This window comes from Canis lupus, chromosome 36 (assembly GCF_048164855.1).
Source record: "Canis lupus baileyi chromosome 36, mCanLup2.hap1, whole genome shotgun sequence".
NCBI lineage: Eukaryota > Metazoa > Chordata > Mammalia > Carnivora > Canidae > Canis > Canis lupus.
In genome coordinates this window covers 20,970,867-21,092,762 of record NC_132873.1, presented here as the reverse complement: position 1 = coordinate 21,092,762, position 121,896 = coordinate 20,970,867, and the positions used below count along the sequence as shown (strand labels likewise).

General features: G+C 41.3%; 1 protein-coding gene, 1 long non-coding RNA gene and 2 pseudogenes across 4 annotated transcripts; all 4 read left to right on the top strand.

Annotated features, from left to right (window-relative positions):
• The first annotated feature begins 396 nt into the window (after positions 1-396).
• Positions 397-969, top strand: LOC140625379 (translationally-controlled tumor protein-like; annotated as a pseudogene).
• Positions 970-34,331: 33,362 nt separating this feature from the next.
• LOC140625319 (uncharacterized) lies at positions 34,332-41,772 on the top strand. Its single transcript, XR_012024673.1, has 2 exons — positions 34,332-35,386; positions 41,221-41,772. It is a non-coding gene; the product is annotated as an uncharacterized lncRNA (long non-coding RNA).
• A 5,714-nt stretch (positions 41,773-47,486) lies between these two features.
• Positions 47,487-111,539, top strand: LOC140625314 (aldehyde oxidase 4-like). 3 transcript variants are annotated; one of them, XM_072812592.1, is made up of 35 exons: positions 47,487-47,822; positions 51,400-51,457; positions 55,931-56,027; positions 58,938-59,046; positions 61,248-61,374; positions 64,706-64,767; positions 68,311-68,394; positions 68,971-69,051; positions 70,145-70,289; positions 70,540-70,632; positions 72,606-72,757; positions 73,945-74,038; positions 76,093-76,202; positions 78,566-78,750; positions 79,911-80,073; positions 81,807-81,899; positions 82,649-82,818; positions 83,185-83,299; positions 83,854-83,976; positions 85,703-85,799; positions 89,405-89,529; positions 91,498-91,631; positions 93,000-93,087; positions 93,375-93,461; positions 93,645-93,836; positions 95,204-95,431; positions 98,211-98,306; positions 99,423-99,551; positions 103,579-103,653; positions 104,630-104,682; positions 105,145-105,259; positions 105,445-105,510; positions 107,390-107,575; positions 109,578-109,745; positions 110,539-111,539. In XM_072812592.1, the coding sequence occupies exons 1-35, from the start codon at positions 47,766-47,768 to the stop codon at positions 110,590-110,592; spliced, it is 4,011 nt and encodes a 1,336-aa protein (XP_072668693.1). In that variant the 5' UTR covers positions 47,487-47,765; the 3' UTR covers positions 110,593-111,539. The 3 variants fall into 3 exon arrangements, with proteins under 3 accessions (XP_072668693.1, XP_072668695.1, XP_072668694.1); XM_072812593.1 differs by lacking the exon at positions 47,487-47,822 and adding an exon at positions 49,842-50,180; XM_072812594.1 differs by lacking the exon at positions 93,375-93,461.
• A 3,200-nt stretch (positions 111,540-114,739) lies between these two features.
• On the top strand, positions 114,740-115,619 carry LOC140625632 (methylsterol monooxygenase 1 pseudogene; annotated as a pseudogene).
• Positions 115,620-121,896: the final 6,277 nt, after the last annotated feature.

Below are 121,896 nucleotides of genomic sequence, written 5' to 3'. Positions count from 1 at the left end.
AGCCTCTAGAACAAGCCTGTCTGTTGCTGTGAGAATTAAAGGGAATCCAGGACAGGGGCCCCTGGGTGGCTCAGTTGGTTAGAAGGCCAACTCTTGATTTTGGCTCAGGTCATGATCTCAGGGTCATGAGATGGAGCCCCAAGTGGTGCTCTGCCCTCAGTGGGGAGTCTGCTGGAGATTCTCTCTCTCCCTCTCCCACTGTCCTTCCCACCCCTGCCCACCTCAAATGCCTTCTCTCTCTCTCAAATAAATAAAATTTAAAAATTTTAAAAATGGTTTTTCTGTCCGTTCTCCACCCTGAGTGCCCCTCTGGCTACTTGCTTAGAGCTCCTGGCTCCTGCTAAGCTAGCGCCACTGTCGTCTCTCTCCAGCCATCATCATGATCATCTACGGGACCTCATCAGCCATGATGAGATGTTCTCTGACATCCACCGGATCTGGGAGATCCCAGACGGGCTGTGGCTGGAGGTAGAAGGGAAGATGGTCAGTAGGACAGAGGGTAACATTGATGACTCGCTCATTGATGACTCGTGGAAATGCCTCTGCTGCAGGCCCAGAGGCGTAGGTGTTGTCTGAGCCATCACTTGCAGGAAACCAGCTTCACAAAGGAAGCCTACAAGAAGTTCATCAAAAATTACATGAAATCAGTCAAAGGCAAACTTGAAGACAGAGGCCAGAAAGAGTAAAGCCCTTTATGACAGGGGCTGCAGGACAAATTGAGCACATCTTTGCTAATTTCAAATCTTTATTGGTGAAAACATGAGTCCAGATGGCACGGTTGTACTCTGGGACTACCGTGAGGATGGTGTGACCTCATATATGATTTTCTTTAAGAATGGTTTAGAAATGGAAAAAAACGTTAACGAACTTGGCTATTACTTTAAATATATCACCTGTTGTCCTAACTGGCTGCTGCTCTTCATCCACACAACACCAGGACTTAGACAAATGGGACTGATGTCATCTTGAGGTCTTCATTTGCTTTGACCTTGCTCTATTTGGAGCAGATACACTGTTTTTAAGAAAAAAACATGTCATGTAGATTGTCTAAAAATAAAAGGCATATAAACTCATTTGAGAGAATTCCTCTTAGTTTAACACATTTTAAAATCCACCCTGTGTAGTAGTGTCCTGAAGAAGCTGGAGCCTGGTTGTAGACTACTGCTAGAAAGGGTAAGACTGCCTGCAGAGAACTTCTACGGTGACAGCTACTTCTGGGACTTAGAACATAAAAAACAAGAACCAAAACCTTAATTCTGAATTCAAGTAAAGGGAAAGACCAGGCTCAGAGCTGGGCCAACATTTGAAGTGAATTTCTTACACATTTCATCACCTACAAATGGAACTAGTTAACTCTGGAAGAGATTACCAAAAGAATAAAAAAGAGACAGATAACAGTTGGGGGGAAAAATAAAAGGAAATCGAGGAGTCCCAATTTCAGGGAAGGTTGAAGTTCATGTGTAAGTTAAATATGCAGCTGATGGGACTCCGTGATCTGGTGGTGATATTTTCTGAACTGTGCCACACCAGGGTGTGTGGTCTGAGAAGTGTAGCTGTAGCCAGTGAGGCACTAGGAGGGCAGATGAAAGATGCATATGATCCTGCCTCCCACTCCACTGGCCGGAACTCGGTCATACCATGTCACTTAGAAGTCGGAGAAGCTGAGAAATGCAGTTAGATGCTCAGAAAGGAAGAGAATTGGGTATTGGTGAACACTGGGGGTCTCCCAGACTCCTTGAAGCTTAGATTAAGAGCTGCATTAAATTAAATGTGCATTAAAGAGCTGCATTAAATCCATTGGATCCCCATAGTCCATTCCTCACTCTTCTTAATCTTTTTTTTTGTTTTGTTTTTTAAGATTTTATTTATTTGAGAGAGAGAGAGAGAGAGAGAGAGTAAGAGGGAGAGCATGGGAAGGGGGAGGGTCAGAGGGAGAAGCACACTCCCCACTGAGCAGGGAGCCCAATGTGGGGCTCAATCCTAGGACTCTGGGATCATGACCTGAGGCCACGGCAGGCATTTAACCCCACTGAGCCACCCAAGCATCCCACTCACTCTTGTTTTTCAAGGTCTCACTGGTACTCACTGCCTCTCATCTTTACCCTCTCCAGACTGATAATTATCCAAGATACATCTCCTAGCTCTGATCTTTCTCTTAAAGATCTCACTTTCATATTTATGATATTTCATTTGGTTGAGCCATGATCACTTCAAAATCAACAAGATCAAAACTCAACTAACCATCTTCTTCTTTAAGCCAAATTCTTACTTTATTTTTGACCTTGAATAATGACCTTATCATTTACCTACTTGCATAAGGCAGAGAACCAAGTAGCATTTTTTAATCTCTCCCTCACCCTTACTTCCTGTAGAAAATCCTCCCAGTTACCTCTTACATGTTTTTTTTAACTATTCAACATATTTCTCTTAAGTTTTACTATTTGAATTTATTTTGAAAATTTTCAATCATTTAGAAAAATGAACACCTGTACACTCTTAGCCTGGATTCACCATTATCAATATTTTACCTCATTTGTGCCCTTCTCGCTCTCTCTCTGTTCCCCCTATACCCTCCTCTATCAATGTTCATTCTTCTGAGTGGTTGAAGTTTTCAGAATAAAAGATTTAAAAATAGCAAAACATAATAAAGAAATCAAATATGTTAAAAACTATATGTACACACATATTCTTACAGTATTCTCCTTCATAATCACAGCCCAACGTTCTTGGGAAACTTAACATTGATAGAATAATATTTCTGATATAGTAACATATGAGGGACGCCTGAGTGGCTCAGCGGTTGAGCATCTGCCTTCAGCTCAGGGCGTGAACCGGGATCCAGGATCGAGTCCCATATCAGGCTCCTTGCAGGGAGCCTGCTTCTCCCTCTGCTCCTGTGTGTGTGTGTGTGTGTGTGTGTGTGTGTGTGTGTGTGTGTGTGTCATGAATAAATAAATAAAATCTTTAAAAAAAATAATATATGAGTCTTTTTCAGATTTCTCTAATTGGTTTGAAAGTGTCTTGAGGTTTATTTGTTTTTTCTGGCCCAGGACTGAATCTGGGATTGTGCACTGCCTGTCTCTTTTATCTCCTTTAATCTAAAACAGTCTCTTAGCCTTTTTTTTTTTTTTTTCATGGCATGAATATTTTTAAAGAGCCAGGAGACTTGTTCAGGAGAGTATTCCTTAGTTTGCATTAGATGGTTGCTCCCTCCTGAGTAGACTCAGGATAACTAACCATTTCTGGCAGGGATGTCTTTTGAGGGCATCACATCCAGAGGCACATGACATTCGTGTGGCCCATTATCAGTGATGCTCAGTTTGATGATCTGGTCATAGTGGTACCTCTAGGTTCATTGTATGCAAGGGAGGCTTTCCCTTGTGAGGTGAATAAGCTATCTGTGAAGTGCTCATTTGAATGAATGAAATTCTGTTCCCCAGGAGTCTTTCACTCTTTAATTTAATTTATTAATGTCAGAGAGAGAGAGAGAGTGGGAGGGGCAGAGGGAGCAAGCAGACTCCCCGCTGAGCAGGGGCCTGACACAGGCTCCATCCTGAGACCATGAAATCACGACCTGGGCCAAAGTCAAGAGTCAGAGGCTCAACCAACTGAGCCACCCAGGCAGCCCTCACTCATTAGTTTTAATGCCACTGGCAATTGCCTGGTGATTTCTTCTAACTCTCTTATGCACTTACATTGATTACTTGGCATTTTTCTGTAAGGGGCTTTAATTTTTTTTGTATCAATATAGACTCATAGATTCTTTTTTTTTTTTAATTAATGTGTCAAAATCCATACTGGCCATTATTTTTGATGCTCAAATCATCCTAAATGTGGCCCATAGGAGCCCCTTCGAGGTAGTTTCTGTATCCTTTTGACATAGATTCTTCAGCCTCTGAATACTTTCTGGCTCAACGAGATGTTTCAGGCTTACTCTGTCCTTTCCTTATCCCAGATCTGGAACTGGCCTTCTCCCACCCACCCTCCCCAATGAGCCTTGGTTCCTTCCAGTGGAAAATAATATTTAGACACTAGATCTGATGCTACTGGGCAATCTTTGCTTTTAGGCTTTTTCAGTGGACAGAGCTAGGAAATATATATATTTTTTAAAGAAATGAGGCCATAACAATACCTCTAATTCTGATCTGACACCACAAGGTTCTTCCTCACTTTCCCCAACTCCATATTTGGATTTCCCCTCACCTGCAGTGAAAAGCCTAGTTCCCAACAATATACATATACTTATTCATTTGCTCAGTCATGCAGTATATTCAAAATGGTTCCAGAATCACTACCCTCAACACTGCCATTCACAAACTTACTAAACACAGTTTTCTTTTTATTCTAACAGTCTTTCCTACTGAGAGTGTGTAGCCCAAGTATCACGTTCAAAGTTTACTTGGATTAATGGTTTTGGGAAATATCAATTTTATATACAGCTAGGTTCATTTGTTTCTGCTTATATATTCAATTTTAGAGGATTTTCCCCATTGCCATTTGCTTAATTTTTTATTATATAAAACATCCTCATAAATATTAATGGCTGGGAGCACCTGGGTGGCTCAGTCAGCTGCATGTCTAACTCTTAACTCCATGCTGGGCATGGAGACTACTTAAAAAGAAAAGAAAAGAAATATTAGTGATTGTATATATGCTTTAATTATTGAGATTTTACTAACAAGATATTTAGCTTAATTCCAGACTTTACAAGGATTTCTTTAGGGGCCACAGAGAATTTTCACAAATATAGTTAGTAATTTGTTTTCCCCCAGTGCCCTTGTAAACCTGAGAGTATGACATACCATTGCCTACCAACCTACCTGCCATGATTATCTAGGTGTGGCCTCTTGGGATATGAGCTATAAGCCAGGACTTGTGGTCTTTATCCTCATTACCTCCAGCCATGGTATTTTCGGGCACTCCTGGGACTCACAGCCCCCATAAGCAGAAATGACCCAGCAAGACCACTCTTTTGAGCAGTAGTCTTAATCCTTGGTACACATTACAATCACCTGGAGAGATTTTTGAATGCTGATACTTATCTCCCCTTTCCAAAACCAATTAGATCAAAATTATCAGGTAATTTTTTTAACGCATTGCTTTATGGGGGCCTACTTACTGGGCTTGCAAACTCCAGACATAAGATTCTTGTGGAATGCCATTCAATCCAGATCCCTATAATAACAATCTATGGAGGGCATTTTTTCCTTATGTACCAAGAATTAATTATGTATCCCTGAACCTTTAGAAATTATTTAAAATTTTATGTAACTGAGATGTCATTAAAGAAAATCGAACAAAAATTATATGGAGTGGCCCTTTGATATTAACTAATAATTCATACCTCATCCAAGAACTGGTGAGTCTTTGGCCAGTTGTAACTAGACTGTCCTTATCTTCTTTCTCTGCCCCAATTCTATACCACACCTATGTTTCTAGTATCTTTATTATCTCCTGCAGCTCAGTGGATGTCTGACTCAGGGCCCTCTTGCACTCTATAGATCATTCTCAGTTCCTACAGACACCAAGTCCATTTATCATTGTGTTTCCCTGGGGACTGCTCCCATCATCACTCACTGCAAAGAATGCCTCCTACTCATCCTGTGGCCTCAAATCCAGAGGAATCTCCATGTCTTTCTACCTCTATTCCAAGGGTCACCCAACTGAGCATTCTATACCGGCGGACCAACAAAGCAGCAGGAATCATTTTCTTTCTTTTTTTTTTTTTTTTAAGATTTTATTTATTCACTCATGAGAGACAGAGACAGAGAGAGAGAGAGAGAGAGAGGAGCAGAGACACAGGCAGAGGGAGAAGCAGGCTCCATGCAGGGAGCCTGATGTGGGACTCGATCCCGGGTCTCCGGGATCATGCCCTGGGCTGAAGGCTGCGCTAAACCGCTGAGCCACCCGGGCTGCCCAGGAATCATTTTCTGACTGACGTCTGAGTTAATCACAGATCCTGTGCTAAGCAGGAACATAGACATCATAGAAAGAAAAGGAGACTCTTTTCTTTAAAGTTCCTCCCATCCTGCTGCTGTGGACTTACTGTCCCTACTTCTCACCTGCCACAGTGGGGCCATTTCCAGCTTCCAGCTGGCCACTTGCTCCCACTCCAGCCCTGCCCCTGGGTCAGCTACACACTCAGATTTCTCTTTATGGCACATGGGCTGCTGCTCAGCCATTTTCCAGAAAAGAACATAGTTTAAAAGGCATGAGGCATATGTTCTGCTTTAGTAGTTCAACTAAAATAGGAGCTTAAAGGATGCCTGGGTGGCTCAGTGGTTGAGCATCTGCCTTTGGCTCAGGTCGTGATCCTGAGGCCCTGAGATCGGGTCCCACATCAGACTCTGCATGGGGAGCCTGCTTCTCCCTCTGCCTGTGTCTCTACCTCTCTCTGTGTGTCTCCCATGAATAAATAAATAAAATCTTAAAATTAGGAGTTGAAGACCTTCATAAAGGAAGTAATATTAAGTGAAATATTGGAATAAGAAAACAGTGAGGTTCAGTATATTGAAGGGAAACCACTAGGTTGATGTTATAGGAGTCATAATCAGTGTGATATTTCCTTAGAAGGTGGCTTCTGCTACTTTTAAGGGGTAGATTGAAGATGGAATGATCTGGACTCTGGAATTTGAACAACTGCTATAGTCGGGATGTAAGGAAATTAAGGCTCAGACAAAAGAATGGCTGTTGAAGGAGGAAAGCTGGATCCTAAAAATGCTGTGAGAGAAGAAATAAATGGATTTGAAGGATTTTAAGATGGATTAGTGCCTGGATGAAGGAATATGAGAAATTGGGACTTAAAACTAAAATTTGCCAAGCAGTTAATCATTAATGTCATTAATGTAAAGTGAAGAATCTTGCCAACAGGTATCAGAAAGGAATTTTGAAAAATCATAACTTATTAAGAGATAATCCAATGCACAGTTGTTGATGACCAATCTTAAAAACTGAGAATATGCATAAAAAAAACAATGAGAAAAAGTGGTCCATCATTACTCCTAAGAAAGATCAACAGAAAAAAAGATAGCTTTCTAGCTGCCTCGTTTATGGTGAAAAGCAAGAAATTCATAGCTTCTTACTCTTTCCTGGGAGTAATTCTACTCTTTATCTCTTAACTTGTATACTCAAGAGAATATTGGTGATTTCTGGAACATCCCACAAAACTGAACTGGAAATCTCAAATCATAAAGTTATGATTCTGTTGTTTTCCTCTCTAGGACTTACCCATTTTATTCTAGAGTATAAGGATGGCATATTAGTAACTGGCAGATGCCATCCACCTCTTGGTATATATTAACGTGAGTGGAAAGTCATGTTTAACACAAATTCAGTGATTCACCAACCTGAAGTTCCAAATTTCTGTAGAGCCCTGTGCCTACCAGGATTCCCAGACAATGTGATTGGTGCACCTTTTTATCAAGCCTCACTGCTGCTGCTCTATATGACAGTTGAGTCACTGCACATAAAAGAAAAGGCAACGTTAAGGCAGGGGATGAAATAAAAGCTAAAAAAAGATGGAGATGTGAGCAGAATCTATGGCATGTACAGATCTCCAGTTTCTGGGGGGCCTCAGGAATACAGATATACTAGGATTTGGGGTGAAACTTATCCAAGCCTGATTCATCCAATGCATTTGTAACCTAGTTATACAAATGCTCCCACTTCTCTAAAGGATATTCTTCTGGCAACATAAGCACTGTGGAATATAGCTTTGAATCTAGAAGGAAGCAGCAAATACCACTAAGAATCTAAAATAATCATTGCAAAGCTGCAGCACTAAACCCCAGAAGATTTCAGCCTGGAAGAGAAGGTCTTTGGCTCTCACTTAGGGCTTTATCAAGCCTAACTTATGGGCACGGGTGGTTTCCCATACCACCATGGATCAGAAGCAATCCAATATGTTACCTTCCCTAGGAAATCTCCCTGTGTGAGCCTGGATTCCCTATGGAATGGGTTCACTCTGCACCCATCCGGGGTGTTGGCCCTTCTCAAAGTTCTAAAGAGCTGTGGAATAAAGGAGCAGAGCCATTCACTGATCTAATGGAAGATGCAACCAAGGAATGTTGGGTACAAGACAAAGGCAGACTTCCATACCGTGTGAGAGCTGGTCGACATTAGAACAACTGCCTCCCTGATGCTGTTCCTACTGATGAACAAGAAGGGATGCTCTAGGGCAGCTTTCACCATGTTTCACCATGATGGTAAAGTATATTTTATGATGGGACCCAATACACACACACACACACACACACACACACACACACACACGCATACTGAAACGAAGTTACCCAGGACAATACTTACCATTGCTATATGTGATACAGTCTGATATTTCATCTTCTTATTTCTTCTTATTTCTACTTATTCTTTTAAATATGCTGGTCCCAATTGAATGAATTGATTTCATGACTTACTATGGAGTCATGCTCGCCAGTTTGCCACACACTGAACAAGATGCTGTTTCTGTAGAGATGGTCAGAGAAGCACCTGCATCAAAGCCCGGGAGATGCTTATGAAAATGGAGACTCCTGAGCCTCATCTGGATCTCCTAAGCCTGAATTTCTCAGGTTGTTTAGGACCCAAGTACAGGCTCCAGAAGGAAGCCCTGCACTGAGAGAGTTTGGAGATGACCTCCAAAGCTCCTTCCAACTCCAAAGACTGGGATTTCCTGAGCCCCTTCCAGACACAGGCATTATACTAAGAGTTACGAAGACAAAAAGGAGTCTACCACACAGCACCTGTCCCCCTGGAGAGACTGGATGTGCACATGGAGGGAGCTAAATAAGAACTTCACAGTTTACAGCCAGGGAGGAGTCCAGGTCCTGATGCCCTGAGTCTAGAAGGTCTGAGTGCACTTGTACACTGCAGCGGTCAGAAGGCCTCACAGTCCGGAAATATCTGTTTCCCATTAATGGGAAGGCATTAAGTTCTCATGTACTCTATGCTTCCTCACTGATAACCACTACAACAATAATAATAAATAGTTAACATTAATTGGATAATATTAAATAGCTAACATTTATTTAATTGCTTGCAACGTGTGACTGTGAATTCTCTTAGATGCTAACAACAGTCTTACGCATTGGATCACTGGTCCTCAAAGTGCAGTCCCTGGACCATCAGCATCCCCTGGGAATTTGTTAGAAATGCACATTCTCACTCAATGAGAAATTCTGAGCCAGGGCCCAGTGATTTGTTTTAACCAGCCCTCTAGGTAATCTGGATACATGTTAAGTTTTGAGAACCAGTGGATTAGTAACAGTTCTGTCCCCATTGTTCCATGTGGTCAGAAGCACAGAAATGTTGAGTGAGCTTCAAGGTCACCCAGCTAGTAAATGGTGGAACCGGAGTTTGAGCCCAGGCAGTCGGACTCCCCAGGACACTCTTGCCTAGAACAGGGGAGACCCCGTTTGCCTCTGCCAATGTCCAGGATGCAGTGCCTAGGCCTGACCTGCTGGCAAGATCTAACGTTGCTTACCTTTCAGATTGGCTTCTTGAACAGTGGGGAAATCATGGGGCACTGAACACACTACCTCGACAGGGGCTGCATACCAGGTGGTTCAGAACTGGTAAGTGACTTACAAAAATGACCCAGGTTCCATTATTTGTGGTAGTAGATTAAAAGTGAGCCTGGGGCGCCTGGGTGGCACAGTCTGCTAAGCATCTGACTCTTGGTTTCAGCTTAGGTCGTGATCTCAGGGTTGTGAGATGGAGCCCTCTCTTGGGCTCCATAAAATCTTGAGATTCTCTCTCCCTCACCCTGTGTCCCCCTGCCTCTGCCTCTATGTGTGAGCTTGCTCTCTCTCTCTCTCTCTCTCTCCCTCAAAAATAAATAAATAAATCTTTAAAGGAAAGTTTCTTAGAGTATTGCTTTAGAAGATGTGTGTGTGTAGAGTGACCAACACCCACTTTGCATGGAATATAAACTGGGGACAAAGTGGACTCAAATAGCTTCCAGGTCTCCACTGCCTCTGTCTTTGAGGCAGCAGGGACCAGCAGGGCCTGTCTGCTGCTTTAAGGTGTTTTATTGATCAGAATACCCAATGCTCATTCCCCTTTGCTACACTCTGGACATGGTATGTCCCTTTGATGAATGGCTCCAATTTCCCCCAAAAATATACTTCTACAGAGCTCAGTCATCCTTTCTCCTCCTCCCCCTACCTCCTTCACCCTAGGCAAGGCCAGTAGGATCAGGGAAGGACATTATTGGTGTCTGAAAGTAGGGCAGAGGCTTGAGCCTGTCCCAGGCAAATCCCTCCTCTGCTTATGGCAAGGGAACAATCTACCTACACACTTCCCAGCATCTCCTCTCCACCCCAGAGCTTGGGCCCATCCTTGGCCCTCATCCAGGCCCAGCTGCCCTTGAAGTGTCTCATGCTCCAAAATCACAGAGTCCCTCCCATGGCCTCTTTTACTCACTATCTAATCCCTTGACAATAGGTATGAAGACATCACTGGCCTCTTTGGCTTTTTTCCACTTTGCCCCATATTTCTGCCTATTCTAGAAGCTTCAGAACTCATCTTTTCTCAGTCTGCTCATTTCATCAGAAGGAAGCCCCACTTGTTACCTTTGCTTCCTAACGAATCCTTAAATAGAAACCCACATTCGACTCCCAAATGGAATTTTCATGGCTCACCCACCTATGGTTTTATGACATGCAGGTTTTTTGTTCCTTCTCAAAATAAATATATTCTAATTTAAAAAGCAAATGTGCATGAGCACTTTGGAGGAAGAGATGCTGTCCTGAGAGCCTAACTCCACAAAAGGCTGGGAACGAATGCGTCCACTTGGCAGAACTGTTCTTTCCCTTCTTCTCTCCACCTGGCATTGGACTCGCTGATTTGCAAGAGTCTCTCTAGGCCATCAGTCCCGAAATGCGTTGGTTGGGTCATTATTCATAACTTTGGGCTTTACTTGAGGCTTCATGTTTTAAGTACACAGAAGAAAAATGGAGAAGATCTAAGAAAATATTAAAGAAGTCTCTCACCTAAAGGAAAAAACTCTGAGTATCTGTAACACTCATAACATTTTGAGATGTCAGAAAAATTTTTAAAAAACAAACATGAAGTTGTTTCCATTTCTACCAAACACAGAATATAAATTAGTTTAAATTGCAGAAATACCTATTCATATAAGTATGAGCATATATACATAAGTGGAATGCTTATCATTTAAAATTAAGTAGCTGGTCACTAAGCCTGCGGAGCCTGTGAGATTATTTTCTCTGGTTGCCTCTGAGAATCAAGTAGAGAAATACATTTCAGAAGGGCTAGTATTCCTCTGGCCTGAACCTGATTATTGCCTATTTAAGGTGGCATCAATCCAGATTTCATCACTTTAATCCCCTTTGTACTTGAAACATTCTTCCTGTAATAGAATACACTTTACTCAAGCAAAATGCTTATAAGATTCTTAAGCTGTGGGCTCAAGGCCAAGCCTGCAAAACCAACTTGCTGTCCAATAGAGCCTTCTAGGGGGTTGAGTTTCCCCCAAGGATTATTTGTAACGGGGACTTGCATCACAGCTATGACAGCCAGATGCCACCTGCCACCACAGAAGGTAACAGACAGGAACTGGTCATCAGAAAAAGTCTTTGAACAACAGAAGCACAATCTTCTCAATTCTCAAAACTGTTGAATCTTAAATGCTTAATTTTTCTTTAGTGTATTCTTTCAGGTTGGTTCCACAATATTCCACAGGCTCATCTCTGTGGGTCTTGTGAAGCTTGGCATCTTCACCCTCCAGGTTAGAGAGTTAAACATGTACAAAACGATTGGTAGGACAACTTGCAAGCAAAAATTTGATCCAAAGAATATGATTGGATATTGGCAGAAATGTATGAAAACTCTTCATACTACAGTAGGAAAAAAAGCTGTAGAAGGACTTAACCAGCATAGTATTAACTCCATTAGGAAGAGAGGAATTGCCATTATCCCTGTGAAATGCTCAGTTAAATATCCAAAGACATTTTATTATCAGGTTATTTTCAGAAATGCTTTTAAGTCTGAACATTTTCTAAGGGATTATGATGAAAGATCTATTGATACTAATTTTTAGAAAATTATCTATCAACTCCCAAGGTTTTGGGACTGATTTGGCAGATTTGTTTCTACTTGCTATATCAGCTACATGCTATTGGTGAATGATCGATTGCTGACAACAAAGAAGGTCTGCAAGGAAAATAGATACTAAAAACACTGAAGTTCTAATGTACAGATAATTTTGAGAACTACCCTAAGCCACAGTACCACTTAACAACTGATGTCATGTTTTTGTGTAACGCTTAAGTATGATTTCTGGAAGGCTCATATACCCTGCAAAATCAGCTCTGGTTCTTAACGGATTGCAGTCACACAATGGTAAAATTGTTGATTTCCCTTTAGGGCTTCTCATTATAGGCCATAAGCTAAGTCCTTGTGTTATCCATCTCATTATTCTCTGCCTAGCATAAGGCATAAATATCTGGATGGGTGGATGGGTGGACGGATGGATGGTTGGATGGATAAATGGATGGTTGATGGATAGGTGAATGGATTGTTACATGAATGAGGCGAAACAACTTTTGGGAGGTATTGGGTCCTCCTCTCTAATGTCTTTGAAATTGCTTTACTAACTCTAGAAAAATGAGATCCATGTTATGGTCTTCCCTACAAAGGCATGGTAGAATCATTGGAAAACTACGGAAGAGATACTGATATTTCTGCTTGCGGTTTGTGCCATTGAAATCAAGCAAACACAGATTCCTGAAAGGCAATATTAATGAGTGGGATTTTTTTAAAGATTTTATTTATTCACAAGAGACACGGAGAGGCAGAGACATAGGCAGAGGGAGAAGCAGGCTCCCTGCAGAGAGCCTGATGGGGGACTTGATCCCAGATCCTGGGATCACGCCCTGAGCCGAAGGCAGATGCTCAACCATTGAGCCACCCAGGTGTCCCAATGAGTGGGATTTTATAACAATTTATTTTAACTGAGTTTTGTGGGATTGCACTAGATTATTGGGGGGAAAGCGGAAAAATTCCCTTCTACAGGGAATATTCATGGACTCCTTGCCAAAAAGATGAAACTCTACAAGATACTTCTCCTGCTTCTAGCAACCACCTTCCCATGGGTGGCCCTGGGAAACAGCATCTGCAGTGTGTTAAATTGCCCCAAATGGAGTCATGTGTCTACTTCAGCAGTTTCACTTACCACTAGATTATTTGAAAACATAATCCTTACTTTGTAAACAGAGATTTCTTTGAGGAGTTTAATTAACCACACCCAAAATTGTGACTGTAGCCAACCATTAAATTCAGAGAAGACAATGACTAGCTTAGTCTCCCTCCACCCCAAATTAATGTATGTGGATATTTATTAACATGCCCAAAGTTGCCTATGATCTGCCCTCCTGTCATAGCTATCTCCCAGAATTATTTACCTGACAAGATTCTACTTGCTCAAGACATTCTCCCTTCTGCTCTTGAGAGATACTAATCTGATATTATAGATGAATGAATGAATTGCACCCACCTGGTAAAATCTGTATTTTAATGTTTCTAGAATGGTGCCTAAATCTCTGTGTTTCCCCAGTTTAGGAATCTATGACAACATTCAGAGCCCCACTGAATACCTGCTTGGACAAGGGGATGCCAAGCATCCTTATACCTGACCATAGATGCCTGCTTAGTGTACTTTCTTTCAAGAAAAAGCTGTTGAAATATATATTTTTAGTAGTCAATTTTTTTTCTGAATGAAAATAACTTTACTGCTTTTTATGTAAATAATATGCTTTTTGTGATTATGTAAGTAATATAAAGTAAATTTAAAAATGATTATGTAAATAAAAATGTTCACTGATATATTAATATCCTTTTCTATACTTCTCAATGCATATGTACATGCCTGTATAACTTCACAGAGTTCACTTTGTGTATACTGTATGTACTCGTAAGCACATTTTAAAAGGTTTTTCCTTTTGTTTTTCTTTGTTTTGGTGGGGTAAGAGAATACGGCCTCCCTGCACCCCCCCTCCCCACCACATACACACACCCACACCCACAGGTAACCAGTGTTAATAGTCTGGTATATATACATATCTTTCCATTTCTTTCTCCATGTTTATATAATCATAAGTAAACGTTCATCTACATAAATGGAGTTGTGGCATACAATATCTTAACGCCTGTATATGAGTATATTCCCTCATCCACTATGTCCTACCATTCTTCTTCACCTAATGATTGGGTAAATTAAAAGAAACTTAGTATCAAGCTAAGTGGAAGAGTAGTGGTTGGAAGGGAACTGTCATGAGGTGGGGGTGGGGTGGGGGTGGTAAAGCCTCTCTGCCTCCATGGCATCCATGTAATACACATTCCCTCTCAAGTCACCTGTCATCTTCTCTCAATCAAGAAAAATAAAACCCAGGGCCACTCAACTCTGCACACCTTTACCTGGCACCTGCTGCAAGACTGATGACGTACAAGGTAGTGGCCCAGAAACAGGGGATTTGCTACTGGGAGATCGGAGTTTGAGCCCTGGTTCTGTGTGTCTAATGGCTGTGTGACCCTGACAGGTCTCCAGTTCTTATCTGTTTCCTCACCTGCAAAATGGGAATGCTATAGTCAATTGCAGAGGGTTATCAGGTGGATTAAATGAGATAATACCTGTGAAAGCATTCTTAAGTTATGAAGTGTGTTAGATAGTGTGGGAAATATAAAGGAAGTATAAATCTTACCCAAACTGATGAGATTAACCCAAAAGGAATCATTACAGTCCTCGGGCAGCTGGCTGCTGAAGGGTAGAGCCATATACTCTCATGACCAAGGGCAGTAACTCCCCCAGTTAAGAAATATGCCCACATACAGGCTGCACCAGCCTCATCCCATTGGTGGAGTGACACCCTTCCTTCCATGAAAAACCCTAAGGGAAGGCCCTTGGCCCAAGTCACACCCACCAGGCTCAACAGAGCAGAGCAGACTCAAAATGCTGTGAAAAGTGAGATCCCTTTTGTGGCTGGACTTCAGGAAAGCCTTTCAGGCCCCAGGCTCAAGGGCATTCCTATAAGCAATAATTACCATAACATAAACACCCAAGCGAAAAAGCAGAGTAGCGCTGGTGAGGATATGGTGAATGTGCACTATCCTCATGACAAAAATAATACAAACATTTCACTACACATATCCTCAAACCAATTGCTTTCATTGCTAAGAGTTAACAGCTTCATTGAGATACAACATACCATAAAGTTCATCCATTTAAAGCATACAATTCAGTGGTTTGTAGTATATTCATAGAGTTGTGTAACCAACACCACATCTAATTTTAGGACATTTTTATCACCCCAAAAAGAAACTGGGAGTCCACTATCACTTAGGAATTTAACCAATGGACATAGTCACAAAAACTTTTTTGCCAAGGTATATACACAAAGGCATTCACTGCGGGGAGATATTCATATAAGAGTTAAAAAAACAAACCTATACAAAGTATGCCTTATTTGGGACTTCTTAAATAAATTATGGTGTGTCTATATAATGAACTACTGGGAAGATATTAAAAGAAATGAAGTAGACTTACATATATTGATATGAAAAATTATGCAAGAATTGTGTTTATAATATACCTTTCAAAAATTACTTTGAAATATTTATACCATATTCGTAAAAATAAATTCTAGAAGGAATTACAAGGAACTGGTAATTCAGCAGTTACCTTTAGAAAGAGAAACAGGACTGGTGAGTGGGTAGGGGAGCTTTCATTCTTCATCTCATGCTTTCTTGTTGGATTTTTCTAGGTACGTGTATGTGTTCATAATCCCTTCTGTGGAACCCTTGAGCTTGGAATTTTAAATTTTTCTGATTTTAAAATGTCATATCTGTATTATAATATTACATAAAATCTTCAGTGGAGTCTAGAGCAACATATTCTATTTAAACATGTTAATATCTCTACAGTGAAATGTATGATTATTCACACTAAGTGGAATTTTTTGAAGAACTATGAATCTTATCATTAAATGAGATTGAGTCAGATTTGTCCACCAAGTTGGTTTTCAGGGCTTTTTGGAATTCAGAAAAATTAAGTTAAGGGATTGTGGATTTATATTAGCACTCTTTGATTTTCCTTATAATAACAGGGTGTGTGTGAATGATGAAATAGTGAACCATTTTTGTCTCTGTATGTTACTACTGTCTCTTATTCCTTACTTCTCTGCATGCTTTTTACTCCCCAGAGATAGTTGAGAATAATTTGCTCAGAGGAATAAGGAGAATGAACTCAATAAGACAGAATGTCACTCCCTAAATGACAACTAAAGGCAGAAAGTCTACAATTCGACAAAGGACAATGAGGTCTAAATTCTACTGGTTGTTAACAGTGTGGGTCCATCTGTTACCGCTTCACAGAGTAGGTGAAGCAGGGTGAAGAGCTCTCCTTCTTGAAAGCAGCCACATACTAAAAGAGACACAGAAAGGGGAACAATGCCCAGCAGGCATTCAAACTGTGACTAGTTAGTGCTGTGGAACCTGGCCAGAGGACTGGGAGACAGCTCTTGACCAAAGTCGAACAATACAGTACACATTTAGGCTTTCCCTTCCCAGTGTTCATAGAATGGCACCTTTGCTATTCATAGGTGGTACACACCTTTGAATGAAACCATTGGTACTGTCCCTAATAGCATGATGCTGTGGCATTATTTCAGGGACTTCGGGTAACTGTACTTGTTAGGTACTGTCAAAGATTCCTATACAGGTGGCAGGAAGAACAGATTTCTCATTTTTATTTCCAGGCAACTACTCTGGTTCATGTCTACACAGATGGGTCTCTGGTTGCTCCTGGTAGAGTTCAATTGGGACAAGGTGTTAATACCAAAATGATACAGGTGACAGAAGTAGTTTCAGTGTTGCCATCAGCCAAAGTTAGACTTTATAAAATATTCCCAGACACTGTGTAATACTGCTTTTGGGTTTTGTGATGCAACAACCAGAATCGTCCCCAGGTGTCCCTAGGAGCTCATTCTGGATTACCGAGAAATAAGCCAGCTGGGACTTGGGAAGGGGGCTTCATCTCCCTTCTCTCTCACCAAAACTTCACTTCCCCAGGGACCGATGGCTTTCTCCCCTCGGGCAGAAGTTCTGTAACTTCTCATGGGCTCCTAAGTCCAAATCCTCGGCTGCCAACATTTCCAGACCAGGCCGATACATAATTAGCACCCCAAATGCAGACTTCCTGGTGCCAGACAATCTGTTCATTGCTCCATCAACAAGTCTACTTTCTCATGATCACCCTTTACAAAGGGGCCCCACCCTTTACAAAGGGGCCCCCTCCTCCAGAATGTAGACACATGTTCCATGAATATGCAACAGGCCTCTCTGCGGGTCATGAAAGGATAGAGAATCTGCACTTTCTCTCCATAAAATTCCTCTTTCCACAATAAAGCCTATTTTAAACCCATGCCATGTGACAATGTGGGATTTGTTCTGACCCATGGCACTTGAGAGGTTTGCAGTATAGAGAACCACTTCTCATTTTAAAACTTTAAAACTCATAAAAATTTTGGTTTGAAAATGTCTATTTCAACCATAGATTATGAATCTCCTTGTCACTTTTTAAAAGAGAAAAAAAAAAAAGCTTTTCTAATAGGTTTAGATTATTGTTGCAGTTTCACTTTGGACCAGTATATTCTGTCTGTTGTCCTATGCAGGTGGCGAGCCATGAATTAACGATACCAATACCTTCCATGCCCCTTGGCGAGATGAATACCATGACAGCGCCCAGCACAATTCCAATGACAGCCTCTACTAGTGCAGATGCCAGTGGAAAAGCTGTGCAGGTGAGGATTTTACTGATTCCCACCCAACCTTCTCTTAAGTCTCAAACTCTTTTTGAGGGGAGCTTTCTGCTCCAATCTAGAAAATTTTTCCCGATGCTTTTCCCCAAGAGCACTGAGGTCACAGATGAGATCCCTGAGGTATGGAGAGTATAAGTCACTTGTATGATGAGAAGAAGCAGAGCCCTTCCATCCCAGGTATGTCTGACTCCAGAACTCAAATCCCTTCACACCACACGGCCTTGCTCTGTGCTCGGCCTAGGGATACTTCTTGTGCTTGCTGCTCTGGACTGGTTTTTATGGCCTTGTTATGTATTCAGCAAATCTTAAATGAAACCTTAACATCAAGAAAATTAAAGCAGAGCTCTTTGGGTTGAACTGGGCAAAGCGGGCTCACATTTATCTGGCTTACTTATAGCCCCCTACCTCACCTCCTAGGTGGCCTCCTAAGCCCCACCTCAGCCCCTCTTCTACAGGGAATCCCAGCCCAGTCTTACATTCTTACTTTCCTTCCTTCCTTCCCTCCCTCAACTCTCAATTATCCTGCATTGCCACTTCTTGCTCCTCCTTCAACCTTCTACCTCAGCAGAATCCCTTCTTCCTTCCAAGACAGACCCTCTAACAGACGTGGCGATCCTGTACCCTCCTTCCTCCTTTGAGAGTTCATTCCATCAATAATCCCTATCTTCAAATCTTTCTTCCAGTTCATTAACTTCTTCTTACAAATATATTCAACTTGCCCTGATCTATTAAAAGACAAATCAAACAACAATTGACTTCTGCCCTCAAAGTCCCAGAGATTGATCAACAATTAAGTTTCATTTTATCCTGGAGCTTCAGCTTCAAGCCCTGCTGTAGAATGTTGGGCATTACGGGGGACTACACTTGGAAATTCCTTTGCATAAACTGGAGGTAGGAAGGAGAGTTTTTCCTAAAGCAGAGCTGATTCCTACCCTGGGCATTCCCGAGTTTGAACAGCTCTCTTATGGGAAGTGCTGCCAAGCTTTTTTTCATTAGCCTTGGAGGCAGAAGAGTCAGGAGTCAAAGTCCCAGGAGAGGAGACCCAGCGCTGCCTCTCCCCTCTCCAGCCTCCCTTTGATGGGGGCAAGAGAGCATCTCAGAGTTGAACTTGTCACTAGGGAAGCTCTCCTCATTGAAGTGTCCTCACAATAAAAGCAGTAACCAAAAAGCCCTTGACCTATTTTGGTAGCAACACTCTCCTTCCTTTTAGAGGCGAATGGGGACAAGGAGAACTCTGGATTTCCCTTAGCCTATACAACATCCCCTCTTTCTGAACTTATAGCCATCTTAACTGCAGGTTTCTTGGGCTGGTTTTCCCCAGTTAATTACACAATGCCCCCATGAGGATCTCAGAGTCAAAAGATCCCATCTCAATCTTAGATCACGTGATGCAATTTCACAGTCAGCTTGTCCGGATAGTATCCTGAGCTGTTCTCGGGATTTTGGAATGCCTATATAGCAAACCAGCAGTGGAAGCTGCTCTTCTTCTCTGAAAGGACAGGGGAACCTAGCAGATGATGGTCCGTGGATTCCCTTGAACTTATTAATCCTGAAGACCAGGAAAAAGTGTAAAATGAATGTCTTCTACCCCTTCAGACATGAGAGAGACTCTATCCTATAATACCTACTCACCCAGTCAGGTAGGGGGATCTTTCTACACCATCATTACTACCATCCCTCAACCAAGAAGTAGGCTAGGTACACAACACTGTAACTTTTACTGAGGGCCTTCTTTCCTGAAGCCAGGCTCATTAGTGAGAGGCAACCCCAACCTTCCAAAAATGAAATCTATACCCCAAAGGGAGCAAAGCCAGGGCATCCCTGCTAGTCAAGGTCAGGATGCTAAAGCAGACAGCTGGTTCTGTAGCCTTACCACCCAACCCCATACGATGCACAAAGGGATCCCCTGTACCACCCCTCCAGTCAACAAACCCCCTACCTGAAGCCAAGCTCACAGATGTCAGTATAAATGGAACTTAGCCCATAACATCATCAACCCTCTCTGTGGGTGGATAATTTGATGTGTCGCCTCAAACAACTTCCTAGGTCTCCCCACTCCACTCTTTCCTGTCAAGCCAATTGTACTCCAATTTCTCAGGAACTTTTGTGGTATTCATTTTTTCTATTAACAGCACTGAAGGACAGCCTGGGTGGCTCAATGGTTTAGCGCCATCTTCAGCCCAGGGCGTGATCCTGGAGTCCTGGGATCGAGTCCCTCGTCGGGCTCCCTGCGTGGAGCCTGCTTCTCCCTCTGCCTGTGTCTCTGCCTCTCTCTCTCTCTCTCTCTCTGTGTGTGTGTGTGTGTCTGTGTGTGTCTCTCATGAATAAATAAATAAAATCTTTAAAAAAAAAGCAGCTGAAAATTTCATGCAGCCATCTAAATGTCACATAAGGGGATTGAGACCTGGGGTCCCATTTTAATATGAGTGGATCTTAGGAGCTTCCAGTCCCCAGAGAATCTAAACTTCCATTTGATTTTTCCATCTTTTCTTTAAGTTTTAAAGAATGACACTCTGTTCGATAGATTGATTTTTTTCCTGTCTCTAATCAACTCAGATCTATGACTGACGCCCAGATCTACTTCATCAGCCTGTTTTTACCCACAAAAAGTGTAGAGTTCACTATACTGAAATTATTTCTTTCCTTTGCCTTCTCCTTTCCCTGGGATAAAATTTCTCAGGTAAGCTCCTGAGTAGTTTTAACCTACAGTTCACTGCCTATTAAAGGATCATAGAGTTAATAGACTAGATACAACCACCATTTTAATTTTAACTTATTTTATACTAGTAGAATATACTACACTAGTATAAAAAATCAAAATCGTATACACATAACAAGGAAGCGATTTGTTTCTTAAATGTTGGTGTGTGTGTGTGTCTGTACATGTGCACATGTTGCATAAGTGGGTGTACTGGTAAAATGTAAAATGCGTATCTTACATTGAATTATGGCCAAAAAAGTTTGAGGAAACACTGCCCTAAAGTGTCCACATCCTGTATCCAGGTCAAGCGCGATTCCAGTAAGTTTATCTCATACACAACATAGCGTGACACATATCCTTCCCCTTCAGCCCTAACAAGTATCATGAACCTAAATCCATTTCAGAACAAGTTTCAGAAGTAATCTTTTCATGTGAATAGTTTCGTAAAAGGACAGGCTATTCAGAAATTTGGGTCTTGTATTGTCACTTAAATTTTTTGTTCTCTTAAACAGACGTCATCAAAATAAACATTTTAATGTCATGATACATTTTGGCAGAATATATTTCATATCATCAAAATCATTGTTTCCGGAAATGCATAGTTCTATGTAGAATAGATCACAGGCATTCTAGACTAGATAAAACCCTAGGAAATTCCATAAACATGTGACAAGGCTGGACTGCCACTTGCTCTATTCAGGCCTGTGAAGGTGACCCATGATCCTTGCACTCTACTTCCTCCAAGAGCTTTCAAGAAGGACAACTAGGTACCTATTCCAGATCCTAGAAATAAAGGTATTAGTGGTAGAAGAATCTCCTTTCCAATGATTGTGATCTTTTGAAAGCCACATGGGGAAAAGGTCATAATGATGCATCACAAATCTCTTTCTCTGGTTTACTTTTCTGTCGTGTGCATTTTTCAACCAAGACATGGTTAGATAACAAGAAACTTCTTGATTCAGCACAGGACACAACACTGTCTCCTAATTTCCTCTTCTGTCTACTAACCCGACCCCACACCCATCTAGGCCATAGGACAGAGGAGGGGGGGAAGCTGGATCTATCAATGTGTCATGATCCTTTCCTTCCCTTTTGCCCTATGAGGCATTTGTGCCCAGAGCCCCATTCCACCCCAAGTCTCTTCACCTTGGGAAGCCTCCCAGCCCTGGAAACTCTGCCCAGTGGGCTTGCATGTGCTTGCTCTCATTTGCAGTTAGAGCATGGGCCTGCTGGGCCCGAGCCTGGACCCTGAGGACCTCCACCACATGTGGCCTCCTGATGCTAGACGGACACTTGGAGTGCAGGGATCCCATTTCCCAGAGTTGTTGACAGGACTCAGCAGAATGTATGTGGGAAGGCACTAGTGGCATCATGCAGAAGGCAGGTGTTAAGAATCACAACCATAGGACCCCTCCTGTCTGCCTGCAGCACTCTGGCTTGCTCTGTGAGTGCGTGGGTTGTGGGAGGTGGTGGTGAACTGTACACCTCCTGCTGCAGAGACCTGACTGCTGCTGAGAACAGGCCTGCCCCATGGTCTTTGCTGTAGGACCTGACTGAACCAGGGCAGGTGGATTAATGAGCCACCCGTTAATGTCATTTGAAAGCCCTTGAAGGCTTTCCTGAGCCAAAATAATTCCCCCACCTGCCTGCTAATTCCCAGGGTTAGTCACACTCATTGCTTGAGGGATTTCTGAGTTGTATTAAGTGAGTTACTGCGGCGTCCCTCATCTGCTAGGCAACATATTAGCTACAGAGTACATGAGTAAGGAGAAGGTTATGTAATTCACAGCAAAAACCCTTTGATGGCTTCCCTTGCATTGATAAAAAAAAAAAAAAAACAAATCATTCTTAATGTGGTTTCCATGATCTGCCCTGCCAACCTTTCCCAAGGCTCCTTGTGCCATGATGACCATGCTTAGGCCAACCTGGCCTTCTTCAGATCCTTGAACGGACCCATACTCTACCATCCTCAAGGCCTTTGCACACACGACCTGCATAAGATTCTCCAGAAAACCAGAACCAACAGGATGTATACATGGATGTATGCGTATGTATCTATGTGTGGGGTATATATTTTTTTAATTTTTTTTAATAAGTTTATTTTTTATTGGTGTTCAATTTGTCAACATACAGAATAACACCCAGTGCTCATCCTGTCAAGTGTCCACCTCAGTGCCTGCCACCCAGTCACCCCCCCCCCCCACCTCCCCTTCCACCACCCCTAGTTCGTTTCCCAGAGTTAGGAGTCTTTCATGTTCTGTCTCCCTTTCTGATATTTCCCACTTATTTTTTCTCCTTTCCCCTTTATTCCCTTTCACTATTTTTTATATTCTGTGTGGGGTATGTATAGATGTATTCACACGTATACATACACACCATCTCTGTATAAACATACGTATACGCATACACGTGCATATATACATGTGTACACATAGACACACACAGAAAGATATATACACACACACAGAAAGATATTTATTTTAAAGAATTAGCTCATGTAATGGTGGGACCTGACAAGTCCAAAATCTGTAGGGCAGGCCAGCAGGCTGGAAACTCAGGTAGAGATTTCTACGGTACAGTTTTTCCCTGGGAAAGCTCAGTTTTTGCCCTTAGGGCCTTCAAATGATGTGGCTTGCCCGCATTGTCAAAGGTAAACCTCCTTTACTTAAAGTCAACTGATTGCAGATACAATCACATCTACAAAATCCTGAGACGAGCGTTTGACCCAGCTACCGGGCACCGTAGCCTGGCACAGCTGATGCACAAATGCAACCACTGTACTGCCATCCTGCTGGGATTTCCCCTCCCGAGGACACCTCACACACACCCCCACCACCACCCCCCACCAGGGCCTTCTTGCCTCTTAGATGTCAGCGTAAATATCACTTCTTCAGGAAGCCAGCCCTGTCCCCTCACCTTATGTAGGTGCCGCAGTTGTTCTTTCTTTCTCCCCTGTTGCCCTGCCCCGATTCTAAGCACACCTCTGTGCTTCCTCACTTCCTCCCTGTATCTCTCCCTCCTGGATCTACACTGTCGGGGCAGGGCCGCTCTAGCCCACAGATCATCTTTGAGTACAGTAGTAAACGGCTCCCTTCCCGCAGGTGGTGTGCCCCTCACAGGCAAGGCCTGGGGAGTAAAGTGGGGCCTGGGTTTCACCCCATTGCCTGGAAGCACCCCATTGCCTGGAGTCAACCTGTACAGCCAGGCAGGATGGGAGACAGTGAGTGCTGTCAACAGAGGACGGGGCAAATGGGTGTCCCTGACACAGCTGAGCAGGGACCAGGCTCTGGGAGGCTTACACTGGGGATGAGGAAACAGAATTCAGGATTGGGGAGAGAGTGGGACTTGGGCAGTGGGAATGCCTTAGTCACCACAGTAGGGGGAAGGCAGAGAGGAGAAGCCAACAACTGTAAGAAAAAGATATCAGAGAGGAGCACCCATTAACAGGAACAGGAGGGCAGGGTGGGGCATGAGTGGCAATTGGCAATTGAAAGGACATAGATATATACACCATCAGAATTAGAATAGGCCATTTACAATTACACCCATAAGCGGAAGATACCTAGGAATAAACCTAACCAAAGAGGTAAAGGATCTATAGCCTAAAAACTACAGAACACTTCTGAAAGATACTGAGGAAGACACAAAGACATGGAAGAATATTCCATGCTCATGGATTGGAAGAATTAATATTGTGAAAATGTCAATGTTACCCAGGGCAATGTACACGTTCAGTGCAATCCCTATCAAAATACCATGGACTTTCTTCACAGAGTTGGAACAAATAATCTTAAGATTTGTGTGGAATCAGAAAAGACCCCGAATAGCCAGGGGAATATTGAAAAAGAAAACCAGAACCAGGGGCATCACAATGCCAGATTTCAGGTTGTACTACAAAGCTGTGGTCATCAAGACAGTGTGGTACTGGCGCAAAAACAGACACATAGATCAATGGAACAGAAGAGAGAACCCAGAAATGGGCCCTCAACTTTATGGTCAACTAATATTTGACAAAGCAGGAAAGATTATGCACTGGAAAAAGGACAGTCTCTTCAATAAATGGTGCTGGGAAAATTGGACAGCCACGTGCAGAAGAATGAAACTGGACCACTCTCTTGCACTATACACAAAGATAAACTCAAAATGGATGAAAGATCTAAACATGAGACAAGATTCCATCAAAATCCTAGATGAGAACACAGGCAACACCCTTTTTGAACTCGGCCACAGTAACTTCTTGCAAGATGCATCTATGGAGGCAAGGGAAACAAAAGCAAAAATGAACTATTGGGACTTCATCAAGATCAAAAGCCTCTGCACAGCAAAAGAAACAGTCAACACAACTAAAAGACAACCTGCGGAATGGGAGAAGATATTTGCAAATGACGTATCAGATAAAGGGCTAGTATTGAAGATCTATAAAGAACTTATTAAACTCGACAACAAAGAAACAATCCAATCATGAAATGGGCAAAAGACACGAACAGAAATCTCATGGAGGAAGACATAGACATGGCCAACAAGCACATGAGAAAATGCTCCGCATCCCTCGCCATCAGGGAAATACAAATGAAAACCACAATGAGATCCCACCTCACACCAGTGAGAATGGGGAAAATTAACAAGACAGGAAGCAACAAATGTTGGAGAGGATGCGGAGAAAGGGGAATCCTCCTGCACTGCTGGTGGGAATGTGAACTGGTGCAGCCACTCTGGAAAACTGTGTGGAGGTTCCTCAAAGAGTTAAAAATAGACCTGCCCTACGACCCAGCGATTGCACTGCTGGGGATTTACCCCAAAGATACAGATGCAGTGAAACGCCGGGACACCTGCACCCCGATGTTTATAGCAGCAACGTCCACAATAGCCAAACTGTGGAAGGAGCCTCGGTGTCCATCGACAGATGATGGATAGAGAAGCTGTGGTCTATGTACACAATGGAATATTCCTCAGCCATTAGAAAGGACGAATACCCACCATTTGCTCCGACGTGGATGGAACTGGAGGGTATTATGCTGAGTGAAGTAAGTCAATCGGAGAAGGACAATCATGGTTTCACTTATACGGGGAATATAAAAAATAGTGAAAGGGATTATACGGGAAAGGAGAGAAAATGAGTGGGAAAAATTAGAGAGGGTGACAAAACAGGAGAGACTCCTAACTCTGGGAAACGAACAAAGGGTAGTGGAAGGGGAGGCGGGCAGGGGGGTGGGGGTGACTGGGTGATGGGCACTGAGGGGGGCACTTGACGGGATGAGGACTGGGTGTTAATACTGTATGTTGGCTAATTGAACTTCAATTAAAAAAAAGAGAGAGAGAATAGGCCCCAGGGGACATGTAATCCAGAGACTCTTAATGGCAGGCCCCGCCCACCAAGGGGACCCTGACTCTCCACGAAGGGGCATGTGTACCTTGAAAAAGCATTGACTCTAAGTACTCTAAGTTTATATTTTGAGGAAAGCTTTTTAAAGTCTATTACTTCCTGAATTTAGAGTACAGAGGATAAACCTCTAGCACCGGCACGACCAGAAGTGTAATCAAAAAGCAAGATGTTTAAAAGCTCTCTTCCTGCTGTGGATAATCCCTGAAACTTTGGCCAGCTTCGCCAGCCGCACCCATGCTATCCCCTGGGGCATTTGCACTCTGGGCCTGATAGTCACCTGCCACTTGGCAGGCTGGGCCAACTTCTGAATTGCTGTCCGGGGCCTACCCTCCCCCAGGGAGCCGAGCTCTGCAGAACTCAAAGCTGCCCTGGAGAAACGCCATCATCTTAAAAAGAATGAGCCCAGGAAGGCAGTGATTTAGAAGAGGCCCGAGAGCGTCCGCCAGGACTGACACGTATTTAATGAATTCAACAGACATTCGCTGAACGGGGCTCAGCGGTGAGGGAGATGGAGATCCACTCCGGGCCTTCCCACTGGTCACCAGGGATGCTCCAGGATGGAAGGGAGGGGGACCCCTTCAGATGCTTTTCTAAATCAGGTCAATGTGCCCAACCCCCACAGGCCGAGTGTCTCAGAGGATGGTTATTAAAAATCCTCCCTTTTGGGACACCTGGGTGGCTCAGCGGTTGGGCGTCTGCCTTGGGCTCAGGGGTGATCCCGGGATGCCTGGATCAGTCCCGCATCAGGCTCTCTGCAGGGAGCCTGCTCCTCTTCCCTCTTCCTATGTCTCTGCCTCTCTCTGTGTGTCTCTCATGAATAAATAAATAAAATCTAAAAAAGTAAAAATCCTCCCCTTTTTGTCTTCTCTACCCCCATGGCCTAGGGGAGTCAGGAATGTATCTGGGGTTTTCTGTGTCCTCCACCGTGATAGACACTGGGACTACAGCTCACAGGGAGAGGGGCCTGGTCCCAACTTTGATGATGAATTGTCCCACCAGAGCCGATTCAAATGGCCTGGGTGGATCGTTTGCAGAGCTGGTGTGGGGTCCCTCCTAGTCTTGTTAATTCTCTGTACCTTCAGAGATGCCTAACAGGGGTAGGGGCAGGGAACATATGTCAGTTAAAAGCAAATTCACAAGTCCAATAGAATGCTTTCATTCAGAAAATGAAATCATCCATGTGAATTTTCAAATAGGAAGCTAAAAAGCTTTCTGTATTTATCCAAAGACAATATAGATTTGAAAGGATGGAGAAATGGTGCCACCCATCCAGGCCTCGAATGGGTTGCAGGTGGGTGAACTAATGATCTTTCGAGCTGTGCACAACCTCCTCACTTATCCCAGGTGTGCGGTACAACAGACTCACCGTCACAGAGTGGCAACCCTGAAAAAGGTTGGGAAGCCTCACTGGTGGCTCAAGACCCCCACTGTCCAATACCATACATGATCTGAGCCACTTGTCGCTACTGAGCCCTTGAAATGAGGCCAGTCCAGACTGAGATGTGCTCTAAGTCCAAAATACGCAGTGCATTTTGAAGACATTACCAAAAACAAATATAAAATGCATCATTAATAATTTTATATTGATTAGCTGTTGAAATGATAATATTGACCATATTGGGTTAAGTAAAACATTATTAAAATTAATTTCACCTGCTTTGTTTTTCCTAAGGTGGCTAACTAGAAGATTTTTAGTTATACGTGTGGCCTCCATCTGGGCTTGCCTTCCATGTCAATTGGACAGCCCTGCTCTGGACGATCCCTACTACTTGAGGGAAAAAGACAAGACTTAGGAGTACTGGCAGGTAGATTTAGTGGGGGTTGGGGGCCTGGCCAGGAGATCAGCACTCTGACTGCTTTAAAAACAAACGTTTGTAAGACCCAGAGCTTAAAGGTGCATACCAAGAAATCAAGAGGAGGAGAACAAGGGAGAGGACAGGGAATAGGAGGGGCAGAGATGGAAGAGGAGGAAAAAACAGCAAAGGAAAGGACCTCTGTCTCGGGCAGTTGGGGCTGCTATAACCAAGCACCAGAGACTGAGCACACTTAAGCAACAGACATTTATTCATCACAGTTCTAGAGGCTGAGAAGCCCAGGGTCATCGTCCCCGCCAATTTGCTGTCAGGAGAAGGCTGCCTCTTGGCTCATGGATGGCCATCGTCACACCATGTCCTCACATGGTAGGTAGAAGGGGCGAGGAAGCTCTCTAGGATCTCTTATTTAAAAAAACAAGAACACAATCCCTGCCATACACAAATCCCACTGATGTGGGCTGCACCCCCCATCAGGGGCCCTACCTTTTAATACTGTCATCTTGAGAGTTAGGATCTCAACACATAAATTTGGGGAAGACACAAACATTCAGTCTATGACAACCTCTAAACCTCCTTCATCACTCCAGTTGCCCTTCCTCCCTGAACCTTCCCAATTGTTGCAGGATTTATTTTCCTTCGGTGGCTGTGGCTCTTGGTCACACCACTTCCAAGAATGAAGAGGTGGACCAGACAAACAGTGGTGTGCAGCAAAACAAAGTTTATTGAGCAATAGTAAAGTAAAGTTTATTAAGAATACAAAACTCCCAAAGAGGGAGGGGACCCGAGAGCATTGCCAACACCACAATTTCTTTTTTTTTTTTCTTATATGTTTTTTTATAAGTTTATTTTTTATTGGTGTTCAATTTGCCAACATATAGAATAACACCCAGTGCTCATCCCATCAAGTGCCCCCCTCAGTGCCTGCCACCCAGTCACCCCCACCCCCACCCACCTCCCCTTCCACCACCCCTAGTTCGTTTCCCAGAGTTGGGAGTCTCTCATGTTCTGTCTCCCTTTCTGATATTTCCCACTCATCTTTTCTCCTTTCCCCTTTATTCCCTTTCACTATCCTTTATATTCCCCAAATGAATGAGACCATACAATGTTAGTCCTTCTCCGATTGACTTATTTTACTCAGCATAATACCCTCCAGTTCCATCCATGTTGAAGCAAATGGTAGGTATTCATTGTTTCTAATGGCTGAGGAATATTCCTTTGTATACATAGACCACAGCTTCTTTATCCATTCATCTTTCGATGGACACCGAGGCTCCTTCCACAGTTTAGCTATTGTGGACATTGCTGCTAGAAACATTGGGGTGCAGGTGTCCCGGCATTTCTTTGCATCTATATCTTTGGGGTAAATCCCCAGCAGTGCAATTGCTGGGTCATAGGGCAGATCTATTTTTAAGTCTTTGAGGAACCTCCACACAGTTTTCCAGAGTGGCTGCACCAGTTCACATTCCCACCCGCAGTGCAAGAGGGTTCCCCTTCTTCCACATCCTCTCCAACATTCGTGGTTTCCTGCCTTGTTAATTTTCCCCATTCTCACCGGTGTGAGGTAGGATCTCATTGTGGTTTTCATTTGTATTTCCCTGATGACCAGGGATGCAGAGCATTTCCTCATGTGCTTGTTGGCCATGTCTAGGTCTTCCTCCATGAGATTTCTGTTCATGTCTTTTGCCCATTTCATGATTGGATTGTTTGTTTCTTTGGTGTTGAGTTTAAGAAGTTCTTTATAGATTTTGGATGCTAGCCCTTTATCTGATACATCATTTGCAAATATCTTCTCCCATTCTGTAAGTTGTCTTTTAGTTGTGTTGACTGTTTCTTTTGCTGTGCAAAAAGCTTCTTATCTTGATGAAGTCGCAATAGTTCATTTTTGCTTTTGTTTCTCTTGCCTTCATGGATGTATCTTGCAAGAAGTTACTGTGGCCGAGTTCAAAAAGGGTGTTGCCTGTGTTCTCATCTAGGATTTTGATGGAATCTTGTCTCACATTTAGATCTTTCATCCATTTTGAGTTTATCTTTGTGTCTGGTGTAAGAGAGTGGTCTAGTTTCATTCTCCTGCATGTGGATGTCCAGTTTTCCCAGCACCATTCATTGAAGAGACTGTCTTTCTTCCAGTGGATAGTCTTTCCTCCTTTGTCAAATATTAGTTGACCATAAAGTTGAGGGTCCACTTCTGGATTCTCTATTCTGTTCCATTATCTATGTGTCTATTTTTGTGCCAGTACCACACTGTCTTGATGACCACAGCTTTGTAGTACAACCTGAAATCTGGCATTGTGATGCCCCCAGCTATTGTTTTCTTTTTTAATATTCCCCTGGCTATTTGGGGTATTTTCTGATTCCACACAAATCTTAAAATAAGGGAATTCTATCAAACGTTTAAAGAAGAAACCATAGCTATTCTACTAATGCTGTTCGGGAAGATAGAGATGGAATACTTCCAAACTCGTTCTATGAGGCCAGCATCACCTTAATTCCAAAACCAGACAAAGACCCCACCAAAAAGGAGAATTATAGACCAATATCCCTGATGAACATGGATGCAAAAATTCTCAACAAGATACTAGCCAATAGGATACAACAATACATTAAGAAGATTATTCACCATGACCAAGTAGGATTTATCCCCGGGATGGCAAGGCTGGTTCAACACTCATAAAACAATCAATGTGATTCATCATATCAGCAGGAGAAAAAACAAGAACCATATGATTCTTTCATTAGATGCAGAGAAAGCATTTGACAAAATACAGCATCCATTCCTGATCAGAACTCTTCAGAGTGTAGGGATAGAGGGAACATTCCTCATCATCTTAAAAGCCATCTACAAAAAGACCACAGCAAATATCATTCTCATTGGAGAAGCACTGGGAGCCTTTCCCCTAAGATCAGAAACAAGACAGGGATGTCCACTCTCACCACTGCTATTCAACATAGTACTGGAAGTCCTAGCCTCAGCAGTCAGACAACAAAAAGAAATAAAAGGCATTCAAATTGGCAAAAAAAAAGAAGTCAAACTCTCCCTCTTTGCTAATGACATGATACACTACATAGAAAATCCAAAAGACTCCACCCCAAGATTGCTAGAACTCATACAGCAATTCGGCAGTGTGGCAGGATACAAAATCAATGCCCAGACATCAGTGGCATTTCTATACACTAACAATGAGACTGAAGAAAGAGAGATTAAGGAGTCAATCCCATTTACAATTGCACCCAAAAGCATAAGATACCTAGGAATAAACCTAACCAAAGAGATAAAGGATCTATACCCTAAAAGCTATAGAACACTTCTGAAAGAAATTGAGGAAGACACAAAGATGGAAAAATATTCCATGCTCATGGATTGGCAGAATTAATATTGTGAAAATGTCAATGTTACCCAGGGCAATTTACATGTTTAATGCAATCCCTATCAAAATACCATGGACTTTCTTCACAGAGTTGGAACCACCGCAGTTTCTAAGCTTCAGGGCTCTATGGGCTTGTTGTAATCTGATTAACCCTGTATCTGTCACCCAATCAGGTTTCTGTCATCTGCTTATCACGCAGGAAAGGAGAAACAGACAGGGACCCAGGCAATTGCCAAACAAGCTCTCCAGTGCCAGGGACCACACACTGAGGGAGTGCCAAGGGCTGAGAGAGATGTTTTCTCACTCTGAGTGCTTCTAATTCTCTTTATCCCCAGCCAGTCTGCAAGCTCTAGAACACGCAGTATGTCTTTTTTCTTATGCCTCCATCACTAAGCTTCCATACTCATAAGATGCTGACTGGAAAAGGTTTGAGTGACATGGTGGCTGTAAAACCAGGTGACAGGGTTCTAATCCCAGCCCTGCCACTTAAACCAGCCATTAAGTGGGACCTTGGGCAAGTTTTCGACCTGTCTGTGCCTCAACTTCCACAACTGTCAGAGAAAATAGGGTACGTATTAGAGTCCCTTTATCAAATGAGCGTAACTGTAAAAGTGTTTACTACAGGGCTGGGGCATGTGTTAACAACTCAATAAGTGCTAATGATGGTTATCATGGTCATCATGACAATGGTTACTCCCCAGCCAGTCCTTTATACTTCCTTATGTTTTCTGATTTTTCTAGCCCACACCACCATCATGGAGAAGTGAGCAAGGGATGTTTGACCAAGTCACAAGGACAGAAGAAGCTAGCTATTTAAGGTTTGGCAGGATGCTATGAACCCTAACCTAATATTCCAACTTAGTGTCAGCAGAAATCTCCTGTAGCTGCCAAGACATGTTCAAACCTGACCTGATTAAACAAGACATTTTAAGATGCATGTGAAAAAACAGTACAGTTATGGATGCATAAGGTATGCAGCAACCAATTAATAGTTTTATTGGTTTGAACTGCTAGACTCATTCTTCTTCAGGGTCTAAGGCAAAAGAAGAGAGTAGAGAGCAGCCTGAGATGCATAATCTAAATGAATAATGGAGTTATTCAACAGAATTTTAGGGAGCAATTAAAAGTCGTGGCCAGGCATTTAAGGAATGGTGAAAATAAACCCAAGATCTCACCGCATGGGGCTTATAATTTAATTATACATGGTCTTCTAATGAAAGAAATGCAAGGTAGAAAGTGTTGTGCCAGATGCAGCCCAAATAAGAGTCCTGTGGAAGGTGAGAAGCAGATGGCATCCCAAGTTAATGGGTTAGATCTAGACAAAGGGGCAGGAAAGAAAAGGTATTCCAGGTGGAGGAAAATGCAGAAGCTAAGGATGGAGGTCAGAAAAGATCCAGATATTTATCAGGACATAGATAATTTGGTTTGGCTGGAGGTAGACTATGAATGGGAGAAACCTGGAAAGAAAACTGGAAAACGGGCTTGGATCACATCATAGATAGTCTTAAATATAAGTTAGCGGTTCAGGTTTTTATTCTGTCAACAGTGAAGACTTTTGGAAGGTTTTATCAAGGAAATGACATAATGAGGAAGATTTAATCCAGTGGAAGGGGTAGCACGAACTGACATGGGAGAGAACAGCTGGAAAGCTACAGATGAGGTCCACAGCAGGCTGCCCCAAAATGTACCACTCTGACCCTCCTCTGTACCCCCAAAAGCAGGAAATAAATTTTTCATGTGATGGGTACACTCTCTGCAGCTGGAGAATAGAAGGCATCCTTATCACCAGAAATGGAAAATTCAGGGTGGAGAAGTATAAACAAACCTTGTTACTGCTTCATTAATTTGCCACCCCAGCCCAAACGTCTTTGTCTTATCAACTCTTCACAAATCTCCTCATCTAAAAGATGAGGTCACTGATTTGGTCACTTAGTCTGAGTCTCATATTTCGATGAGCTCCTTGTACATTGGAAATTAAAATTTGCTTTTTTCTCCTGTTGATCCGTCTCATTTAAATTTAATTATTTGACCAGCCAAAGAATCTAGAAGGGAGAAAGAGAAAGTTGTAATAGCCAAGAGGTGACGAAAGCTTGATCACCAACCGCGCTGGCAGGAATAGAATGAAATTCAAGCAAGGGCCTCTGCCCTCTGATGGGGTGGACAAGGCATAAAAAGCCAAAGATTATACAGGAGGAAGAAGAAGAAGAAAAGGAAGAGGAGAAGGAGGAGGGGGAAGGGAGACGAGGAAAGAGAGGAAGAGGAGGAGGAGGAGGAGGAGGAGGAGGAGGAGGAGGAGGAGGAGGAGGTACTTTTCAAAGGAAACGTGAATTCGATTTTAGATTCATAGCCTGGTTGTCAGCCAAAGGATTTACCTGTCAGGCAGGCAGTTAATTCAGGATTGGCAAGAGGTCTGGGCTGCAGGCAGATTTAGGAGTCATGCACGCAGCAATTAGGAATCAGAGCCATGAGACTGGATCAAACTCACCAAAGTGTGAGACTCCAGAGAGGGAAGAAAAAGGAAGGTGTAGAAGGGGAGGAGAGAGAAAGAGAGAAAACTAACAGGAAGGGGGAGAGGCAGGAGCGAGTCAGCCGTCCTGGGGAAGGAGCCCCGCGGTAGCCGTCGGGCGCGGGGCTCTGTGCATCCCACGCGCCGGCCCTTACTCCACGCCCCCGCCCCCGCGCACACCCCTGCCTCTCCCGGCCCAGACCACGGGATCCTAACCCCCCGATGGGTGAAGTCGCTGCAGGCCGCGGGAGGCCCTGTTAACGCCCCCTCCCCCCCCCCCAGGGGTGCACCTCTCCGCGGCTCCCGCTGTCCCCGGCTCTCAGCACACCCGCAGGGCGACCGCAGCGGCCAACGGCCTTTCGGTCCAGGTGCACCCGGTGCCCAAAGCCCGCGCCCCGCCACCCGCCCTGGAACGTCCCGGCGCTGCACCACCCGGGCGGCGGCCGACGGAAGGGGCCCGCCACGCACCCCCTGCCGCGGGGGACGGGAGGGGGGAGGGGAGGGGAGTGGGGGAGGGGAGGGGAGCCCCGAGGCCACGACTGCGCCGGCGCGGGGCGGGGCGGCGCCCGCACGTGCAGCCCCCCACCCCCACCCCACCCCCCACCCCCACCCCCCCCCGGCGGCCACAGGCACCTGCTGCGCCACGTGCGCGCTGGACCCGGCGGGTGGGCTCCCGCCCTCCAGCCTTGGCCCCGCAGGCCGCCTAGTTGCCACGCGGGCCCCGGACCCCTACCCGCCAGGGACCGTGTGACCGTGCAGGGCTCGTGGTGCCCACGTGCACCTGCTGCGCCACGTGCGCGCCGGACCCGGAGGTTAGGCTCGCACTGCTCCCCCCGCTGTTGGCCCCACAGGCCGCCTCGATGCCTCGCGGGTCCGGGACCCCTAGGCACCAGGGACCGGGGCGAGTGACCATACAGGGCTCGTGGTACCCACATGCACCTGCTGCGCCACGTGCCCAGGACCGGGCCGGTGGGCTCGCACCACTCCCCGCCCCCCGCCGTTGGCCCCGCGGGTCCAGGTCGTCTGCCTGCCAGGGACCCGAGCAGGTGACCACACAGGCCCTGCGGCGCCCACACGCACCTGCTGCGCCACGTGCGTATGGTGCCCGGCGGTTGGGCTTGCACCACCCCCCCGCTGTTGGCCCCGTGGGCCGCGTGGGTCCGGGACCCCTACGCGCCAGGGACCCGAGCAGGCGACCACGCAGGCCCCGGGGCGCCCACATGCACCTGCTGAGCCACGTGTGCGCCAGACCCGGAGGTTAGGCTCGCACCCCCCCACCGTCCCCCGCCGTTGGCCCTGCAGGCCGCCTCGTCGCCACGTGGGTCCCGACCCCTAGGCACCAGGGACCGGAGCGGGCGACCACGCAGAGCCGCGGCCACCCGGTCAGTGCCGCCGCCAGCACGTCCCTGTGACGAGCCCCTCGCCCCGCGTCCCGGGGCCGCCGCAGGGCCGAAGGGTGGCGCCGGCTGGAGCAGAGCCCTTGAGCTCGCGAAGCTCAGGCCTTTGGGGCTGTTTCCTGCAGTAGATTCCGTGTCTCCTGGAAAGCACAGGGTCGGGTCGGAACCGAAACGGAGAACGGTTCGCGCCAGGCCCCAAAGGAATCCCGGTGCGTAAAGTTCCTGCAACCGCTTCAGACGCCTTGACGCTCCTTGAACCCATTTGTCAAACTTGCCAAAACTCAGAGAATTTCGTTTGTGCCTCAACGATGCGAATGTAATGGATGTACCTCCTGCTTTCAAGAAATGGCTTTCTTCCTTCTTCCTCTAGTGCCTGCTCGGTGCAGGTAAGAGAATTTAATTGGAACGGACCCCTGGTTTCCTAAGTGTAGGGAAGGTGTGTGTCTCCCCTTGCGACCGAACAAGGACACAGGCGCGCGTTTGCGGATGTTACCCCCAGTGGCCTGGCCTCCCTGAGAATACTGGGCCGCACATTTCACTATTGCAGAGGGGCTGTCCTCGTTTCCAGGGTGTTGGTTTGCTATGCCCTGGGCAGAACAAGGTTGTGGGCTGGATGAGGAAATCAGTGAAGAAAGACCCAGAAGGAATAGCCTGGAGTGCTGTGGAGCTGCCCAGGAGGGTGAGTACAGTTGGTGCGCACTGGTTGAGCCAGTTTGTCCCATCAGTTGTCAGCTCTGTTTTTGTAGTTCGAGACCCTGACCCTGACCCACCGGGCAGATCTGCGTGCGTGTGCCACTCTGGAGATCCAGTATTCCCATCACATTCGCCCTCTTTCCAGGCCAGCAGCTATTGAACTTGGACAGCAAAATTCTGATCTTTGTGTGTCTCCTAAAAACTTTCTGTATAGACCACAGGAGAGAAACCACCAATGATTCTCATCTACAGGATATGGAAAGCTGAGAGGCTCCTCAGCTGGAACTTTGCAAACTTGTTATGCCTTTTTTTTGTTTTGTTTTGTTTTTTTATTCATGAGAGATACACAGAGAGAGAGAGGCAGAGACACAGGCAGAGGGAGGAGCAGGCTCCATGCGGGACTCGATCCTGGGTCTCCAGGATCCCACCCTGGACTGAAGGCAGCGCTAAACCACTGAGCCACCCTGGCTGCCCAGTTATGCCTGTTTTAAATTTAATGACGCCATCGGTCTAAGCTTAGATGACAGTGAAAAAGACCCTCACTGAATGGCTTTTCTTTGTCACGCTGCTTTTGCCTATATAAAGCAAAGATTTAAAGTCGAGAAAATGTCTTTTTTAAAACTATTCTATGAAGACATCATCTTGTGCTTTGGGTTTATAATGGACAGACAAGCACTGAAAAATTTCAGGAAATTCTGTGCAATACTACAAATTAGCTTTTTAGATAAATTTTGACCCTATGAAATATTACTAAATTCTAGTTACCCTTCTGTAAGTCTTCCCTTATTTTAATAAAAGATTGATAAAGGAAAAATTTGATAGTCTAAAGATAAATTGATTTACTTGTGTTTAGCTCTTCTCATCTATTCCATACTGAATCCTCCTTCAGTTTCCATATCCCGCCAATGACTACTTGTTTTTAAAGGCTGTATTTGTTTTTGGTTTTTTGGAAGCCAAAAAGATGAGCTTTTTTAAAAGCTTAAGATAACTTTATGCTAATTGACTTTGCTTTTACTCCTTATAGGAAAAAAATAACTGAATTTTATTTATTTTTAAAGATTCATTTATGAGAGAGAGAGATGGAGAATACACACTCGAGTGGGGAGAGGGGCAGAGGGAGAGGAAGACAAAACTCCTGGCTGAGCCCAGAGCCCAACTTGGGGCGGATCTTACGAACCTGATCATGACCTGAGTCAAAACCAAGAGTCAGACACTTAACTGATTTGAGCCATCCAGGCACCCCCAAATAACTGAATACTATATTCATTAATATTATATTAATTATATTAAGTTATTACATAATTTGCAAACAAGCACATGAGAAAATACAAATCACAAGATTTGATGAGGCTTTTCCTTTGTTTTATATACTAGTTTTAAAATAGGCTCTACACATTTTTAATAATCAGTATGGGCAAATCTGTTGCACCTGAAGAGTGTTCTCTGTCCTTCATAATTATGTTTTTTGTTTAAATTTTGATAAAAGTCAATAATTTTTTAAACTTAAAGAATTTAAACTCAAATTTTGCTTCTGAAGTGATTGGGGTTTCCTCATGTTAATAAGAACCTCATATAGGGCAGCCCTGGTGGTTCAGAGGTTTAGCGCCGCCTTCAGCCCAGGGCCTGATCCTGGAGACCCATGTCTCCATGGATTGAGTCCCATGTCAGGCTCCCTGCATGGATCCTGCTTCTCCCTCTGCCTGTGTCTCTGCCCCTCTCTCTCTCTCTCTCTCTCTCTCTCTGTGTCTCTCATGAATAAATAAATAAAATCTTTTTTTAAAAAAAGAACCTCATATAAATTGATACTAATGTCAAAAGATCTAAAATAAAAAATCAAACAGATTTTAAATAAGTATATTTGTCGTGATTTGAGCATATTGATTCCCTAACTTTACTGCTATATTGAAAAACTATTTTTAGCTAGAGTAAGTATAGTTTACATTTAATCTCTGCTGTATAGTATGTCAAAGAATTAGGAATCCTAATTTATCTACAAAAATAATGAATACCTGTTTAGAAAGAGAGAAAATAAACTTAAACAAGTTAAATATTTTTTGAGAAATAGATAAATGTTTAAAAAGAGAAATTTTGCTGGTAATTAATTATATAGTGGATTGTTTTAAAAGTTTTTGCTCCTTTTAAATCATATTCCTTGTCTTCTGAATTTTTCTCTTAGATTCCATGGATTGATTCTAAATGCTTATTACCTAATATTTGGGGCTTGAGAACAAAAGTTGATTTTATGAATGGTTTTAAACACTGGGAAGGTAATTAGTATAAACATCTTTATCTCAAATATATGGAAAATTAGGGCCACTCATAAATATTTGTTTCATATTTACACAATTTTTCACATTTACATATTTTTAAAAATGTAATCTTCATATAGTTATTATGTGTTAGCATTTATGTTCCTAGAGCTTCAACAAAGCATGGTGTTTAGTACAATTTTTTTTCCAATTGTGCATAGTATTTGCATGCTGATGTTATAAAGAAAATGAGAGTTTACACCATAACATTTCTATTCTTAGAAAAATGGGAGAACAGAAAGGGTTTTGTTGTTTCCTTACCACTTGCGGAGTTTCTTATTTAAGATGCTACGGCTAAAATAGTTTTTATTGAGCTTTTATCATTAGTCTATTAAACGAGCATAAGTGATAACCAATGGTGACTAAAAAAACAAGGTCTTGTTTATTTTAATGCACAGGTTGACAATTCACTTGACGTTCTAGAGCTGTCATTTATTAAAGAATCATTAATTCAGTCGATAAAATGTTGGATAGAACAGTTACCTCCTAAGATGATTTTTGGAGAGGAATGTGAAGGAACTGTGGAAATAATTAAATAAAACCTATGGAAATATTTGTCATCATAAACTTCAGTGCAGTAATGTTTAGCCTTATTCTGTTCATTGAATCTTTTTCCCTAACATGTGTGCTTAAAATGAAGATTGGTTGTATTTACTACTAAAATAGATGTACTATGTTAAGGTGAGAATGGCCAAATAATCACAGCCAGGATACTTATAGGTTAAGTTCAAAAGGCATTACCACATAATATTTTTAGTATCCAAAGCATATTCAAAAAATCTCCAGTCGGGAGTATTCTAACATAAATGTTCAAATACCAAACAGTACAGAACATCAGACTTCTTCTCCTCCAATTGTTATATACACAAACAAGCTGATTTTGCAAATGGCATTGCCATACACCCACTCAACTCATTAAGTCCTTTTTGAATTCCCACTCATTCCTTTACACCCTTTGCTTTTGGGGTGCTCTTCTACATCCATCATCTCCAGCACTAGGGCAGTTCGTACGTAGGTTATGTGAAGGGTGAAAAGGATAGCAAGGTAAAGCAGGAGTTTGAACTTAGGGAGACAGTTTACGTATGATGCTGGTTGCCAGTAGTTTTTGTTGGAAATATAACAAGGAAAACAGCAACAAATATAATAATTACCAGTATTTTCATGCCTCTTTCCAGTTTACAAAGCCTTTAAATCCTGTATATAGAAATCTTCAGTATTTTTAACGGCTAAATTGTTTACCATGGTACCGACATATCATGGCCAGCTATTTTTTTCATTGAAGGCATTTGTCCTAAATTTTTAGTAGTATAAGCAATGCAAATCTATAGGCATAAAGTTGAACATAATGGTTATATTCTAGTTCTTATTCCTAATTTTGTTTATTTGAATTTTCTCATTTCAAAGGGCACTTATAAGATTTTTAAATTATTAGATTTTTAAAAAAAAAGGTTTTGGTTTTATTTATCAATTCTACTCTTCTTGTTTTCTAAATATTTTTTTCAGTTTTTGTCGTTATATACCTATATCTACTTCCTCTTGGTTTATTTTTCTTTTCTAATGAAACTTTTTTGAGTTCATTTTTAATTAGTTTTAAAATAAAAACATTTGGGGATCCCTGGGTGGCGCAGCAGTTTGGCGCCTGCCTTTGGCCCAGGGCGCGATCCTGGAGACCTGGGATCAAATCCCACATCGGGCTTCCAGTGCATGGAGCCTGCTTCTCCCTCTGCCTGTGTCTCTGCCCCTCTCTCTCTCTCACTCTCTCTCTCTGTGACTATCATAAATTTTAAAAAAAATTTTAAATAAATAAAAAAATAAAAACATTTGAAGTTAAATTTCTCCCTGAATGTAGTTTAGTTGTATCTCATAGATATTGATATATAACTTTTGCATTGCTGTTTATTAAGTCTGTATTTTCTGTTTTTATTCCTTCTTTGAACCCAAGTATTTAAAATTTAAATTTTATCTGTGGCTAGATATCTTTTTTTTTAATCTTTAATTTTCAGTTTGATAGCATTGTGATCACAAATGATTGTTTAAATGGAAAATGAGTAGAAAATGAAATAAGGAACAGACTGGGTGGTGGGGAGGACAAAAGCATGAGCTATAGCATTAGTGAGAAGAGAAAAATAAAACAAGGCATATAAATAAGAAAAAGAATTTAAAGGGCCCAAGGCAGAGCAGAGGACTGAATTTGAGAGTTACTGGCATGGTAGTAGGTTTGTATTGTTGTATGGGGCACATGATGCACAGTGGTGTTAGACCAGAAAGATAAATGGAGGAAGTGTATGGGAAGAAATGCACAGGAAAGACAATCCTCTGAGAAAATCCAGCTGTTCCTTGGTTGTGATCGTACATGGAAGCCCAGCAAAAAACGTCTGGATACCACTTGATATGCTCTGATGGCCTAAACATTAAGACTTAAAACAGTAACTCTTCTGCATCATTCCTTGATCTTTTAGCTTCTTGGGTGAATTTAATTATTTCTGTATCTTCTATTAAATTGGCAGAATGGACTTCAACACAGAAAATGAGCCAAGAACCCAAACTGAGGAACCCATCCCACTTGTGTTATTTTCTTCATTCAGTCTTTTTTGAGTTCCTATTATGGCCAGGACTGTGCCATATGAAAAACACAAAAGATCAGCATCAAATTCTAAACATCTGTCTTATTTTCAGCCCATATCTGTATGCCAGTTCTTTTTGCTGAGCAGAAAGCAGGTTCTTCCATTTGAGAAAGAGCAACTGGCCAAGGCAGCAGTAACTTCCCAGCCAGACGAGAATTCCATACACCCACCGCCTCCAACACCTCCCTCCCTCCCTACAGTGACTCCCGCAGTCACCAAGGGAGCAGGACAGGAGATGGGTTCTCTGAGTCACTCCCTAATGATTTCTCTCATTGAAAGGTTTGATTAATGAAGCCACCCAGAAATACCATAGCATTCACAAGTCCCTAGGAAGGCCCTGGTTCTTAGTAGTGACCAGCCAGGGCTCTGGAGCCAGGCTGCCTAGGTTGAATCCTAGCTGTACTATTTATTAGTTAGGTTAACTAACTTGGGCAAGTTAGTTAAACTCTCGTGCCTTGGTTTTTCTGTATAAATGGACATTATAAAAGTCCTTGCCTCATTAATTTGGTTTGAGGATTAAATGGCCTAATACTTAGAACAGTGCCCAGCACATATTAAGCACTCAATAAAAATGAACTCTTATTGTTATTCCAGAATGCAGATGCCCTCACCTCTGCGCAGTCATGGAGACCATGCCGGTCCTGCAGAGAGAATGAAGCTACCAAAGAGAACACAGATACAGGACACTCAAGTTAAACAAAACCACAGCGGCATGGAGTCCTTCTCATTAGAAAGTCAAACAGACATCCAGAAAGCTGCAAAGCAAATTGGAGAGATGCCAGGACTTCAGTAGAAATCACAGATGAGGATTTCATACTTCATGACTTTTCTTTAAGCAGGTACAAAAGCAGAAAGCTGAAGAACTGTCTGCGATGAGCACTAAGAGTCCTGAAATAGAGTGGGACTCATAGAAGGACAAGAACAACATAGACCACCCAGAGGAGGATCCAGAAGGAATACATTTTATTCTCAGCCACACTGCCTAGGCTTATCATCAGTTCTTTAGTGAGGAAGAACAAGAAACCAATAGCAGACACACCCTAAAATCTTTACTATAAAGATCTCATGATAGTATGTATTCAGTCATTCTTTAAAAAAAAAAAAAGAGAAAAAAATCTTTGTAAGTGCCAGACATTGGAGACATAATGGTTAACAAGACAAATATAGACCCTGGCCACATGGGGTTTATGATCCAATAGGAGAGACTGGCATTAAACAAGCAATCACACAAAAGTCATTGCAAGTTTTGATAAGTGCTCCAAAGAAATACGAAGTATGGGAGGGGGGCGGGGTCAGACAACTTCCTGAGAGAGCAACAGTAGGACCACGCCCTGAATGATAAGAAGGCATTACTGGGAGAGAACTGCAGCAGATGGTGCCAGGAAATAACATGCTTAAGGGTTCTGGGAGGGAAAATGAGGCGTGTGGCCCAAGAACTGGGGTGTCTGTGCTAGGAATATCCTCAGTGGGATGGAGAGTCTGCGTGGGGCAGGGCCAGACCCTCAGACCATGTGGGCCATGTTAGCATCTTTGTTTTTTTCCAAATATAGGGTAAGTCACTGAAAGACTAGGCACACACAATTGACGTTGACGTATTCATATTTGTGTTTTTAATGGATCATTCCAGCTGCACTGTGGAAAACAAGTTTGAGGGACTAGAAGGGAAAAGGAAGTCCATTTGGGAGGCTTTTGGCCTGGCCACTAGAGTCAAGGCTCTGGTGAGCAAAATCCAGATAATGGAGGACCCTTTGCTGTGTGGAGTCCTAAAAGGCCCACATCTCTCCAGGTATGCTGCAGAGTGGCTCACAAATTCTAGAAGTCCATATGAGGTAGAGCTGCTCAAGCAGCAAAGCTTTCATTTGGATTAAATTTAGCTGAATGAAAAGGAGTCGGGAGTAACATTTAGTCATATAGAAGTTTGTGAAAAGAATGGGTTTGACCCACTGAAGTAAGCAGCTGGGAATGTGGGCAGGGACATGATTGTGCCCACGTGCCAGAGTTTAAAGACGTCCCCTGGACGCGGGACGATTGAACCATGCATAGATAGAGCAGTTAGGTGAAGATCAGATTACCTTACAGACTTCTATCAAGAACAAAGTTGGAGAATTTGGTTTAGGTCTGTGGACAAAGTGTTGCAAATATTTCAGCCCTGAATTCAACCTGCCCAGATGGATCTTAGTAAGCCCTGCGATCGGAGGAGGTGGTGCAGGATGGAACCTGTTTGGGAGCTTTTTGCCTTTGTGGGATCCTTCCTCCCTTAAATAGCGAAAATTGTGTTTTACAACTGCATTGGTACAAAAATATAATCCAGCCTCATTTATATTCATTTTTCTCTTCTGATTTTAAAAGGAAAACATTTTCATAGACCCCTAAAGTGGGGTAATCAGCCCACCAGAGGTCAGAACCCAGGAATTGCAGGTGGGTGGGTCCTGAGAGAGAAGAGGGGGACTTGAGCTGGAAAGTGCCAATAACAGGTAGTGTTACTCTCATTGGGTCCACCCAATGGAACCTGCCTGCTTGTCCCTCCAACAAAATACACTAGGATCCAAATAAATATTCCAGTTCTGGATGGCCGGATTTTCATACTGACAGATTTCTTGTGCCCACTATCTGTGTACCAAGCAGCACTAAGAAATACAGTCTGGTAACCAAAAGTAATGTTAATATGTGTTCCAATCTTCGTGTCTCTTGAAGAATGTTCATTGAAATCTGTAACTCTTCACAACACTTCTAGAAAGCCTATTTCTTCCTAATTCTCTCAAGCCCCGCAACTGGTCTTTCTCCAAAACCCATCAAATTCTCTCCCTGGTGGGGCTTGTCCGCCTTCCCCAACTCTGAATCTTCCTTTTGTTCCCTCCACACTGTTTCTCAGCTTGTTCTTCCAAAACAAACCACCAGAGCAGCAGGGAGGAAAAATGCCCCTCCCTGGAGAAGCAGCTAGAAGGAAGGAGTGAAGACACACCTACCTCGTCAGTCTCTGCCCTGCCACAACCGCAAAAACTAAAAGCCTTGGAAAATGACCCATTTTGTTACATCAGTGTGGAACGTACCAACAGAAATGCCCTTTGTGGAGACCAACTGTCTGCAGAGATGCAGGTGAGCCTGGGCCTACGCTGAAATGCCCGCAGAAGCCTGCTCTCTCGGCTCTCTCACGTCCAGGGGCAACTGCTGCAGAAGCCCATGTTTTACAGGAAGAAGGCAAGGGCAACGTTACCCAGCCCTCCATGGGAAAGTCTTAGTTCCTGGAGTAGATCACTGCATGGCCCAAGAATGCTGTGGAACTCTGGGCTAGCTGCTTGGTGACGGAACTGAGGGCTCCGTTTCATAGATAACCCAGAATTCAAAATCCAAATGGAGTACAGATTGTAAATTATAGACAAAATCTGTGGGAATTTGGGAGGAGGGCAGTATCTGTTGAGACCATTTAGTCCCTAAGAGCCGTATTTCTGTCTGTGTTTGATTTGTTACTGGTACTTTCCAACTGGAGAAGGCAATTCCAGGATGAGGTCTCCAGGTCTGCAAAGCAGCTGAGCTCTGAACACGGCCTGGGTCTCCAGGGAGGAGGAGACTTCCCACCCAGACAATGAGCGGTCCATAGTTTTATGTCTCTAAGCAAGCAATCCAAGCCTACTTGTCCATTTTCACGTAGTACGAGTGACTACCGCTATGTTGTTACAAGCTTAAAGAACCCTAGGTCTCTGGAAGGATCTCTGTGCTGTTAAATCTCTAACAGCTCATGTTCCAGATATACACATTTCTATTCACCAGGGAGATGCTGCAGCTCCACCTGCTTGAGGGGAAAAAAAAAAAAGTTAATATAGCCTGGAATTGCCAATACACCTCAGGAGGGTCATACTGGGTCTTCCTACCAAGCATGTCCCATCAGTGATAAAACTGAGACAAGCCAACTGGTGGCTGGAAGGCACCCAGAGTCAGGCCTTACAGTTTTTGAAAAATTGATGGATAAAAGCCAAAGGAAATTGCACTGACATTTAAAAGCTGCAATGTTCTGCAGTGGAAACCTTATTACTCAGGGTAAAATATCTAGCATTCCAGGGAAACAGAATTACTCTCTATCTCACTAGGGAGTTGAGGAAACAAGTGTGTGAAATTATAGATGGATAGAATTGACAGGGCACAGACCCAGATGTACAAAACCTGCGACTGTATCTTCCCCCTGGTGCTTCAGAGCCCTCATTTAAAATGGAGAGTTTTATTCCTACTTCAAACATTATCATGCAGATTAAATGTGCTAAAATAGGGAAGCATTTCACAATATAGAGATAGAGATAGATACAGATGTATTGATACAGACTTAAATTTTATCTCAAGCTCCATTCCACCTGGCCGCAGAAATTCAGTCCCGCTCACTTAGAGGAACCCCCTTAGTACAGTTCCTATAGTAGATTGAGACCAGTGGCATGAGAAGAGGACACTTGCCCCTGGCATCCCTGGCCACAGCATCACCTGCCTTTGTTCCTGGTGTCTCTGCCAAGAGTTTCAAGGGCTGGTTTGAGCCTACGCTAGATTTTTTTTTTCTTTTCATGCCTGCCATAAGGACCCACTCTGAAGGCCAGGAATGTGAAATGTCCTTACTTAGACCTGAAGAATGGGGAAAGGAATGGCCAATGGCCAGGAGGAAGCATATCAGCCAATATTTCAAAGTATCTTGCCACAAGAAATGTGACTTTTTTCCTGATACTTTACAGTTCCCACGGAGTATGTGCTTACATCATCTATGAGCTGATGACTCTTAATTTGCTTCTTCAGTCTGGACTTCTCTGACCTCTGGATTCCTATATCCAACTGACATGTGCACTTGGAAGTCCAATTAAGCAACTCAAACTGAAGACGCCCTGTTGGTTCTACCTCCAAAATTCATATCAATTTGTCCCGTTCTCTCTGCCTCTGCTGCCACCATCATAAACCCATCAACTTTTAATGGGAAACAGGGAAATGGCTTCAGAGCTGGTCTCCATGCTACCCTGTTACCAGCAATAACTCATTCTCTGTAGAGTGGAATGATGTAATACAAATCACATCATATTACATCTTGGCTCAAAGCTCTCTGGTGGCGTCCCTTCCCACCTAGAAACCTGCAGACTCCCTTGTCCTAGCCCCTACCATTTCTCTGACCTCCCTTCATTCCCCCATTGTCCTACCATCCACAGTCCACCACACTGGCCTTCTAACATGCCAACCTCAGTTCTTTCTCTGGGCCACTTGAGCCCCTTTTCCCATGCAGTCTCTCCGTGGGCCTTCCCGTAGGACTCAGGTCAAATGTACTCAGCACTGACTACCCTAAACTAGTCTCCTAAGTCACTTTGTATCACCTTAGCCTGTTCGTCACATTGCCCATCATCTCCTGAATTTACCTTGTGTCCCTAGTTTATTGTCCACCGCATTAGAAACACATGTCATTTTATCTAATACTTTAAGATTCCCACAGAACACACACACCCTTCCCCTCCATGAGAAGAGTGGTCTTGTCAGGCACACAGATATTTTTGAATGAATGATATTTGATACTCCTATTCCTGTCATTCATACCCATGCAATTCATGTATACGAATAAAACTACTTGTAAATCGCTGAAACAATATGCAGTATCAGACTTCCTTGACTTTACACAAATCGTTCCCTAGGCTAGACATGTCCTTTCTTTGTTCTTCTGATAAACTCTCATTGATCCTTCGAACTCCTGTTTGGGTAGGAAGCACTCAGAGAGGATGGGAACTGTGGAGGCAGGCAGGGGAGCGTGTAGCCACACTGCTCTGTTGGTGAGGACAGAGCTTGGATCTTAAAGGAAGACTGGATTGGAGTCTCTGAAGTGAATCTCTGCCCAAACCTTGAGTCTTCCTCCTTTTTAAGATAAAAAGTGAAGAAGGCAGTTTTGAATATCCAACAACCCACTTAACCATTTCCATTTGCATGTTTTTTAGGCTTTCCAAACTTAACATGTCCAAATAGAACTTATGGTGGATAGCCCCATCCACCTGGTCAACCTGAAAGCTGTGGAGACCACCTTGACTCGGCTCCCCACCCCAACACCTCACATCCAGTCTGTCAGCAAATCTGACCCCTTCTTGCCCATGTCCCCACTGTCACTCTTGTCCTAGCCTCATCAGCTCTTCACTGCGCCACTGTCTGACTTATAATCATCTCTCTTCTCCCACTCTGGCTCCCACCTTTTCGTTCTCTGCAAAACAGCCAAAGCAGTCTTTTTAAAACTTAAAATGGTTTCTGTCACCCTCGTCAAAACCCTCCAATGTCTTCCATCTTATTGAGAAGACTCAGAATAACCCTTAATATACCTGCAAGACCTCCCTACATACTCTGGAGTGCCTACTCCTCCAGCCTCATTTTCTACCAAGATTCCATCTTGAGCATGGAATCTAGAGAGCTCTAGACAATCTGGAGCAACTCCGTCACCCCTTGCCTGTGTGACACTGGGCAAGTTGTTTAATATCTGTGCTTCCATTCCTTAGTCTCTAAAGCTGTTGAAGGATTAAAGGAGTTCTGAGAACAGACTGGTGCGTGGCAAGCCTCCGTACATGTTCATGGTTTTAGGTAGTTTGATGTCATTAAATTGATGAAATTTGAAGAAACAAGGTGATTACCAAAAAAAAAAAGATTAAAGAAGGAGAATATACTTGTAGATTGTTATAATTGAGTCTTTAAAAACATATTTTAAGAAGTCTTTAGTTACACACGTGATGAAATCCTCCCATTACACAGGAAAAATCAAAGGAAGTTTTATGAGTTTTGATAGCACTGTATTGATTGATGATTTGGCCAGATAACACCCTGTTTAAAACACAGTTTTTACTATTAGTCATGAGCTTAAAATACATTTCCCTTGGGAAACCAGTCAGACTCCAAAAGGGACAAAGACACTGGCTTGATTTGTAAGAAAGGAGGAGACAGGGCTCTGCCAAGAACCATTCCAAGTCTCTGTGGGCAGGGCAAGCAGAGAGCCGTGGTTGGTGCTCCTCATGTGGCAGTATGGCTATAAATCACCCCAGGTCAGCCTGCTGCTAACAAGGCTGATAGTTATCCAGGTGTTTGCTCTGACATAGCTACTCTTTAGAAAAAACAAACAAACCTCTATTCTGGTGGAGACCTTTTTTTTTCCTGGTATGATGGCTTCTGTTCCCAATTCTGATGAACTGATTTTTTTTGTGAATGGAAGAAAGGTAAGTTTATGAGATGATTACTGTGATTTGGGCATACCAGGGACAAAAGCCAAGCTAACTTTTTTTTTTTTTCACTGCAATGCCACTTGCTATGTCTTTATCCTCACTCAAGTCATATATAGTAGTATGAACTTGAATATTGATCATTAGTTCAAGGTTTGGTGCGAAGTATTAAGGCATGGGGGCCTTTGCTTGCTCTTTGCTTCTCTTTTGGAATCAGTAAGGAACTCCCATTTTCTTTGTTATATTACGACCAAAGTCTGGCACAGGTATGAAAAATTGTCATCCCTCCCTTTTTTTGGATATTAGCTGTACTTGAGTTCACCAATGCTATTTTAATAGAAGGCATATATGACATTGAGGACAATAGTAGCAAAGAATGATTTTGATTTTGTTTTGCCTTAATCTCACATTGAGCAATTAACTCAGAGGTTAGCATCTCTGTCTAAAATATGGAGTAATAAGTAAGCTACCTTCTCCACTTCCAAAGAGATGTGGCAACTCTAATGCTTAGCCTATGCCAGTTGTTCTCAACCTTGTACTTTAATATGCAAGAGGAATAAGTGAAAAGTTTGAGGTGCTTTGGGACAATTAGAGAAAAAAACTAGTAAAGTATTAAAATGAAAAACTGCTTTGGACAGTAATTTGGTGTTAATGCTTTTGCTTCTTAAGCTTCAGTTGTTTTAGATTACTGATATTCTTCCTTAAAGGAAGAAACACAACTTTAATCAAGGCAAAATTTCTTGGGATTTTTGCCTGTCAGCAGGAAAACATCATTTTTAGGAAGCCTATGAACTAAACAACAGCTTAAGAGGGGGGAAAAAAAAGAACAAAGAAGAAGTCTGGGTTTAGCAATAATATTTACCAGTAGGCCAGGATCTTGAATGACCTGAAGCCAACTGGAACATCAAAGAAATAATTGCTGAGTAACAATTTGTAGTCATTCAAAAGCTAAGAACTTTTCTGAATACGAGAAAAATGGGCTTTGCTGCTTTTCCCTTGTTGGCGAATAAAATCATTTCTCCCTTAATATCACATTAGAATGATTATTCCCTCTCCAGGTCTCCAATCTTTTGAAATCACAGCTGATATTTTGTTGTTTTTACCCTTCACTGTCTTAGAAATTTCTAAGCCAAGTTGCAGATGGCCAAAGAAGGGGAAGTTCTATACCTCTTTGAAGGAACTGGTTTTGTTGTTATTTTTGTAGTGGTTTTTCCTTTCTTTAGACCCAGGGGCACAGAGTTGAGCAAAGCACACTCATCTGGCAGTGGCACACCATCATCACAGTCTGGACAAGTCTCCTCTTTTGCTTTATGTTATTTCATTTTTGTTCTTTTTATATCCTATCTTCTCTTTATCTCCTTCCCCCATAAGCATCCACTCTTGTGCATTTTAATTATATATCCTTCCCGTCTATTTTCCATATGGCTATTTAGAATTATAGATATATCTTTGAAATATATAGTATTTGGCCTGCATGGTGTCGTGCATGAGTGTACGTGTGTGGGGGTGTGTTCTTAACAAATGCGATTGTGACTTACACATTCCCTTTTGTGACTCACCACTGTTCTTGAGATTTATCCAAGTTGTTCTTTGAAAACCTGTTACTTCTGCCTAGTAATTCTCCAGGGTGCACACATCCTTCATTCTATTTATCTAGGACCCTACGATAGACACATAGGATGCTTCCAATTCCCCACTACCCCTAAGAAACGCTGCAGTGAACATCCTATGATGTGTCTCCTCACCAACACTGGCAAGAGAATCTCTTAAGTGATATTGTACGATGCCAGTGTCATAGGTCCTGCCAGGTAGCTTTCCAGAATCCTGCACAAATTACTTTTTCCATAATTCATTGCATGACAGGTGCCAGTAGATAATTTGCCAATTTTTAATGTGCCAAACTTGTTCTAATCAGACTGCCTAAGTTTTGCTAATTTAATGGGTGTGGTATCTTCGGGGGTTTTGCTTGCATCTCTCTAGTTATTGGTGAGGTTTCTCCTCTTTTTATATACTTACTAAAAAGATCATTATTTCCTAAGTGTCTATAAATTACTGGAGGAAAAAGGATGTGCCCATACAGTTTTGTGAGTGCAGCTCTTGGTAGGACCAGTATTTCTTATATGATTACTGAAATTTTTTTTTAATGACTGGGAGTCCTGTATACTTGATAACTCAGAATTGCAGTTGGCAACCTTTAACTAATTCCCCAAAGTCTAATCTTGCCCTTCTTTTTCTTCCTTTGGAAACTGAGGCCATGTCATGTGATTGAAGGAGACAGCATTAAATCAGTGTTGTACTCATCAGGCAGCTAAAGTCGTTGGGAAGTTTCACTATTTACCTGGAATGTTGTCTCAGGTATATCAATGTCTTTATAGCATAGAGTAGTGTCGTCAGGCCGTGTTCCCCCCATTATAGGGGAAGCAGGAGGAAGTTACAGTAGTCCTGGCTTGCACACTGTCACTCCCTACCCGCTATCTTGTCCCCACCTTTGGAAATAATTTCAAAGGCCACACAATTAGAGTGTTAAAGCAAATCTAACTATAACGCCTTGTTTCTGAGATGCCACTAAGCCTCCTCCTCACATTAAGATTCCAAGTGGAGGGGTGATGGGCTCATCTCTGGCTGAGTAAAGGAGTTTGGGAAGTAGGAGGCAGCATGTGAATAATGTGGTTTGTTGCCTTCTTCTGGGATGATAAAAGTAAAAACACTTTTAGTGGAACAATGTCCTTTGCGTCTGGGTTCATCGCTGTGCTTCCTTGCAAGTTTCTCTCCCGATCTAAGCTTGCCTGACTATCCCTAGGAGAAGAACTGTCTGGGCCAAGGAGAGCAGACCGTTTCCATCTCATGTGCCAGCCTCAGTCTATTGGCAGTAAGAGCCAGGAGTGCACCATGAGAGGCAGAGCTAGATTCGTGCTCCCTTCTGCTCTTCCTCTGCATAGTGGCACCTCCACTTCAGTAGGGGGCTGGGAGCAGGGTATGGGAACAGGAGGGGCTCCCTTTATAACATACTCCTCCCATGACTCCGTTAAGAAATCTCTGGCGGGATGCCTGGGTGGCTCAGAGGTTGGGCGTCTGCCTTTGGCTGAGGTCTTGATCCTGGAGTCCCGGGATCGAGTCCCACATCAGGCTCCTTGCGTGAAGCCTGCTTCTCCCTCTGCCTATGTCTCTACCTCTCTCTCTGTCTGTGGCTCTCATAAGTAAATAAATAGAATCTTAAAAAAAAAAAAAAAAGGAAAGAAATCTCTGGCTAACCTCTTCTATGACTTCCTACGGTCACGTTTATCGGAGTCAGTTTTGGAATCTATATATCTGTTTTCCCATATAGGCCCTTTCTGAGTAACTATAAGGAAAAGCAATCCAGAATTTATAATTGTCATATATATTGGAAAATTCAGAGACATTGAAATAATGCTCCGTAATTTCTTTAAAATTGGCTCCAAGTGTTAGGTTTCCGTTGTTATTTTTTCCCTGTGAAGCTACCATCTGTCAAAAACATGGCCCCAAAACAATATAGAATTGCCATACATGTTTGGTATTACCCTCCTAAAATGCCTTTTCTCATTTCACAATGTAGGTCACAGAGAAGAATGCTGATCCTGAAGTAAACCTACTGTACTACCTGAGGAAAGTCCATATCCTTATATTTTACTGTAATCAGTCTGGACTGGATGGTAAAAAGTGATCATGCTAAGACTTCTAAAGAAGGTCACCCTGTATTTGCTCAAGGTAGATACCCTTGTGTTTGACTTGTAGAGTCTAGTTGGAGTTGACAAAATGCATCCAAAAGTGAGAGATTCATGCTTAATTTGTCGTATTTTTCACCCGAGCAAGACCAAAAGAATCATCCAAATATCAGCCAAAAGAAGCATGAGTGTGCTAACTTCAGAAATAACTTTGTGGCCTTTTGAGTCCCATGGTCCCCAGATGATGGTTTTATATTCAGGAGTGTTAAAGTAAAAACACCCAGCCACCTGCTCAGGGGTACATGTCACTGATAGTAGTTTCCCGTGAGGGCTTCCCTGACTTGTCACTTAAATCTTTTCATAATTCTTATTGGAGAAAACAGGGTTCTATAAATATATTTCAAAATTCTAACATAGAGCTAGTGCATTCTCAGGTCTCCACCCCTGATCTGGACATTTTTTCACTCCCTACTCCTGCAATACTTTCAACAGACCTGCAATAAATATTCAGGAAAGAATTTCTTGGGCTTGGAGGTAACTATACAGGGGAAGCACACATGATTGTGGTAGGGGTGACACAGTTCTATGAGATAAGATTGCATAGAACTGTACATACATGGTACACGTGTATGTGTAAATGCTGGAATCTGAAGAAGCTCTCTAGTCTGGTGGTCAGCATGATACCTGATACCCATGTCAACTTCCTGCTTTTGATGTTGTACTATAGCTACGTGGGATGTCATCTTTGTGGGCAGCAAGGTGACAGGTATTGTCACTGTCAGTATTTTTTTTTGCAACTTCCTATGAAACTATAAATATCTCAAAATACTAAATTAAACTATATATGCTTTTTTGAACATCTGCTGAGAGCCAGGCACTATGTCAGGCTCTGGGGATTCACAGTATACTAGATAATGTTATCCTCTCCCCTCGGGATCTTCAGTTCCTTTCCCCACTTCTGTCTTTTGGCCTCAACATACCCATCTAAAAATATGACTTCGTTTCTCCCTGCTATTTCCTTACCAAACTTATGTGCACCTGATGCCTCATTTTCTCTCTAGACTCTGTCTCTCACTACATAACCCCTTACAATCTGGTTTCCTAACCCCACATTTCACGACTCTAGCTACTATCATCCCCTAAAATCCTGTTTCACTCACTATTCCAGTACCTGGGTTTCTAGCTGAAAAAACAAAAAACAAAATCGAAAACAGAAGAAGGCCTCCCTCATTGGTTCTGCTACTTCCTGTCTATCAGCCTCACAATCTCACTCTTAGTCAGCACACCCTACCTCCTCCCTTTGATATCACTGCTGAATCCATTGCATGTCACCATGCTTTCTCTAGACATCCTAAAATGAACAGATTCACATGTATTAGGAGCAAGCTGAGAACCCATGGACTCCCAAGCAGGCATGGCCAGGGCCAGCCCTAGGCAGAATCACCCCAGCCTCCCATTGCCCCATCTCCCCACTGATTCCTCTGTCCATTCCTTTCTGGTGCCTAATATCATAAATAAGTCATTCTGAAGAAATAAGATGCACCTGAGACTTCCAGGCCCCAATCTCTGATTACAGATGCAACAGTTCTGGGATGGAGTCAGGGCTTTATTTTTTACTTGTTTCTCAAGTAGGTAATTTTCATGGATATCTGTGGGTGACCACAGGTTTTCTACCAGAGTCAGCATCCACACACATAGACACCATCACTAGCCTATTTCAGTTTTCACAGGATTCATATGGCCCTTTCCAAAGTCTTGTACATAATTTGTATTCATAGTCTTGTCTTTTTTCCCTTAAGATGGGTCCCCAATATTATACAAACTTTAGATTCCCACAAGACCTCAATCCTCTACTGACTTGGAGTCTGGCTTAGGCGTCCATCCCAAGATGGAACAGTCACACAAAGAGCAAACTTTGTTTGTAGTAGTATTCCCATCTCCCTTCCTCATTCTATTCCTTCCTTGCCCAAGGTCACCGCCTCCACTGAGTCACCTCACCCATCCCAGCTGCCCCACTAGATGTGCAATGGAATGATCCTGTAAATCACTTTCTCCAAAGGAAACATCCCAGCCTGGTTTTAAGCTCTGACCCGGGGAACCATACACCACAAAGTGAGAATGGCCTACAGCGTACTTGGAACAAGGAGGGTGTGTCATTTTAGAGTTACTTAATCTCTGTGAAATCCTGGTCCTGGGATAAAACTGGGGAAATGGAATATCTCAGAGGTTCCCTAAACTTTTGTCCTGGTTTTCCCACACTGTTCACATGCCCATACTTCTTGTAGTTCTCAAAACAATTCTCGATTCAGCTAATAAATTTTACCAAGCACCAGGTGTTCAGGTGTAAGCTAGAAGACACAACAACCTCTGCCCTAGGTCTAGAGAGGGACACAGCCAGTGGAAAAGCAAAGAGCAAGTGTGATGAGTGTAATGTTGTGGGGTCACAGGCAAAACACTCACAGCAGGCCTGGGGAGGGACGGAAGAAATGAAGATTGAGTAGGCATTTGGTGGGCAAACGGAAGGCTTGGTGGTGAAGCTATTCTAGTCAACAGCATGGGGTAGAGTCAGGAACAAGAGAATGTAGCACTTTTGAAGACCTAAAAGATTATTCTGGTGGATATAAAGAGTTGTGTGTGGTAGTGGGAGGATGTGGCAAGAGAGAGACGTGAGATCCTTGAGGCAAAGAACCAAGTTTGACCCCAATGTCACATGCCTTGCCTGGAATGGGAGACTATAGCTCACTAATGAAAGACGGGATCCCAGTGGAAATTTCAGAGTCAATTGTACACATTGGCTGCTAGTATCTAGTATCAGGGTAACTTCTTCTGGGTATGCAATAGAGCTGTGTATCTTGAAGATACTGAGAAAACTCTTCTGCTTAAAGGCCCAAAAACTAAACTTCTGATACATTATTGTTTGTATTTGACCTATGTTAGGTTGCCAGCTTTAGCATATAGAAATATAATATACCCAGTTAAATTTGAATTTGATGTATGGGACATACTTAAACCACAATATCATCTGTTTCTTATCTGAGATTCAGATTTAACTGGACATCCTACATTTTATCTGGCAACCTACATAACGATGAGATTCAGGATGAGTCAACAGAATATGTAAGTAACTGTTTGAGTCAGGTGCTTCTGGTGGAGGAGGAGAATGGAACCATCAAACTAGTTGTTTGGTGACTAGAGAAGAAAACAACTAGTTGAATCCATTTTTCACTTTTCACTCAAGGCAATGTGAAAGTCTGTGTCACAGAGCTATTTTAAGGTCTGACACAGTGAAAACTGAAAAGTAGTTTCCGTCATTGAGTCAGAAAGCAACTAGATTCCTTTACTTGGAAATTTCATGGACTCCAAAGGCACAATGAAAGAGTTTCTTTTCCTTTTCTGCTCTGTTCAATGGCACGTTATTACCTACTTGACGGTGAGCCCCTGCCTAGAGGTGGAAAGCTTGACTTGCTTGAGCAGGAAGAGCTGGCACAGACTGGGGACAAAAGAACAGAGGAGGGAGATGTGCAGCCTCTCTGGACCTCTGCAGAGAATCCCTCAGCTCTTTACCTCAGGGGTATCTTGACCAGATATATCTCTTTGTGGACAGCAATTTCCAAGGTGAAATTAGATTAACCTCTGCCCAAGCCAATTATGACTTCGACCCATGAAATCCTTTTTAAACTTTACCCAGAAAAGGTCCCCAAAATTCCAGTAGATTCTTATAGAACCTGAAGCAGGAGATTTACTTATATTATTTATTCTCTCTTTATGAAAACACGCAAACATCTTAAAGGGGAAGGGTACAGGGTGCCTGTTGACATTACCAGTTCAGGAGCTGTGGTTATTAAATTAATATCCTCTAATCCAATAAAAAGGTAAATGCATACATTGCTGAACAGGGCAAGTTAAACCTCCCAGAGACAGTTTTCTAAGTTGTTGCCCATGCACTGCTTCCCACCAACCCCACAGTGACCCATTGTCTACAACTCTAAATTCAAAAGCCCTTTCATACCTCATTTGGATGGAAACCCTGATCACCACAAAGCCCTTGGTAGTCTTTCTGTTTCCCACTTAGTGGGAATATCTTTATGGTTCATGCAGATATGCTAATGTGTTTGATTACCAGGTGCTGCCCTAGCCCCACTCGGGAATGCGGATCTTATTACCTTTGTAAAATAAGGAAATTTTTACATCAGAAATGCATCCAGCCTCTAGGGTTTCAGATAAGGCAGTGTGAGTCTGTAAGGATTTCTCACCTTTCATCAGTGAGCTCATTTATATGCAAAAAAATGGAACAACTCTTTAAACAAGAAACCTCAGTAAGACTCAAGAAAACCTATTACTTGTTATCAGTATCTGAGGAAGAACAGAGTAAAAAGCCAAGTGGCCTGTGCCTGTCTTTTTCCTTGACTCCCCTCCTTCCAGTCTGTCTCACAGGCACCAAGTATAGCTGTGGGGGAGGAGGCTGCGGCGCCTGTACTGTTATGGTATCAAGATACAACCCCAAGACCAAGAAGATCCAGTATCCTTTGTGTTGGGCCAAGCCCTGCCCTAGGCACATCTGGGAAGGACACCTAGCCTCCTACTTTTCCTGTCCACAGGCACTCCCTTCTGTTCTTTCCAGGTGGTTATCACAGTCACACTACCTCCAGGCCTGCTCACCCTGCAACTTCCTGAGCTCCAGATCTTTCCCATGGAGTTCAATTCCATCGGAGTATATGTGTTCTGTGTGCCAATCTCTCAGGGCCATATTCTCTATTGCTATACAAATACTTCTTTGCTTTCAAGCAAGAGATTTCAGAGTAGGGAATCGGTCAAGAATGGCTTAGACACAAAGTAGTGATACATTTTCCTGGTAGAAGAGTTAGAGCTTTGACATAGGAATTTGACTAAGAAGAATGATTTGCCTGGAAGGGCTGAACGAGGTCTCTAATCACCTTGGCCTAAAATGCAAATTTGCTCACTATGATTCAAAGTGATGACATGGGAGTTGTCTGGCATGATTCCAAGTTCTTGTCTTACGTCACTGGGTGTTACTGTCCACAAATTAGGGAACTTGGGAGAGGAGAGGCAGAGGAAGGGAAAACAGTTAAGTTTAGCTTTGGACACATCACACTGGAGTAATTACGGAACACCCAGGAGGGATTGTGCACAGGCATCTAGATAGACAGTCCTATCACTCAGAGAAGAGGTCTCATCTGGAGCTATAACTCACTGGCAGCTATCAATATAAAGAGTGGTAATAAAAATAGCTAACATTTTTTGAATGCTTACTATATGCCAGGCAGTATTCAAAGTAGCTTACATATAGTATCATGTTTAATCCCCAAAGCAACTTTGAGATAGTCATTACTACCACTCACATTGAGAAAAGAGGAAACCAAGGCAAAGAAAGTTAAATAAGATCCTGTGGGCTGGTTGGTGATGAAGGCAGGTTTTCAGCCCTGGGCCACCTGGAATGTAGCACAGTACAGAAGAGCTTATGAGTGCAGGACATTGTAGAACAACAGACGGGGAAATGTACAAAGAAAGACACCTCACAAAGGAGAGGAAGAGGATGTAATCAGAGTTGAAGGAGCAACAACGAGAGGAGACTGTTCCAAGAAAGTAGAAGTGGTCAATAGTATGAAACACCAGGGAGTAACCCAGTGTCATTAGATTGCTCCTGGAGCAAGGTCAGATTGCTCTTGGAGGTCAGCATCCTCCAAGGCTGGAGGATGAGGTACAGATGGCACAGGAATGGCTGAAGGGCCAGATAGTTGTGGACAGCTTTTGAAGAAACTTGACCAAGAAAGGGAAAAAAAAGATGGGCCAGCAGCTGGAGAGAGACACTGGGTTTTGTTTTGTTTTGTGTAGCAGCAGCAAACACTTGAACTTACTTTTATTTTTTTTTTAAGATTTTATTTATGTATTCATGAGAGACACAGAGAAAGAGAGAGGCAGAGACATAGGCAGAGGGAGAGGGAGAAGCAGGCTCCATGCAGGGACTTGAATTTACTTTTAACTTCAAGGGAATTTAGGGGAATAAGACTATAGAAAGGAAGTGGTTAGGAGGACTATCAGTATGGAGCAGGTCCATGAGGAGAGAAGAATAAATAGGAGTCAGAGCCCAGGGGAGTAAGAGAAAGGATTCCTGCCCTCCTGGCCTAGAACACAGGGGAGTGACTGCAACACTGGGTGAGAAGCAGTGGGCTGGGAGTAGATGGGGCTCAAGCTTCTATTTTCCAGATGAGGTAGAAAGGTAAGACTGAACAATGAACACTGGAAGAGAAAAAAGAAGAGAGTGGGTTGAGATTAAGAGGAAATAAACGTGGGGGGGGGGGGGGTACTTAGAGGATACAAAAAAACAAAAATTTATCTGTTGTACATTCTTTCTCTATACACCGAGCACTCTCTTAGGGTCTCCCATCAGGCAGCTGGGTGGTTTCCAAACACCTTTGACCATTCAAAGGGCTGGTGGAGCCAAGAGCAGCACTCTTTTTTTTTTTTTTTTTTTTTAAGATTTACTTATATATTTTTAGAGAAAGCAAGGGTGCAGGCAGGGGAGGGGCAGACAGAGAATGTCAAGCAGATTCCATGCTGAGTGCAGAGCCAGACACAAGACTCCATCTCACCACTCTAAGATAATGACCTGAGCCAAAATCGGGAGTCCAACGCTTACTGACTGAGCCTCCCAAGCGCCCCTGTCTTTTCAGAAGAACAACATGCTTACTGTCTTCTGGGGTAGGAGAATAAAGGAAAAATTTCCTGGGAGAAGGATAATTTCCCATGCCTGAAAGAGAATAGGACTTAGTCGGACGGGAATAAAGAGCTAAATTGGACTAATGAGGTCTGGACCCCATTGCTAACCAATGAGATGAGAATCTGTTGCTAACCACGTGCACTTTGTTATTAATACAAACTCTACTATGGGAAAGATGGTCAAGACAAGGGCATAAATGGGTGGCTTCCACACATGACCATACATTAGAACTGGCTGAGGAGCTTCAAAAAGCAATGAAGTGAGCCCCCACCCCCCCGCAGACTCTAATTTAATTGGACTAGCATGCAAGCAGAGTGTCTGTATTTAAAAGCTGCACATGGTTGAAAATCAAATGGGCTAAACTACCCCATGGTGGAGTTTATATAAATTAGTGTGTTGTCTGAAGAGTAAAAGGTTTCCTTTCCCTAGAATAACAAATAATAAAGAATGAGAGTCTTTTAGAGGTCTTAGACAAAAATCTTCATTATTCTTTTTCTCCATTCCTCTCTACCATTTGATGCCAGCCATATGTAATTTCTTTCCTAGTAACTTTTAGAATTCCATGGGCTTTTATCTAGCATTCTCTATATTTTCAGGGAAATATAGTCTGTGACTTTCCTGGACTCCCTGAATGATATTTCTCACTTCCCTATGATTCCAATGTATTCTCTTTACAAATATCCATCACAGCCACTATCCAGTGACAGCATGCTTGGTGCCCATCTGCTCTCTGTATGGAGCTGCTGTCACAACAGTGGAAGGTGTAGGAAGCATCAACACCAGGATTCATCCCGTGCAGGTAAGAATGTAATGGACTGGAACAGATGTTTGTATAGGCACCCCCACATAGTCTATTGTACTCCAATTAGGTCACCAGCTTTGAAATCCTTTGTGCTTCTAAATTTTCATTTTGCCATATTCAGTGCTTCATAGCTGAAGTTCTTTATAGAGACTGATGTATAAACCAAGATTCCTCCATTGGTTTTAATATTTCTTTTTTTTAATTTTACTTAAATTCAAGTAATTAACAAATTATGTATTATTGGTTTCAGAGATAGAGGTCAGTGATTCATCAGTCTTACGTAATACCCAGTGCTCATCACATCACATTCTCTCCTTAATGTTTAGCACCCAGTTACTCCATCCCCCATCCCGCTCCCCTCTAGTGACACTCAGTTTGTTTCCTATGATTCACAGTCTCTTATGGTTTGTCTCTCTCTGATTTCATTTTGTTTTTTTTTTCCCTCTCTTCCCCTATGATCTTCTGTTTTGTTTCTTAAATTCCACATGAGTGAGATCATATGATAATGTCTTTCTCTGATAGACTTATTTCACTGAGCATAATATCCTCTAGTTACAACCACATCATTGCAAATGGCAAGATTTCATTTTTTGATGGCTGAGTAGTATTCCATTGTATATATACGCCACATCTTCTGTATCCATTCATCTGTTGATGAACATCTGAGCTCTTTCCATTGTCTGGCTATTGTGAACATTGCTGCTATAAACATTGGGGTGCAGGTGCCCTTCAGATCACTACATTTGTATCTTTGGAGTAAATACCCAGTAGTGCATTTTTTGGGTCATAAGGTAGCTCTATTTTCAACTTTTTGAGGAACATCCGTACTGTTTTCTAAAGTGGCTGCACCAGCTTGCATTCCCACTAACAGTGTAAGAGGGTTCCCTTTTCTCCGCATCCTCACCAACATCTGTCATTTCCTGACTTGTTCATTTTAGCCATTCTGACTGGTGTGAGGTGGTATCTCATTGTGGTTTTGATGTGTATTTCCCTGGTGCTGAGTAATGTGGGGCATTTTTTCATGTGTCTGTTGGCCATTTGTATGTCTTCTTTGACATGTCTGTTCATGTCTTCTGCCCATTTCTTGATTGGATTATTTGTTCTTTGGGTGTTGAGTTTGATAAGTTCTTTATGGATTTTGGACAGTTTTAATATATCTTAACTTCACAGACACATCCTTACCCTAAATTAAAAGAAGGACACTTTATACTTCTAAAATTGATAGAAGCTACAAATTAGCACTTTTTCCCCAGAGATTCGGTTGCTAAACATGTACCATCACATTTACAGCCACATTTATACACCACATCTGAAGCAACTTGCCATCTAGCAATAAATCCAATATAGCCATATTTCCGTCTAACATTAGAACATTATCTGTCCTTTCATTTGAGCTACAGATCAAGTATTTGGCTTTCATCTTAGGGGTTATGCTATTTGAAAAATGTTTATTTAAAAACATTTGAAGCACACTCAAGCCAGGCAGTTGAGTAACCTCTGAGAGACACATGGAAAAGAAACACAAGAGAGACCCCCAGAGTCATGTTTCCCACCTGTTTTTTATTGTTTTGTTGTTGTGTTTAAATGCATAAAAATTGAATTGTGCATAAATTAAATACATGATTGGTACATGCTAATAAGTTACACTTTATAATTTTCTAGTCATTTATATAGATTTTTGTCATTTAGTGCATCAGAAATTCTATAATATAGATGGGGATGAAAATGACTTGCCAGAGACTGCTAAATGATTTGCATATATTCAATCATTTATTTTCATAACCATCCTGTAGATACTGTTCTTATTCTAATTTTAAAAATGAAGAAAAGTCAAGTAAACCACCACAGTCACACAGTTACTAGGGTATAGTAAGGACTGAAACTCACAGGAGCGGGGCTCCAAGGCATTTTACTTATTCCCTAAGCCACATTACCTATTTCACAGATAAAGAAATCAGAGTCTAGAGATTGCAGTCACTTAATTAATTCCTGCCACTAGGCTTTTCTTGAGGGAAGAAAAAAACAACTTTTAAAAATAGAAATATTTTCAAGAAATAGAAATATTTTTCTTCTAGCATGACATCCTTTACCCTGCACTCGTTTCTGGAAAGCTAAATAAATAAGCTGCAGACCTTTCTGGTGCCCAAGGCAGGGAAACATGAGGTTTGAAGCATAAATAATGTATTATTTCCTCCCAGGAAAGACTGGCCAAGTGTCATGGCACACAGTGTGGCTTCTGTAGCCCAGGGATGGTGATGTCCATCTACACACTGCTGAGAAACCACCCAGAGCCAACCCCGGAGCAGATAACCAAAGCCCTTGGAGGTGAGCCTTCTTGGTCTTCTGTAGGCAGGGCCCAGGGTGGGAAGTGCCTGAGTAACTAGGACAGGAAATCCCAGCCCACGGAGAGACAATATGGCACACTTTGAGGTTCCAGGCACTTGGCTAACATGAAGACTTCTTTAGTACCTTTAATACTTTCCAGGAAGTATTGTCTTCCTTTTGTAAGCAGTGGTGCCAAGAACTGGGACAATATTGGTTTCATCACAAAGCTTTCTTCCTTAATGGATCCCAGTGTCACTCTACAAAAGCATTCAAATAGGCTCTTTCTAAGACTTATAATATTATCTTTTCCAAATGTGGAAATTTGGGTAGTGTGGAAGAATGAGATTTTGTTGTTTATTCTTAAGTTAGTCTGTTAGAGTCATTCGCTAACTCTACCTACTACACTTACTTTTATAGATTGGATAGACTTTCAGATACTTTACTTTTTATGTTCTGGTTGGATTAGGAAGTCAAGGGCAGCAGCTAGTTATCACAAGTAACTTAGTGAGCAACTCAGTCTCCTAAAATGAAATAACTATCAAATTTATATGAATAAACACAATTTTCTAAAAAAAAAAAACAAAAGCATGTTAACAAATGAAGTTTTTTGTAACAAACACACCCACTTTCAAGGTAATTGTCCCCTAGTTCTTAGAAGAAAGCTGTGAAAGTAAACTTCTAAATATTACAAGAAAGCTCTTTGTCCCTTTCAGCAGATAGTCTTAGACAGAAATTCAGTATTATGATGAAAAGATGTAGACTAAAACAAAGTAAAATATGCAACTTAAATTTTATGGTAAGTGGTATATAAAAATTCTCTAATATTTTCCCTTGTTTCTCAAAAAATTCTTCACTTAAAATTTTTCAGTTTTATATAAAGTACTTCTAAAATTTTGGCCTATGATTTCAATTATCATTTTAACCCAGGCCAAATGGATAATCTTTATTCAATGAAATAAGCCATACTGATGAGGAATTGAGAGCTTAAAAAAGCAGAGATCCTATGATTTGCCTTACTTGTTGTTTGGGGGCTTTTTTCATATACACAGTCTTAGATGGGTTATTTCCTCCCAGATTCTGTGCCAATAATTCACATAACAACCATAAGGGGATGGTGCTAAAAGTTTGGCTAAATTGATGAAGTATTATGCGGGGTGTGGATAATTTGGAGAACATATTTTGGTTCACAATCCATTTACTTGAACTCTTTCTAGAATTATAAATGCTAGCCACACTGACGACCTTCATGTTCGTATTTTTAAGGGAAACAATAACATAAAATAAAATTTAAAGTAATGTTATGGCACATAACATTCTAAAATGGTCAACTGATATATATCACCACTTCATTTAATCTTGTCTTTCTCTTCAAGACTAAGGGAAAAGAATTTTTTTAATTTCATCTATTTTTTTCCCTTAGAATCAGAAGAATCTCTACAGTGGGCACTATTAGCATTCTTTTGGTGAGACTTTCATAGGGCTTGTAGACTTGCCATTCGGTTGTGTAGCCAAGAAAACAAAACAAAAAACTCTGATACTAGCTCTCTCTAGCCTATAATGTTTGCTTATAGTTTATCAGAGAAAAGGTGTCCATTGCCTCTTAAATACTTATATATCATGCCATGTAGTTATGTTTTAGACCTTTCAGCTCCTTTCCTCGACTCCAAAGGGAGACTTAATTCACACACTTCTATATTCTTTCTTCTTAGCAAAAGGAAAGATAGATTATGGAATCTGAATCCATTCTTGAGCATGTAGTTTCTTTCTAAACTATTCTTGTTCTAAAAACAAAAACAAAGGAGTATACCTATTAACCAAGTTTCCGCATGACTCACTGGCATCAAGCTTTTACACTTCTGGATGTTTAAATCTACCCAATCCACACATTTATTTTGCTTCTGAAATTGTTAAACTGCATTTAAACATAATAATTTTATATTTATTTTTACTATAAAAATAACGTATTCCTATTATGAAAAATGCAAAAAAAAATTAAAAGGGAAAAACTCATTCATATTTCTACCCTCAGGAAACAATCACAATCAGATACTTCTGTTTCCTTTCAGTCTTTTCTATGCATAGTTTTTGTTTTCTTATTTTAAATACTTGTGGCTACTATATATGAACTTATATTGTTTATACAATTTTAACAGTATAACATAAGAGCTTTTCCATGTTATTAAAACCTCCTCATAAATATCATTTATACTGGCTGCAAAATTTGAATATACTTTGTAAAAAGACAGACTTTTCCTCACCTTTTCCACCATGCTTTGGAAATATTGACTGATTAAGAGCAGCCCAGGTGGCTCAGCAATTTAGAGCCGCCTTCAGCCCAGGGCGTGGTCCTGGAGACCCAGGATCAAGTCCCACATGGGGCTCCCTGCATGGAGCCTGCATTTCCCTCTGCCTGTGTCTCTGCCTCCCTCTCTCTGTGTCTCTCATGAATAAATTAATAAAATCCTTTTTTTAAAAAAAAGGAAATATTAACTGATTAAAAGAATGCCAGGTACTTATTGAACACCTATTGTTCTGTCCTGGGAGGGTTCATGAACATCCAAGACACTCATCGCCTTCTCTAGGAACTTAAGATCCATTGAGGGAGATGAAGCAAGTACATAAATGACTCTACTCCAACATAGTTGATGATAGGCCTATCAGCAGATGGATCCAGACAGTGAGTGGTACAGCTCTGGCTGGGGTGTCAGAGTAGACCCCATGGAAAAGGGGGATGGGCCTTTTAAATTAAAAGGGCCTTGAAAAATGGATACACTCTCCCTAAGAAAACATGGGAGAGAGAAAAGACCATGTAAGAAAAGCTTAGCAAATAGACACATATGAGATGTTATGGGAGGGGCAGGGTTACATGAGTTAGGACAGGCCTAGGAAATAAGGCAGGAAGAGTTGATTGAAAAAATTATGGAAACCTTTGTGATATTTCAGGAAGAAAATGTAATCACAAGATTTTTTTTTGTAAGAATATCTGTTCCCAAGAGAAAAAAAAAAAGAATCTAATTACTAATAGAGCTATTTCACTGAAAAAATGAAGCGCAAATAAGCAATATATTTCATTATCATTCCTTAAAAGTTGACCTCTTTTAAAAAAAATTTTTTTTTTAAATTTATTTGAGAGAGAGCACATACAACCCTGGGGGAGGAGCAAAGGGGGAGGGAGAGGCAGACTCCCCACTGAGCAGGGAACACTTAGATGATGTCAACAATAAAGATGCGGGGCCCATCCCAGGACCTGAGGATCATGACTTGAACCAAATGCAGATACTTAACCAACTAAGCCACCCAGGCGCCCCAAAATTTGTCTCTTCTTAATCAGGTAACTTGTGCCGCTGTACTGGATACCGAACAATTGTAGAAAGTGGAAAAACTTTCTGTAGGGTAAGTTAAAATAAAAAAAATTTTTCAGTTGACTTAATACCTTAATATACATTTGCATAAAATCATCTATTGCATTCATTTGTTTCTAAAATACCCTCATGTTGACCTTTTTTTCTTAAAGATTTCATTTATTTATTTGAGAGAGAGAGAGCACACATTAAAGGGAGAGGGAGAAGCAGTCTCCCTGCAGAGCAGGGAACCTGATGTGGGGCTTGATCCGAGGACCCCAGGATCATGACCTGAGCCAAAAGCAGAGGCTTAAAAACTGAGCCACCCAGGTACCCCTATGTTGACCTTTCTAACCATTGAAAGTTGTTGAATGCCACTGTTGGTATTTTTTAAATAAACCTTTAGCATGTGTCTTATTTATAGCCCTAAATTAAGCACTTTCCTAAGAAGTAAAGTATATGGTAACATGACTTCAAGAAATGCAAACTCTACTAAGAAATAGTCTCTATTATTTTAGATTAATAGACTAAGACTATAGACATTTTTTTTTTTATTTATGATAGTCACATCAGAGAGAGAGAGAGAGAGAGAGAGAGAGGCAGAAGCAGGCAGGCTCCATGCACCGGGAGCCCAACGTGGGATTCGATCCCGGGTCTCCAGGATCACGCCCTGGGCCAAAGGCAGGTGCCAAACCGCTGCGCCACCCAGGGATCCCGACTATAGACATTTTAAAGAAAAATAGGGATCCCTGGGTGGCGCAGCGGTTTGGCACCTGCCTTTGGCCCAGGGCGTGATCCTGGAGACCCGGGATCGAATCCCACGTTGGGCTCCCGGTGCATGGAGCCTGCTTCTCCCTCTGCCTGTGTCTCTGCGCCTCTTTCTCTCTCTGTGACTATCATAAATAAAAAAAATAAAAATATAAAAAAAAATTAAAAAAAAGAAAAATATATAGACTAAGAAATAATAAAAGCATAATTGAAAAGCAAGGTATTTAAAGTTCAGTGTATTCTCTATGCCATATGTATCAGTTTTAAAAGAACGTGGTAGATTAAAGAGAAGTAAAGAGCAGGAAGGGAGGCACAAAGGAAACATTGGAGAAGGGGAATTTTGAGCTAGGTCTTAAAAGAAGTGATAGAAATGAATGGGTGAAGAGAAGCCAGTAGAAAATTCCAGGTAAGAAAATGCATGGAAGTAGGAAAATGAAGGATGTCCACTGTTCACTAGGAAACTGATGTGGCCTAATGCAGGGAGTAAAAAGATATTATTCTGGGCTAAGGAATTTAGACTGAAAGTTGATAACCAATGTATGGTCATTGTCTGTTCTCAAGCTGGGAGTAACATGGAAACGGTATTTCAAAGGGAAAATTCTTGGCATCTGCTAAGAAGGATAAGCTTAAAAAGGGATGAGGGCTTGGGCTAGTGCAGTCTCCCATGAATGAGGGAGTGAGGACCTAGACCAGTGTGGCAGATATGAAAGGTAACTTTCAGCAAGGGGATTGCCAGAATCATAACCTCCAGACAGTAAAGGATACAATCAGGAAGAAATCCAAGTCATCCTCAAAGTTAAAAGATTAAGGAACCAGACAGGATGAAAGAAATTGGAAAAGAATGATTTAGTGTATGGCACGGGGTGGGGGAAGCTGTAGTTTTGAGATATATCAAGTTTCAGAACGTGAAATACCACGTTTTAGTTATCATGGGTTTCTAGCACCCATATTTTATGGTAAAAATTAATTTTATACAATTTTGGTTGACCAAAAACAACTCAAGGTATATAAGTTAATTCCAAATACCAAAAAATCTCTTGAAAAAAAATCTACTTTTAGGCCAATAATGAAGAATCTAAAAAGCTTTACAAACTACAGCTATTTTGAAATCCTGGGTAAGATACCATTCATGTCGAACCATATGAATCAGTCTTCCACCATTGTAACTCACAAAAACAGCAACTTCATATGATTCATGATTCAACTTAGTATTATGTGATTACTTTCCTGGTGACCAAATCTAACTATTATACAAAGATAGGTATCTTTATCTCACTCCCGTGAGTTCCCACATTCAGCCATTTACCATCTGTTCCTTTATTGTGCACCTCCTTCTCTCAAAATCCAAATCCATTCTTAAGTCTGTAGAAAATTCCTTACAGGTAAAAATACCAGCCACCACTTCTGCAGCACTTCCTATGTATCAGATACTGTGCATATCTTTTGCATACTTACATCAAACAGACCTGGTTGGGAGGGGTTTTATTTTTCTAATTTAAAACACTGAACCCAGTTACTATGTGTTAAAGCAAGAACTGGAACCCAGGCTTCCTTGACTCCATGTACAAAGTCAAACCATAGGTCTCCAAAGCACACCAAAGCCTTGGGTTGTGCCTACACGTGAAAAGGATAAACAAGAATGAAAATAATTAGCTAGAGTTGCAGTAACTGACCAGTGAATTCAAGCCAAAAACATTACTTTGGGTCTGCATGAAGTGTCCTGAAAATTAAGGTAACCACTTTCCTAAGAAGTAAAGTATACGGTAACCCATTATGAATGGGTTTGGGACTTAAAAATGGTTGGGACTTGAATCATCAAAAAAATTCAGAATAGCTCCAATAACACCCAAATAAAACTCAGGTTTTCAGTTTATTTTTGTGTATAGAAAGTCTTAAGTGGAAGCACCTGGGTGGCTCAATGGTTGAGCTTCTGCCTTTGGCTCGGGTTGTGATTCCAAGGTCCTGGGATTGAGTCCCACATCAGGCTCCCCACAGGGAGCCTGCTTCTCCCTCTGCCTATGTCTCTGCCTCTCTCTGCGTGTCTCTCAGGAATAAATAAATAAAATCTTGAAAAAGAAAAGAAAAGAAAAGAAAGAGAGAGGAAAGAAAGAAAGAAAGAAAGAGAGAGAGAGAGAGAAAGAAGAAAGAAAGAAAAAGAAAGAAAGAAAGAAAGAAAGAAAGAAAGAAGAAAGAAAGAAGAAGGAAGGAAGGAAAGAGAGAGAAAGAGAGAGAGAGAGAAAGAAAGAGAGAGAGAGAGAGAGAAAGAAAGAAAGAAAGAAAGAAAGAAAGAAAGAAAGAAAGAAAGAAGAAAGGAAGGAAGGAAGGAAGGAAGGAAGGAAGGAAGGAAGGAAGGAAGGAAGGAAGGAAGGGAGAAAGAGAGAAAGAAGGTCTGAAAGGCAGTTTGCCTTCCTAGGACTTCATTAAAGATACATGGTATATCACTCTTATGATTAAAGAAAAGCCTTTTTTTGTTTGTTTGTTTTTTAAATTATCACCTTGTTAACTCCTCCATTTACCTCACTGTAGTGGAAGCCTTGGCTCTCTGAGCCCATCCTCGTCTGATCTCCTTCACGATCCCCTGAGATTTGAGTGATACATTAACAAGACTATCATAGCATGGTTACAGGCTCCCTGTAATTTTCCCTAATTGTTCAGTGATGGAAGAGCTAGTTCTCCACTCCACCCCATTACAGAGCCCTTGAAGACAAGGACATGCTCTGTTACTTCTTCCATAGCTTCTGTAGGGCCTGGGGACTGCAAGTACTAGGGTTGATGTTTTAAGAATTAACCAACTAATTTGTTCTAAATTCTTGTATTACCTTAAAAGGAATCAACTGTTTGTGGAATGAAAAGTTCAGGAAAATGTTGCATGGATCAAGAAGAGAGGTCTTTTGTAAATAGACAGGAAAAAGTAAGTATCTGGTGTTCCACTTCAGTTAGGATAGCCTGAAAAATACCCACATAAATCCAAGTGCATTCATTTCCTGTTCTTTTCAGTGAGTAAAGTAAAAGGAAGAGTATTCAGGGAGTAAAGAGTCTTAAAACACTTCAAAAATTAGCAGGCTAGTGACTTTCATGAGACCAATCACCACAAAGCATTTCCCTTCAGAAGCATTACAACTTTCTGTGCCTTAATCTGGTTTACCACCACCCCTCCCCACAAGTAGTAGAGATGTAAGCATCTTCATGCTCATGGCAAATAAATATCTGTTAATAATACCTGAGACCCAGGACAGAAGCTTAAAACCTAATTCCTGATGCCAAAGGAGGAAGCCCAGAGTCCAGTAAATCTGCCCAGGAAACCATTACAGTCCTCTAAGGGTGGGCAAAATTCTATTCAGGGGTACTCTGTGGCTCTGGCACCTGCATTTTGTGTCCGGGGTGTCAGAAGTATGGCCCTGACTCTGAAGTCTCACATTTAGAAATTCTTGTATGTTTTTCAGTAACGCTGAAGTTCCATTTGTATTTTTTGTTTTGTTTTGTTGAGATATGTACCAAACTGTATAATGAAGATGAATTCCAGCCCTTGGATCCATCCCAGGAACCTATATTCCCTCCTGAACTAATAGTAAGATGCTTTACTTTTGATGTCTCATAACATGACGTGGTACAAGCCTTTTTGCAGTATGCTATGAAATTATGAATTTTAGATATTAAAAGGTGGAAGTGTGTCCAATGCAATAAACCATTGTTATGAATTTGTTCGGTTCCACTATAAGTAACTTCAAGCAGATAGCTTAGAAGAGTGGTACTGCCAGGACCTCAAATATGCTTTGGTTCACCTCTTCAGTTGAAGATCCTGAGCTCAGAGAGTATAGGTAACTTACTCAAGGTCACACACCTACACTGTGAGATATATTAAAGATATTTTGTAAAAAAAAAAAAAAAAAAAGATATTTTGTAAAATGATACTTATTATAATGGAATTACACTATTCTTATATTAGCCTCTGTGATCCCAACTCAGTGGGGAGAAATAGAGAGAGAAGAATATAAATGGTGTGTGTATGCTCATCATTCTATTCCATGACTCTATGCGCAGAAGAGAACATGAGATGGGGGATATGATTCTACTGGCTCCCTAGAAGGTCACAGTCCCCACACAGCCCTCTGCCTGTGGGAACTTGGACTCACTATTTAAAGAGTATACACATACACATGACATATATACGTATGTATGTGTAAAGAGAGAGTCGTTTAAAAAAATGATTTACACTATGCCTGGTAAATGATTTAAGAGGTTTTTCAAGGATAATTTTGCCATAAGCAATTTTTGTCATACCAAAACACCTAATTCCCAAAGATGAGGCCCCTTTGAGTCACTGTTAGGGCAGAACTAGAACAAGAAGCCTGCAGACTAAGACACTTTCACTATACCATGATGCGTCCTCTTCAGACACTCACTTCACAAATATAGATGGAGTTTGCTCTACTCTACATGCAGTTGTTGATGGACAGATACCTATTATGATGTTTACTCAGTGATGCCCATGTGAATCTTATCAATCTAAGTAGTTTCAAATAGGCCACCTTTTCCCAAGGTAAATCCCAGAAAATTAAAATGACCCATCGGGCCATTTGGACAACCGGAGCAGTGGATATACTCATGGCATGTAGCTCAGCAACCTTCCTCAAAAGGCTATTGGTTTTGTTTCTCTGCAGAGAATGGCAGAAGATCCAAACAAGAGAAGACTGACCTTCCAAGGGGAGAGGACTACCTGGATTGCCCCTGTGACCCTCAACGACCTTCTGGAACTGAAAGCCAATTTCCCTGAAGCCCCCCTCATAATGGGAAACACTACAGTGGGTGAGTGGTTTTTAAGCGTGTTCCTTAGTCTAGATTAAGTAACCTACACATTTGTCTCTCTTTTTAAATGCTTCATAAATGCAATTCATTTTAATTAGCAGATACCTATGATCCTTTAGAATGCTTCATTGTTTTCATTTGCAAATGTGTTGTTTGTGTCACAGTATTCACTCTGGATTATCAGTAAGCAACATCTGTTATCACCCATTGACTTCCTTTTCTAATTGCTTTAAATGTTTTTCTCCTTAAGGACCCAGCATTAAATTCAGAGATGAATTCCATCCAGTTTTCATATCTCCACTTGGGCTTCCAGAACTATATTTTGTGGACTGCACAGATGATGGTATGAAACTTCTTTTTTATTGGCTGTTGGTAAGCTATGAATAATTACACACACTAGGCTTATTTGAGCACTTCATAGAATATCTGACCTCATTCGTTCATTCAGAAATATTTATTGAGCACCTACTGCGTGTCCTCTATGAGCTTTATCAAATTCAATTATTCAGTTATGCCACTGAGTACTACATGGTCATAAAAGCCATAATGGTGGAAAGAAGCCATGTCGGTTGTTCAAATATGGAGAAATTGACTAAATATGGAGATTTAAGACATTGGCTGGCCTATAGGAAAGTTTCTTGCCAGATATTACTCCCTGATTCATAAATTTGCTCAAGGCTCAGCCTTTACTCACCTACATTCAAAAAAAAAAAAAATTCTGAGACACAAAATTTGACAAATTAATTGTAACTATCTTATTTTTATAGTCTTCCCACAATTTACCAAATGCTTTCACATCTCATGTTTCTTTTGATCCTCATGATAGTCCTGGTAGGCAGAGATAGCAGGTGGTAGCCTTGGTATCTCCATTCTCCTAAAGAAGATAAAGAATCAAAGGACTTAAATAGCCTCCCCAACTTCACACAGCTAACACATGATCAAGTCAGGACTGGATTCCAGGGTTTCTTACTTCTAGTCAAGTTCTTCCACATAATGCACCGAATAAGGCTATCTGAGAAACATATCCAAACTTAACATTTGAATGGATAACAGGGTATAGGAGGTAAAAATTCTACTTTAAAATAAGGCTCTCCCCAATGACTAAACAGAAATCAAATGAGAAATTATCTGCTTCTCCTCTGATCTGCTAATTTTAAGTCAATCTGCCCATTCATTTTTTTTTTACCTGTTGGAATGTTCATATCAGTGGACTCATAGTAACAAATGAAGCAAGGAGAGGCCAGGCTGGTAAAGGAGAGGGTTGGAGGTAAGGTGTGGAGATACTGGGTTAGGGTGGGGTGGGAGTGAAGAGACTGGGGAGGATGGAGAGCCTATAACACTAAGTCAGTGTTTTCAAACTTTTCATTATTACCTTACTAGGGAGTGATAGACATTTTCCCCCTAATCATTCCTCCATGAAATTTTAATAAATCTTAATATATCTGTTTATGTACAGTATGTATATCAGGGCTTTTTTATACATCAAAAGAGTAAGATTTTTTTTCATCCCCTTTGGGCTGGTACTACTCTTCTTGAGAACGCATGAACTAGATGACATCACTATTCAAAGCATTCCCTGAAAAAACAATTGTAAGGAAAACTGACCCAAGTATAGACAAGTGTCTATTCTTGTTCTTCCGTTAAGGGAACAATATGAAGATATGGCTGTAGAAGAAGGACAAATGGGCAATACAAATGTGTAGGTCACTTCCCCCTTTAGACTTAATGATCTTTTAGATGTCATATAGAATTAGGGCCCTTGGGTGGCTCAGTTGGTTGAGCATCAACTCTTGGTTTTGGTTCAGGTCACAATCTTGGGGTCATAGGATTGAGCCCCACGTGGGACTCTGTGCTCAGCACAGTCTGCTGGAGATTATCTCCCTCTCCCTTTCCTTCTGCTCTTCCCCCTGCTCTCCCCCTCCTCTCTAAAATGAATAAATAAAATCTTTAAAAAAATAAAAACACAAAAATCTTAAAGAATCTTTACTGAAATTTTTATATTTGATCAATTTATTCAGGAAAACACTTTTTTTTTATTCAGGAAAACACTTAATTGGGAATTAACAAAGTAATAATTTTCAGATATCTGTGGTTGGTATGTCCTAAAATGTATGGCATATATGACTATATACATGACTGAGAAAAAGATTTTGGTACTTGATATTTGGGAATAAAACTAATTGCCAGAAATACCTTTATATTTGTTTTTCTAAGTTAATATAACAAGAGAAGATACACTTGAAAGATTATTTCTGTGCAGCCCATGCATCTTGTTATAGTTCACTTTCAGTTTATATTCTACTATCTTATTTTCAGGGGTGACAATAGGTGCGGGATACAGCCTGGCCCAGTTGAATGATGCCTTACATCTTATTGTTTTGGAGCAACCAAAGGAGAAGACTAAGACTTACAGTGCTCTCCTGAAGCATCTGAGGACACTTGCCGGAGCCCAGATAAGGAATATGGCGGTATGCACCCTAGTATGCACCCTGTTATAGACAGCGATACAGTCTGTTCAGTTTCACAAAACATTCTGAAGAGGAATCCCCAGGCAATGTTGAACAAATCTCTACAATGTAAGTGTGAGTGTGTGAATGTACCCAAAGTAAGAGTTATCGCACTGCATGTAAGTGTGCATCCAAAGTGAGAGATGGCTTATTATATCACAAGATTATGGTACTGGAGTCTGAAGATGCCCAAATTCTAAATCCATCCTGTCACCCATGAGCAGTATGATCCTGGAGAAGCCACTTGACCTCTGTAGGCCACTATTTCCTCATTCTAAGTGTTAAAGTTCAACCAAATGGACTCTCCAGCTCTATCAGCCTATGAAATATGTCTTATCCAAGGTATAATAAACAAGAGCCTATGTTTTAAAAATACTCTATTATGGCTGTTTCTCTGCACTATGCTCAGTTTCTTAATGTCTGCATCCACATGTCTATTCATGGATGTCCCCCAATTGTCTAGCTTATTGAGGTATCCTTATTATAAAAGATTTAAGAGTAATTGGTGTGGACCACTGCCCATTCCACACGTGATGGAGAGTTCAGTGGGACTTTGAGGGAGGTCATTTCTCCTGATTGTCTCTGCCCCTATTTCTGTCATTCCCAAAATTCACTATATGTTTTTACCTTCTACGTCTTCTGTCTCTTTTTCTGGACCAAGTTATTACTCTCAACATCACCCCTTGCCCACCATCCTCTCAAAGTTTCCCATTCAAGGCTATGTCTGAAGCAATTTTATTGATAATTTGGAGTACCAAAGAAAAACTCTATTGCACAGCAGTACAGCAAGCATCTTGAATGGGAATGCTACATATCCCAGTTCTTCAGAGTTTACTCAGAGTCTATCTAGTCCCCACTTTCCCCCCATATTATTGGACACTCATACTAGCATCAGCTCTCAAAGAAATTTTCTTCTTCATTACACATGGGAAAGGAACATTTTCTCAGGATAAGTGTGAACTGGAGTCAGGGATAGGAATCTTGCACAATATGTAGCCTTGACTATTTAGCTGCCCTAAAACAATACCAGATCATTCTATGAAGCAAAGAAGAGAATTAAAAAATTAGATTAAAACTTACACAAATCACTATACATGTTATTTGTCAAATAACTAGCTTTAAAAAAAATGTTATCTCTTTTTATTTAGACTTTAGGAGGACATGTGGTGAGCAGACCTAATTTTTCTGACCTAAATCCCATTTTAGCAGCAGGAAATGCTACTATCAATCTGCTATCTAAAGGTAAGAGATAAGCTTTGGGCATTCTATTTTTAAATTATCACTGTCAGTTATATAGCTCCTTTCATAAACCATGAACTAGGAACCCAACTATGTCTAACTTAGACTCATCAAATATATAGGCTATATCTACAGTACCTCAAATGTAGGGATGAAATGGAGATTAATTATCCTGTTCTCAGATGTTCTATATCTTGTAGATCAGATAAGTTGCTGAACCTGACAATTTTTCTTAACTATTTGGCCACATTTGTGTACAGTCCAAATTGTAATATCAAAGCATTTTTAAAAATGAAATGTATATCTGCAGTTTTAAAGCTTTATAGCACACTGCATTCAAAGTTTTGTAAAGATGGAAATTTTTCTTATAGGACTTTTCATTTAAGATTTTAAGATTTTATTTTTAAGTAGTCTCTATACCCAGTGTGGGGCTCAAACTCACAATCCCAAGATCAAGAGTCACATGTTCTACTGACTGAGCCAACCAAGTGCTCCTAGGACTTTTCATTCTAAACAAAATCAAATTTGAAGAACATATTACTCATTATTTCTCTCTTTATTCAAAGTCAGCTTAAGCTTTGCCAAAGGAAAATTATTTAAACTTACTGAAATAACAATAAATGCATCATAGAGCTATTGATGTAAGATACCCTCTCTTCGATTAAAATCACATTTTTAGGGGCACCTGGGTAGCTCAGTCAGCTGAACATCCAAGCCTTGATTTCAGCTCAGGTCATGATCTCAGGGTCATGGGATTGAGTCCCACCTTGGTTTCTACGCTGAGTAGGGAGCCAGCTTGGGATTCTCTCTCCCCCTCTGCTCCTCCCCTCCCCAGCTCACATACATGCTCTCTCTCTCAAAAAAAAAAAAAAAAGAGAGAGAGAGAAAAAAAGAAAAAAGAAAAGAAAAGAAATCACATTTTTAAAATATACAGTGGATCAAATAAGAGAGTATTATAAACTCTTTAAGAAAAAAAACTCTATTGGGCAGGCCAGGTGGCTCAGCGGTTTAGCTCCGCCTTCAGCCCAGGGTGTGATCCTGAAGGCCCAGGATCGAGTCTTGCATCGGGCTCCCTGCATGGAGCCTGCTTCTCCCTCTGCCTGTGTCTCTGACTCTCTCTCTCTCTCTCTCTCTCTCCTCTCTGTGTATTCTCATGAATAAATAAATAAAATATTTTTTTAAAAAAAGAAAAAAGGGATCCCTGGGTGGCGCAGCGGTTTAGCGCCTGCCTTTGGCCCAGGGCGCGATCCTGGAGACCCAGGATCGAATCCCGCTTCGGGCTCCCTGCATGGAGCCTGCTTCTCCCTCTGCCTGTGTCTCTGCCTCTCTCTCTCTCTCTCTGTGACTATCATGAATAAATAAATAAAATATTTTAAAAATAAAATAAAATAAAATAAAAAATAATAAAAAAATTTTAAAAACCCTATATATCAGGCATTTCACCTCTGCCACTTGTCCCACCTCTAGCACTTTGAACAGATCATTTAACCTCTCTGGACCTCCGGACCTTAGTTTTCTCATTTGTGAAACACATTGTATTAGGTTGTTTCCAAATACATTTAAAGTTCCTCAAGGCCAAAACTGGGGAGTCGTGTATAATGAATGCTAAGAACCAGAAAAGACTTTTTTTTTTTTTTTTTAAGATTTTATTTATTTATTTGAGAGAGAGAGAGAGAGAGCCGGCACGAGTGTGGTTAGTTGCACAGGGAGATGAAGAAGCTGACCGGGCAGGAAGCCTCATGTGGGGCTCGACCCCAGGTCCCCAAGATCATGACCTGAGCCGAAAGCAGGCACTTAACCAACAAGCCACCCAGGCACTACCAGAAAAGACTTTTCAGATTATCTAGTCTAACCCTGTCATTTTGCAAATGAGAAACTGGGAGCCTCAAAGATTCTGTGACTTGCCTAAGATGACCCAGCCTAGAAGCTGCAAGTAGGAACCACATCTTTTGGCTTCTAGCTTGCAGTCTCTTTCCACCAGATGCATCACATCTATCCCTTGCTGCATATTCTCCAGTTTAATAAATTCATTCTAATCAGGTCATTTCCTTTAACAGAAGGAAAACGGCAGATTCCTTTGAACAGCCATTTCCTGGAGAGATCCCCTGAAGCCAGCCTTAAATCGGAAGAGATTGTGTTATCTGTTTATATTCCCTACTCTACTCAGGTAAAGGCGCCTTGACTCACTGCGCACTGGCAGGGAGCCCAGCTTGCCCTGAAGGTAGACTTTGGGTATGCTCACAGGAAGGGGCAAATTCTCATGGGACCATTTGATTTCCTTTTATATCAGAACAACATTGTGACTTTCATGGACTCTAGGCACTTTTACCTTTGTGGATCCCTTTCTCCATAAAAAATAAAATAAAATTTTAAAAAATATGACTTTCTCAGTATAAAAAGTCAAGTCTCACTCAGTGTTATATATTCATTATTATTGTATTCATTTTTTTCTTTTGTTTTTAAAAGAAATTAAAAGGAAAACATTTCTTGATATTCTAATAGTGTTGTAGAGTGATAGATGGTGGCTACACTGGGTGAGCAAAGCATAAGGTATAGAGATGTTGAACCATTATGTCGTACACCTGAAACTAATGTAACATTGTGTGTTAACTATGTTAACACATTTCAGTTAACTATACTGAAATTTTTTTTAGTTTTTAAAGAAAAAGTAACATTTCTGTGGGCCCTATCTCACTGCAAACAGAGAGCCCTTTGTGTGAGTTGAATTTTTTACTTCAGATAAATATTCATCTTAGCCAAGATTGTGAAAATTATAATCAGTTTCATCTATAGCGAGTTTCTAGTAAACTGAAAGTTCATTATCATAAAGATACTTCCAAATCAACCAACATTTATTAGCCACTTTAAATAAAATTATTTGTTTATTAACTATCTACCACTCTACATGCCAAGCACAATGCTGAATCCAGAAAACACTACACTTATTTCATAAGACACGGGGTCCTGTCCTCAAAGGTCTCTAAATCTAAGAGGAAGGGCTTGAAATAGGAAATCGCTGACCATCTCAGACAGGGAATGTGTGCACAAAGAGACAGGGTAGTTCCAGTGACAGGGAGAGTCTTCCCTGGGTGTTGCTCTTCCTCTGGAAGAGAGGAAAGATCACTAGAGAGAAGTGGGTGCTCATTCCAGGTGGGAGAACAACTTGGGGATAGAGGCTTGGTGGAGTGGCAGGGTGGCTGGAGCAACACTGTGAGATGTGGCTGAGAGGGAGGCTGGGGCTCCATCACCAAGCAGCTCTATTGTTCCATCAAGGAATTTGTCCATGTCCTAGCAGATAGCCATCTTTGAGGGCCTTTATTAGAGCAAATAAAATCTTAATGAAAAGTGGTATTAGGAATACCAATCTAATAAGAAAAATTGAGGAAAAGCTGATTAGAAGATAACCTGAAGGTTGAATGGCCAGTTGAGAGGCTAATGCAGTAATGCAGTAATTCAGGTGGGTGAGCGAGAGGGTGGTGGCAGCTGGAATAGGGAGGGAAGTCCCCACCTATCAGTATAGTGGAATAAATATGGTCAAATGTGTCTCAAGCATCTCTTTATCACTTTTGCTTTCTAAATAAAATATATTTTATCTTTGACAGGGTCCATGGTGGCACCCCTACCAAGATGGGGCCACACAAATAGGCTTTCCTACTTTGTGGCTCTAATATTTCACACTAGTAATGAGATTAAGCCTAGAATGAGAGATTGAAATCTGGGAGGCACTTTTTTAAAAAATATTTTATTTATTTATTCATGAGAGACACAGGCAGAGGGAGAAGCAGGATCCCTGCAGAGAGCCCAATGTGGGTCTTGATCCCAGGACCCCAGGATCATGACCTGAGCCAAAGGCAGACACTCAACCACTGAGCCACCCAGGTGACCATGGAAAACACTTTAAAGACCACGTGATCCAGTGGTTTCCAAGCTTTTTTCTTTTCTTCCTTTTTTTTTTTTTAAGAGTAAAACTCTACACACACCTGAATTTTACAGAGAATGCCAAACTGAAACAGTTAAAAGTGGAGGTGTGGTAGTTCATCAGAAGAGGCAGCACACCTCCTGATTTTCCCTTACTGCTCTCAGCAGCCCCAAAGGCACCATCTGATCATATGCAACTTCTCATTTTAAAGAAAATTAAGACCCAAACAGTTTAAATCATTTCCCTGAGGCCACACGTGGTAACTCGGAGTTGAAAGTAAATGAGCATAGACTCTGGAGCCCCACTGCCTAGATTTCAACTTCAATTCTACCACTTACTGTAGGACCTTGTAGAAGTTATGTAACCTCTCCGTTTCCTCATCAGTAAATTAGAAATGAGTACAGTTGCTCTGAGGATCAAATATTAATACCTGAAAAAAAAAATATTAATACCTGTAAGGCCCCATGGGCCGGTACTCACATACAGCCAACATGGTAGTCAACAGCATCATTTACAGGATCCTCTTCATTATAACTAATCATCAGCATTGTTGTCATATGGCAGAGAGTGGAGAAGAACACTAAATATTCTGGGTGTTTCTCTGTTTCCAGTGGCACTTTGTGTCAGGACTCCGGCTGGCCCAACGTCAGGAGAATGCCTTTGCCATTGTCAATGCTGGCATGAGTGTGAAGTTTGAAGATGGTACAGACACAATCAAGAACCTTCAAATGTTCTACGGAAGTGTTGGCTCCACTGTTGTCTCTGCAAGCCAAACGTGCCAGCAGCTCATCGGAAGGTATGTGACAGCACATCTGGATATGAAACACAGCACTTTGTATTTTAATATTTTAATGAAGATAGCACTTGGAGAATTTTTCTCTGATTACATACATATTACATAATCATATAGGAAATTTAAACGCTGTGGAAGAATATAAAGAAAATAAAAGTCACTCAAAAGCCAACCTTCTTCAGGTGCATGGGTGGCTCAGTGGTTGAGCATCTGCCTTTGGCTCAGGACATGATCCCGGGGTCCTGGAATCGAGTCCCACATCAGCCTCCCTGTGAGGAGCCTGCTTCTCCCTCTGCCTATGTCTATGCCTCTCTCTGTGTCTTTCATGAATAAATAAATAGAATCTTTAAAAAAAAAAGTAGGAACAAAAGCCAATCTTCTTCAATTCTTCTTCAATTCTTTTATTATAGTTTCTATAATAAGATGAATGTACAAATTAATCTAAGTAGATATTATCTTCAAATTTTCTTTTTATTAACCTGCAACATAAGTAAATGTTTCTAATACTGGGCCGTACGACATCTGAAAATGTCCTCCCTCCACCACAGAAAGAAGATGAAATATTCAAAAGGTTAAATGGTCTTCATCCTATCACTCTCATTGTTTCTAATGTTTGGAAATTAAGTTTCAAAAATTCTTCCAAGTAGTGCTTTCATAATAATTTTTTATCTACCATAATATTCATTGTCAACAGGGCAGCACAACTAAATGTGGCTTTCTTTTCTCAGATACTAAAATGTTTTGATGCTTTCAAAGCATGTATAAACTTTCCTTTGTGACAGTGTTACAACTATCATCAATAATTGGGTCATTTTCCGGTCATTACCTGCGCATGTGTGTGCCAGGCTTGACCTGTTTGCTGTGGATACAGCAGGGAACAAGACAGAGATTCCTTGGGAAGCTCTGATTTTAGTACTTTGTTACCCAAGCTCTTTGAGGGGAGTCATCATTCCCAGGCCTTGAAGTTACATATAATAATAAAGGAGGACAGTAAGGAAAATTTGGAAGCCACTGCAGCAGATTCTAAAGAAAGCTAGTGACATGTGTGAGGGTATTTTGTCCAGACTCCAAAGATGAAAGCTGATTTCCTCCATCTTCCCCTGCTCTGTCAGTTTAGCCAGTCTTCAGCTCTTCTGTGACCTGTTTGCATTCTTCTCTACAAGGCAATGGGATGACCAAATGCTGAGCGATGCCTGCCGATTGGTCCTGGATGAGATTGACATTCCGCCAGCCGCTGGGGGCGGCATGGTAGAGTACAGGCGAACCCTCATCATCAGCTTACTCTTCAAATTCTACCTCAAAGTGAGGCGAGGACTGAATAAAATGGTAAATGACTTCTCCAGTCTCTGAGCCTTGACATTCTGAGCTGTCTGTACTGTGAAGGACTCCCCCTTCCCTTCCCTACTGCATCAAGGTTATCAGATGATGAGGACAGAGGGGATGGAGCCCACAGAGTGCAGCCTCCCAGCCTCCTTTGCCCTTCTTCTCTCTCCCCTCTCCTTCTCTCCTGGGCTGAGAAGGGGACAATCTTGCTGTTACATTTGCCCTATAGGCTGTGTGACAATACTAATATACAATATCGAGTTGATCTTCAGTAGTGAAAAGCTTTCAGTAAGTAAATTATAACATCTTTTCCTATTATAAAGAAAATATCTTGTTAAAACAATACCTTCTTTAACATTCAGAAAATGTGGATAAGCCAAAAAGGAAAAGAAAATCGTTTGTAATTCCACCACCCGTAGATAACCATTACTAATATTTTAGAGTGTATCCTTCTAAACTCTTCTTTATGGATGTGTGCATATATGTGTCACACGTATACATCTATAGAACTGTTTAGTATAGCTTGCTTATTTCACTTAGTAACAAACAGCATTCGGTGTCATCAAATATTCTTCACGACATAATCACATAATGGTTGCATGATGTGTCTATGGATAGATGAGCCATTATTTGATCTGTTCCTTACTTTTGGATATATATATATATATTTTTTTTTTTTTACTTTTGGATATTTTGATGGCTTCTGGTTTTTTAATTATTTTTTTCTTACCTAGCCTAGTTTAAAATGACCTTCACAGCAGTATTTCTCAGAGTGTGGTCCATGACTGTGACTGTCCCCATAATAAGTCATGAACTGACCCAAAAATGGCAGATAAATGACTATACACACATTTCTTTTATGGCTGAAAGCTTTATTCTATTAATTCAGCCAGTCCTTTTTTACCATTTTTGTTAACATTATTTATTATTAGCATTATCATAATATTCTAATATAAATTATTGCATACTCTTATTTATTACATAATATGTTCAGTATATATGTATATGATCAGCATATATCTAATATGTTATTACATATAATGTATTAGGTATGTTTTTGTTATTTTTTATATATTATATGTTCTCTTACATATTACATATTTTATCTTTGTAGAAAATGCAAAAACAGAGAAGCAAAAAATTTTAAAAATCAACTATAAGCCAATAATCCTACCATAAAGACTGTTAACATTTGCAATACATACATATATATTTCTCTCTTCTTTTTTTACAGGAAAAAGGGTTCATACTGTACATAAATTTTTGTAATCCTTTTTTTCACTTAATTATAATTCACGACAGTCAGTTCCCTCTTATTGGATATTTGGGTAATTCTAGTTTCTTTACTATGACAAATGATCCATAGCTGAACATCCTTGTGGATTAATCTTCATCCGCTCCCTCAGCTGCTTCTTTGAGATATATGCCCAGAAGATTGGCCTAGACTTGAAAGCACAGCCACCATTTGGAAGCGCACATATTTCCATCCATTTTGGGGGGAGAACTGGTCATAAAGGAAGTCTCCACTTCCTGGAAATAGCATACACTTTCCTGTGTGCATAAGTAGATATAGCCATGCTGCTGCTAGCCTAGGGAGCTGGACGCTCCGGACTCTCTCCCAGCAGATCTGGTGACTAATATCTGGGAGAATAAATTGGATAACCTATTTCTACATGTGTTTTTCCAAGCTAGTGACTCAGATTGTAAAGTTAAATGTGAAATAATCTTATTTTCAGGATCCCCAGAAGTTTCCTGATATCCCAGAAAAGTTCATGAGTGCTCTAGAAGATTTCCCCATAAAAACACCCCAAGGAACTCAGATGTTCCAGGTCAGTGGACAGAGTTTTTATTTTTTTATTTTTATTTTTTGAGTTTTTTATTTTCTAATCTGTCTATGCATTCAGATGCATGCATTATGCATATATCTCCCTCTTTTCAATAGCTATATTTTTTATTATTTGTACGGGTAATGTCTACCAAAACCAGCCAACATTACTTATTGTCACTCACACACGATTTGCTTGGTTTAGCTTCTATGGTTTTACTCAAGTCTTCACAAGGAATTAGATTATTAATGTCCCTCCTCCACTATTTCAGTTTTGTTGTTTAAAATATTCTCCTTTTCGTGGTAAATGCTTGTCCTTTCTTCAAAACCGGACTCTAAAAAAAAAAAAAAAAAACGGACTCTACATTCACTGCTTCTAGGAAGCCTTCCCTGCTTTAATACAGTCACCCTAAATCTCCCAGGAACTTGTATATTTTCTTTGCACCATAGTAGTTATATAAACTGTTCTTCATTGCTCTAGGAAGTTGATCTTGTCATTTTAATGTGTGTTTATGTCTATTCTGATACAAGCTTATACAATCTTTAAGAATGAGAACAATGGCTTCCTTTTGGGGAGGTGAGGGAGTAGATTATAATCAGAATATATCTTTTCCCATGATATTCAATAGACATTTATTAACGTTGACTCACAGATATGCATACCAATTGCCTATAATTTTTCTTGACTTATAAAACAGATCAGGCCAAATGAGAATGTCTGGAGGTAAAATAATTTACTTTATTCATTGACAGTGTGTGGATCCCTACCAACCCCCACAAGACCCCATCGGCCACCCAGTCATGCACCAGTCAGCCATCAAACATGCCACAGGGGAAGCTGTATTTAGCGATGACATGCCCCCAATTGCCCGAGAACTCTTCCTGGCTGTAGTCACCAGCACCAAAGCTCATGCAAAGATCATGTAAGGAAATAAAAGATGTTTCCATGTATTACTGGAATGCATTCACGATTTCACATTAAAATTGAGAACTAAATAAATAAATAAATAAATGAAATTGAGAACTTATATATTTAAGTCAACTAAGAATATTCATTTCCTCTTCTGGATGAAAATCAGTCCTTTTTTAAGCATATTTTTGAAAGCATCTAATGCCAAGAGCCCAAACACCTGCTAAATAAATGTTGGCACTTTTCAACACAGAGTTCTGTCCCATGATTTAGTTATGAGGTCCATTGTAATTTTTCCCTGTGTATGAGGAATCATTTATATTGTACTCTGAACTCACTCCTGCAACTTTGATGTGCATTTTCAAATTTTCTCTCCTAGATCCTTTGATGCTTCAGAAGCCCTGGCCCTTCCAGGTGTTGTTGATGTGATAACAGCAGAGGATGTGCCAGGAAGTAATAACCATCGTGGAGAGATTCTCTATGCGCAGAATGAGGTGTGTGATTTCTATGGGGCCTATTATTATTCAAATGCTCCACTGGAGACACCAAAATGACTATTGGTTTTGACTCTAACATCCATGGATTCATGTTCACATTACAAAAACTTACAGGGAACCAGGGACTCCACATCAGTGATTCTCAAATTCTCTCTTGAATTGTGGACCCTTTTGAGATTCTCATCGTAAGTCCTAAAGCCCTCTCTCAAAGAAGGCTTCTAAAATAATTATGAAAACTGTAAAAGCAATATAGAGCCTAGGACATTAAAAGAACCAACAGAATTTCAGGATGACTGGATTAAAGTGTGTGGTATGGGAATGGTGAGGAATGTACCTGAAAACAATCAGAAGCCAGGTAATTAAGTTCTATACCCAGTTTTTGTACCCTCTAAATCCCACTCAAGCCAATGTTTTAAATTATTCTCATAGGTAGAAACTAATCTTTCTTTTGGTCCAGAGACCCAAATGGGTAAATGTAAGAATGTGGGGACAGTTATTTCTTTTTAATGATTCTGTGTCTTAGCTAATCTCCACGTGTGGCTTTTCTGCAGGTGATCTGCGTGGGTCAGATTATCTGCACTGTGGCTGCTGACACCTATGCTCATGCACGAGAGGCGGCTAAAAAAGTGAAGATCACTTATGAAGACATAGAACCAAGGATTATCACAATAGAGGTAGTCAGGCCACTTTGTGTCTTCTAGAATGACTAGGGCAATATACTTCTGGCATAAGCCAACTGATAAAGGCACAAAATAGTATACTTTGGGCTCCATCTATACTTTGTTCAGTGTTATCTATAGATTCCCAGGGAAGGCTCCAGCAACCTGCACCTCGAGGCATAATACTGAGAATTTGCCTGCCTGGATTTCCCTTTCCTTCCTGTGACCACTTCTCCTCCCATTGCTTTTTGCCAAGCCATGTCCTCAGAATACAGATAAGTAACACCAGAGGAATGTCCTTATGACCCATGTAAAACTAGTCAGTGGGAAAATCCACAGCACTGTGAAACTAAAAACAGTTGTGACGTTCACTGATTTATTAACATAACTCCCACTTCCTATAAGCTCTGGAAACAGAAATCCTGGATTTGTATTCTGACTCCATCTTTTAAAGGCCTCTTAATAGCAATGAAAATTTTAGCAAGTTACTTAAATTCCACTTATTTTCTCAACTGTAAAATAGGAACTATAAAATCACCTACAGAAAGGTCATGTGAGTTTAGATGAGAAAACCCAAGTGAAATGCTTATGGCAGCACCTGGGGAGATGTGAAATGCATGCAGTAAAAATTTGCTATTATTTTTGTTTTAGTTGTTGTTATTAATGAAGGCAAGAATGTGTTGCTTGGTGCTTTGTAGCCCCAGTGTTAGCAAAGTGCTAAGCCTGTGGTCTGTCCTAATAAATGTGTGTAGTGGAGGGAGAGATGAATAGGTGGGTACATGAGCACTACGAAACCCAGCCACGTAGGATGCAGTCTTCGATATCCTCTGATTCTCCTCTGTTCTTCCCAAGATTTGCCAAGTTCAAGTCTTTCCCAGTTATCTTTTAAATGCCTCTAGGTCTGCCCCCTTCTTTCCATTCTCAATTTCAGTCCCATTCCACCCTTTAGCCCAGATCTCACCATTTATTGTCAGATTTACTAGAGTAACCACTTGAAGAGGTTCTTGTACTCCATTTCAATCTGTTAACTTTTCTAAGCCTCAATGTTCATCAGGTCACTTTTCTTATACAATCATGTCCTCCTCAATAAGGTTTGTAGCATAGAATTCATGATCTTTCATAGTCCAAAGTCAGTTCACCTTTGAAGTTCATCCAGATGCTTTTTGATAGAAAACCTGCTCCCCAGCCATCCTAGCCTTGTTCTTTTTTTGGCCTGTCAGCTTGTTTTCAACCTCAAACTATTGCTTTCTGAGGTATCCTTGACTTCAAAAGATTTTCCCTCTCTTCTCTAACTGTCCTAATTCCACACAATTCAGCACCTAATTTAGGTCACCTACGCAAGGCCATTTCTGAGCATCTCCAGTTCCATCAGCCTTCTCCTTGGTAAAGGAAGTAGAGAATATTCTCTTATCTGCCCCCACCCCCCACACCACAAAGTTGGCACCTTAATACCCAACTGCGTCAGGTCATCACTCAGCATTCTAGAGGATGGGACCTTGTTTCATATATGCTTGTCTCTCCCTCAGCTTCCTCAGAGCCCTGAACAAAACTGAGTTACCCATGCCTGTTGTCCATTGTAACCCAGTTTCTGCTGACTCTCCACACTGCTCGGATTGTCTGTTGTGGTGCGTGAATATCTGATAGAGCAGGTGCCTATCAGTTTGATGGGGGATGAATGGCTTATTAGGATGTGAAAAAAAAATCTAAATATTGTTTCGGTTTATTTGTTTTCCCCCTGCAGCAAGCCCTAGAGCACAATTCATTTTTTACCACTGAAAAAAAAATCGAGCAAGGAAATGTAGAGCAAGCCTTTAAATATGTTGATCAAATCATTGAAGGTAAGTGGTCTTGGGCCAGAAAAATAACTCCTCTAAAGTTGACTCTAACTTCTATCATCTGGTTTGAGAAATAGTGAAGCTCCAATGCAGAGCTCTCAACCGCATGTGATTTTTAAATCAAAATTTAAAGTGCACAAATAATAAGTTTGCAGTTTGATGAAATTTTACATATACATATAAATCTATGTAAACATTACCCACATCAAGATACAGAACACTTTCCAAGCTCCTGGCTGGCTCAGTTGGTAGAGCATTCAATTCCTGGTCTGGTGGTTGTAAGTTTAAGCCCCACACTGGGTGTAGAGATTAAAAATTTTTAATTTTAAGATTTGAAAATAAAATCTTTAAAAATATATATAGAACACTTCCAACACCCCCAGAAAGCTTTCTCTGGCCCCCTCTCAATCAGTAACCCTCCCAAAAGTCTTTATCACTACAGAAAATTTTACGTCTTTTGAACTTCATACAAATGAAATCTTACAGTATAACTTTCTTTGTGTCTACTTCTTTGATTCCACAGTCTGTGTGGAAGATTCATCCACATTGTGCATAGATCAGTACTTCTTTTTCATTGTTTAGGAGTATTCCATTGTATTCCACAATTTATCCATTCTACTATTGATGGACTATTTAGCTATTTTCAACTTGGCGATATTATGAATAAAGTTTCTATAATATCATACATATCTTTTGGTGAACATAAGCACTCATTTCCAATGAAATATACACAGAAGTAGCATTGCTAAATAACAGTGTTTTTACGTATTTACTTTTAGAAGTTAATGCCAAACATAAAAAAAAAAAAGTTGTGTTCCAGGTATATTCCCATTAACAATTATGAGAGTTCCATTATTCGGTTATTGTCAGTCTTCTTAATTTTATCTAATCTGGTGGAGTAGTGTCTTATCATGGCCTCCGTTGAATTTCTTTGATGACTAATGATATTGAACACTTTTCAGATGTGTATTGGCCATTTTTAGATCCTCTTTTGTGAAATATATGTTCAAGTTTTTTGCCTGTTTTTTAAACTAATTAAAAGTAATAATTATAACTGATATTATAGTTACATTATATTGCTATAATTAATTTTAATATAATTAATAATATAATAATTACTTGATTTACTTACAAATCTATAGAAAGTTTCTTTGTTTTTGGTGTAAGTTCTTTGCTAGTTATAAGTATTGCACATATCTTCTTCCAGCCTGTGGATTGTGTGCTCACTGTCCTCATTACTCTTGTTCATGAACAAAAGTTCTTGATTTTAATAAAGAACAATTTGTTAGTCTTTTCTTTATGGTGCCCAGTGTTCTTGAGCCCATGAAGCAATCCTTGCCTATCCAAAGGTCATGAAAATATTTTTCTATGTTTACTCCTAGAAGCTGATAACATTTTTTAGCCTTGACATTGAAGCCTATGATCCATCTCAAGTTAATTTTTCTGTCTGGCATGACACAGGGTCAAGGTTCAGTTTTTTTCAAATGGATGTCCAATTTACCTGGCACCATCTGTTAAAAACTTATCTATTCCTTTCTTGAATTGCAGTGCAGCTTTTATGGCTTTCCAGGTGTCTACATATGTGTTGTTCTATTTCTGAACTCTTTATTAGATTCCACTCATCTGTTTATTTATCTTTGTAATAGACCACACTGTCTTACTTGCTATAACTCTATTGTAAGTTTTGAAATCTCAGAGTGTAATGTCGTTTTGCTAATTCTTTCTCAATACGACCATAGCTATTATAAGCTCTTTGCATTTCCATATGCATTTATCATCAGCTTATCAATTTTCACTAAAAATATCTTGCTGGGATTTTGACTGGAATTGCATTAAAACATTATCAAGTTAGAAACTCAAAATCTTAACAGTGATAAGTTCTAATCCATGAATAGGATAGGACATGCCTTTTATTTAGGCATAATTTCTCTCGATAACTGTAGTTTCCACTATGGAGATCTTGCACATTCTTCTTAATATTTATATCTAGTATTTGGTGTTTTATGATGCTGTTTTAAATGATATTTTTATTTCATTTTCTACTAGTTTGTGTCTAATATATAAAAACAATTAGCTTTTATATGTTGATCTTTACCTAAGAACTTTACTCAATTCACTTACTATTTTAAAAGTCTTGAATTTTCTGTATATACAATTATATATGACATATATTTTTATATACATATATATGACATATATATTTATTTATCTTTTCCAATCTTGATACTATAATTTATTTGTTGGTTTATTTGTTTGTTTGTCTGCTTTGACTTACTGAACTGGCAAAAACCTAGTTAGTATGATTTTTTTAAAAATACAAATACCAAGATCCCATCCTAGACCAGTGAAATCAGAACTTTGGAGTACAGGATGAGAGCATCAGTATTTATCTAAAAGCTCCCAGATGATCCTAAGGTATACCCAGGATTGAGAAGTACAACTCTTTACTAAGAAAATTATGTCCAGTCTTGGGTAAGAGAAATTAGTAATTTTCACAGAATCTATCACCCTCTCCTAAATAGTTGGAATAGAGAGTTTGGTAAGGCTTTTAATCATTTACTAAAATCTGGAAGACTGTTTCTTTTTTTTTTCTTTTCTTTTTTTTGGACCTTTTTGCATGACTCACATTTTGTTGTCCCAAGAACTCTTTTGACTCCTGGCAAAAATAACTCCTCACTTATTTTAGCAGCACAGGAATCTTTTGGCTAATTCTTGTGGTTGTTATTCTTAATTGAATTATAGTTTTGTCTTGTTTTGTTTTCAGATTTATTTATTTATTTATTTATGATAGACAGAGAGAGAGAGAGAGAGAGAGAGGCAGAGACACAGGCAGAGGGAGAAGCAGGCTCCATCCCAGGACTCCAGGATCGCGCCCTGGGCCAGAGGCAGGCGCTAAACCGCTGAGCCACCCAGGGATCCCCTTAATTGAATTATAGTTGACATACATTGCCTAGTTTTAAAGTAAAATACTGAAGCATTCAGTATTTTATTTCATTTTAAAGTAAAAATGCCTTCCAAATATTGAAACTAGGGCCAAATGCCTCTTCTGGTATAACCTACAAAATGATAAGGGTGTACTGAGCAAGCCAAAAATCTCAGCTAAACCATCAGAAGCAAGCTGGTTTTAGGGAAAGAAACAACTTCAGATCGACCATTTTAAACCTTGTGTCCTTTTACAAACTACTTACCTTCTATGACTCAACAATCCTAATGTCACCAGATTGAGGGACATATTGTCATTATCTCCCTCTCCCCTTTTACAGAGGAGGAAATGAGGGTTTAATAACTTGGCCAAATTCACCAAAGAAATAATAGCACCTGGATGTATGGCCAAGTTAGTCTGTATCCTCAAGTCCAGCACATCATGGAACTCACCACCCCACTTGAGAGATAAGGAAACTGAAGCCAACAGAGGAAGTGAATGACCCAGTGTCATACAGCTGGTGGTGTACAACACATTTTAATTAGAAAAAAAATGGTTTAATCAAATGATATGAAGCCCAGCTCTCCATAAGCTAAAGCAATTCTCTCCTCATAAACCAAATACCAGTGAGTCTCCTCAATTTGAGATTTTCAAATAAGCATTGTCCTGTACGTATGCCTTTCAGGTGAGGCCCACGTAGAAGGGCAGGAACATTTTTACATGGAAACACAAACTATCCTGGCTATCCCAAAAGAAGAAGATAAAGAAATGGTATTGTACGTTGGGACACAGTTTCCAAGCCATGTGCAGGTAACCAGATATTTTTGAAAATTGAGACTCCAGATGATGGCGTGCTATGAGGCACTACAATCAGGCACTCTGCTCTAGGGGACCTTGGATTCCTTCCACTCCTATGAGTGAAATTCTCTGTATACTTGACATAAGCTACAGTCCAGAATAAAGAAAACAGGGCAAATATTTCCCTAAAAGGGCAGACTTTTCAGAAAGATGAAAATCTTGCTAAGTTCCAAAATATAGGACGAGATTTACTTTACCCTTATAACAATTGATAGTGTAAAACCTAATCTCAGGGAGACCAAAGCCTTAGTATTATATTTAAATTTCCCTTTGTGTCTCATTCATGTTGCTTCTCTGTCTTAATGTTTGCATGTATTGGTGATGCACTTGTAAAGCAATTGCATTTCCAATGCTGTAGCAGGTGATTTCCAGTCCTATTCCAGTGGTTGAGATATAAGGCATTGCCTCACTCAGGCAAGTAAAGGAAATCCTCAGACATTCCCCTCTTCTGAGATGTGGAGATGTTGGTTCTAGAATAGTGACTGGCACAGGGGGATACTTAACCTGTTCTACTGGGAGGAGGAGTAATGACAAGCATTACTGAGTGGAAAAGCTGAGGTCTTCCTGGTAGAGCAGAGTGAGTTGGTACCTTGGGGTCGTGAAGGGGTGTATAGGCTCAGAGGGAGGAGGAAGCTGCTGTTCCAGGCAAAATGAAAACCTGAGGGGACTGGTGTTGAGCTGGGATGTGGCTGTGGCCTCCATGGTTGCAAGTTTTGAAGTGGACAGCAGAGGAGTGAGGAGTTACGGTTTTGCCCCTAAAAAGCTATGTGATCTCTCACAAGTTGCCAGGCACCAGTATCTTTTTCTATAAATTGAGGAAGGTGATAAAGATCACCTCTGAGATCTCTTTTGATAGAGAGTATGTAGTTCTGGGCTCCAAGCGGATAAGGTGTATGTCCCAGGTCACCACCGCTGTCTACCACCCACACCTTCTAAGGTACCACTAGTTAATTTCATGAGGCATTTCTGGGGTAGCTAGTGTACAGGGTGCTCACAGGCCACAGCCCAGAACCTGGGGCAGGATCAAAAGCAGGCTCAATAAAGGATTTGAATAGATAAAGAAGGTCTATGAATGTCTAATAAGCACATGAAATGGTGCTCACGGCATTGTTACCAGGGAAATGCACATCAAGACCACAATGAGATACCGCTCCACACCCACTAGAATGGCTGTAATCAAAAGACAGTAATAAGCATTGATGAGGATATAGGGAAATTGAAACCTTCATATATTGCTGGTGGGCACAAATGGCACATCCATTTTTCCACAGCCTGGAAAATAGCATGGCAGTTTCTAAGGATGTTAAATATAGTGACTACATAATAACCCAGTTCCATGTCTAGGTATCTAGCTGAGAGAATTGAAGTCATCTGCCCACACGAGAATTTATACTCGAGTGTTCATAGCAACACTGTTTAAAATAGCCAGAAGTGGAAACAATCCAAATGCCCATCGATTGATGAACGGGTAAACAAAATATGGTATCTCTGTACAAGGGAATATTATTCAGCTATAAATAAAAAGGAATGGAGTACTGTTCCATGGACAACATGCGTTCAACACCTTGCAAACATTATGCCAAGTGACAGAAGCCAGTTGCAAAAGACCACGTATTATATGATTACGTTTATATGAAATGTTCCAAACAGGTAAATCTATGGAGACAAAGAGTAGATCAATAGTTACCTAGTGTTGGGGGCTGGAGGGAGATAAGGAGTGACTGCTCAGTAGATCCAGAGTTTCTGTGGGGATGCTTAAAATGTTCTAAAATTAGATTATGGTGATGGGTGTACAACTCTGTAAATGTTCTAAGTATTTGTTGAATTCGGTTTCTTCAGCGAGGCAGAGGGGAAGTACATAGCTGAGGAAGTAAACTATTACATTGCACTTATATGGCTTCGGGGACTTATCTCTTGCAGGAATTTGTGGCTGCAACATTAAACATCCCAAGGAGTCGAATCGCCTGCCACATGAAAAGAACTGGAGGAGGGTTTGGGGGAAAAGTAACCAAGCCCGCTGTGCTAGGAGCTGTCGGTGCCGTGGCCGCCAATAAGTAAGAGTCACTGTAGCAGCTGTTAATGTCAGCGGTCCTGGCAATGTAGATTACCACCGTGTCCTAGTCCTGCACCCCCGCTTTGGGCCCACTAGTCCTAGCCTTTCATCTCCAAAGGGTGTGGTTGGCATGTAGGCAAAGGAACACTGGACCTGAGCCATAGGATCTGCTCTTAAACTACCACTCACTCACAAGGTCACCTTGACAGGCCACCTCAGTTTCCTCACGGATAAACTGGTGATAATAATAGCCACCTGTCTCATGAGAGTATTACATAATAGATGTAATCACTACATGCTTTGACTCAGATGTAGCCATGTATTACTTTTTCATTGACTTTAACTCTTTAAAATGTTTATGTTTTAAATTGCCAAAATAAATCAAGCTGAGATCGCCTGAGTGGAGGGAGGGCCAAAAGTGTAACCTTACAAGGGACATGTTTTGTCATGAAACAGAGTCTCCTGCTCTTGGGAATGTTCACTCAGCCTCTGCATCATCCACATGGAATAACCAGACACAGGAATAGCCATGACTTTTGTGAACCTTACTCACTAAATATTCAAGACAAACTTAACTTATCCTGGGCTACCGCTACAAAGAGAAAGTGAATACCTCAACTCATTGGCACTTTACAACAATAGAAAAGGCTGTCTTATAAGTACAGGTGTACAGGTACTAGGAACATCCTTTCAGAAGTCAGAGGAGCCCTCAATGGACATTTCATGAACAGGGAGCCTGAATGCAAAGGAGGCTGATCAGGCTCAGCAAAGCATTGGTTCTCAACCTTTCCAGCCTCTACATCCCCCATGGCAATTATTTTAATGCCCCTTTTAATATCCCAAGTAAAGTTCATAATAATATAACCTATTTATACACATAGTTGCAAAATAATCATACAATCCCTTAGGGCTATATAAAAAAATTAAAGGAAAGTAACTTATAACCAAATAATATAGCATTTTGATATATAAATCTCAGATATGACTAAACCAGGATAATAATAGTAATTGTGCTTTTTTAATTTTAGTGTTCCCACAAACTTCTTTTTTTTTTTTAAGATTTTATTTATCTATTCATGAGAGACACAGGGAGAGAGGAAGAGACATAGGCAGAGGGAGAAGCAGGCTCCACGCAGGAAGCCTGATGTGAGACTCTATCCCAGGACCCCAGGATCACGATCTGAACTGAAGGCAGACACAACTGAGCCACCCAGGTGTCCTGTCCCCACAGACTTCTGAAATGTTTAAAGCATGTGACTATCCCCATTGCCAACCTCTAAGCCTGATTATCTCAAGCCCCCCCCTCCCCATCTCTTTGTTTCTACAATTTATGAAGCATCCAGCATATTAACAGAGTCATTTCCTATAGGACTGGCCGCCCAATCCGGTTTATTCTGGAGCGTGGTGATGACATGCTGATAACTGGTGGCCGCCACCCACTCCTTGGAAAATACAAAGTGAGTGAGATAAAAAATTTTAGGAAACTGCCTAAAACATTGTTCATTGATACCCAACCAACAGTGAGAACAATTACTAAATTCCATACCATTTGAAAGGAATATTTGGATGCTGCCTATAACTGACCAGAACTTTCTGTTGAGATCCTAGTCAGCTTGGGTATCAGCCTCAGTGTCCCTCTGGAGACTGTCACATCAAACATGGTCTGATGACAACTGTGATCACATGTGTGTGTATACTAACATGGTTGTATTGAGAAGGTTGTTTTACTTATATCACCTTGCAGATTGGATTCATGAACAATGGTGTGATCAAAGCTGCTGATGTTGAATATTATATCAACAGTGGATGTACTCCTGATGAGTCTGAGTCGGTAGGAAATAGGCCTTTCCCGTAGGCTACCAGTTGAGCTGTATTGCCACACTATCTTTGCATGAATATCTGTCATGCAAAGTAGATAAATTCTATGAAGGGTTCTACTTAGAGATAAAATTTGGTTAAGTGATTTTGAATATTTGATAGATGTGAAGTTTTGTTTTGTTTTGCTTTAATTCAGGTGATAGACTTCGTCGTGTTGAAATCTGAAAATGCATATCATATTCCTAATTTCCGGTGCCGGGGTAGAGCTTGCAAAACAAATTTGCCATCCAACACGGCCTTCCGCGGATTTGGCTTCCCTCAGGCTACAGTGGTAGTGGAAGCTTACATAACTGCTGTGGCATCTCAGTGTAATTTACCCCCTGAAGAGGTAAGAAGTCAAAACCCCCTAACAAAATTTTGACATCGTTGTTTCAAATATATCTTGAGTACCTACATAGAGCATTTTATCAGCTTCTAATCAGATTCAAAGAAATAAAGTACACCATCTGTGTATCAGTTAGCTTTTGATACGTAATAAGTCAAGCACAAAATTTAATGGACTAAAATAACAGGAAGTATTTCTTCTAGGTCTCAGGGTCAGCTGGGTAGCTCTTCTGGTCTGAGCCAGTTCAACTGGAATTTATGGTCTAAGACAGCTTCATTTATGTGTCTGGTGGTCACCGGGCTGATTGATCTAGGGGACATCTCAGCTGGGAAGGGTCATTTCCACTGCAGAGTCTCGTCCTCCAGTAGACTAGCCCAGATTAGCTCTCAGGGTGGTGGTCACAGAGTTCCTAAGAGTGGCGGGAATGTGGCAAGCCTTTTTCAAGTGTCTGCCATTATTAATATGTATTATCCCATGAGCCATATAGCAAGTCATATGGCCAATCCTAGAGTCAGGGTGAAACCACCTAAGGGCATGAACACAGAGAGTGGAATGATTGCCATTTGTGCAAACATTCTTCCACAGTTCAAGATTTTGAGGGGCTAATTTGAATAGTTAAGAATAAGGAAACATTGTGTAGGAGTAAAACAATTTTGAGTGGGGAGAATTTTGTATCACCACTAACAAAACTTGTGACAAGGCTCATAATAGATGGCACCTGTTAGGAACGCTTGGGTGACTCAGCAGTTGAGTGTCTGCCTCTGGCTCACGGGATCCAGAATCGAGTCCTCCATCAGGCTTCCTGAGGGAAGCCTGCTTCTCCCTCTGCCTATGTCTCTGCCTCACTCTCTGTCTGTGTCTCTCATGAATAAATAAATAACTCTTAAAAAAAAAAAAAGATGGTACCTGCTATTTCTCAGGGTTCTGGTGAAATTAACTGAGATAATACACATTCAACTACAGCTTGGAGCATATGAAGTATTCACCAGTAGTTTCTATTGTTATTATGATTATTGTTGTTATTGTGATGTTTATATATGTACACTTGTACTTGCATATATTTTTTTTAAAGATTTAATTTATTTACTCATGAGAGACACACAGAGAGGCAGAGGCACAGGCAGAGGGAGAAGCAGGCTCCACGCAGGGAACCCGACGTGGGACTCGATCCCGGGTCTCCAGGATCACACCCTGGGCTGAATGCAGCGCTAAACCGCTGAGCCACCCGGGCTGCCTGCACTTGCATGTTTACAGCCACTTAAATAGTTTCCTCTTTAGAAGGACTTTCTTCATATCAGGTGTATGACAAAACCTTTGCTCCACTAATGGAATAAGTATGTATCCCTAAAATCCATATTATTGTCTTTCAGGTTAAAGAAATAAACATGTATAAGAGAATCAGCAAAACAGCCTACAAGCAGACATTTAATCCAGAGCCCTTGCGAAAATGCTGGAAACAATGTCTGGAAAAATCTTCATTCTATCCTAGGAAACTGGCTGCGGAGGAATTTAACAAAAAGAACTACTGGAAGAAGAGGGGCCTTGCCGTGGTCCCCATGAAATTTACTATTGGGTTCCCCGTGGCCTACTACAATCAGGTGAGGATGAGAGTGTCTGTCTTCTCGCCAGAAGCCCTTTCCCACACAACTGGCTGTCTGAAAACGGCAATCGTGTGCAACCAGGGATGGCCTGCTGGGGGGAGAAAGAAGAAACCCAGACATATTCCTATAGCAGGAAACAAAGCAGGTTTAGGAAGTGCTGGGGACCCCAGGTTTCAGAGCAGATCTGGAACCAGGGGCTCAGAAAGCAGTCGACAGATGAAGTCCAGCAGCTCCAGGGGTCTGACCTTGGGCAGGGCCCCAGGCATGAGCATTGAGGTATGGGGTCTAATTTCAAATCCATCAGAGAATTGGGAGAAATAAGGGGATCTCTTTCTCTTTCCTGAATTCTTAGTGGCAGCAGTGGGGTCGTTTGAAGACAGAACTTTCAAAAACACCTGAGAACAGACAGTTCCCCATGCACGCAGGACCTCGGAGTTACTACGTGAAAGCTCGGTGGCTGCTGTGCCTTCTTTTCGGTTTCACCTTTACCAGAGTTTCATGGGGCTCTGCTTCTGATTCTTATTTTTTGCTTCTATCCCCATCAACCTCTGAAATGTCCCCTTAACGAATCCATGCCAAGAAAGGAATAGAGGCCCCCTTCGTGGTATGAATGTCTCTCACCAAATTATCTTCCATACACCCCCTTCCCTGGAGTCCACTAACAAGGCCGAAGGCAGAACGAGAGGGAGAGAAGGGAAGGCCAGAAGCGCTGCACTGCTTGGGGCAGGTGTTGTGTTTCCCTGGCGGGGAGGGGGCTTCTCAAGCTAGAATAACCTGCAGACCCCCTTTAAAGGAAAAACAAAATTTGTGGACTCAGTGATCACTTAAATTCTTTATTTTGATGTCATTTACCTGTGAATAATCTCAAAACAAGGAATAAGCTTCTTATAGCTCCTATGCCTATATCAAATACAAACAAAATTGGAAATCAAATAAAAATAGTATTATAAATGCCAGTAAGAAAATAGTAACATTCACTTAATGTAGTAGATGATATTGCTCCTTTATTTTTTTTTAAAGATTTTATTTATTTATTCATGAGAGACACAGAGAGAGAGAGAGAGAGAGAGGCAGAGACACAGGCAGAGGGAGAAGCAGGCTCCATACAGGGAGCCCAACATGGGTCTCGATCCAGTGACTCCAGGATCACACCCTGGGCCGAAGGCAGGCGCTAAACCGCTGAGCCACCCGCGCTGCCCGTATATTGCTTCTTTAAAACTAAATCCTCGCTCACAAGATGAATGTAGTTCTGGCTGCTGCTGCTGCTGCTGCTGCTGCACAAGACATTTTGAAATCTTTATCCTAAACATCTACGTAGGTTGTGATGACTCACTGTCCCATCTCTTGTGTCTAATATGCCCCATTAATTAAAGTAGTCCTCCTTGGTGGTTGTACAATCATCAACATAAAATCTAACGGGCTCTGAAAGCACATGACAATACTCACTGTTACGTGGTTATCCATTAGTCTCATTACATTATCATAGGGTGAGGCCCCTGGGTGGCTCAGTGATTGACTGTCTGCCTTCGACTCAGGGCGTGATCCCGGGGTCCTGGGATCGAGTCCTGCATCAGGCTTCCCGTGGGGAGCCTGCTTCTCCCTCTGCCTGTGTCTCTGCCTCTCTGTGTCCCTCATGAATAAATAAATAAAATCTTAAAAAAAAAATAAAAGATTATCATAAGGTGAAAACACAAAGTTTAAAAGTTCTTGCAGAGAACTTGATAGGCCTGAGAACACAGTCTGAGACTCAGGAGATGGCATGGCAAGCTGAGTTGATTTTTCAGTGGTTGGTAGCAGGGGCACAGGCATCAACACAGGGGTAGAGGCCCCCAGGGGACCCAGGCACCAGCGTGAGAGAGGGAAGTGCTGTCAAGAAAAATTCCAGCAACTCGCTCACATAACGTAGCCCAGCCCCCTCTCTCCTATGGCCTGGTCCCTGGAGCCATTTGCACCGGCTGCGGATCCTCTCCCTGAAACAGCTGGCCCCAAAGAATAGAACGGCAATTGGTCCAAGGGAAGCAGCCTGGCACGGGTGTGGAGGACACGGGGCTCAAGTGAGGAGTTGTGGGTTCCGGTCGAGGCTCTATCCCAAACTAGGCACCTGGCTTTGGCGACTCTCCTCCTCCCTGGGCTCCTATTCCCCCCTCTGCAAAGTGAAGACTTTGGACTAAATCTGTGGATCCCAAACATGGCCAATCATCAAAATCACCTGGGAGCTTAAAAAACTGAATGCTTAGGCTCCACCCCCAACCTTCTCCTGAGTTGGAATTTCCAAAATGAGACCCATACTTGTTCCCATACTGAGATCCTGAAGGTCAGCAGCATTTGGAAACCATGAAAACATCTTAAGTTTCTTCCAGCATCTCTGGCATCCAAGGCAGTTTGTGCCTGGAAATTTACCCATACAGGTTCTATTTGCTGTAAAATTAATTTTCATGTCCTGGGAGAGACGAATAATAAACTATTATACAAGCTGGGGCTTTGGAGTGGCCTCAAAGCAATCACACAAGGCCCCCAGTGGGCCGGAGACGACTGGTAGGAGGGGAGATGAGCCACATTCATACATCGACATTGATGGTTTTCAAGTCTGGGGATTCATTTGACAGGGGTTGTCTGTTGCTACCTGTACTGGCTATTTTTTTTTTTTTTTTTTTTTAGTATAAACAGTGAGAGAGATTGGCTCAATAGAGCAAAATGTTCATCTAGCAACCTCGGCTAAACTCTCAGCAACATTTGGCCTCATCAGTTTCCAAACCGGTGTAATTATTTCCCCCAGGCGGCCGCTCTAGTCCACATCTACCTCGATGGCTCTGTCCTGGTGACTCATGGAGGCTGTGAAATGGGACAAGGCCTTCACACCAAAATGATTCAGGTGAGTTAAGTGCCTGTCATCTCTGCTGTAGCAAAGTATAGCACCTTACAATCAGCTTAGCAGCTTTTTCCCATTGAGCAGGAGACATGTCATCATGCTAAGTGCACGGATCAACTGTAAGACTCATCTTGATTTCAGGAATGCAGACTGCAGGGGGGTGAAGGACGTGGGTGTTAGAATTGAGAAAATAGGTGATAATATTCTTCCTGAAAAAAAAAACCAGGTCGTCTGAAAAATGGGATTCCAGCTTTCACAGATAAAATACTTTTCAACTTTGTGGCACCTGCTCAAAGCAATCTTATGTTAATTCAGATCTCCGATTAGAAATGGATGTGTTTAATAAGATCAGAAATTATGTTCACAGAATTCACAACCCACTTAGGAACTCCATATAACTGGCCATTCTGTGTACTAATTCGAAGAAGTATTTCTAATACTTTTTAAAGAACAAAGGATTATTTGCCATAAGAAATTTTCCTTCTTCTTTTAATATCAAATAAGAATTTGTTGAAAATGACACCTGAATCAAAAATATGGAAGCAGGTATGCGTGGGAGAGGGCAGAGGAAGACAAAGCTTCTCTCCCAATGAGAAATACGGAGAAGGTACTTTCTTTGAGAAAATAATATTATTCAATAGAGTGCTTGGAATTAGGAAATTACAAAAATCCGCAGGGCCTTCTCTGAACATATCTTGCTTCTTTACAAACAAAATCCTTATGGCTGCGGAATGTTCCACCAAAGAATCATAATCTGCCAAATTGTCTGTAAATCACAAGAAAATGAAGGTAAAACATTAAGATCAGGACCTCAGCCCTGCCTGCATGTGTCATACTAAACTAGATGTCCCAGAGTGACCATACTGCCACATGGTTCCACATGGAAACTGGTTTAAAAAAAAAAAAAAAAAAAACAAGAAGATTCTTTGGTTGCTTCAAACTAATAATCTGCATATAAAATTCAAGATGCTGTCTTAAATGTTTGTCCCAGTAAGACAGTCAAGTTTTATACTCAGTTCAAAAAAAAGAATCAGAAGGTTTTTAATTGGGGGGGGGGTATGTGGGGAGGTGTGCTTAAAGTCAATGAAATAAATAATATTTCTCTTCTGCTTATGGCAGGTGGCTAGTCGAGAACTGAACATCCCCCAGTCGTACATACACCTGTCTGAGACAAGCACCGTCACGGTGCCCAACGCTTCCTTCACGGCGGCGTCAATGGGAGCAGACATCAACGGGAAGGCTGTACAGGTGACGTTTCTTTCAGTTCTCACTCAGTGACAATGCTGGAGGACACCTTGTCCCACACCTTCTTTTATGGAAAATGAAACTGAGTCCAAGTCAAGTGGCTGGTTGCAGATCATTCAGCTAATTACCTGCCAAGCCAAGACTCCAAGTCCAGCTCTCTGAGGATCCCAGCTGGTGCTCTTTCTGCTGCCCTGAGCTGTTTTTCATCATTAATTTTCTGCTGCATGTGAAACCTGCACCTTCAGCAACCCCCCACCCCCCCCCCCCCCGCGCCGGCCTTGTGTTAGAGTTGAGAATCTCTTCCCACTCTCACCCCAGCACACCAGAGAAATGCAGAGTAATCGCAGCACTAACAGGATATCCTCAATCCAGGAAGGGCTTGACCTGTCTTTTAACCTCTCTAAGGATCAGTTTCCTCTTCTGCAAAACTTCACCCAAATACCACCCATCTCATAGAATCATGTGGCTCGCAGAGATCATGCAACAAAGCTGCCACCACCACCCCCTCCCCACCCTACAACCTCCAGAAAACCACTAATTGACCGTTAGTCACCCACAGAGACAAACACCTAGATGAAAAGAGAAAATTTCAACCTGTTGAATATACCCATATATCATGTGAACCATGGATTCCCAAAGTATGTTCCTTGGATCAGTGGTCCCATGTTCTCAGTGGGGAAAAAAGGATTCTGTAGTCAACAAGTTTGGAAAATGTTGCAGGCTACATCCCATTCATAGAGGCTTATGATGCATATTAGCATCATAAAGGCTCTGACAAGTCCAGCAGTAAAGAAACCTCTTTAACTTTGTTTCACTGTTATTCCCAAGCTTGCTTAATTATGAAAAAATTTTCATTAATAAAACCCCTCTTAAAATCTATGGAATCAGCACCCAAGAAAAACAGTCTGGGAAATTCTAATTTGGTTAAAACAAGTAGGTGACTGAGTCCATTTTTCACCTTTTAACCAGATTCTGGTTGCCTTGCAAGCACAGGTGGCACAGAGACACCTAGTGCATGACTAAGGCATAGTCTTGGGCATTGATAAAGCAGAGACACCAGTATGTGTGTGTGTGTGTGTGTGTGTGTGTGTGTGTACACACACACACACACAATGTTTTTAGAAATATTTTGATATTTTATAATGAAGAATCATCACAATAAAAGTCATAAATTTGTGTGACTTCACACTTATTTTTTTATTGGAGCTCAATTTGCCAACATATAGCATATCACCCAGTGCTCATCCCGTCAAGTGCCCCCCTCAGTGCCCATCACCCAGTCACCCCCACCCCCTGCCCACCTCCCTTTCCACTACCCCTTGTTCGTTTCCCAGAGTTAGGAGTCTCTCATGTTCTGTCTCCCTCACTGATATTTCCCACTCATTTTCTCTCCTTTCCCCTTTATTCCCTTTCACTATTTTTTATATTCCCCAAATGAATGAGACCATATAATGTTTGTCCTTCTCCGACTGACTTACTTCACTCAGCATAATACCCTCCAGTTCCATCCACGTCGAAGCAAATGGTAGGTATTCATTGTTTCTAATGGCTGAGGAATATTCCATTGTATATATAGACCACAGCTTCTTTATCCATTCATCTTCTGATGGACACTGAGGCTCCTTCCACAGTGTGGCTATTGTGGACATTGCCGCTATAAACATCGGGGTGCAGGTGTCCCGGTGTTTCACTGCATCTGTATCTTTGGGGTAAATCCCCAGCAGTGCAATTGCTGGGTCGTAGGGCAGGTCTATTTTTAACTCTTTGAGGAAACTCCACACGGTTTTCCAGAGTGGCTGCACCAGTTCACATTCCTACCAGCAGTGCAAAAGAGTTCCCCTTTTCTCCACATCCTCTCCGACATTTGTTGTTTCCTGCCTTGTTACTTTTCCCCATTCTCACTGGTGTGAGGTGGTATCTCATTGTGGTTTTGATTTGTATTTCCCTGATGGCCAGTGATGCGGAGCATTTTCTCATGTGCTTGTTGGCCATGTCTATGTCTTCCTCTGTGAAATTTCTGTTCATGTCTTTTTCACACTTATTTTATTGATCCCACATTGATTTAACAAACATTTACTGAGGGCCTACCATGTGCTAGGTCCTGTTCTAAGCACTAAGGGTGTAGCAGCAAGTGAAACAGGACAAAGTCCAAAGAGCCTGACCTCATAGAGCTTACATTCAAACATTCAATCAATCAATAAATCAATCAATCCTTGAGCCTGGTCCTAAACACAGCAAGAAAAGAAGCCATGTGGGGATTTGGGAGCAGAGCGAGCTAGCTTACTGTTCTTGAGAAGCTGTAGCAGGCCTGGGAGACTGGAGCAGAGAAATCAAAAGAGAACAAGGTAGAAGAGGTAAGAAAGATAGCAGAGGGGTGAGTTTGGGGTATAGATGTTTACTGTTGAGGCTGGTTAAGGGGGACTAGTGCATTATTCTCTCACTTTTATATATTTTGAAATTTTCTACAATGCAAAAAAAAAAAAAGATGGATAATTTTGTATGTGGCATTTAGAGCTTCAGTAGAGGGAGGTGATCCAACCAGGGGATATGAGGTGAGAAAGGAGTTCAGGAGGTCACAAAAGAATGAAATTGTTCTCTGCAATATCTCACTCTCTTAAAGGGAAAACTTATCTCAGGAGCCTGTCAGACTTCTGAGGATAAAGTTATGTGCCGGAGTATGAGGTTAGGACACAGTTAGGAGAACACCCAATATCTGGGCAGGTAGGAACTGTGTGACTTAGGTTGCCTTGGATGTGGCCCTCTTTCAGAAGGCTCCCATTTGTAATAAGGTGAGTGACTGGAAGCTGAATGGACCAGCAAATAGATTTATGAAAACAAGGATCAACGGCCAACTCTTGACTTTTCTCAGGTCATGATCTCAGAGTCCTGGGATGGAGCCCCGTGTCCGGCTCCACACTCAGCATGGAGTCTGCTTGAGGATTCTCTCTCTCCCTCTCCCCCTCCCCCTGCTCGTTCTCTGTCTTTCTCTAAAATCAATAAGTAATTTAAAAAAAAAAAAAAAAGAAAGAAAGAAAACAAGGATCTCCCTAACACATGAGAAGGCAAAAACCATTTCCCCAAGAAGGGATAACAGAAAAGAAGGAACAGAAACTAAGAGGGAACATGAGAAGTGATCTGAGGCTGAGATGAATAAGTGAGAGCAGACAGGAACAGATTCATGTTTGAATTAAGGGCGGAAGCCACATTGGGGCCCACTGATACCAGGGGTCAGCAGGTGTCATTTCAAGGGTTCAAGATTTCACCTCAGTCCTTCTTATTTTCATCTCACCCATAATGTTTTAAAAAAAAAAATTTAAAGCACATTTCACGTCATCAGAATGACCACTTTATAAGTAGCATCTTTCCCCTTTGCCCACATTTGGGACCAAGAAGTATACTTTGTGTCCAGGCAACAAGAGAAGAGAGGAGATGGACTTCATGGGTAAACGATGTTTTTTCTTGCCCAGTGAAGAGCTGATGATAGCGAGGTATAAAGTACAGATGAAAATCTGGTGGCAATTTACATGAGAAGAATGGAGAGAAAATTGACCCATCACCCAGCACACAGCAGGCGCCGTGACCCCCACCGTGTGTGTGGGCCCAGCCACGACGGCCACATTCCAAGCAAGAATCTACCTTCATAGAAACAGCGTCATCAACGAACTAAATTAATGTTGTTATTTTGATTTTTATCGGTATATAGATCGGTCTGTATGCCTCGTCATTTTATTTCTGCTTTGGAGGTACAAAAGAGCTTTAACTCTAGGAGACTCAACCTAGTTTTATGTTAGCATATATTTAAACAACATTGTAATAAAGATAATGAATGTCAACACCACAGTACCCACAAGAATATTTGCTTCCTTCCACGGGGTTCCCTACATTACTCAACTTTAAGAAACCCTGCCTAGAGAACTAGCCAGCAGGTTCACAAAACTGACAGATTCCACTTGAATTGATGTAAATATTTAACATTTTGTTATTTCCTGTGCCTCTTCTTTCCGATGTCATTTCAAATATTTATTTTTAGAATGCCTGCCAAATTCTCATGGCCCGTCTTCAGCCAGTCATCAGGAAAAACCCTAAAGGAAAATGGGAGGACTGGGTGAGTGTTCTTTTTATTACCCCTGCCAGGGAAAGACACACACACACATCCAGATGGGTGACGGCCCTAAGTTCATGGGCTGATTGCTGGTGCCCGTTCAAGAAACAAAGCGTTTATTAACATTTGCTTCCACTTTTCCAAAAGAACAAAAGCTCTGTCTGGATTCATTGAAACAACTTTATTTCAGAGCCTGATTTCTCACAGAGCATGATAACAGCATGGGCTCTGCAGTAAGACACACCTCAGGGTGGCTGTCCCTGCTCTGTCACTACTAGCTCTGGGAGAAAACGTTCACCCTCAGTGCCTCAGGACCTTGGTTTTCTCACCAGAGCAAAAGAGATAATAGCTATCCTACTATCAAAGGATTACTCCATTTTTAATAACAATAATAATTACTATTAATTATAAAATTATTATATTTTTAAGTTTTAAATATCATTTATAATTATTCATTAAAAATAAATATTTTAATAACAAATTATTTAATAACAATAACGTTAGTATTATTATTCCTAGCCCTACCTAGGTTGCTCCAGTAGGGAAGCTGCCATAATATCCTGAGACAGCCAGTCAAATTATTTGGGTGAAAAGCAGAGTAAAACTATATACATAGATATAGATATACACATACACATGTAAACGTATGTGAGTATATATGTACATATCTGTGTAGATACTTACATACAAAAGTATATGAATATGGTCTAGCCCCCTCAATTTAAAAAGCCAAAAAGGATTCAAAAGTAATCAACTTTACACTGTGCAAACCCAAAAAATAGAGGGCCTCAGAGTATAGCTAGCAGCTGCCGCTACACATCTCTCTTAAAAAGCATGACCTGTGGCTTGTACAAGGCATAAGTCTTGACCGAGGTGAATGTGAGTGGAAAGCTTGCTCCATACAAGAGGAGGAAGGCATTAGCATTTCTCATTACTTTCCCTAAATTTATATTTATTTGTAACCAATCATCTCTTCCAGATTGCAAAAGCCTTCGAACAATGCATCAGTCTCTCAACTACTGGATATTTCAAGTAAATGATGTATTTACTTTGGTTTAGCTTACACCTGGGCAGAGATGGTGTGCACTCATCAATGTGGACAGATGCCTGGAGAGCATGGGAGCGCTGCTCTGCCCCCACTGCTAGCCCTCAGCCATGGGTCAGGCCTGGGAGACCTAGGGACTCCTTGGGGGCCACAGCTGTTTATGGCCAACAGACCAGGAGGGACACCATAGCTATTACACACACTCTGACCCGTTCCAGTAACTGCCTGCTAGATAGGGGTCAGAAACCAGTGGGCCTTCTCCCCGTGTCTGTGGTGGGACTCTTAACAACTCTGATCACATGCTCCCCACCCCTTTGCTGAAGAAGAGGTGGGAGGCCTTCAGCCATGGGGTGGGTGCTCTGTTCACCTCCAGGCCCCACAGTACAGCAGGCGATAAGACCCCTAGTGGGGAAAGGGCCTTTGCTGTTCACTGCTGATTCTCTTCTCAGAGGCTACCTGACAAATATGGACTGGGAGAAGGAGAAAGGTGAACCCTATCCATATTTTGTTTATGGAGCATCCTGTTCTGAGGTTGAAGTCGACTGTCTGACTGGGGCTCATAAGGTAAAGAGTAATATTTGTGTTCACCATCTGCAGAGTGTAAACAAAAACATTGACATGTTTTCTGTGCTGTACATAATAATCAACTTGATCCTCCAGGTGGAAGAACCAGGGACAGATATATAATTTTAATAAGGATCTATTTTAAATAAATAATATTTTCCACTCTATATTGTCTCTTGGAACAGCTTCTTCGGACTGACATCTACATGGATGCTGCTTTCAGCATAAACCCAGCCCTGGACATTGGACAGGTACGTGATACCAGGACCACCCTATGACCACAGGAACTTTTGGTCAGTTCCATTCAGAAACACTGTTTATACCTGGTGCAAGTACTCTGTAATACATATTATATATTTTAATGCACACACACAAATAGATAAAACATTAGAAGAAAACTCAAGAAAAAGTTAACGTTCATTGCCTTTGTATGGCAGAAATATGTGTGACTTATCCTGCTTATAATTCTCTATGCCTTCTAATTTTTCTTCATAAATATTAATATGTTCATAATTAGGAAACACTATAGAAACATAATAAAGTTGTATTAGTATTAAATTTAAACAGACTGCAAAAACAGTTTAGGGAATTAGAAGAACTTAAACACAATTTTTTGCCTCCTGCTGAATTTAACTCTGATTTTGATCTCACAAATAATGAAATTAATGCACCCAAAATCCTCTTAAACCTCCAGGTAAAACCTTTCCAGCTGCTGGTGTAGCTTTGCTTTTTTCTAGCCTTGTTATTGAAGGGGGAGCCAATGGGCTAGCCACATCAGCCCACCCCAATCCTACCATCCAGCCCCCAGGTGAGGCAAGGCAGCTGGTCCACAGTGCACACCAGAGTAGCAAGCTGGAGCAGGTGAGCAGTTTGGCATCACCCCTGATAGATACGTGGTGCTTTCATCTGCCCACAGCTTCCCAGCATCCTAAGCCCTAAGAGATTGGTTTACCTGGATTGACCTTTGGGCTTTAAAAGGCACAATTTTATTGATCCCGCCATGCTTTTCAAAATGTGGTCTTCAGATTATGCGACCGAAGTACTTGTGTTTATTGAAAACATAGATTCCTGTGCCCAGGAATGAAGCCCAAGCTTAGACTTGTTCCATCTTTGCTGGGCTGAGACAGAACCAGAACATTTAGCCTGCACCTGACATTCGTCTGAAACCCGTAAAGTTTGAGAACCACCTAGAGGCTCACCCTGTCCTCGCCTCCCATTCTCCTTCTTGCCCCCACCTCCCAGCTCCTTCTGCCCCTTTACTGTTTAAGCAGAGGCAGAAAGAGAGATGTCATGATCAGGAAAACTCTACACTTGTCTCCCTGGAAAAGGAAAGAAAACCAGAAGTGTGTTCTACTGGATCTCTTGGGCTTAGATCTTTTCCTTTAGGGATAAGCATTTGGAAATATTCAAATATAGCATTTAGATTTGTGTATCTGGATCGAGTCCTATGTCGGGATCCCTGCATGGAGCCTGCTTCTCCCTCCGCCTGTGTCTCTGCCTCTTTCTTTCTCTCTCTGTGTCTCTCACGAATAAATAAATAAAATCTTAAAAAAAAAAAGAACCTATGTACCAGACCTGCTACTAATAACAGAATACAAGAAGCCCAAGGCCTCAAAATGCTTATCAATGTGAGAGAAAGGTGGAAGAGGTGAATAAGGAAAATACCCTCTGAGAGGCACCATGATGGGGGAATGTGTTCAAGATGCAGTGAGCCTGGAGGAAGTAGTTTCTAAATCCACCCAGGAGGTGGTAGGAGGATCCACAAGGCTCCAAATAGGCAAGGACTTGGAGGATGAGTAGGAGTTCTCCAGGGGGATGAGCTGAGCAGTGAAGAGAGTCAGGAGAAACTGCATTACAAAGACATGGAGGTCTGAATGAAATCTGCTAGGCTTGAGAATTACCCAGAACTTGTTGAGTATCAGGGACCCGGGGGGTGGGACACTTGGCAAGGAGAAGTAGGGATGAGACCAGGCAGGATGGCAAACACCAGACCCCGAAGGACTCTTTGTAAAGTCCACCCCAGGCTGTCAGGAATGACTCACTATGGTCCAGAGCTCCATTTTCAGTCATATTGGAGTATTTAGTCCATCAATATCATATACTTACAAATTGTGAAATTTTTGCCTATAGATAGAAGGAGCATTCATCCAAGGCATGGGATTCTATACCATAGAGGAACTGAAATATTCCCCAGAAGGCGTGCTTTATTCTCGAAGTCCAGATGACTACAAAATCCCTACTGTCACTGAGATACCAGAAGAGATCCGTGTCACTTTGGTGCATTCCCGAAATCCCATAGCCATCTACTCATCCAAGGTAAGAATGCAAGACCTCTGTATTAGTTTGTAGGGTTACCATCATAAAATACCAGACTAGGTGGCCTAAACTACAGAGATATATTTTCTCATGGTTCCGGAGACTAGAAGTCTGAGATCATGGTTTGATTTCTTCCAAGGCCTCTCTTTGGCTTGCAGGTGGCCACCTTCTCACTGTGTCCTCCCAGAGCCATCCCTTCTGTGTGCACATGTCTCCTGTGTGTCATAATTTCCTTTTCTTATAAAGATACCAGTCATATTGGATTAGGGCCCAGTGACCCTACAGACCTCCTTTTAACTTCATCTCTTTAAAGACCTTATCTCCAAATATGGTCACAATCTGAGGTAGCAAGCTAGGACTTCAACATAAGAATTTTGAGAAAGTACAGTTCAGTCTATAACAACCTACTCTTTCAAGAAATAATGAAATAGTCCCCTGAATTTGCTTTCTTCTTTGAATTTAAAATCTTAACAGGAGATGGGAAAAGAAAAGCAAATCCATGGAGGAGTAGTGTTCACTGACTTCAGAAGACTGAGTAGACTCTACTCATGAGAGAGATCATGAAATAAATCAAACAAGAAAGGTCAAGGAAGGGTAGCCCCGGTGGTTTAGCGCCACCTTCAGCCCAGGGTGTGATCCTGGAGACCCAGGATTGAGTCCCACTTCGGGCTCCTTGCATGGAGCCTGCTTCTCCCTTGGCCTGTGTCTGTGTCTCTTATGAATAAATAAATAAAATCTTTAAAAAAAGAAAAGGTCAAGGAAGAGTTAAATATCTTGGGTCAATAGGCTAAGTGCCACCATGAGAGAAAACTGAAATTGTAGGCAAATTTCACCAGCCTAGAACTTTCTTTTCTGTACCCTTCTCTCATGTCTTCCAGGCCCAATTCTTTCTTGTTTGTCTCTCTCCACACCTCCCCAAATCAGAATAGGCCTTCAAACAACTTTGAAGATATGAGAGTTATTGACCACACATCCCCTGGAGCATATGGGCTCTAACTGGCCCATAAAGACCTACAGCGAGGGTTCTTGAACACGAGTGCTTAAGAAAATACAACTTCCCCAACTTAAGTTGTATTCTGAGCCCACATCTAGTCAGACAGATGGCAGGCTAACCTTAGGTTTTTCAGGAAATTGCCTCTCCTTGAAAGTAGGTCAAGATTGGGAGGAAGGCAAGATTTCCTGTCTGAAGAGCTCTATTTCTACTTCTGCACCAGAAACATCTCTAAAGACCATCTGACACAGAATGCAATCCTGCCTGTTAGGGTCTAGCCACCTCCCTGCCAGTTTGCTCCAAACAGGACCCAAGACTTTTCTGCTTCCCTCCGCCTCACTTCAGAGGAAACCCTCTTTCTACCATCTTTACCTCTCCCTCTACATTTGCTTTAGAGTAAAAACCAAAGCCTGGGATAGGCTTTATTTGCTCAGAGATAAGGGCCAATCTCTCTAAGGTCTTGGGCACAGATCACAGACCAGATTACTTTGAATGAAGAAAGAAGAAAAATCAGTACAAAGAAGCATTGGTGAATCATTCAAATAATAATGCCACTACACTGATAATTCAGAAACATCCGACACACCAGGGAAATTAGCACACCTGCCGACTGTTTAAGTCAACCGCCTCACTGTCTTTCAGGTTCAGCTACAAAGATTGTGGTTGTTTGGTTTGGGTTTTGAGTCAAACAAAAATGGTCTGGAGCCTAATGTGGAATATTCTAGAGGGCACCAAGGGCTTTGGTCTTTAGGACTTTACCTGGGCAGAGGACCAGGAGGTTTTAGCTGCCCTGCTATCCTGATGTTCTGGGGCATTTTCATGAGCTACTTTGAGGAGGACCCCACACACAAATCATGGCGGGATTTCAGTTCAGGCAATTTGGACACATTCCACTCTAAGGATTGTAAAGCCAGAAGAGGTGAGTGAACACACCTCTTGTGTGTATTGTGTGTAGGCAAATTAGTCCTAAGAAAACCATGCATTTCTGACAGCCTTTTGTCCTCCTCTCAGGGATTGGGTGAATCTGGAATGTTCTTGGGATCCTCTGTGTTGTTCGCCATATATGATGCAGTGACTGCTGCCCGTAAAGAAAGGGGGCTGACCAAGACCTTCTCCCTGAATAGCCCAGCAACTCCTGAGTGGATTAGGATGACTTGTGTGGATCAGTTTACTGACATGGTAAGAGTAGTGGAGGGATGTCCCAGCTATAACCACCGCTTAATGGATTTTCATGTTCTTAGTATGGATTTGGTAATCATGACAAAATCACAGGGCAGGTTCATCTTTTCCAATGAAAATTCTCACTCTGCCTATATACTTCAAGCAACTGCAAACCTCCTCAAATGATGGCTTGTTTCAGACTGCAAAGAAAAGCAGACTCAGTTGAGCCAATGCTAGGAGCGAATCAACATGGTAGCTAACTTCTTGAAACATTCTGTCAAAATGTAGTTGATGTGGTATTTTAATCACCTTAATAACCAAATTAGATTAAATAGATATCTGATCTGGTCAATAATTCAGAAAGTATTTGTTAAGCAAACTAATAAAAATAATTTAAATTAAAATATCAAAGTTGCTGGGCACTCTTTGATATGCTTTATAATGACCCATTAATAGAACACAGTTTCATTTTCCAGCTGCTGAAAATATGCCTAGAACTATCATCAGAGACTCTTCCTATATTGAACTGCTTACTGCAGCCCTGAGGGGCTAGTATAAAATTAGATTGTACTTTATGCCTTTGAAAGTACAGGGCTTCTGAATAAGATGTATCTTATCCCAAACATTAGAAGTTTATGAGGATAAAGAGATTTATGGCTCAAGGATTGAAAGTAATAGGAAACCTATATAATTTTGATAAGAATTAAATGGACATTGACTTGTTCTTTTTAAAAAAATTTTTCTTCTGAATTACAAATTTTTCATACAACATTTTATTAATAATTATTTTCCCTCTTTTGATCTTTTTCAGATTCCTAGAGATGATCCTTCAACATTTACACCTTGGTCTATCCGTGTGTCTTGATCCTATGTTTCTCTTAGAAAATGAAAGAATACGTGATTGATCTTAAAATTTTCAGACCAGAGCAAAATATAGGTTGGCTCGCAATTGTCAGTGATGCTTTTAGTATCTTTTAGTTATTCTCTGTGGTTTAGGTTGCTGCGTGATATTGTTTTAGGATGCAAATTTACACCAAAAGATTTAATGAAGCTTATAATCAAAAATTCTTCTTTTCATTTGCATTATTCTGAAGATCTACAACATCATGATTTTAAAACATGGCAGTTTTCATTACCATGAAACAACTCAAGAAAACTGCTCATGCTTTGTTCTTCAAGAAATCTGCTCACCTCTAAAATCATCCACCCCCAAAACTCTCAAGATTAGATTCCCAAAGCCAGTGGTGTGATGGTCCAAAGCCAATGGTGTGATGATGATAACCAGCTCACCTGAAAAAAATCCATGATTTATAGTATTTGACAATTTCTGTGTCAAATACTTGGCCAACTCTAAGCCACTAACAATGAGGTCTCTGAACTTGAGGTTGGAAGAAATGTCCATAATTAGCTCTTGTGATCTCCAGCACTACAAACCCATCACAATCCTCAGGTTCCTGCCACACACATGTGGCCCGTTTAGATGAGGCGTAGAGATGTGAACCAGCCAAAGCCTCCAGCTGGTCCTCATCTGCCATGGCACAGTGTCTTCCTCTCCTGGGAAACTTCACTGAGTAAAACAGTGATCTCAAATCCTTCTGCAGTCCCTTGATTTGGCTTAGTGTCTAAAGGATGAAATCAGCACAGTTTCCATTTGCAATTTCAGAGGAGCACAAAAATCCAAGGATTTTGTTTCGTTTTGTTTGTTATTTCTTAGCTATTTTACATTGCATTTTCCTAAGGAAATGCAGGGTTATGCCAGAGAAAATGTCAGTCCCTGTGAGATTTGAAACAAAATAAACAAACTAAATCACATATCAGGATCTGTGTGCTAGATACTAAAGCTCTGTGATTATTAATAGTAATTTTGTAGTGGAAGAATGAGCGTGTATTACTGTTCATGTGTTCATGAGACCAGACTGGAAGAAGAGAAGGCTGCCAGTAGAAAGGGAAGGCTTCTTTCCAAACAAAATTCTTGCCAATCAGTTTCTCTTATTCTAAGAGAAATGTGTGTGTGTGTGTGTGTGTGTGTGTGTGTACATATATATTTTTTAAATGTCTGTTTAAATTCACCCAATAATCTAGTTTGCCCAGAGCGCAACCCACACAAATTCATTGTGCCAGACAGAACAGCAAAAATAGGATTACTGGTATATTTCTCTAGCAGTAAAATGCGAAGACACATTTATCACAGACACAAATTAATTTAAAAAGTGTTGTATTTCATAGACTGTGTGGGCAAAGGCTCCGAAAACTCAGAAATTGAATTTTTACAAAATAAGTCTGATCATTTCAGCAGTACTTAATTAATGTGAAGAATGGGATTTGGGATAAAGTATTTACAAAAATAGTACATTTTATAGGATAGCAGTTTTCAAACATAGGATTAATATTCTAATGTCCTTAAAATTTGACAGTTTTTAATATCTATTATGTTAAAGCTTAATGCATATTACTAATTTAGATAAGTATCTTACAATTTAATTGTTGACCATCTAATTTTAAAGTGTTACCACATTGACAGTTGCACAGAAGGGTAAGATAGGGTCTTTTTTTAAAGACTTTATTTATTTATTTGAGAGAGAGAGCACGAGCGGGGGGTAGAGGGAGAAGCATTCTCCCCATTGAGCAGGGAGTTGGACTCGGGGCTCAATCCCTGGACCCTGGGATCATGACCTGAACCAAAGGCAGACCCTTAGCTGACTGAGCCACCCAGGCTCCCAGATAGGACTTCTTGAACCAATGGTCCATAAATGGTCGAGAGCCCTTTCAATGATGAAAGTACGTGATCATTATTAACTTTGGGCAAAACTGCAGTTGCTAGTAACTTGGAAACCTACCATGACTACTATTTGATTGTGGGTTCAGTAAAAGTTTGTCAGAAGAGGAATAACATGTGGCAGGCCTGCACTAGCTGTGCGCCTCCTTGCTCCTTTTGACCTGCAGGGCCAAAGACATCTTACCTCTCCTAGACCAAAAGTTTATGACAGACCAGTGTTGCACCATCTTACCAAAATGCTGGGCAGATGGAGCTGAGTGAGTAGTAGCAGGAAGAGATTTGATTTCTGTTCATTGTCTTGACCTGTAGACACTCACATGCACTCAGGTTTTAGAAATAGGATTGATCGAAAAGGGGGCTGGGATTGGAGGGCTGGATTATCTACGTTGTTTCTTTTAAGGAAAAGTCTTTATTTCATTTTATTTTTAGATTTTATTTATTTACTCATGAGAATACACAGAGAGGAGAGAGAGAGGCAGAGACACAGGCAGAGGAGCAGGCTCCATGCAGGGAGCCCAACATGGGACCCGATCCCGGGTCTCCAGGATCACGCCCTGGGCTGAAGGTGGCGCTAAACCGGTGAGCTACCCGGACTGCCCAAGGAAAAGTTTTTTTTTTTTTTTTAAAGCAGAATTATTCCTTTTATTACAAAACTTAATAATCTAATGACTTCTAAAAACCAAAACAAAATTTAATGACTCCTGTACTTTTCCTTATAAGAATAAGATATTTTAAAAAAAGCACTACTGATGTCCAAAATCGGAAACCAGATAATCAGACCAAAAAAAAATCACATTTATTTCAATAGTTCAAAGTGAAAATACAGCAAGTCACTTCACAACATTTCAAGATATAGTTTTAAGTATAATGAAAACTTGATATACAAAAATGAAAGGGTAAATAGCAGAAATAAAACTCTTTAAAAAAAAATCAAGTAACCCGAAAACGTTTGGACTAAAATATTCCATTTACAGTTCGAAAACGCCTTAATTTATAGATACCAGTAGCACATTGCCATCCAAATAGGGCTTCTCAAAGAAGGAGAATCAGTCAGCTCAGGACCAGAGTGGAAGTTCTTGGGGTGGGCTTCTCCTGACTTGGCCACCTCAATCTCCCTGTCAACCCATATGGTACGACCCATGATACTTGGATGTTTAGGCAAATTCCAGAAAATTTTTAAAGTTCAATATGAGGCCAACACCCTGATAAGAGATACTGAAATGGCCACTATGTATTTACAGGATTTTAAAGACCAATCTTAGCTTCAGGCCTCTGGTGTTACAGGGGAAAGACAGACTGATTCTTCTTCCATTACCTAAAACCTTTCTGTAAGGTTAGCAACACGGCCTTTACAACCTCCTCACAAAATCACACTTCGTTATATATTTACTTATTTCTACACATACAGAACTTTTATGTAAAGTAGAAAAATTCCCACTAGGAAGATAATTAAACGTTGTTAATGTTCTTTGTATCACTGAGCAGCCAAGACACTTATTTCTGCTCCGCAGAAGCAATGTGAGCTACTCGCTTCAATTCAGGGAAGGTGTGTGCTTTCCGGATGGTGGAGATGAGATATTTATTGCATCTTTTTCTCAATCTTCTTCATCTTTTCATTATAAGCAATAAACTGAGAGTCTGTTCCGAAAATTCTATCCCACCATGTAAATGTGGAAGCATAGTTTCTGATGAAGTTCATGTGGTGGAAATCATGATGCTGAGAACCAGCATAGAAAGGGATCAGATTTAAAGGGTTCAGGGGGATAGTGGAAAGGGAGGTGGGTGGAGGGTTGGGGTGACTGGGTGACAGGCACTGAGGGGGGCACTTGATGGGATGAGCACTAGGTGATATGCTATATGTTGGTAAATTGAACTTCAATTTAAAAAATCTGAAAAAAAAATAATAATAAATAAAGGGTTCAGGGGAATGTCATAGCCACTATGGGCATCAATAGTTTCTATCAAACGAATGGGTGACTACCCATGCCCAAAGGAGAATGACATAATCACATAAAAGCATGAATCCAAGGAAAAATCCAGTTCCAAGAATCAGAGTTTCCAAAGGATGTGCATATTCAGCTTCCATTCCAAATGGAGCCTGAAACTCACGATGAACTTTATGAATATATTTATATATTCTTTTGTGATGTAAGAGCTTATGCAGGAAATAGTGCCAGGTAGCCTCAATTCCTGCCGTTCGGCCAGAATTCTAAGGCTTTCTGCAGATATTTGAAAAATGGCAACAAATTAAAGTATCAGCATCTTTAGTTCAGCATCCTTGGCTGTAGAGTATGTAGATTCTCTTTTACCTGAGAACCCCCTACAAGAACCATTTAACAATGCTTGGAACTGTATGTTGAATAATTATGCAAAGTTCCAGATTGCAACATGGGGATCCTTGATAGTCCACGAAGTTCTTTATTTCTTGTTCTGTTTACCTGGATTTTTGTTCCAATTTATACCTTTCATGAAAAAGTACAAAATTCAAAAGGATAAACCAGAAACATGGGAAAACCAATGGAAATGTTTTAAAGTACTTCTCTTTAATCACTTTTGTATCCAGCTTCCTTTGATCTGTGGAACTTATTATTTTACAGAGTATTTTGATACACCTTATGATTGGGAAGGGATGCCAAGATGGTGTATGCTTTTGGCAAGATGCTTTAGCTGTGCGGTGACTGAGGCTACCTGGCACTATTTCCTCTTACATCACAAAAGGAAAAGTCTTTAAATCGTCTGCGCTATTGATGCTTTCAATTATGGAAACTGGCCAAATTCTTCACACTATAAGAATACGTGGAATCACAGGCTGAGTTTTCTGGAATCAGATGCAGAGACAGAGTATAGGGAGCAGGATGTTTTTCAGGGATCAACATGAGAGACAGGAAGGTTGGAGAAGCAGAATAGAGCAGAGGAAGAAATCAAGCAAGACCCTGGGGGCATCAGAACTCTGTGTGGAGCTTTGGAGCAAGCACTGCCCCCGCGACTCATCCCCCTTGGTTGAAAGGGAAAGGCCTGTGTGCTCAGTCACTCAGTCAGATGCCCCACCCCTCACCCCCAGGAAGGGCAGGCCTTGAGGAAGGACACTCTCTGCCCCTGAAGCCAACCCTGACGAACCTGCCTTCCATCTGCCAGATGGGATGCTGCCCAATTCATGCATTATTGCATAAAGCCAATCAGATCCTTACATTTACTCAGCTGAATTTTCTTTTTTGAACAGTATCATGTATCAAATACTTAACATAAAGTATCTTAAGCTATGATTTCCATTTTATTCTTCTCGTTATTTTTGCTGGTTTGTTCAGGGATGAGTAATTCCATTTCTTCTCTTAATTTTGAAGTTTTACTATACCACTAGTGATATATTTCCACTTATTTTAAGAAACAAACACATATTTCTCTACCACTATTTGAAAACACGATACCAACTATTTCCACCATGAAAAGTTACTCTCCTGGCCTCCTGGTCTCTGTCCCCCTGTTTCCACCCTTTGCCCAGTGAAATAATACTTTCATAGCTTTTACTTTCCCCTCTCCCCAGCAACCCCACCCCTGAATTGGTTGAGGCTGTGGTCAATTTTAGTTCTAGACTATGAATTGAATTTCCTGTACTATACAACTCTTTAGCATTTATGTTACACTTTCCCTAATAGCCTACCCTATCCACTTCGACTTCCTCCCCCTTTCTCTCTCATCTAAATTACGTTATTGTTTGATCCTTCTCCTCAGACGGGTGGTCTTTATCCAGGAGGGAAGATGTTTTGCTCCACTTACAGAGTCCTCATTGCCCTTCTTTCCTCTCAGAAACCTTCTGCTGCTAGGCTCCTGCCCTCTAGGGTCCACTGGGGCAGCCAGAACTTTTGATACCAGGAAGCAGGTGCCCACCAGCCCCAGAATCTGCAGGTGCCTCCATCTAGAGATAGGACCTGGGAGGGGAATGGCATAGTCAAAACAGTTGAGAAAAGAGGGTCTGGAACATAGGTGTTTAATGACCAACCCAAGGGTCCTAAAAGTGCCCTATTATGGGTCTGCTTGGCTGTGTTCTGCCTTTGGGGTTTGAAGAGCTCACCACAGAAAGCAGCAACCTGGGAACACTGAAGTCATGGCCAGTACTTTTCCATTTCCATCCATGAGCAGAATTTGTTGCAGATTTCTTCCAGAAATAGGTTTGTTTGGATTGTTGGGGAAGGCAGTGTCTCATCCAATATTATTCTTCCACTGGGTAAGAGGGACTTTTTGATGTGACTTTAAGACCTTTCTTACAACAAACATAAAACCTCATGGGTCAATATATGTCAAGTTTCTCTCGCTTACCAGAATAACCCGTTTAAAAGGGAAGAAATTTAGCCTTCCCTTTTCATTAAAGGAAGAAAAGAAAAAAGCAGTGGTGGCTTTTTTTTTCCCTTTGTCTTGACTAAGATCTGAGAGTCAGAAAACTTCAGCAGAGATTGCATGCTATCTTCCACTGTAGGCAACCTTTTGTTCCCTCTGCTGCTGAGTCATTTTCACACCGAGCTCCCCAGAGCCCTGGGGCTTTCTGAAAGCGAGAAAACCAGAGGTCTCCAGGCCTTACCCCCAGCCCTCTGGGCTAAGCGGTAACCTTTTTGTTTAATTTGTTGACACTCTAAGATTTCAATCAAACAAAAGTTTCCCTGCCTGAGACAAGTTTGAGAAACATTTCCCCAAAGCCATTCAGGGTCAGATTTCAGTTTCCCAGCAATTGATGTATTTGGTTCCGTAATCCAAACTAATTTTTTATCTTCCAAATCTAATACCATAATCACACTTTAGTACCCTAAAACCCTTCTTCTGCATTAAAGGCTTGTATTTTATGTTGACACTGAAGGATTTATTCCTCTAAGTATTTTGAAACTCCATGATCCATGCTTTTCATTGCTAGTGTGCATGCTCCTGTCAATGGGATCCGTGAGCTCTTGGTGTTCACGACTTCCCTCTCTTAGGGGCAGAGTGAGGTGGTGAATAGACGGTAGACCCTGGAAAACAATCCCTGTGTTAGTTTTCCCCTAAATGGAAGCAGCCATAAAAGGGGCCTCTGCCTCCCCTCCATTCCCAGTTCTAACGGAATCAACTCCCATTCATCTGTCAGGACTAGATGTCCCTTCCTCAGGCCTTCACTGATCCCCCTCCCCAGAACAAAGCTTATTTCCCTGCTCCATGCTTCTCACAATGATAAATATTTAATGGTATGTCAGTACCTACTGAGTGAATGAATGAATGAATCATTAATGCCTCTTTCACTTAAAAGTATCTCAGGTAACCAATCAGCCATATATTCACCCCCTCAGTTAACAAGTTGTCATTCGTGTTGAGCAGTGTGTAGGGGATACAACCACCTATTCTAACCTCCAAGAGCTTGCTACTCAATTGGGAAAATGAGATACAAACATCAAATAGACAACCAACTATTCGTGGCAAATAAGAGGCTAGTCTTATTTAATAAGCCGGGTTCCTGGTTTATTAAATGACAAGTAAAGAAGCAGTGGGTTGGATTTGCAGGTGCTTTTGGAGTTGCCTGAAAGAAGAGAGTGAAAATGAAAACAGGGATCCCTGGGTGGCGCAGCGGTTTGGCGCCTGCCTTTGGCCCAGGGCGCGATCCTGGAGACCCAGGATCGAATCCCACATCAGGCTCCCGGTGCATGGAGCCTGCTTCTCCCTCTGCCTGTGTCTCTGCCTCTCTCTCTCTCTCTGTGACTGTCATAAATAAATAAATTAAAAAAAAGAAAGAAAGAAAATGAAAACACAACTGCTCAAAACCTTTGGGATACAGCAAAGGCTGTCCTAAGAGGGAACTAACAAGCCTTTCTCAAGAAACAAGAAAAGTCTCAAATACACAACATAACCTTACACCTAAAGGAGCTGGAGAAAGAACAGCAAATAAAGCCTGAACCCAGCAGGAGAAGAGAAATTATAAAGATTAGAGCCACTGAGTGAAGTAAGTCAGTCGGAGAAGGACAAACATTATATGTTCTCATTCATTTGGGGAATATAAATAATAGTGAGAGGGAATATAAGGGAAGGGAGAAGAAATGTGTGGGAAATATCAGAAAGGGAGACAGAACATAAAGACTGCTAACTCTGGGAAACGAACTAGGGGTGGTAGAAGGGGAGGAGGGCGGGGGGTGGGAGTGAATGGGTGACGGGCATTGGGGGTTATTCTGTATGTTGGTAAATTGAACACCAATAAAAAATAAATTTAAAAAAAAAAGATTAGAGCCAAATCAATTAAATAGAAACCAAAAGAACAGTAGAATAGACCAACAAAACTAGGATCTGGTTCTTTGAAAGAATTAATAAGATCGATAAACCCCTTGTCAGGCTTATCAAGAAGAAAAAAGACTCAAATTAATAAAATCATGAATGGAAGAGGAGAAATCACAACCAACACCAAGGAAATACAAACAGTTATAGGAACATTTTAAAAGCAACAATATGCCAGCAAATTAGGCAATCTGGAAGAAATGGATGCAATCCTATAAACATATAAACTACCAAAGTTGAAACAGGAAGAAATAGAAAACCTGAATAGACCATAACTAGCAAGGAAATTGAAGCAGTAATCAAAAATCTCTCAAAAAACAAGAGTCCATGGTTGCATGGCTTCCCAGGGGAATTCTAACAAACATTTAAAGAATAATTAATATCTAATCATCTGAAGCTGCTTCAAAAAATAAAAATGGAAAGAAAACTTCCAAACTCTTTCTATGAGGCCAGCATTACCGTGATCCCAAAACCAGACACAGATTCCACCAAAAAGGAGAATTACAGACTAATATTCCCAATGAACATGGATGCAAAAATTCTCACCAAGATACTGGTCAAGAGGATCCAATAGTACATTAAAAGGATTATTCACCGGGATGCATGGGTGGCTCAGCGGTTGGGCATCTGCCTTCAGCTCAGGTCGTGATCCTGGGGTCCCAGGATCGAGTTCCACATCGGGTTGCCTGCATGGAGCCTGCTTCTCCCTCTGCCTGTGTCTCTGCTTCTCTCTCTGTGTGTCTCCAATAAATAAATACATACATACATACATACATAAAATTTTTTTTAAAAAAAGGATTATTCACCACAACAAAGTGGGATTTATTCCTGGGCTGCAAGAGTGGTTCAACATCTGCAAATCAATCAATGTGAAGGAATACATTAATAAAAGAAAGGACAAGAACCATATGATCCTCTCAAAAAGATGCAGAAAAAGCATTTGACAAAGTACAGCATGCTTTCATAATTAAAACTCCCCACAGTGTAGGGATAGAGGCAACATATCTCAATATCATAAAAACCATATATGATAAACCCACGGAGAATGTCATTCTCAACAGGGAAACACTGACAACTTTTCTCCTAAGGTCAGGAACACAACAGGGATGTCCACTCTAGTCACCATTGTTCAACATAGTACTAGAAGTCCTAGCCTCAGCAGATAACAAAAAGAAATAAAAGAAAAAAATAAAGAAAAAAATAAAAGGCATCTGAATAGGCAAAGAAGTCAAACTTTCACTCTTCACAGATGACATAACACTCAATGTGAAAAACCCAAAAGACTCCACCCCAAAATTACTAGAACTCATACAAAAGTTCAGCAAAGTAGCAGGATATAAAATCAATGCACAGAAATCAGTTCCATTTCTATACACTAACAATGAGACAGAAGAAAGAGAAATAAAGGAATGGATCTCATTTACAATCGCACCAAAAAGCATAAGATACCTAGGAATAAACCTAACTAAAGAGGTAAAGGATCTGTACTCTGAAAACTATGGAACACTCATGAAAGAAATTGAGGAAGACACAAAGAAATGGTAAAACATTCCATGCTCATGGATTGGAAGAATAAATATCGTTAAACTGTCTATGCTATCTAGAGCAATCTATACATTTAATGCAATCCCTATCAACATACCATCAACTTATTTCACAGAGTTGGAACAAATAATCCTACAATATATATGGAACCAGAAAAGACCCCAAATAGTCAAAGGAATGTTGAAAAAGAAAACCAAAACTGGGGATCCCTGGGTGGCGCAGCGGTTTGGCGCCTGCCTTTGGCCCAGGGCATGATCCTGGAGACCCGGGATCGAATCCCACGTCGGGCTCCCGGTGCATGGAGCCTGCTTCTCCCTCTGCCTGTGTCTCTGCCTCTCTCTCTCTGTGTGACTATCATAAATAAATAAAAAGAAAAAAGAAAAAAAGAAAACCAAAACTGGTGGCATCGCAATTCCGGACTTCAAGCTCTGTTACAAAGCTGTAATCATCAAGACAGCATGGTACTGACAAAAAACAGACACATAGATCATGGAACAGAATAAAGAACCCAGAAATGGATGCTTGACTCTATGGTCAACTCATCTTCAACAAAGCAGGAAAGAATATCCAATGGAAAAAAAAGACAGTCTCTTAAACAAATGGTTTTGGAAAAATTGGACAGCCATGTGCAGAAGAATGAAATTGGACCATTTTATTACACCATACACAAAAATAAATTCAAAATGAATGGGAGACCTAAACGTGAGATGGGAATTCATCAAAATCCTAGAAGAGAACATAGCAGCAACCTCTTTGATCCGCAGCAACTTCTTGCTAGACACATTTCCAAAGGCAAGGGAAACAAAGGCAAAAGTGAATTATTGGGACTTTATCAAGATAAAAAGCTTTTGCACAGCAAAGAAAACAGTCAACAAAACCAAAACACAACCTACAGAATGGGAGAAGATAGTTGCAATGTTTTATCAGATAAAGGGTTAGTATCCAAGATCAATAAAGAATTTATCAAGCTCAACACCCAAAGAACAAATAATCCAATCAAGAAATGGGCAGAAGACATGAACAGATATTTCTGCAAAGAAGACATACAAATGGCCAACAGACACATGAAAAAATGCTCAACATCACTCAGCATTAGGGAAATACACATCAAAGCCACGATGAGATATCACCTTGCACCAGTCAGAATGGCTAACATTAACAAGTCAGGAAATGACAGATGTTGATGAGGATGCAGAGAAAGGGGAACCCTCTTACACTGTTGGTGGGAATGCAAGCTGGTGCAGCCACTCGGGAAAACAGCATGGAAGTTCCTCAAGAAGTTACAAATAGAAACACCCTAGAACCCAGCAATTGCACTACTAGGTATTTACCCCAAAGATTCAAATGTAATGACATGAAGGGGTACCTGCACCCCAATGTTTACAGCAGCAATGTCCACAATAGCCAAACTGTGGAAAGAACAAAGATGTCTACTGACAGATGAATGGATAAAGAAGATGCAGTATATATATACACAATGGAATATTAGCCATCGAAAACTGAAATCTTGCCACTTGCAATGGTGTGGCTGGAACTAGAATGTATTATGCTAAGCGAAATAAGTTAATC

Bases quoted from the DNA above. Each gene is read 5' to 3' on its own strand.
- LOC140625314 (XM_072812592.1), top strand. From the start codon at position 47,766: ATGATGGCTTCTGTTCCCAATTCTGATGAACTGATTTTTTTTGTGAAT. The intron at 80,074-81,806 runs GTAAATGACTTC...TCTTATTTTCAG, and splicing joins GGCGAGGACTGAATAAAATG to GATCCCCAGAAGTTTCCTGA. The intron at 109,746-110,538 runs GTAAGAGTAGTG...GATCTTTTTCAG, and splicing joins TGGATCAGTTTACTGACATG to ATTCCTAGAGATGATCCTTC.